The 144,179-nt window shown below is 47.8% G+C and overlaps 4 protein-coding genes across 5 annotated transcripts in view; 2 read left to right on the top strand and 2 right to left on the bottom strand.

Annotated features, from left to right (window-relative positions):
* Positions 1–21,306, bottom strand: part of SLC24A4 (solute carrier family 24 member 4) — a 130,432-nt gene extending 109,126 nt beyond the window's left edge. The window contains exon 1 of the mRNA XM_075330994.1: positions 21,285–21,306. Coding sequence (XP_075187109.1) covers positions 21,285–21,291 — 7 coding nt within the window. The 5' untranslated portion in view covers positions 21,292–21,306. The remainder of the gene's footprint in view (positions 1–21,284) is intronic.
* A 4,159-nt stretch (positions 21,307–25,465) lies between these two features.
* CPSF2 (cleavage and polyadenylation specific factor 2) lies at positions 25,466–91,699 on the bottom strand. Its single transcript, XM_075330757.1, has 15 exons — positions 91,569–91,699; positions 90,595–90,753; positions 88,816–88,975; positions 88,620–88,725; positions 87,260–87,389; positions 87,047–87,162; positions 84,930–85,117; positions 83,933–84,223; positions 83,208–83,308; positions 82,938–83,138; positions 82,706–82,858; positions 81,631–81,856; positions 41,973–42,275; positions 27,669–27,803; positions 25,466–27,493 (listed from the first exon to the last, which is right to left on the bottom strand). The coding sequence occupies exons 2-15, from the start codon at positions 90,741–90,743 to the stop codon at positions 27,401–27,403; spliced, it is 2,352 nt and encodes a 783-aa protein (XP_075186872.1). The 5' UTR covers positions 90,744–90,753; positions 91,569–91,699; the 3' UTR covers positions 25,466–27,400.
* An 11-nt stretch (positions 91,700–91,710) lies between these two features.
* Positions 91,711–97,077, top strand: NDUFB1 (NADH:ubiquinone oxidoreductase subunit B1). Of its 2 annotated transcripts, none has more exons than XM_075330758.1 (3): positions 91,711–91,932; positions 93,592–93,736; positions 96,928–97,077. In XM_075330758.1, the coding sequence occupies exons 2-3, from the start codon at positions 93,597–93,599 to the stop codon at positions 96,959–96,961; spliced, it is 174 nt and encodes a 57-aa protein (XP_075186873.1). In that variant the 5' UTR covers positions 91,711–91,932; positions 93,592–93,596; the 3' UTR covers positions 96,962–97,077. The 2 variants fall into 2 exon arrangements, with proteins under 2 accessions (XP_075186873.1, XP_075186874.1); XM_075330759.1 differs by lacking the exon at positions 91,711–91,932 and adding an exon at positions 91,989–92,096.
* Positions 97,078–101,279: 4,202 nt separating this feature from the next.
* Positions 101,280–139,069, top strand: ATXN3 (ataxin 3). The gene is made up of 11 exons (XM_075329927.1): positions 101,280–101,383; positions 125,006–125,170; positions 128,653–128,697; positions 130,271–130,356; positions 130,466–130,532; positions 131,942–132,029; positions 134,861–134,990; positions 135,738–135,907; positions 136,216–136,336; positions 136,435–136,511; positions 138,067–139,069. The coding sequence occupies exons 1-11, from the start codon at positions 101,360–101,362 to the stop codon at positions 138,156–138,158; spliced, it is 1,065 nt and encodes a 354-aa protein (XP_075186042.1). The 5' UTR covers positions 101,280–101,359; the 3' UTR covers positions 138,159–139,069.
* The last annotated feature ends 5,110 nt before the right edge of the window (positions 139,070–144,179 follow it).

Below are 144,179 nucleotides of genomic sequence, written 5' to 3'. Positions count from 1 at the left end.
CTTCTTCCAGTCTCTCCCACAGGACATCACTAGTCTCTCACACTGCTCTGGGGGGATTTTGGTCCACTCTTCTTCCAGTCTCTCCACAGGACATCACTAGTCTCTCACACTGCTCTGGGGGGATTTTGGCCCACTCTTCCTCCAGTCTCTTCCACAGGACATCACTAGCCTCTCACACTGCTCTGGGGGGATTTTGGTCCACTCTTCTTCCAGTCTCTTCCACAGGACAGCACTAGCCTCTCACACTGCTCTGGGGGGATTTTGGCCCACTCTTCTTCCAGTCTCTTCCACAGGACATCACTAGTCTCTCACACTGCTCTGGGGGGATTTTGGTCCACTCTTCTTCCAGTCTCTTCCACAGGACATCACTAGTCTCTCACACTGTTCTGGGGGGATTTTGGTCCACTCTTCTTCCAGTCTCTTCCACAGGACATCACTAGTCTCTCACACTGCTCTGGGGGGATTTTGGCCCACTCTTCTTCCAGTCTCTTCCACAGGACATCACTCGTCTTTCACACTGCTCTGGGGGGATTTTGGCCCACTCTTCTTCCAGTCTCTTCCACAGGACATCACTAGTCTCTCACACTGCTCTGGGGGGATTTTGGCCCACTCTTCTTCCAGTCTCTTCCACAGGACATCACTAGTCTCTCACACTGCTCTGGGGGGATTTTGGCCCACTCTTCTTCCAGTCTCTTCCACAGGACATCACTAGTCTCTCACACTGCTCTGGGGGGATTTTGGTCCACTCTTCTTCCAGTCTCTTCCACAGGACATCACTAGTCCCTCACACTGCTCTGGGGGGATTTTGGTCCACTCTTCTTCCAGTCTCTTCCACAGGACATCACTAGTCTCTCACACTGCTCTGGGGGGATTTTGGCCCACTCTTCTTCCAGTCTCTTCCACAGGACATCACTAGTCTCTCACACTGCTCTGGGGGGATTTTGGTCCACTCTTCTTCCAGTCTCTTCCACAGGACATCACTAGCCTCTCACACTGCTCTGGGGGGATTTTGGCCACTCTTCTTCCAGTCTCTTCCACAGGACATCACTAGTCTCTCACACTGCTCTGGGGGGATTTTGGCCCACTCTTCTTCCAGTCTCTTCCACAGGACATCACTAGTCTCTCACACTGCTCTGGGGGGATTTTGGCCCACTCTTCTTCCAGTCTCTTCCACAGGACATCACTAGCCTCTCACACTGCTCTGGGGGGATTTTGGTCCACTCTTCTTCCAGTCTCTTCCACAGGACATCACTAGTCTCTCACACTGCTCTGGGGGGATTTTGGTCCACTCTTCCTCCAGTCTCTCCACAGGACATCACTAGTCTCTCACACTGCTCTGGGGGGATTTTGGCCACTCTTCCTCCAGTCTCTCCACAGGACATCACTAGTCTCTCACACTGCTCTGGGGGGATTTTGGTCCACTCTTCTTCCAGTCTCTTCCACAGGACATCACTAGTCTCTCACACTGCTCTGGGGGGATTTTGGTCCACTCTTCTTCCAGTCTCTTCCACAGGACATCACTAGCCTCTCACACTGCTCTGGGGGGATTTTGGCCACTCTTCCTCCAGTCTCTCCACAGGACATCACTAGTCTCTCACACTGCTCTGGGGGGATTTTGGTCCACTCTTCCTCCAGTCTCTCCACAGGACATCACTAGTCCCTCACACTGCTCTGGGGGGATTTTGGCCCACTCTTCCTCCAGTCTCTTCCACAGCACATCACTAGTCCCTCACACTGCTCTGGGGGGATTTTGGTCCACTCTTCTTCCAGTCTCTTCCACAGGACATCACTAGTCTCTCACACTGCTCTGGGGGGATTTTGGTCCACTCTTCTTCCAGTCTCTTCCACAGGACATCACTAGCCTCTCACACTGCTACATTATCTGTACTCAGAGAGATATATCACTGTGTTATCTGTGGTGTTACATAGGACTGCAGGTGACATCTACTACATTATCTGTACTCAGAGAGATATCACTGTGTTATCTGTGGTGTTACATAGGACTGCAGGTGACATCTACTACATTATCTGTACTCAGAGAGATATCACTGTGTTATCTGTGGTGTTACATAGGACTGCAGGTGACATCTACTACATTATCTGTACTCAGAGAGATATCACTGTGTTATCTGTGGTGTTACATAGGACTGCAGGTGACATCTACTACATTATCTGTACTCAGAGATATCACTGTGTTATCTGTGGTGTTACATGGGACTGCAGGTGACATCTACTACATTATCTTTACTCAGAGAGTAATCACTGTGTTATCTGTGGTGTTACATAGGACTGCAGGTGACATCTACTACATTATCTGTACTCAGAGATATCACTGTGTTATCTGTGGTGTTACATAGGACTGCAGGTGACATCTACTACATTATCTGTACATAGAGAGATATCACTGTGTTATCTGTGGTGTTACATAGGACTGCAGGTGACCTCTACTACATTATCTGTACTCAGAGATATCACTGTGTTATCTGTGGTGTTACATAGGACTGCAGGTGATATCTACTACATTATCTGTACTCAGAGATATCACTGTGTTATCTGTAGTGTTACATAGGACTGCAGGTGCCATCTACTACATTATCTGTACTCAGAGATATCACTGTGTTATCTGTAGTGTTACATAGGACTGCAGGTGCCATCTACTACATTATCTGTACTCAGAGAGATATCACTGTGTTATCTGTGGTGTTACATAGGACTGCAGGTGCCATCTACTACATTATCTGTACTCAGAGAGATATCACTGTGTTATCTGTGGTGTTACATAGGACTGCAGGTTCCATCTACTACATTATCTGTACTCAGAGATATATCACTGTGTTATCTGTGGTGTTACATAGGATTGCAGGTTCCATCTACTACATTATCTGTACTCAGAGAGATATCACTGTGTTATCTGTGGTGTTACATGGGACTGCAGGTGACATCCACTACATTATCTGTACTCAGAGAGATATCACTGTTATCTGTGGTGTTACATGGGACTGCAGGTGACATCTACCACATTATCTGTACTCAGAGAGATATCACTGTGTTATCTGTGGTGTTACATGGGACTGCAGGTGACATCTACTACATTATCTGTACTCAGAGAGTAATCACTGTGTTATCTGTGGTGTTACATGGGACTGCAGGTGACATCTACTACATTATCTGTACTCAGAGATATCACTGTGTTATCTGTGGTATTACATAGGACTGCAGGTGACATCTACTACATTATCTGTACTCAGAGAGATATCACTGTGTTATCTGTGGTGTTACATAGGACTGCAGGTGACATCTACTACATTATCTGTACTCAGAGAGATATCACTGTGTTATCTGTGGTGTTACATAGGACTGCAGGTGACATCTACTACATTATCTGTACTCAGAGATATCACTGTGTTATCTGTGGTGTTACATAGGACTGCAGGCGACATCTACTACATTATCTGTACTCAGAGATATCACTGTGTTATCTGTGGTGTTACATAGGACTGCAGGTGACATCTACTACATTATCTTTACTCAGAGAGTAATCACTGTGTTATCTGTGGTGTTACATAGGACTGGAGGTGACATCTACTACATTATCTGTACATAGAGAGATATCACTGTGTTATCTGTGGTGTTACATAGGACTGCAGGTGACATCTACTACATTATCTGTACTCAGAGATATATCACTGTGTTATCTGTGGTGTTACATAGGACTGCAGGTGACATCTACTACATTATCTGTACTCAGAGAGATATCACTGTGTTATCTGTGGTGTTACATAGGACTGCAGGTGACCTCTACTACATTATCTGTACTCAGAGATATCACTGTGTTATCTGTGGTGTTACATAGGACTGCAGGTGTCATCTACTACATTATCTGTACTCAGAGATATCACTGTGTTATCTGTGGTGTTACATAGGACTGCAGGTGCCATCTACTACATTATCTGTACTCAGAGAGATATCCCTGTGTTATCTGTGGTGTTACATAGGACTGCAGGTGACCTCTACTACATTATCTGTACTCAGAGATATCACTGTGTTATATGTGGTGTTACATAGGACTGCAGGTGTCATCTACTACATTATCTGTACTCAGAGAGATATCACTGTGTTATCTGTGGTGTTACATGGGACTGCAGGTGACATCCACTACATTATCTGTACTCAGAGAGATATCACTGTTATCTGTGGTGTTACATGGGACTGCAGGTGACATCTACTACATTATCTGTACTCAGAGAGATATCACTGTTATCTGTGGTGTTACATGGGACTGCAGGTGACATCTATCACATTATCTGTACTCAGAGAGATATCACTGTGTTATCTGTGGTGTTACATAGGACTGCAGGTGACATCTACTACATTATCTGTACTCAGAGATATCACTGTGTTATCTGTAGTGTTACATAGGACTGCAGGTGACATCTGCTACATTATCTGTACTCAGAGATATCACTGTGTTATCTGTGGTGTTACATAGGACTGCAGGTGACATCTACTACATTATCTGTACTCAGATATCACTGTGTTATCTGTGGTGTTACATAGGACTGCAGGTGACATCTACTACATTATCTGTACTCAGAGAGATATCACTGTGTTATCTGTGGTGTTACATAGGACTGCAGGCGACATCTACTACATTATCTGTACTCAGAGATATCACTGTGTTATCTGTGGTGTTACATAGGACTGCAGGTGACATCTACTACATTATCTTTACTCAGAGAGTAATCACTGTGTTATCTGTGGTGTTACATAGGACTGCAGGTGACATCTACTACATTATCTGTACATAGAGAGATATCACTGTGTTATCTGTGGTGTTACATAGGACTGCAGGCGACATCTACTACATTATCTGTACTCAGAGATATCACTGTGTTATCTGTGGTGTTACATAGGACTGCAGGTGACATCTACTACATTATCTTTACTCAGAGAGTAATCACTGTGTTATCTGTGGTGTTACATAGGACTGGAGGTGACATCTACTACATTATCTGTACATAGAGAGATATCACTGTGTTATCTGTGGTGTTGCATAGGACTGCAGGTGACATCTACTACATTATCTGTACTCAGAGATATCACTGTGTTATCTGTGGTGTTACATAGGACTGCAGGCGACACCTACTACATTATCTGCACTCAGAGATATCACTGTGTTATCTGTGCTGTTACATAGGACTGCAGGTGACATCTACTACATTATCTGTACTCAGAGATATCACTGTGTTATCTGTGGTGTTACATAGGACTGCAGGTGACATCTACTACATTATCTGTACTCAGAGAGTAATCACTGTGTTATCTGTGGTGTTACATAGGACTGGAGGTGACATCTACTACATTATCTGTACATAGAGAGATATCACTGTGTTATCTGTGGTGTTACATAGGACTGCAGGTGACATCTACTACATTATCTGTACTCAGAGAGATATCACTGTGTTATCTGTAGTGTTACATAGGACTGCAGGTGACATCTACTACATTATCTGTACTCAGAGATATCACTGTGTTATCTGTGGTGTTACATAGGACTGCAGGTGACATCTACTACATTATCTGTACTCAGAGATATCACTGTGTTATCTGTAGTGTTACATAGGACTGCAGGTGACATCTACTACATTATCTGTACATAGAGAGATATCACTGTGTTATCTGTGGTGTTACATAGGACTGCAGATGACATCTACTACATTATCTGTACTCAGAGATATCACTGTGTTATCTGTGGTGTTACATAGGACTGCAGGTGACATCTACTACATTATCTGTACTCAGAGAGTAATCACTGTGTTATCTGTGGTGTTACATGGGACTGCATGTAGCTTAAGGGACATATTGAAGAAGGAAACACGTTACTGACACGTTAAGCTCTGCTACATCTGCTGATAACCTCATACTATGCTATTCCAGAAGACGCCTGCTTCTTTTCTTTGTTGTTTTTTTTAATACTTTCCTTGTGATTTCCACAAGACGATGGAATTAGTGGAAACTCTTCACATGCTGCCGGAGCGGCCGGGGCCTCGTCACCTCCAACAACCGGCCGATTGTTCCCCCATCCGGGCTCCGCTGTGCATATGATGGTCCCTGATCTCATCTACTCCCACCTACAATGCATCACATACAAATATTGCCTAAAAATATGTGCCCCCCGGGACAGGCCCCTGATCTCTCCCTCCTGACAGATCCACTCTCTGCAGATCATTGCACCACTGACCTCTCTATAGATCTACAGGTCATTGCGCCTCTATGTATTAGCACATTCTGCAGACTATCGCATTGCAGAGCTTTGTTCATTCCCTCTCCCGCCTCTCATAGATATGTTTCAGCAGACTCTTTCTTCCGCCCACCCCCTGCCAGCTGTATTAATAAATTGTGAATATAATTATTGATTGCCGTAGCGCTCTGCAGAGCGTCGCTCTGAACCTTATCACCTGCGGATATTTATAAATCCCCGTACCAACCAATTATTCTGCACCATTAATAGTAACGTGGATCGTTTCGCTCCATTCACTTACACATCTTAGACCCCTAAAATGGAAAGGAAAAAAAAAAACCAGCGTGGAAATATTAACTCCTGCACGACTGAGACAGCCATAAGCCCAGAATGGTGCAATCATCTGCAGAGTCACAGTCCTTCTATTCCTGGATCTAGAGGGTGGCACGGTGGCTCAGTGGTTAGCACTGCAGTCTTATAGTGGCTCAGTGGTTAGCACTTAAGTCTTATAGTGGCTCAGTGGTTAGCACTTAAGTCTTATAGTGGCTCAGTGGTTAGCACTGCAGTCTTATAGTGGCTCAGTGGTTAGCACTTCAGTTTATAGTGGCTCAGTGGTTAGCACTGCAGTTTATAGTGGCTCAGTGGTTAGCACTGCAGTCTTGTGGTGGCTCAGTGGTTAGCACTGCAGTCTTGTGGTGGATCAGTGGTTAGCACTGCAGTTTTGCAGCGCTGGGTACTGGGTTCAAATCCCACCAAGGACACCATCTGCAAGCAGTTTGTATGTTCTCCCCGTGTTTGCGTGGGTTTCCTCCGGGTTGTCTGGTTTCCTCCCACACTCCAAAGACATACTGATAGGGACTCTAGATTGTGAGTCCCAATGGGGACAGTGTTCCTGATGTACGTAAAGCGCTGTGGAATATGTTAGCGCGATATAAAAATAAAGATTTGATTTTTTGATGTGGAGCTAGAGAACACAAAGTAACGACCATTATTCCATATTTTCCGCGTGGTACGAGGCGCGATTTTCGGTCACCGTCGTTCCGGGCAGCGATTACTATAGAGCGTGTTGTATCGGAATCCCCGGAATGTAACGATTGTATCAGTGTGTCCCGTCGCTGATCAGTGCCAGGGCCTCGTCACATCACTCTCAGATATAACAAGATTTGACGGGTTTTTTGTTTTGTTTTTCCGCCAAAAAGGCGAATAAATAAAAAAAAAAGGTTAAAACTCTCCTCTCCGCTGTGTAAAGTTGTCGTTTTGTGTTTATCGACAAGATGGTGTTTATGTGGATTTCGCTCCTCGCTGGATCGTTTCCATGAGAACATATTACTCGCCGCCGAACGTGTAATGTAAACATTCCGAGCGGAGATCGATACAGAAAATGAAGGGTTAAAAGGAATATTCCCATCTCCAAAGATGGATACTGACGGCTCATTAAAATTTCCATCCGTTCTGAAGATAGTTGCACTTTTGTTTACAGCTTGTTGCCTAGGAGACCGACCACCCCAGCTGTTCAGCTTGCAGCGGTGGCCGGTCTCCAAGTCAACGGGCAGTAAATTTATGTGTTACTTATTGTACTTTATATGAGACACTCTATACTACGGTGATTCACAATCCCTTCCCCCTTCTTTTTGTCCAATCCTACTTTTTGTTTTTAGTGTGTGATTTTAATCATGTGTTACTTATTGTCTCTAACTACAGTCATATGAAAAAGTTTGGGCACCCCTATTAATGTTAACCTTTTTTCTTTATAACAATTTGGGTTTTTGCTATTTCAGTGTCATATATCTAATAACTGATGGACTGAGTAATATTTCTGGATTGAAATGAAGTTTATTGTACTAACAGAAAATGTGCAATCCGCATTTAAACAAAATTTGACCAGTGCAAAAGTATTGGCACCTCAACATAAAAGTGACATTAATATTTTGTAGATCCTCCTTTTGCAGAAATCACAGCCTCTAGTGGCTTCCTGTAGCTGTTAATGAGTTCCTCGATCCTGGATGAAGGTAGATTTGACCATTCCTGTTTACAAAACAATTCCAGTTCAGGTAAGTTTGATGGTCGCCGAGCATGGACAGCCGCTTCACATCATCCCACAGATGTTCAATGATATTCAGGTCTGGGGACTGGGATGGCCATTCCAGAACATTGTAATTGTTCCTCTGCATGAATGCCTGAGTAGATTTGGAGCGGTGTTTTGGATCATTGTCTTGCTGAAATATCCATCCCCTGCGTAACTTCAACTTCGTCACTGATTCTTGCACATTATTGTCAAGAATCTGCTGATACTGAGTTAAATCCATGCGACCCTCAACTTTAACAAGATTCCCGGTGCCGGCATTGGCCACACAGCCCCAAAGCATGATGGGACCTCCACCAAATGTTACTGTGGGTAGCAAGTGCTTTTCTTGGAATGCCGTGTTTTTTTGCCTCCATGCATAACGCCTTTTTGTATGACCAAACAACTCAATCTTTGTTTCATCAGTTCACAGGACCTTCTTCCAAAATGTAACTGGCTTGTCCAAATGTGCTTTTGCGTATCTCAGGCGACTGTTTGTGGCGTACTTGCAGAAACGGCTTCTTTCGCATCACTCTCCTATACAGCTTCTCCTTGTGCAACGTGCGCTGTATTGTTGACCGATGCACATTGACACCATCTGCAGCAAGATGATGCTGCAGGTCTTTGGAGGTGGTCTGTGGATTGTCCTTGACTGTTCTCACCATTCTTCTTCTCTGCCTTTCTGATATTTTTTTTGGCCTGCCACTTCTGGGCTTAACAAGAACTGTACCTGTGTTCTTCCATTTCCTTACTATGTTCCTCACAGTGGAAACTGACAGTTTAAATCTCTGAGACAACTTTTTGTATCTTCCCCTGAACAACTATGCTGAATAATCTTTGTTTTCAGATCATTTGAGAGTTGTTTTGAGGAGCCCATGATGCCACTCTTCATAGGAGATTCAAATAGGAGAACAACTTGCAAGTGGCCACCTTAAATACCTTTTCCCATGATTGGATACACCTGCCTATGAAGTGCAAAGCTCAATGAGGTTACAAAACCAATTTAGTGCTTTAGTAAGTCAGTAAAAAGTAGTTAGGAGTGTTCAAATCAAGAAATTGATAAGGGTGCCCATACTTTTGCACCGGTCAAATTTTGTTTAAATGCGGATTGCACAATTTCTGTTAGTACAATAAACCTCATTTCATCCAGAAATATTACTCAGTCCATCAGTTATTAGATATATGACACTGAAATAGCAAAAACCCAAATTGTTATAAAGAAAAAAGGTTAACATTAATAGGGGTGTCCAAACTTTTTCATATGACTGTATATTGTTGATCTTTGCCTATAAAAGTCTAGAGCTTGCTAAAAATGTTAGCCTATGATTATAAGGACGCTATTTTGCGTCGGAAACGCGCTGGGGTCTTCTAAATATGGATGGACTTTTTTAATACTATGTGACAAAGAAAGAAATTATTTTACGTTGGATGTGCCGATATCTTTTCTTTCTATTCCAGTTAATTTATTTAATTCACTGATGAAGCGCTATTAATTTCACGGACGTGATCAAATAAAAGTGTTAATATATCAATAAACAAATCCGCCTGTATTTAGAAGTATTTTCTGACAATAGTCATATATAATGGTAAGAAAACCCTTAATATACAAAACCTACCAGCTGTGTTAGGATGTACACAAGAATGTTCCCATTCACTGACAGCAAGCGGAGATCTTACAAATGGTGGAGGATCAATGTACAAAGTCTATTAGAAACTTGCAGGACTGCTTCATTTACATAGGACTGCCCCTGTAATATCGGTCATATGTAACTACTTTTTCTTGGGGCTGCCAGCCTCGTTACCCCGGCTGCACCGAGCTCTGCATAAGCCGCAGCCTTTTACCAGCATCTGGATCAGCGAGAGGAGACCCCCATTGACCCCAGTAATCTTCTAAGTGGTCGTCTCATCGCTAGTGGATATTAAGAGCTTTAAGTCTCGGAATGGTTTAACCCTTACACCACTGCACATGCAACTGCTCAGGCAGCCACCAGGGGACCCCAAGTGCGCAAGAGGCTCAAATCAGAGGGGTACAAAGATGTCACCGTGCCGTGTCACATATGTAATGTCTGGAGGTTATATCAGTACTGGAGCGTTATAAGTAGGTAGATAACAGAGAGTAATAAATTGTATTCCCCTGTCCTACAGCCGCCTCTCCCTAAAAATGGCTCATAATGGATAAAGCAGGAGGAAAAAGGGGTTAAATCCGCGCTGACAGGTATAGTAAAGAAGGATCCGGGAACATCAGTGATATTTGTCCTGAAGAAGGAGCAAGACTCCAAAACGCATAGAGCAATAAAACCACCACACTGCTCGTTCCTGGATCCTTCTTTATTGTACAGGGCAGCGCGGATTTAACCCCTTTCTCCTCCTGATTTATTAGCTATGTACCTTTCCTAGTAGTTCTGACTTGCAAAACTACCCCAGGTGGGAACCTCCCTGTATTTTCTATCTCTTTCCACCGGGATAAGACCCTAAATTCTACCTTTTTGTCTCTCCAGCATCTACTACTAGAAATGGCTGATAACAGAAAGTAATAGATTGTACTCACCTGTCCTACAGTCTCTTCCCCCAGTTATGGCTGATAACAGGGAGTAAAAGATTGTAGTCACCTGTCCTACAGTCTGATCCATCAGTAATAATAAGGAATAACGTTTGGAACACCATTCTAAGTCTGAACTGGGTGCAAAAAACCTAAAAAAAACATCACTATGGGGAGATAAGGTATGCACACCAGTGACTATGTAAGGGGAATACATGGAATAGCAGAAACTGCTGTGTGAAATACACACAGCAGTTTCTGCTATTCCATGTATTCCCCTTACATAGTCACTGGTGTGCATACCTTATCTCCCCATAGTGATCCATCAGTAATGGCTGATAACAGAGAGTAATAGATTGCACTCACCTGTCCTACAGTGTCCTGCCCAGTAATGGCTGATAACAGGGAGTAATAGATTGTAGTCAACCATCCTACAGTCTCCTCCCCAGTAATGGCTGATAACAGGGAGTAATAGATTGTAGTCAACTGTCCTACAGTCTCCTCCCTCAGTAATTGCTGATAACAGGGAGTAATAGATTGTAGTCACCTGTCCTACAGTCTCCTCTCCCCAGTAATGGCTGATAACAGGGAGTAATAGATTGTAGTCAACTGTCCTACAGTCTCCTCCATCAGTAATAGCTGATAACAGGGAGTAATAGATTGTAGTCACCAGTTTTACAGTTTCCTCTCCCAGTAATGGCTGATAACAGGGAGTAATAGATTGTAGTCACCTGTCCCACAGTCTCCTCCCCCAGTAATAGCTGATAACAGGGAGTAATAGATTGTACTCACCTGTCCTACAGCTTCCTCCCCCAGTAATGGCTGATAACAGGGAGTAATAGTGTGTAATCCTGTGTCCTATAGTCGCCTCTCCTAAAGAATGTGCACAGTCTGGTGGCGCATTGTACGGGGCTTTATCCCTTTCATACGAGAAACCCAGAGGTCAGAGCGTATTACATCCAGCCATAATGGAAAATACCGAAGAGTAACCTGTGAAATTCTGCAAGCTTCCCGAGAATGAGGAGCGAGGCCCCAGAGTCAGCGACCAGAACACCAGGGGCAAAGGGAGGATAGCCACTAGATTCAGCTCTATGCAAACCTCTGTGATACTGTGCTGAGCTGTGTATCTAATCCTCTCCTGTGTGATATTGTCTGCTGAGCTGTGTATCTAATCCTTTCCTGTGTGATACTGTCTGCTGAGCTGTGTATCTAATCCTCTCCTGTGTGATACTGTCTGCTGATCTGTGTATCTAATCCTCTCCTGTGTGATACTGTCTGCTGAGCTGTGTATCTAATCCTATCCTGTGTGATACTGTCTGCTGAGCTGTGTATCTAATCCTCTCCTGTGTGATGCTGTCTGCTGAGCTGTGTATCTAATCCTCTCCTGTGTGATACTGTCTGCTGAGCTGTGTATCTAATCCTATCCTGTGTGATACTGTCTGCTGAGCTGTGTATCTAATCCTCTCCTGTGTGATACTGTCTGCTGAGCTGTGTATCTAATCCTATCCTGTGTGATACTGTCTGCTGAGCTGTGTATCTAATCCTCTCCTGTGTGATACTGTCTGCTGAGCTGTGTATCTAATGTTATTGTGCGATACTGTGCTGAGCTGTGTATCTAATCCTCTCCTGTGTGATACTGTCTGCTGAGCTGTGTATCTAATCCTCTCCTGTGTGATACTGTCTGCTGAGCTTTGTATCTAATCCTCTCCTGTGTTATACTGTCTGCTGAGCCGTATATCTAATCCTATACTGTGTGATACTGTCTGCTGAGCCGTGTATCTAATCCTCTCCTGTGTGCTACTGATGAGCTGTGTATCTAATCCTATCCTGTGTGATACGGTCTGCTGAACAGTGTATCTAATCCTATCCTGCGTGATACTGTCTGCTGAGCTGTGCATTTAATCCTCTCCTGTGTGATACTGTCTGCTGAACAGTGTATCTAATCCTATCCTGTGTGATACTGCCTGCTGGGAGGTGTATCTAATCCTATTCTGTATGATACAGTATTCTGGGCTGTGTATCTAATCCTCTCCTGTGTGCTACTGATGAGCTGTGTATCTAATCCTATCCTGTGTGATACGGTCTGCTGAGCTGTGTATCTAATGCTATGATGTGTGATACCGTCTGCTGAGCTGTGTATCTAATCCTATGATGTGTGATACCGTCTGCTGAGCTGTGTATCTAATCCTATGATGTGTGATACCGTCTTCTGAGCTGTGTATCTAATCCTATGATGTGTCATACTGTCTGCTGAGCTGTGTATCTGATCCTATGATGTGTGATACCATCTGCTGAGCTGTGTATCTAATCCTATGATGTGTGATACCATCTGCTGAGCTGTGTATCTAATCCTATTCTGTATGATACAGTATTCTGGGCTGTGTATCTAATCTTATCCTGTGTGATACCATCTGCTGAGCTGTGCATCTGATCCTATGATGTGTGATACCGTCTGCTGAGCAGTGTATCTGATCCTATCTAATCCTATTCTGTATGATACAGTATTCTGGGCTGTGTATCCAATCCTACCCTGTGTGATACCGCTGTACCCATGTGTTGCTGCGCAGTTGCAGCCGGTGGTCGATGGCTGCTCGCTGCGGCAGATGAAGCAATATGCTGGTCCATATGTCGGCTGCGTGGGCGGCGCGTCCTGTGGAAGCGTTTCTGTGGACGCGGTCGGTGCCCGGTGGGAATATCAGGACCTATATCTGCCAGGAAGGCGGCTCATCACTAATAATTTATGTGCATACAGACCGGGTCTGATCAGGGGATCTAATGAGCTGAGGGGCCATGGAGTAAGAATAAATATTTGGGGGGGTACAGGGTGGGGGCAGGGGATGTGCCCCCATAATTCATCACTATATATACACCTGTCATGATAAACAGAACAGCCGATCAGACCCTGCCCCATAAGGATTGTACACCCTACATTAGGATGTCAGCGACTTGTGGGTTAAACAGTAGCGGTGGCAGCTCGCTCCGTCAGATGCCGGCGGTGCAGCACAGTCCTTCAACCTCGACGTCATACAGCGTAAGGGGCTAATGAGCCGCTACAATTTTGTTTTTGCCTCTCCACATGTTAGCAGCCATATACTTCATTCTCAGAACGAGTCTCCATAGGCCACTCACTGTCAGCGGCAGCACGGAATTACACTCGCTTGTACCTGCCGCTGACCGGCAGTGACCCAAGGAGCCTCGTGCTGAGAATAAAGCTCCATAGGATTCGATGGGCATTGTAGGACATTAAACCATTGGATTACGTCAGAACTTCCAGGATTTCTTTTTAATTAATAAATTGGTGAATGATGGAGTGTGAGGGAGTCTTTATTCAAATAAATTATTTTCTCCTTTGTGTGATAGACGCCTCTTCAGTACTAACCCCAGAGCTTGATGCCAGCTCAACTCTCAGCTGACATCAACCCCAAACATATTACCCTGACTGCCACCGCACCAGTGTACTGAACCAGAATTAGAGAATCTAAAGGATGGAACGGTTGTGGGCTGCTATTTTGAGGCTGGGAAGGGCCAAATAACCATAGACCTTCCCAGTCTGATAATACCAGACACCAGCTGTCTGATTTACCTCGGCTGGTGATCAAAAGAAGGGAATTTTGTTTACTTACCGTAAATTCCTTTTCTTCTAGCTCCAATTGGGAGACCCAGACAATTGGGGTGTATAGCTACTGCCTCCGGAGGCCACACAAAGTATTACACTTAAAAGTGTAAACCCCTCCCCTCTGCTATACACCCTCCCGTGCATCACGGGCTCCTCAGTTTTGGTGCAAAAGCAGGAAGGAGGAAACTTATAAATTGGTCTAAGGTAAATTCAATCCGAAGGATGTTCGGAGAACTGAAACTATGACCAAGAACAATTCAATCTGTACAACATGTGTACAGAACGAAATAACAGCCCGAAGGGAACAGGGGCGGGTGCTGGGTCTCCCAATTGGAGCTAGAAGAAAAGGAATTTACGGTAAGTAAACAAAATTCCCTTCTTCTTTGTCGCTCCATTGGGAGACCCAGACAATTGGGACGTCCAAAAGCAGTCCCTGGGTGGGTAAAAGAATATCTCGGTAAAAGAGCCGTAAAACAGCTCCTTCCTACAGGTGGGCAACCGCCGCCTGAAGGACTCGCCTACCTAAGCTGGCATCTGCCGAGCGTAGGTATGCACTAGATAGTGCTCCGTGAAAGCGTGCAGACTCAACCAGGTAGTCGCCTGACACACCTGCTGAGCCGTAGCCTGGTGCAGCAACGCCCAGGACGCACCCACGGCTCTGGGAGAATGGGCTTTCAGCCTTGAAGGAACCGGAAGCCCAGCAGAACGGTAGGCTTCAAGAATTGGTTCCTTGATCCACCGAGCCAAGTTGACTTGGGAGCTTGCGACCCTTTACGCTGGCCAGCGACAAGGACAAAGAGCGCATCCGAGCGGCGCAGGGGCGCCGTACGAGAAATGTAGAGTCTGAGTGCTCTCACCAGACCTAACAAGTGCAAATCCTTTTCACGTTGGTGAACCGGATGAGACAAAAAGAAGGTAGGAAGATATCCTGATTGAGATGAACAGAGGATACCACCTTCGGGAGAAATTCCAGAACCGAACGCAGAACCAGCTTGTCCTGGTGAAACACCAGGAAGGGGGACTTTACATGACAGCGCTGCTATGTCAGACACTCTGCGGGGTGACGTGACTGCCACTAGGAAGACCACCCTCTGCAAAAGGCGTGAAAGAGAATATCCCTCATTGGCTCGAAGGGCGGTTTCTGAAGAGTCGGTATAACCCTGTTCCGATCCCAGGGTTCTAGCCGACGCTTGTAAGGAGGGACTATGTGGCAAACCCCCTGCAGGAAACGTGCGTACCTGAGGGAGTTTGGCTAGACGCTTCAGAAAAAAACACAGAAAGCGCCGAAACTTGTCCCTTAAGGGAACCGAGAGACAACCCCTTTTCCATTCCGGATTGAAGGAAGGACAGAAGTGGGCAAGGCGAATGGCCAGAGAGTAAAACTCTGATCAGAGCACCAGGATAAGAAGATCTTCCACGTCCTGTGGTAGATCTTGGCGGACGTTGGTTTCCTGGCCTGTCTCATAGTGGCAATGACCTCTTGAGATAACCCTGAAGACGCTAGGATCCAGGACTCAATGGCTACGCAGTCAGATTGAGGGCCGCAGAATTCAGATGGAAAAAACGGCCCTTGAGACAGCAAGTCTGGCCGGTCTGGTAGTGTCCACGGTTGGCCTACCGTGAGATGCCACAGATCCGGGTACCACGACCTCCTCGGCCAGTCTGGAGCGACGAGGATGGCGCGGTGGCAGTCGGATCTGATCCTGCGAAACACTCTGGGCAGCAGTGCCAGAGGAGGAATACGTGAGGCAGTGGAAACTGCGACCAATCCTGAACTAATGCGTCTGCCGCCAGAGCTCTGTGATCTTGAGAACGTGCCATGAATGCCGGGACCTTGTTGTTGTGCCGGGACGCCAATAGGTCGACGTCCGGCTTCCCCCAGCGGCAACAAATCTCTTGAAACACGTCCGGTCGAAGAGACCATTCCCCTGCGTCCATGCCCTGGCGACTGAGAAAGTCTGCTTCCCAGTTTTCTACGCCCGGGATGTGAACTGCGGAGATGGTGGAGGCTGTGGCTTCCACCCACAGCAGAATCCGCCGGACTTGCTGGAAGGCTTGCCGACTGCTTGTGCCGCCTTGGTGGTTGATGTATGCCACCGCCGTGGCGTTGTCCGACTGAATTCGGATCTGCCTGCCTTCCAGCCACGGCTGGAACGCTTTGAGGGCTAGAACACTGCCCTTATCTCCAGAACATTGATCTGGAGGGAGGACTGTGCTGAGTCCATGTACCCTGAGCCCTGTGGCGGAGGAAGACTCCCTGACAGACTCGCGTCCGCCGTGACCACAGCCTAGGATGTGGGCAGGAAGGATTTTTCCTTCGACAAGAGTGGGAAGAAGCCACCACTGAAGGGAGGCCATGGCTGCCCGAGAAGGAGCAACGTTCTTGTCGAGGGACGTCGATTTGCTGTCCCATTTGCGGAGAAAGTCCCATTAAAGTGGGCGCAGATGAATCTGCGCAAACGGAGCTGCCTCTATTGCTGCCACCAACTTCTCTAGGAAGTGCATGAGGCGCCTCAAAGGGTGTGACTGGGCTCGAAGGAACGATTGCACCCCTGTCTGTAGTGAACGCTGTTTGTCCAGCGGAAGCTTCACTATCGCTGAGAGAGTATGAAACTCCATTGTCAGTGATTGGGCCGGTGTCAATTTTGACTTTAGGAAAAATTGATGAACCACCCGAATCTCTGGAGAGTCTCTAAAGCAATGTTCAGGCTGTGTTGGCATGCCACCCGAGAGGGGGCCTTGACCAGCAGATTGCCTGAGAGAGTAGGACCGCTACCACCGTTGTCATGACCTTGGTGAAGGCCCGTAGGGCTGTCACCAGGCCGAAAGTTAGTGCCACGAACTGAAGGTGTTCGCCTATGGCGAAGCGCAGGAAGCGCTGATATTCTGGTACAATCGGCACGTGGAGATAAGCATCCCTGATGTCGATTGATGCTAGGAAGCCTCCTTGGGCCATCAAAGGCGATGGCAAGCGGAGAGATTCCATCCGGAACCGTCAGGTTCTCTGTCCGTTGAGCCGTGTGAAGTCCAGAACGGGGCGGCGTGATCCGTCCTAACTGGTACCACGAACAAGCTGGAGTAAAAAGCCGCGACTACGTTCTTGAAGGGGAACGAGGATCGCAAGTCCTCCTGCCTTCGGAGTGTTCACCGACTGGAAACGTGCATCGGCTCGCTCGGGGGACGGAGATGCTGTGAAGCAACGAGTCGGAGGACGAGAACTGAGCTCTATCCTGTGACCGTAAGACAGAATGTCTCCTACATCGGTCTTGGACATGTGGGGACCACTCCCCTGACCTGGAGCGCCATGCAGAAAAGGTTCTCTGTGCACGGCGGAGGATGAAAATACCACCTCCTGAGACGTCAAAGACGCTAATTGCGGAGCACAGGATGACCGCATTGATCTGAGACAGAGCAGCTGAGATAGCCTGGAGTGCCCACCCCTGCAAAGGCTGGGTCAACGGACGCGCCTATGGCTTCATAGATGGATCCCATTAGGAGTTCTATCTGTCTGTCCGTGGCATTCTTGAGCGTGGACCCGCCAGCCACTGCTACTACTGATCTAGCCGCCAGTCCGAGACTGGAGGGCACCTTATGACACTGAGCCGAAACCTTAACAACGTCAGAGGGGAAGGGGCAACGTGTGTTATAAGGCGTTCAGTAAAGCGCTTGTCCGGGAAGGTGTGCTTCTGGACAGAATCTGTGAAGCCTTGAGAGCCACGTCCGGACAGAGTCCTGGGTTGCGACCTCCGCCCCATCCTCTAGAGGGTCCTCAAGCTGAGACCCTTGAAGAAGTCGGGGAAGATTCCAAGCAAGGCTGCTTAGCAGGACTGGGACTGCGGTTCGTGCTGGAGTTTACCACGTAATAACTAGAGGCCACCCCAGGAACACGCTTCGTCGCAGACCGATAGGGGCCTGGGGCGATCCCGCAGTGCCCAGGGCCTGTGTAAGGGGCCGGTCTGGACTGCAAACTCCTAGTCTCTTAGCCGACCATTTGTCCATAGCCTGAGACATGGATAGAGAAAATGACCCAGAGAGTTTCTCAGCAAAGCTGTAACTCTGTCCCTGCCGCCTGAACAGGGAACGCCGGCGAAGCTTAACCAGTGCCCCCGTCACCGGCTGAGCGAGTATGTTCGCAGTGATCACTGAGGATACATATGTACAGCCGAACTGTGAAACTGCATACAAACATTATATAGCCATATATACAGTTCCTCACTCTAGGGGGCCCAGCATCGAGAAGAAGCCCCCTGGCGTACCGACCCTGAAGCAGTATGTGCTGCTGAAAACATGGCTGTCGGCGTGTACAGTGGAGGGGGGAGCCGTGGGCGTAACCCCAAAAGTGCGGGAATCTGGTGCCCGGAGCGAAACGTGAGGGAGGCGGAGGACAGCCAAGTGTGCTCCAGCCGTCACTGCTAGCCTCCGACTGACCGTCCCGCCCTTCCCCCTGACTGGCAGGGCCAGGGGCGGGAGTTTAAGGCACTAGGCCGCAAAAGCCGGGAGCTAAAGTTACAGACCGCGGCCGGCAAGCAGGCGCGGTCGGCGCGGTAGTCGCCAAGTCTGAGGCGAAGCTGCTCTCTGCACCGTCCCCAAGGGGACACTGAGTACCTTGAGGGGATCAGTTCCGTAGCGTGATTAGTGAGGGGGGCGGAGGACAGCGAAGTGTGCTCCGGCCCTCACTGTCGTCGTCAGCCCGACTGTCCCGCCCTTCCCCCTGACTGGCAGGTCCGGGGGTGGTATAATGATTGAACAGTGCCCGGGGCTGGACTGTAAGGCTTCTCCAGGAGTAGCCAAAAATCAACAGTGCGACCATACAAACAAGCATATATATATATATATATATGTACACTTCGGCACTCAGTGGGGCCAGCACCTCAGGTGCTGCTTACCGACCGCTCACAGCGGTTGTGTGATCACCAGAATCCGTGCCCGGGCCTCCCTGATGTTGTCTCTCCTCTCCAGCGTCAGAAGTGCTGACAGGAATGGCTGCCGGCGTTCTGTGGGGAGGAGGGGGCCGTGGGCGTGCCCTAGAAAGTGCGGGAATCTAGTGCCCCACTGTGCAGAGTGAGGGGGGAGGAGGATACAGAGTATGCTCCAGCCCTCAGCGCTGACGTCCAGTGCAGCGTCCCGCCCTTCCCCTGACTGGCAGGCCTGTGGGCGGGAATAAGCGAAACTAGGCCGCAAAAGCCGGGGACTAAAGTTATAAGCGCGGCCGGCAAATAAGCACGGCCGGCGCGGTAGTCCCCGGCGCACTAACACACCCAGCAGTGCTGCAGTGTGTATGGCACAAGCGCTCTATGCGCGGTCCCCACGGGGACACAGTAGCAGGGCCTTGTCCCTGACGATACTCGGCTCCTATCCGGCAGATTCCCCAGGGGCTGCGGAGGGAGCACGGTCCCAGTGCCTGGAGACCGATTAGGATCCCACTTCACCCAGAGCCCTAAAGGGATGGGGAAGGAAAACAGCATGTGGCTCCTGCCTATGTACCCGCAATGGGTACCTCAACCTTAACAACACCGCCGACAAAGTGGGGTGAGAAGGGAGCATGCTGGGGGCCCTGTTATGGGCCCTCTTTTCTTCCATCCGACCTAGTCAGCAGCTGCTGCTGACTAAGATGTGGAGCTATGCGTGGATGTCAGCCTCCTTCGCACAAAGCATAATAACTGAGGAGCCCGTGATGCACGGGAGGGTGTATAGGCAGAGGGGAGGGGTTTACACTTTTAAGTGTAATACTTTGTGTGGCCTCCGGAGGCAGTAGCTATACACCCCAATTGTCTGGGTCTCCCAATGGAGCGACAAAGAAACAGGGGAGACCCCACGCTGCTTTTTTTTTTTTATTATTATTATTTTTATTTTTTATTCCCTATCCACATTTGTTTGCAGGGCAATTGTCCTGCTTTTACCTCCATTTTGCTTCCATTTTTATCCCTTACTACGTATATTTTACAGCACCAAGGTTCTGGTTCCCATTGACTTAAATAAGGTTCGGGGTCAAGTCAAAAGCCCTGAACCGAACTTTTAAGTGAAGTCCGGCCAAACCCAGCGAACCCGGGTCCGCTCATCCCTAATTTTGTAGTAATTAGTTGTATTTCTTTTTCTTTTTTACCACATTTTATCTCTTAAAGGAGCACTCACTTTCAATCTTCAGGAGTGCGTCTGCTCCTCGGCCTCCATTCTGGAGAACAGACAGGATTATTACTGAAAAGTAAATTGCAAAGTTGCTTGTTTTTAAGACAAATTAACCCCTTTAAAGTTGCTGTAGATTAGAAAAACATTCCTGCTTTTTTTAAAAAAAAAACAGCGCCCCCCTGTCCACAGGTCTGGGTATTGAATTGCTGCTCAGCCCATTTCACGTCAATAGAACTCATCTGCAATACCAGTCGCAACCTGTAAATAGGGGTGGCGCTGTTACTGGAGGGAAGCAGCCATGTTTTCAAATTTTGTACGACCCCTTTAAGAGATTTCTGCTCTGCACAATTACTTTACTGACAGATTTGGGATCCTTTCTTGGTCCCTCAGTCTCTGGTCCTGTCACTAAGAGACTCAATGATCTAAAAGTGGCGATTAATTGGTTAAATAACCGGGATCGATGGTGGTATTAGACTGTGGAGCTCCGACTCCAAGGCGGCACATGACGCCTACACCCTGCAGTACACGGCCAGTCAGAGAACGCATCCCAAGTCATGTGACAACAGAGCAAACTCTTTACTATACGCTGCTCTCTAGCGCCCCCAGGAGTGATCGGCTGATCTGCACCTAATGAGGCGCCGCTGATCGAATGGCTTCATTGTTACTTTCTCTTGCAGATGAGTTCGCAGGCTTTGCATACCTTGCATTCTGGAGATCCGGCGGGGAGTTGGGGGGCTGACTGTACCTCTGTGCAGGTGCTGGAGGAGGTGGGGGACACGTAGCCCCCTCTATGGTACGAGGCCGCTTAGGATCCGTTCCTCACTTATTATGTCGAGTCCCTCTGCGACCAATTACTCCTCGCCCCCGCCGCGACTTCACTGCACTTTATTATTTAATTGGATCAGAAACTATGAAATACATTTGCTAGAAACGGACCCGATATACGTCACGTCCCTTGGAGCTGCAGGTAAAGGGGGGAGGGGCGCAAGGAAGGCCCATTATTATAATGAAAAAAGAGGTGGTGGGCTCAGAAATGGGGCTGCACTGCAGAATGAGCCTGGGGCGCAGCTACAGCTGGAGCAGACTTTAGTGCAGGGAATAAGAGATGAAGCGGCATTCCAGAGCAGTGTCACCCAGCCCAATGTACGATTGCACAGAGCATGTAAAGGACACCTGATGGCGGTGAGCAAGATGCACATTCAGCCGATAGCGACGTCTGCCGACTCCCCCCAAACACAGGCACATCCCACCTCTACTGCATTCATGTGTGCACTATGGGGAGAGGGGAATCAGCTGCTGGGACACCCCTCTACCAGCTCCACACCCCTCTGTCCTCCTCCTCCCGAGCCCAATCTCCTCTCTTTGTGCTCCTGCTCCAGAGCCCCCCTCCTCTTTGTGCTCCTGCTCCAGAGCCCTCCTCCTCTTGGTGCTCCTCCTCCAGAGCCCCCCTCCTCTTGGTGCTCCTCCTCCAGAGCCCCCTCTCCTCTTGGTGCTCCTCCTCCAGAGCCCCACCTCCTTTGTGCTCCTCCTCCAGAGCCCCCTCTCCTCTTGGTGCTCCTCCTCCAGAGCCCCACCTCCTTTGTGCTCCTCCTCCAGAGCCCCCTCTCCTCTTGGTGCTCCTCCTCCAGAGCCCCCTCTCCTCTTGGTGCTCCGCCTTTTCCTCTAGACCCCTCTCTCTTCATGCTCCTCCTCCTCCAGAACCCTGTCCTTTTTGTTATTTTCCTCCTCCAGAGACCTCTCTCCTCTTTGTGCTCCTGCTCCGGACCCCGCTTTCCTCTTCATGGTCCTCCTCCTCCAGACCCCTGCCATTTTTATTCTCATCCTCCAGATCATTCTCTCCTCTTTGTTCTCCTCTCCCTCCAGACCCCTCCGTCCTCTTCTCCTTCCTCTCTTTCCAGACCCCTCCGTCCTCTTCTCCTTCCTCTCTTTCCAGACCCCTCCGTCCTCTTCGTTCTCCTCCTCCTCCAGACTCCACTAAAGTTAAGCAAACAGATTTGCAGCTCCCTTGTCCAGTGGTGCATGGTCGTGGCCACTAGCCTAAAGCCCTGTGACCCTCTTCTTACTTGTTGGTATCCCTTCGGTGCAATATAATCATTGCAGTATGGGCTGGCAGCCAGGGACTACCAAACTGACTCCTAAATCAGAGTCCTGAAAATCTGTTTGCTCAACTGTACTCCAGACCCCTCTCTTTTCAGCATCTGTAGATCCCTGTTCCCCCCTGCAGACCCCTGTGTTCTCTCACCTGAGGATCCCTCTGTTCTCTCACCTGAGGATCCCTGTTTCTTCACCTGTAGACCCCTCTTCCCCCCCCTCCATATCACTGTTTCTTCACCTGCAGAACCCTCTGTTCCCTCCTCTGCATACCTTACAGCCTCCCCTGCAGACCCCTCCGTTCCTTCACCTGTAGACCCTTGTACACCCCTCTTCCTTTGCAGACCCTTCCCTATTTGCCATAGTCTGGGGGAAGTTGAGAGCCCCCCATATACAGCGGCTGGTTGCCTGGTCCCAGTGATATGGGGAGCATGTGTCAGTCATTATCACTATGTGCACAACCAGCTCTATGTGGAGACAATACACAACATCCTAAACAATTCACCTTGTGTAGGGACGCACAAGAGCCAATCATCAGTCAGGTGATCTAACGTACGGACCCTACGAGCAGATATAATCTGCAATCATTTTGGATGTTGCTCGATTCATCTCCACAACATCGTGTGATAAAAATCTGCAAGACGGAGTGTGCACAGCCGGGTGTGACGTCCTGATAAAACGTCCAGCGCAGCTCATCCTGGTCTTCCTGGTTCATGAATTAAATTGCAGAACAACCAGGGCCTGCAGCACGCTGGATGCTGACCTATGGTCACTGTGATGAGTTTCCTGCACAAGAGGAGAATCCCATAAAGGTCTGGTATCTCCGGCCTCCTCGCACATTAATAGCGCTAGGTTCCTTTAAGAAGCCGTCGGGAATTTCACTGCAGAAAGAGCCATAAAGAAAGAACACATTTTTCTTTTATCAAAAGTTTCCGTTTTAAGTGTTTTTTTTCCTTCTTATATATAGAATATTCTTTTTCCTAAAAGAAGATCTCCCGACACTCGCCCGCCGCCCCCTCGCTGCTCTGACCCTGCAGAAACCATTGTCACATTGATAGCTTCTGGATAATTGAAAAGGAAAGTTGAAGTGTGCCGAGCCGGCGTCTGCGCCTCATAAAGCCGGCGTAACATCAGCGTGTGTTCTGTGGATCAGGCACGGACGGCCCGTCTGTCAGACCACCGGGGACCTGCCGCAGATGGAGGCGACTCAGCCGCCAGGAGAACATGATTAGCCCCAGCGGCTGGAGGGCAGGATATCGAGACGCAACCGTCTGGATACAATGGAAAGACCGGACGCACAGAGACGTCAACTACCGGTCAGCCAGATACGGGGAACACTGACTCACATGAGCCCCATTCAGGAGGGCGCCGGGACACTATGCAAAAGGGGGTCCTGATCCGCAGCAGTCCACTTCCACAGGGGCCATTACCCCCACTTATCTAAAAGCCTAAAAGTAGAGTTAGTCTAATTATGCAGTGACCTGAGGCTGCAGCTCTTGTGCTCAGTGAATGAATACATCTCACAGCTGAAGATTTGTTACAATTGCACCCAGTCTCTGTGAACATCTCTTTCGCAGGCAATGTGCCCACGGGAGCTCGTACCCGCAGATATATCCGCAGCAGCTCCCCAGAATCCACAGCTATATATATAGCTGCGGAATTCCAGCAAAATAGCTGCGGAAAAACTGCGGACATTCATGCGACTTACCTGCGGAAGTCCCGACTTCTATCTCCATAGTGGAGGGCCGGGATTTCCGCAGGTATTTCTACGTGAATAGTTGACATGCAGTTACGTGCGGCTGCGGGACATCCACAGCATATTCCACAGCTGCACATACCGCAGCATGGACACAGCACTCCCCATGTCCCATAGGATAACATGGGGAGTGTCTGTACATTCTGAAACCTGCGGATTTATCTAGAAAATCCACATAAATCTGCAGGTTTTCCGCGGCAAAATCCCCAGGTACATTGTCCCGTGGGCACATAGCCTTAGGCCGCTACGGATGGGAGTCCAGACCGGCTGTGGGTCACCTGACCGGAGATCAGTAGCCTCATAGGCTACAGGAGACCCGCGGACGGTCCATATTCTCACTGTAAATGATGGACTTGTGAAAGCAATAAATGTATGGAGAGGGTCCAGAATGGATAGAATTGTAGCAAACCCTCAGAAGTGTTCAGTTGGTGAGAATATAAATGTTTCCATTCATTGTCAGCAACCAGAGATTTAGGGAGCGTGGGGTGCGATGCAATGGTTTGTCTGCATTTGCTATGGTGCGGCTTTCAGCTCTGAGGGTAGTGAATGCTTTTCCTGGGTTGTAGGAGGATCTGAGCCCGGTGCCGGCTGTGAATGCTGCGGGGGGATCTTCACCTTTGCAGGAGAGACGCTGGCTCGGAGAACATTAAAGAAAAAGCTTTAAAGCGGGGACGCCGCCCGTCCTCACTAAATATATCACACTTTTCCGATCTGGGGGCAGTAATAATCCTCGCTCTGCGCACGTGGACGCGGCTGGATCATCAACTGCTCATTTCTAAACGTCTCATCCTTCAGCACAAGACAGTGGGGACCATTGTAGCCTCAGCTTTGAGGGAACAGTTTGGGCAGCGGTCATCTAAGTTCCCCAATGTACGAGCCCCATACAGACATGGAAGAAGGGGGGTGGGGGGTGACTGCAGCGCAGAGCCCGGACCCCAAAAGTCACATCTGCAGAGTGTGAATAACCAGACAGCACACAGCACCCCCTGCTGGTCTCCAATTCATCACAATCAAAACAAGCACGTTTGGTTTTTTTTGTTTTATTTCAGGAAATCGATCAATACAGAATGAGGTTGTTTTTTTTTTTATTGTTGTAAGTAGCGATGACTCCCTGTAAATGCGGCCGATGCAGAAGTTGTAGTTTATACATTAATGTTTTATGAAGCAAAAGCAACTAAACACCTCAGATAACAGAGGCATCGAACGAATATTACACTGCCGAGGCAGCCGAGCCCCAACGTAAAAGACAAGGCTAGGAAGCCAGGACTTCATGGAGCTCCTAGCAGCAAACTGCGGGGGAATCGCTACTGCCCCCTGTCTGCCCGGAGGGGAACAATTAAAACAGAACTAGAAATAAAACAAAGGAAACTTCATGCATCTACACGAAAATCATCATTAGTTCTCCAGTACAAAAGTCTCTCTTATATTCACATCTGAACACATGCAGAAAGGTCTCCAGTGGTGTTACATATTACATGCAGTATTATTCTCCAGAGCTGCACTCACTATTCTGCTGGTGCAGTCACTGTGTACATACATTACATTACAGATCCAGAGTTACCTCCTGTATTATACTCCAGAGCTGCACTCACTATTCTGCTGGTGCAGTCACTGTGTACATAGATTACATTACAGATCCAGAGTTACCTCCTGTATTATACTCTAGAGCTGCACTCTCTATTCTGCTGGTGCAGTCACTGTATACATACATTACTGATCCTGAGTTACCTCCTGTATTATACCCCAGAGCTGCACTCACTATTCTGCTGGTGCAGTCACTGTGTACATACATTACTGATCCGGAGTTACCTCCTGTATTATACTCCAGAGCTGCACTCACTATTCTGCTGGTGCAGTCACTGTGTACATACATTACTGATCCGGAGTTACCTCCTGTATTATACTCCAGAGCTGCACTCACTATTCTGCTGGTGCAGTCACTGTGTACATTACATTACTGATCCTGAGTTACCTCCTGTATTATACTCCAGAGCTGCACTCACTATTCTGCTGGTGCAGTCACTGTGTACATCCTGAATTATACTCCAGAGCTGCACTCACTACTCTGCTGGTGCAGTCACTATGTACATATATTACTGATCCAGAGTTACATCGTGTATTATACTCCAGAGCTGCACTCAGTATTTTGTTGTACAGGATCAGCAATGACACAATGACTGCACCAGCAGAATAGTGAGTGCAGCTCTGGAGTATAATACAGGAGGTAACTCAGGATAGGTAATGTAATGTATGTACACAGTGACTGCACCAGCAGAATAGTGAATGCAGCTCTGGAGTATAATACAGGACGTAACTTCGGATCAGTAATGTAATGTAAAATGTATGTACACAGTGACTGCACCAGCAGAATGGTGAATGCAGCTCTGGAGTATAATACAGGACGTAACTTCGGATCAGTAATGTAATGTAAAATGTATGTACACAGTGACTGCACCAGCAGAATGGTGAATGCAGCTCTGGAGTATAATACAGGACGTAACTTCGGATCAGTAATGTAATGTAAAATGTATGTACACAGTGACTGCACCAGCAGAATGGTGAATGCAGCTCTGGAGTATAATACAGGACGTAACTTCGGATCAGTAATGTAATGTAAAATGTATGTACACAGTGACTGCACCATTTACACAGAATGTATCTGTCTTCAAACTGCTTAAAAAGGGGACCATACCCTTCAGATGCATAAAGATCCCCTATTATGAGTGGGACATCTGGTGCTAGTAGATAATGTCACTCCTCCAATAACTCTGGTTGTCCCCAAACACAATGAAGCAGCACACCTGTACAATTCGGGTTCATCACAAGCCAGACAGTTCTCAGATGTGAAGATCATGATACAAAAAAAAGATATAAAAATAATTTATAAAAAGAAACAAAAAAAAAAGTGATTGATGATGTTTTGAGTTTGCTGCAGGTCTCCGGGTTACACAGAGTCCAGTATCCTCGGCTCATACGATGGCGTACTGTGCGTATAAAAGGGCTCTTATCTTATAAAAGTCCTCGCAGATGCAGCCCTCTAAACCGATGCGCCCCGTCTCCGTCTGCAAACAGAGAAACCTCAGGGTCAGCCAAATCCACTCTGGTGCAAACGTCTCCCCTGAACCCCTCATATGTCAGTGTATGTAGTGGAGACCATCTTACGTATATGGGGGATGCTGCGATCAGGGATATGACGTCATCAGACACATAAACCTTTCATAACAATTTTCTACTTACCCTGCTAACTGCGACCACGTTGTTGCAGACGAGGACGCCCCCCACAAACTCCGCCTGGATTCCCTCACGTAGGAGGACTTGCTTGAAATCGGACAGCCTGGGCTCGTTCATAAACACCGACTGATGTCCAGGGACCTGGAAAGAACATGACACATGAGCTTCTGTTAAAGGCCCTCCCATCTTGACTAATTTAAAGGGAACCTGTCAGCAGAAATTTTGCACAAAACCTAAAAGCTTCCCCCTCTGCAGCTCCTGGGCTGCATTCTAGAAAGGTCCCTGTTGTTATTGTGCCCCCTGTGAGACCAAAATAAAGACTTTATAAAGTCTTACCTTTTCCTATGCAAATCTTTTTTTATAGTCACGAGGGCGGGCTTTCTGGCGTCCGTTATTCTACCTCCTTTCCATAACTGATAACCCCGCCCAGTGCTCCAGCGGTCCCCGTGCATGTCCAGTGCCAGTCTCACGGGACTGAGCACTTAGCACAGTGTGACCGCTGGTGATGTGTGCGCGGGCACAAGATTATGGGCGGCGCTGTGATTGTCATCAGCAAGTACCCGCCCATAACCCCGTGCCCGCGCTTTCCCCTCTGCCTCAACCGTTCTGCGCAAGCGCTAGACAGATGACCCCACGTCACCTCCCATCTATTTCCTGCTCCAGGGAAAGATAGGTAAGAGGTGACGTCGGGTCATCTTCCAGCGCTTGCGCAGAACGATTGAGGCAGAGGGGAAAGCGCGGGCACGAGTTTATGGGCGGGTACTTGCTGATGACAATCACAGTGCCGCCCATAATCTCGTGCCTGCGCACACATCACCAGCGGTCACACTGTGCTAAGTCTCATGAGACTGGCACTGGGCATGCGCAGGGACCGCTGGAGCACTGGGCGGCGTTATCAGCTATGGAAGGAGTGATGGGGGACGGCATAAAGGACCAGGAGGGAGAATAACGGACGCTAGAAAGCCCGCCCCCGTGACTATAAAAAAAGATTTGCATAGGAAAAGGTAAGACTTTAGAAAGTCTTTATTTTGGTCTCATAGGGGGCACAATAACAACAGGACCCTTGCTAGAATGCAGCCCAGGAGCTGCAGAGGGGGCAGCTTTTAGGTTTTGTGCAAAATTTCTGCTGACAGGTTCCCTTTAAGAGAAGAAAAACAAGATAAAAATAAAAAAAAAAATGGCAAAGGAGAGCACATGTGATGAATTCTTTAACCCCTTAACGACCGCGGGCCGTAAAATTACGTCCTAGCGGTCATAACGTTACTGCCCGTGGTCTGCTGGCAGCAGCATGCCACGATCAGCGCACATCTCAGCTGATTTTCACAGCTGAGATGTGTGCCTGCTAGGCACGAGCAGAATTATCATCTGCTCGTGCCGTTTAACCCTTGAAATGGTGCTGTCAATATGTGACAGCGCCATTATAAACGCGATCGCGGTAAAGTTTTACTTACCGCCCGATACCGGAAGTCACGTGACATGATCACGTGACTTCCGGTAGTTGTCATGGTAGCACAGGGTCATGTGATGACTCCTGTAATAGACATGAACTACTTTCACTTTCGCTTTCCACAGAGGCCAGGGAAGCAGGAAGTGCATGTATCTGCTGTTTACAGCTGTATAGCTGTGATCAGCAGATAGATAAGAGCGATCGGATTGCTGATCGCAATAGCCCCCTAGGGGGACTAGTAAAGTAAAAAAAAAAAAAAAAAAATTTATAAAAAATTAAAAAAAAACAAAAAAACCCATAAAAGTTCAAATCACCCCCCTTTCGCCCCATTGAAAATTAAAGGGTTAAAAAAAATAAAAAATATACACATTTGGTATCGCCGCGTTCAGAAACGCCCGATCAAAATATAAAATCAATTAATCTGATCAGTAAATGACGTTTTTTGTCGCCACAACTTTTGCGCAAAATGCAATAACAGGCGATCAAAACATAGCATCTGCGCAAAAGAAGGGAATTTTGTTTACTTACCGTAAATTCCTTTTCTTCTAGCTCTAATTGGGAGACCCAGACAATTGGGTGTATAGCTACTGCCTCCGGAGGCCACACAAAGTATTACACTTAAAAGTGTAAGGCCCCTCCCCTACTGCCTATACACCCCCCGTGGGATCACGGGCTGCTCAGTTTTAGTGCAAAAGCAAGAAGGAGGAAAGCCAATAAACTGGTTTAAGTAAATTCAATCCGAAGGAATATCGGAGAACTGAAACCATTCAACCTGAACAACATGTGTATACAAAAAACAGGGGCGGGTGCTGGGTCTCCCAATTAGAGCTAGAAGAAAAGGAATTTACGGTAAGTAAACAAAATTCCCTTCTTCTTTGTCGCTCTATTGGGAGACCCAGACAATTGGGATGTCCAAAAGCAGTCCCTGGGTGGGTAAAATAATACCTCATGATAGGGCCGTAAAAACGACCCTTTTCTACAGGTGGGCAATCGCCGCCTGAAGGACTTGTCTACCTAGGCTGGCGTCCGCCGAAGCATAGGTATGCACCTGATAATGCTTGGTAAAAGTGTGCAGACTTGACCAGGTAGCCGCCTGACACACCTGCTGAGCCGTAGCCTGGTGCCGTAATGCCCAGGACGCACCCACGGCTCTGGTAGAATGGGCTCTTAGCCCTGAGGGAACCGGAAGCCCCGCAGAACGGTAGGCTTCAAGAATTGGTTCCTTGATCCACTGAGCCAGGGTGGATTTGGAAGCTTGCGACCCTTTACGCTGGCCAGCGACAAGGACAAAGAGTGCATCCGAGCGGCGCAGAGGAGCCGTGCGGGAAATGTAGATTCTGAGTGCTCTCACCAGATCCAACATATGCAAATCCTTTTCACATTGATGAACTGGACGAGGACACAAAGAAGGTAAGGAGATATCCTGATTGAGATGAAAAGGGGATACCACTTTAGGGAGAAACTCCGGAATCGGGCGCAGCACCACCTTATCCTGGTGAAATACCAGGAAGGGAGATTTGCATGACAGCGCTGCTAGCTCGGACACTCTCCGAAGAGACGTGACCGCTACTAGAAAAGCCACTTTCTGAGAAAGGCGAGACAGGGAAACATCCCTCATAGGCTCGAAAGGTGGCTTCTGGAGAGCAATTAGAACCCTGTTCAGATCCCAGGGTTCTAACGGTCGCTTGTAAGGAGGGACGATATGACAAACCCCCTGCAGGAACGTGCGTACCTGAGGAAGTCGTGCTATGCGCTTCTGAAAAAATACCGATAGCGCAGAGACTTGTCCCTCAAGGGAGCCGAGCGACAAACCTTTTTCCAACCCGGATTGCAGGAAGGAAAGAAAAGTAGGCAAGCAAATGGCCAGGGAGAAACTTCCTGAGCAGAGCACCAAGATAAGAATATCTTCCACGTCCTGTGGTAGATCTTGGCAGAGGTTAGGTTCCTAGCCTGTCTCATGGTAGCAATGACCTCTTGAGATAATCCTGAAGACGCTAGGATCCAGGACTCAATGGCCACACAGTCAGGCTCAGGGCCGCAGAATTCTGATGGAAAAACGGCCCTTGAGACAGCAAGTCTGGCCGGTCTGGTAGTGCCCACGGTTGTCCTACCGTGAGATGCCACAGATCCGGGAACCACGATCTCCTTGGCCAGTCTGGAGCGACGAGGATGGCGCGGCGGCAGTCGGACCTGATCTTGCGTAGCACTCTGGGCAACAGTGCCAGAGGTGGGAACACATAAGGTAGCCGGAACTGCGACCAATCTTGAACTAAGGCGTCCGCCGCCAGAGCTCTGAGATCGTGAGACCGTGCCATGAAGGCCGGGACCTTGTTGTTGTGCCGGGACGCCATTAGGTCGACGTCCGGCATTCCCCAGCGGCGACAAATTTCCTGAAACACGTCCGGGTGAAGAGACCATTCCCCTGCGTCCATACCCTGGCGACTGAGGAAGTCTGCTTCCCAGTTTTCTACGCCCGGGATGTGAACTGCGGATATGGTGGATGCCGTGTCTTCCACCCACGTCAGAATCCGCCGGACTTCCTGGAAGGCTTGCCGACTGCGTGTCCCTCCTTGGTGGTTGATGTATGCCACCGCTGTGGAGTTGTCCGACTGAATTCGGATCTGCTTGCCTTCTAGCCACTGCTGGAAGGCTTGTAGGGCAAGGTACACTGCTCTGATTTCCAGAACATTGATCTGAAGGGTGGACTCTTGCTGAGTCCACGTACCTTGAGCCCTGTGGTGGAGAAAAACTGCTCCCCACCCTGATAGACTCGCGTCCGTTGTGACCACCGCCCAAGATGGGGGTAGGAAAGACTTTCCTATTGACAATGAGGTGGGAAGAAGCCACCAATGAAGAGAATCCTTGGTCGCCTGAGAAAGGGAGACGTTCCTGTCTAGGGACGTCGACTTCCCGTCCCATTGGCGGAGAATGTCCCATTGTAGTGGATGCAGATGAAACTGCGCGAAAGGGACTGCCTCCATTGCTGCTACCATCTTCCCCAAGAAGTGCATGAGGCGTCTCAAGGGGTGCGACTGGCCCTGAAGGAGAGATTGCACCCCTGTCTGTAGTGAACGCTGTTTGTCCAGCGGAAGCATCACTATCGCTGAGAGAGTATGAAACTCCATGCCAAGGTATGTTATCGATTGGGTCGGGGTGAGATTTGACTTTGAAAAGTTGATGATCCACCCGAAACTCTGGAGAGTCTCCAGCGCAACGTTCAGGCTGTGTTGGCATGCCTCTTGAGAGGGTGCCTTGACAAGTAGATCGTCCAAGTAAGGGATCACAGAGTGACCCTGAGAGTGCAGGACTGCTACTACTGCTGCCATGACTTTGGTGAAGACCCTTGGGGCTGTCGCCAAACCGAAAGGCAGGGCTACGAACTGAAGGTGTTCGTCTCCTATAACGAAGCGTAGAAAACGCTGGTGCTCTGGAGCAATCGGCACGTGGAGATAAGCATCTTTGATGTCTATTGATGCTAGGAAATCTCCTTGAGACATTGAGGCGATGACGGAGCAGAGGGATTCCATCCGGAACCGCCTGGTTTTCACATGCTTGTTGAGCAGTTTTAGGTCCAGAACAGGACGGAAAGACCCGTCCTTTTTTGGTACCACAAACAAATTGGAGTAAAAGCCGTGACCTTGTTCCTGAAGAGGAACAGGGATCACCACTCCTTCTGCCTTTAAAGAGCACACCGCCTGCAGAAGAGCATCGACTCGGCCGGGAGGCGGAGAAGTTCTGAAGAATCGAGTTGGAGGACGAGAACTGAACTCTATCCTGTACCCGTGAGACAGAATGTCTCTCACCCAACGGTCTTTGACATGTGGCAGCCAAATGTCGCCAAAGCGGGAGAGCCTGCCACCGACCGAGGATGCGGAGAGAGGAGGCCGAAAGTCATGAGGAAGCCGCCTTGGTAGCGGTTCCTCCGGCTGCTTTCTTTGGGCGTGACTGAGCCCGCTAAGAATCTGAGCTCCTCTGATCCTTTTGAGTCCTTTTGGACGAGGAGAATTGGGACCTGCCCGAGCCTCGAAAGGACCGGAACCTCGACTGTCCCTTTCTCTGTTGGGGTTTATTTGGTCTGGGCTGAGGTAAGGATGAGTCCTTACCCTTGGACTGTTTAATGATTTCATCCAATCTTTCACCAAACAGTCTGTCACCAGAAAATGGCAAACTGGTTAAGCACTTCTTGGAAGCAGAATCTGCCTTCCATTCCCTTAACCACAAGGCTCTGCGTAAAACCACGGAGTTGGCGGACGCCACTGCCGTACGGCTCGTAGAGTCTAGGACAGCATTAATAGTGTAAGACGCAAATGCAGACATTTGGGAGGTTAAGGACGCTACTTGCGGACCAGATGTACGTGTGACAGTGTCAATCTGCGCCAAACCAGCTGAAATAGCTTGGAGTGCCCATACGGCTGCGAATGCTGGAGCAAACGACGCGCCGATAGCTTCATAGATGGATTTCAACCAGAGTTCCATCTGTCTGTCAGTGGCATCTTTAAGTGAAGCCCCATCTTCCACTGCAACTATGGATCTAGCCGCAAGCCTGGAGATTGGGGGATCCACCTTTGGACACTGGGTCCAGCTCTTGACCACCTCAGGGGGAAAGGGATAACGTGTATCCTTAAGACGTTTGGAGAAACGCTTATCCGGATAAGCGTGGTGTTTCTGGACTGACTCTCTAAAGTCAGAGTGGTCCAGAAAAGTACTCAATTTACGCTTGGGATACCTGAAATGGAATTTCTCCTGCTGTGAAGCTGACTCCTCCACTGGAGGAGCTGTGGGAGAAATATCCAACATTTTATTGATGGACGCTATGAGATCATTCACTATTGCGTCCCCATCAGGTGTATCCAGATTGAGAGCGGTCTCAGGGTCAGACTCCTGATCAGCTACCTCTGCCTCATCATATAGAGAGTCCTCTTGCTGGGACCCTGACCAGTGAGATGAAGTCGAGGGTCGCTCGTAGCGAGCTCGCTTAGGCTGTCTGGGACTGTCGTCCGTGTCAGAGCCATCACCCCGGGATGCATGGGACCCCCCCGGAGCACGGATTTGTTCCAAATGAGGGGGGCCAGGGAGCATTGAATCAACAGTGCCCATGGTCTGATGTACCGGTCTGGACTGCAAAGTCTCAAGGATTTTAGTCATAGTCACAGACGATCTATCAGCAAAAACTGCAAATTCCGTCCCTGTCACCTGGACAGTGTTCACAGGTGGTTCTCCTTGGGCCACCTCTAGCCGAGGCCCCGGCTGAGCAAGTGCCACAGGGGCCGAACATTGCACACAATGGGGGTCAGTGGCACCAGCCGGTAGAACAGCCGCACATATGGTACAGGTAGCATAGAAAGCCTGTGTCTTGGCCCCCTTGCCTTTTGCGGACGACATGTTGTCTAGCAATCTAGGAGGGTATATAGCCAAGAATAGCGACCGTACAGGGCAATGTATAGAATACAAGCATATACAAATGAACACTTCGGCACAAGTGGTGTCAGCACCCGAGGTGCCGCTTACCGCCCGCTCCAAGCGGGTGTGTGGTCGCCAGAATCTCGTGTCTGGGTCTCCCAGAGCTGGTCTCCCTTCTCCACTGAGACTGCAAACAGGAATGGCTGCCAGCGTCCTGTGAAGAGGGGCGGGCTGTGGGCGTGCCCCAGACAAAGTGCGGGAAACTGGCGTCCCACTGTGCCCAGTGAGGGGGGTTGGAGTATGCTAAGCAGACTCCAACCCTCGGTGCTGAAGTTCAGCACAGCTTCCCGCCCTTCCCCTGACTGGCAGACCTGGGGGCGGGAACGAAACGGAACTAGGCCGCAAAAGCCGGGGACTCGATTTATAAGCGCGGCCGCCGTATAAGCGCGGCCAGCGCGGAAGTCCCCGGCGCACCACAAGTCCCAGCCGCGTCGCAGCGCTGCTGTAAAAACCGCCATCAGCGGTCGGCGCGGTAGTTCCTAACACAAACTCACTCAGCAAGCTGTAGTGAGTATAGCACGAGCGCGCTGCGCTGCTGCCCCCGGCGCACTAACACACCCAGCAATGCTGGTGTGTGTGTGCGCGATTTGTACGGGGACACAGAGTACCTTAATGTAGCAGGGCCTTGTCCCTGACGATACTCAGCTCCATGTCCAGCAGATCCCCAGGGCTGTGGACGGAGCACGGTCTCCTGTGCCTGAAGACCGATAGGATCCCACTTCACCCAGAGCCCTAAGGGGATGGGGAAGGAAAGCAGCATGTGGGCTCCAGCCTCCGTACCCGCAATGGGTACCTCAACCTTAACAAACACCTCCGACAAAAGTGGGGTGAGAAGGGAGCATGCTGGGGGCCCTAGTATGGGCCCTCTTTTCTTCCATCCGACAAAGTCAGCAGCTGCTGCTGACTAAACAGTGGAGCTATGCGTGGATGTTAGCCTCCTTCGCACAAAGCATGAAAACTGAGGAACCCGTGATCCCACGGGGGGTGTATAGGCAGTAGGGGAGGGGCCTTACACTTTTAAGTGTAATACTTTGTGTGGCCTCCGGAGGCAGTAGCTATACACCCAATTGTCTGGGTCTCCCAATAGAGCGACAAAGAAGAAGGGAATTTTGTTTACTTACCGTAAATTCCTTTTCTTCTAGCTCCAATTGGGAGACCCAGACAATTGGGTGTATAGATATGCCTCCGGAGGCCACACAAAGTATTACACTAAAAGTGTAAAGCCCCTCCCCTTCAGCCTATACACCCCCCGTACTGCTACGGGCTCATCAGTTTTGGTGCAAAAGCCAGAAGGAGGAAAAAATTATAAACTGGTTTAAAGTAAATTCAATCCGAAGGAATATCGGAGAACTGAAACCATTTAACATGAACAACATGTGTATACAAAAACAGGGGCGGGTGCTGGGTCTCCCAATTGGAGCTAGAAGAAAAGGAATTTACGGTAAGTAAACAAAATTCCCTTCTTCTTTGTCGCTCCTAATTGGGAGACCCAGACAATTGGGACGTCCAAAAGCAGTCCCTGGGTGGGTAAAATAATACCTCGTAATAGAGCCGTAACGGCTCCGTCCTACAGGTGGGCAACTGCCGCCTGAAGGACTCGCCTACCTAGGCTGGCATCTGCCGAAGCATAGGTATGCACCTGATAGTGTTTCGTGAAAGTGTGCAGGCTCGACCAGGTAGCTGCCTGACACACCTGCTGAGCCGTAGCCTGGTGTCGCAAGGCCCAGGACGCTCCCACGGCCCTGGTAGAATGGGCCTTCAGTCCTGAGGGAACCGGAAGCCCCGAGGAACGGTAAGCTTCGAGAATTGGTTCCTTGATCCACCGAGCCAGGGTTGATTTGGAAGCTTGTGTCCCTTTACGCTGGCCAGCGACAAGGACAAAGAGTGCATCGGAGCGGCGCAGGGGCGCCGTACGAGAAATGTAGAGTCTGAGTGCTCTCACCAGATCTAACAAGTGCAAATCCTTTTCACATTGGTGAACTGGATGAGGACAAAAAGAGGGTAAGGAGATGTCCTGATTGAGATGAAAAGGGGATACCACCTTAGGGAGGAAATCTTGGCGGACGTTGGTTTCCTAGCCTGTCTCATAGTGGCAATGACCTCTTGAGATAATCCTGAAGACGCTAGGATCCAGGACTCAATGGCCACACAGTCAGGTTGAGGGCCGCAGAATTCAGATGGAAAAACGGCCCTTGAGATAGCAAATCTGGTCGGTCTGGCAGTGCCCACGGTTGGCCGCCCGTGAGATGCCACAGATCCGGGTACCACGACCTCCTCGGCCAGTCTGGAGCGACGAGGATGGCGCGGCGGCAGTCGGCCCTTATCTTGCGTAACACTCTGGGCAACAGAGCCAGAGGAGGAAACACATAAGGAAGCTGAAACTGCGACCAATCCTGAACTAAGGCGTCTGCCGCCAGAGCTCTGTGATCTTGAGATCGAGCCATGAATGTTGGGACCTTGTTGTTGTGCCGTGACGCCATTAGGTCGACGTCCGGCATCCCCCAGCGGCAACAGATCTCCTGAAACACGTCCGGGTGAAGGGACCATTCCCCTGCGTCCATGCCCTGGCGACTGAGAAAGTCTGCTTCCCAGTTTTCTACGCCCGGGATATGAACTGCGGATATGGTGGATGCTGTGGCTTCCACCCACAGCAGAATCCTCCGGACTTCCTGGAAGGCTTGCCGACTGCGTGTCCCACCTTGGTGGTTGATGTAAGCCACCGCTGTGGAGTTGTCCGACTGAATTCGGATCTGCTTGCCTTCCAGCCACTGCTGGAACGCTTTTAGGGCAAGATACACTGCCCTGATCTCCAGAACATTGATCTGAAGTGAGGACTCTTGCTGAGTCCACGTACCCTGAGCCCTGTGGTGGAGAAAAACTGCTCCCCACCCTGACAGGCTCGCGTCCGTCGTGACCACCGCCCAGGATGGGGGTAAGAAGGATTTTCCTTTCGATAATGAGGTGGGAAGAAGCCACCACCGAAGGGAAGCTTTGGTTGCTTGAGAGAGGGAGACGTTCCTGTCTAGGGACGTCGGCCTCCTGTCCCACTTGCGTAGGATGTCCCATTGAAGAGGACGCAGGTGAAACTGCGCGAAAGGAACTGCTTCCATTGCTGCCACCATCTTCCCCAGGAAGTGCATGAGGCGCCTCAAGGGGTGTGACCGACCTTGAAGGAGAGATTGTACCCCTGTCTGTAGTGAACGCTGTTTGTCCAGCGGAAGCTTCACTATCGCTGGAAGAGTATGAAACTCCATGCCAAGATATGTCAGTGATTGGACCGGTGTCAGATTTGACTTTGGAAAATTGATGATCCACCCGAAACTCTGGAGAATCTCCAGAGTAACGTTGAGGCTGCGTTGGCATGCCTCTTGAGAGGGTGCCTTGACCAGCAGATCGTCTAAGTAAGGTATCACTGAGTGACCCTGAGAGTGGAGGACCGCAACTACTGTAGCCATGACCTTGGTGAAAACCCTTGGGGCTGTCGCCAGGCCGAACGGCAGTGCCACGAACTGAAGGTGTTCGTCTCCTATGGCGAAGCGCAAGAAGCGCTGATGCTCTGGAGCAATTGGTACGTGGAGATAAGCATCCTTGATATCGATCGATGCTAGGAAATCTCCTTGGGACATTGAGGCAATGACGGAGCGGAGGGATTCCATCCGGAACCGCCTGGTCCTTATGTGTTTGTTGAGCAGTTTTAGGTCCAAAACAGGACGGAAGGACCCGTCCTTCTTTGGAACCACAAACAGGTTGGAGTAGAAACCGTGACCCTGTTGCTGAAGAGGAACCGGGACCACCACTCCTTCTGCCTTCAGAATGCCCACCGCCTGCAGCAGAGCCTCGGCTCGCTCGGGAGGCGGAGATGTTCTGAAGAATCGAGTCGGAGGACGAGAGCTGAACTCTATCCTGTAACCGTGAGACAAAATGTCTCTCACCCAACGGTCTTTTACTTGTGGCAGCCAGGTGTCGCAAAAGCGGGAGAGCCTGCCACCGACCGAGGATGCGGTGTGAGGAGGCCGTAAGTCATGAGGAAGCCGCCTTGGTAGCGGCACCTCCGGCGGTCTTTTTAGGGCGTGATTTAGACCGCCATGCGTCGGAGTTCCTCTGATCCTTCTGAGGCCTTTTGGACGAGGAGAATTGGGACCTGCCCGTACCCTGAAAGGACCGAAACCTCGACTGTCCCCTCCTCTGTTGGGGTGTTTTTGGTTTGGCCTGGGGTAAGGATGTTTCCTTTCCCTTGGATTGTTTGATGATTTCATCCAATCTCTCACCAAACAAATGGTCGCCAGAAAATGGCAATCCAGTTAAGCACTTTTTGGAAGCCGAATCTGCCTTCCATTCCCGCAGCCACAAGGCCCTGCGTATTACCACCGAATTGACGGCTGCAACCGCCGTACGGGTCGCAGAGTCCAGGACAGCATTAATAGCGTAGGACGCAAATGCCGACGTTTGAGAGGTTATGGACGCCACCTGCGGCGCAGACGTACGTGTGAGTGCGTCAATTTGCGCCTGACCAGCTGAGATAGCTTGGAGTGCCCATACGGCTGCGAATGCTGGAGCAAAAGACGCGCCGATAGCTTCATAGATGGATTTCAACCAGAGCTCCATCTGTCTGTCAGTGGCATCCTTGAGTGAAGCTCCATCTTCCACTGCAACTATGGATCTAGCCGCCAGTCTGGAGATTGGAGGATCCACCTTGGGACACTGAGTCCAGCCCTTGACCACGTCAGGGGGGAAAGGGTAACGTGTATCCTTAAGGCGCTTGGAAAAACGCTTATCTGGACAAGCTCGGTGTTTCTGGACTGCCTCTCTGAAGTCAGAGTGGTCCAGAAACATACTCTTTGTACGCTTGGGAAACCTGAAACGGAATTTCTCCTGCTGAGAGGCTGACTCCTCCACTGGAGGAGCTGAGGGAGAAAAATCCAACATTTGATGTATGGACGCGATAAGATCATTCACTATGGCGTCCCCATCAGGAGTATCAAGGTTGAGAGCGGCCTCAGGATCAGAATCCTGATCAGCTACCTCCGCTTCATCTTCTGAGACCCTGAACAATGTGATGAGGTCGAGGGGATTTCCCAGCGAGCTCGCTTAGTCGGTCTGGGGCTGCGGTCCGTGTCAGAGACCTCACCCTGGGATCCATGAGACACCCCGGGAGGACATTGCTGTTCCAACTGAGGGGAACCAGGGGACAATGATTCCACAGTGTCCCTGGCTTGAGATGCCGGCCTGGACTGCAAGACTTGTAATATCTTAGCCATAGTCTCAGAAAGTCTTTCAGTAAAAACTGCAAACTCCGTCCCTGTCACCTGGACAGTGTTAACAGGTGGTTCTCCCTGGGCCACCCTTAGCAGAGGCTCCGGCTGAGAAAGTGCCACAGGGGCCGAGCATTGCACACAATGAGGGTCAGTGGAACCTGCCGGCAGTATAGCCGTACATGCTGCACAGGTAGCATAGTAAGTATGTGCCATGGCACCCTTGCTATTTGTGGACGACATGCTGTTGTCTCCTCTGAGCAATACAGGAGGGTATATAGCCACAAATCAACAGTGCACCCTACAGTGTAAAGTATAGTCTATAATCATATAAACTATAAATACACTTCTGCACTAGTGGGGCCAGCACCACAGGTGCTGCTTACCGCCTGCGCAAAGCGTTTGTGTGGGCACCAGAATTCCTGCCTGGGTCTCTTTGAGCTTGTCTCTCCTCTCCAGCGTTAGCAGAGCTGAGAGGAATGGCTGCCGGCGTCCTGAGGAGAGGAGGGAGCCGTGGGCGCCCAGAAAAGTGCGGGAACTGGTGCCCCACTGTGCAGAGGGAGGGGGGTGGAGTACACAGAGTACCTCCAAGTAGCAGGGCCATGTCCCTGAACGATACTCGGCTCCTATCCAGCAGGGTCCTCAGGAGCTGTGGATGGAGCACGGTCTCCTGTGCCTGGAGACCGATGAGATCCCACTTCACCCAGAGCCCTAATTGAGGGATGGGGAAGGAAAGCAGCATGTGGGCTCCAGCCTCCGTACCCGCAATGGATACCTCAACCTTAACAACACCGCCGACAAGAGTGGGGTGAGAAGGGAGCATGCTGGGGGCCCTGTTATGGGCCCTCTTTTCTTCCATCCGACATAGTCAGCAGCTGCTGCTGACTAAGCTGTGGAGCTATGCGTGGATGTCTGACCTCCTTCGCACAAAGCATAAAAACTGATGAGCCCGTAGCAGTACGGGGGGTGTATAGGCTGAAGGGGAGGGGCTTTACACTTTTAGTGTAATACTTTGTGTGGCCTCCGGAGGCATATCTATACACCCAATTGTCTGGGTCTCCCAATTAGGAGCGACAAAGAAATGGTACCGTTAAAAACGTCAGCTCGAGTCGCAAAAAATAAGCCATTACTGAGCCATAGATCCCGAAAAATGAGAACGCTACGGGTCACGGAATATGGCGTAAAACGTGCGCCACTTTTTTCAGACAAACGTTCGAATTTTTTTTAACCCCTTATATAAAAGGTTAACCTATACATGTTTGGTGTCTACGAACTCGCACTGACCTGAGGCATCACACCCAAACATCAGTTTTACCATACAGTGAACACCGTGAATAAAATATCTCAAAAACCATAGTGCTATCGCACTTATTTTTGCAATTTTTCTGCATTTGGAATTTTTTTGCCGTTTTCCAGTACACTATATGGTAAAACCTATGGTTTCACTGAAAAGTACAGCTCGTTCCGCAAAAAAAAATGAGCCCTCACATGACCATATTGACTGAAAAATAAAAAAGATACGTCTCTCAGAAAAAGAATGGCGAAAAAAAAAAAAAACGGAAAGCGAAAAATCGGCCGGTCGTTAAGGGGTTAAAGGTGCAGCACTTGCTTATTCAGTCCGCAGACGAGCCTAGCAGCAGCTCCGATAATCTCTGCCGCTGTTTACCTGGCTGCGGTGATGATGTGCCACCATTACACATGACGGCTGCAGCCAGTCACTGGTCTTCTGTTGAACGCCGCTAAGGCCAGTGATTGATGCAGCGTTCCTGTATGTTAACAGGACTAAACTGTGAATGGTCGAGCGCTCCAAAGCAGTCGCTAGCATGATTAATTCCGGTGCTCTCACCTCGGACTATTTAATGACCTCAAGATTTACACCAAGAACCCTGGAGGGGGCCTCGGTGTCTCATGACGGAAAGTTTGCTACAACTGTATCTAGATAATTCTCTGTGGGTTAAACTGTTTAGACACCGGCGTGATCAGTACAATGCTGGTGTGTTTGCCAAAACAGGACGCAACTGTAGCAAACACTCCACTGTGAGAAACATGGAGGCCCTGATCACATGTACGGGATGTGCTGACGACTTTAGTGCAAAACATCATCAGCAAATATTACGCCACCAAAGCACGCACGGATGCCGAACTGCGCACCTCATTACTCGGCAGTGGCTCCAGAGTCGGGATGACCTCGCTTTCCTCGGAAAACTCCTTCTCATCGTCCCCAAACAGGCTCTTGATGGCTTTCTGCTGAGCGATGGTGCTGGCGTCGACGGCCGGAGCATCCACTTGCATTTCCGAGTCTTCAGCTTCTTCTTTTAACTCCCCGTCTTCCAATATGACTCCTGTGTCTACCTTTGACACCCGCATATCGAGCACGCCGTCGATCCAGGCCAGCTCCGTGTCCTTTGCTTTGCAGAACTTGAGGGAGCTGACGAGGGAGTCTTTTAATCTCACCTGTGTGAATACAGATATCAGTCTACACTAAATAAGTGCTAATTAAGGACACAAAATGCAGACAATAAGTGATATATCCTGGAGAAACGCCCATTTATATCACCAAACAATCAAAACCACGTAAAGAGTAACCGTTGTTTAATTCATAACTCGATATCACACATGAAAATAGGATACTTTGTAATAATCTTATCAGACAAATCTGCTTCTTTGTATCTTCACTGAATAATAATAATAATAATAATAATATTCATTTATATAGCGCTGTTAATTCCACAGCGCTTCACATACATTGGCAACACTGTCCCCATTGGGGCTCACAATCTAGGTTCCCTTTCTGTATGTCTTTGGAGTGTGGGAGGAAACCGGAGTGCCCGGAGGAAACCCGAGCAAACACGGGGAGAACATACAAACTCCTTGCAGATGGTGTCCTTACGGACTTTTATATTACTGACATAAGGCTGCTTTCACACATCCGGTTTTTCTGTGCGGCACAATCCGGAGCTTTGCAGAAAAAACGCAACCGTTTTTTTTTTGCCGACGGTTGCGTTTTTTTTTTCATAGACTTACATTAGTGCCGTATTGTGCCGCATGGGCTTGCGTGCCGTCTGGTTTTTGCTGCATGCGGCAGATTTAGCCGATGCGGCGGCCGGATGGAATGTTGCCTGGCACGTTCTCTTGTCCGGCAAAAAAAAAAAAAGCATCGCGCCGCATCCGGCTGATGCAGCGCGATTTGCAATGCATCCCTATGGACGCCGCATGCGGCATCCTGCGGCAAACACCGCATCCAGCCGCCGCATGCGTTTTTTTCCACTGCGCATGCTCAGTTGCCTGCCGCAACAGGCAAAAACCGGACGGGCCGCATGTCAAAAACTTATGCAAAGGATGCGGTTTTATCGCCACATCCGTTGTATAGGTTTTAGAGCCGGATTGGCCGGCTCTGCTAAAACCGGAGGTGTGAAAGCAGCCTAAGAGATGGCAGATGCTACTTGCAGGATTCCATTGTAGAAAGGCAGGGGGATGGGGAGGAGCTACATGTAGAGCTCCGCCTACTCCTCTCCCCCCTTTCTGCATAGAATCTTATAAAAACCAACCGTCATCTGCTATATCCATAATATAAAAGTCAAAAGTCACTGAAGACAGATTTTTCCATGAAAATGAAAGATCAGTCCAGGAGAAGAAACTTGTCTCATAAGATACATAACGACGTTGCTTATTTTCAGGTGGACTGTTGATTTATGGGGAAAAAAAAATTAAAACGACGGTCACACTTTAGCCTAAAAAGGGCTTTACAGGCTACGACATCACTAATGCGAAGTCGTTGGGGTCACGGAATTGGTGACGCACATCCGGCGGCATTAGCGATGTTGTTGCGTGTGACACCGATGAGCGATTTTGCATCGTTGCAAAAACGTGCAAAATCGCTCATTGGTGACACGGGGGTCCATTCTCAATTATCGTTACTGCAGCAGTAACAAAGTTGTTCCTCGTTTCTGCGGCAGCACACATCGCTCCGTGTGACACCGCAGGAACGAGGAAGCTCTCCTTACCTGCCTCCCGGCCGCTATGTGGAAGGAAGGAGGTGGGCGGGATGTTACGTTCCGCTCATCTCCGCTTCTATTGGGCGGCGGTTCAGTGACATCGCTCGCTGTGACGCCGCACGGACCGCCCCCCTTAGAAAGGAGGTGGTTCGCCAGTCACAGCGGCGTCGCAGGGAAAGTAAGTATGTGTGACAGCTCTGGGCGATGTTGTGCGGCACGGGCAGCAATTAGCCCGTGTCGCACAACCTATGGGGGCGTGAACGCACGCTAGCGATATCGGTACCGATATCGCAGCGTGTAAAGCGGCCTTAAGTTCACATGTCCAGCAATCAACCGTTACTACAGATCCATTGGCAAAAAAAGTTGTGTTTATACAACTTTGGCAGTTTTAAAAGAAGGGAATTTTGTTTACTTACCGTAAATTCCTTTTCTTCTAGCTCCAATTGGGAGACCCAGACAATTGGGTGTATAGCTACTGCCTCCGGAGGCCGCACAAAGTACTACACTTAAAAGTGTAAGGCCCCTCCCCTTCTGGCTATACACCCCCCCGTGGGATCACGGGTTCCTCAGTTTTAGTGCAAAAGCAAGAAGGAGGAAAGCCAATAACTGTTTCAAAAACAAATTCAATCCGATAAACAACATCGGAGAACTGAACTTATTAACATGAACAACATGTGCACCCGAAAAACAAAATCCCTAAGAAAAAACAGGGCGGGTGCTGGGTCTCCCAATTGGAGCTAGAAGAAAAGGAATTTACGGTAAGTAAACAAAATTCCCTTCTTTTTCGCTCCTAATTGGGAGACCCAGACAATTGGGACGTCCAAAAGCAGTCCCTGGGTGGGTAAAAGAATACCTCGTGATCGGGCTGTCAGGCAGCCCTTTCTTACAGGTGGGCCACCGCCGCCTGAAGGACTTGTCTACCTAGGCCGGCATCCGCCGAAGCGAAGGTATGCACCTGATAATGTTTGGTAAAAGTGTGCAGACTCGACCAGGTAGCCGCCTGGCACACCTGCTGAGCCGTAGCCTGATGCCGTAATGCCCAGGACGCACCCACGGCTCTGGTAGAATGGGCCTTCAGTCCAGATGGAATCGGAAGCCCAGCAGAACGGTAGGTGTGAAGAATTGGTTCCTTGATCCACCGCGCAAGGGTGGATTTGGAAGCTTGCGACCCTTTACGCTGACCAGCGACCAGGATAAAGAGTGCATCCGAGCGGCGCAGGGGCGCCGTGCGGGAAATGTAGATCCTGAGTGCTCTCACCAGGTCCAACAAATGCAAACCCTTTTCGAATTGGTGAACTGGATGCGGACACAAAGACGGTAAAGTGATATCCTGATTGAGATGAAAGGAAGATACCACCTTGGGAAGAAACTCTGGAATTGGACGCAGAACTACCTTGTCCTGGTGAGACACCAGGAAGGGAGATTTGCAAGATAACGCCGCCAGCTCTGACACTCTCCGAAGAGACGTGACCGCCACTAGAAAAGCCACTTTCTGTGAAAGCCGAGAAAAGGAAATCTCCTTCATAGGCTCGAAAGGCGGCTTCTGGAGAGCAATTAGAACCTTGTTCAGATCCCAGGGCTCCAACGGCCGCTTGTAAGGAGGGACGATATGACAGACTCCTTGCAGGAACGTGCGTACCTTAGGAAGTCGCGCTAGGCGTTTCTGAAAAAATACGGATAGCGCGGAGACTTGACCTTTAAGGGAGCTAAGCGACACACCTTTTTCCAACCCAGACTGCAGGAAGGAAAGAAAAATAGGCAATGCAAATGGCCAGGGAGAAACTCCCTGGGCAGAGCACCAAGATAGGAATATCTTCCACGTCCTGTGGTAGATCTTGGCGGAGGATGGTTTCCTAGCCTGTCTCATGGTGGCAACCACCTCATGAGATAAACCTGAGGCCCCTAGGATCCAGGACTCAATGGCCACACAGTCAGGTTCAGGGCCGCAGAATTCAGATGGAAAAACGGCCCTTGAGACAGCAAGTCTGGACGGTCTGGTAGCGCCCACGGTTGGCCTACCGTGAGGTGCCACAGATCCGGGTACCACGACCTCCTTGGCCAGTCTGGAGCGACGAGAATGGCGCGGCGGCAGTCGGACCTGATCTTTCGGAGCACTCTGGGCAGCAGTGCCAGAGGTGGGAACACATAAGGTAGCCGGAACTGTGACCAATCTTGAACTAAGGCGTCTGCCGCCCAAGCTCGGTGATCGTGCCATGAAAACCGGGACCTTGTTGTTGTGTCGTGACGCCATCAGGTCGACGTCCGGCATCCCCCAGCGGCGACAGATCTCCTGAAACACGTCCGGGTGAAGGGACCATTCCCCTGCGTCCATGCCCTGGCGACTGAGAAAATCTGCTTCCCAGTTTTCCACGCCTGGGATGTGAACTGCGGATATGGTGGATGCTGTGTCTTCCACCCACGACAGAATCCGCCTTACTTCCTGGAAGGCTTGCCGACTGCGTGTTCCCCCTTGGTGGTTGATGTACGCCACCGCCGTGGAATTGTCCGACTGAATTCGGATCTGCTTGCCTTCCAGCCACTGTTGGAAGGCTTGCAGGGCAAGATAGACTGCTCTGATTTCCAGAACATTGATCTGAAGGGTGGACTCTTTCCGAGTCCACGTACCCTGAGCCCTGTGGTGAAGAAACACTGCTCCCCACCCTGATAGGCTCGCATCTGTCGTGACTACCGCCCAGGATGGGGGTAGGAACGACCTTCCTTTTGACAAAGAGGTGGGAAGAAGCCACCACCGGAGAGAATCCTTGGCTGTCTGAGAGAGGGAAACATCCCTGTCGAGGGACGTCGACTTCCCGTCCCATTGGCGGAGAATGTCCCATTGTAGAGGGCGCAGATGAAACTGCGCGAAAGGGACTGCTTCCATTGCTGCCACCATTTTCCCTAGGAAATGCATGAGGCGCCTCAAGGTGTGCGACTGGCCCTGAAGGAGAGATTGCACCCCTGTCTGCAGCGAGCACTGCTTGTCCAGTGGAAGTTTCACTATCGCTGAGAGAGTATGAAACTCCATGCCAAGATATGTTAGTGATTGGGTCGGGGTTAGATTTGACTTTGCAAAGTTGACAATCCACCCGAAACTCTGGAGAGTCTTCAGTGCCACGTTCAAACTGTGTTGGCATGCCTCTTGAGAGGGTGCCTTGATAAGTAGATCGTCCAAATACGGAATCACAGAGTGACCCTGCGAGTGCAGGACTGCTACTACTGCAGCCATGACCTTGGTGAAGACCCGAGGGGCTGTCGCCAGCCCGAAAGGTAGCGCTACGAACTGCAGGTGTTCGCTTCCTATAACGAAGCGTAGAAAACGCTGATGCTCTGGCGCAATCGGCACGTGGAGATAAGCATCCTTGATGTCTATTGATGCTAGGAAATCTCCTTGAGACATTGAGGCGATGACGGAGCGGAGAGATTCCATCTGTAACCTCCTGGTTTTTACGTGTTTGTTGAGCAACTTTAGATCCAGGACGGGACGAAACGACCCGTCCTTCTTTGGCACCACAAACAAATTGGAGTAAAAACCGTGACCTTGTTCCTGAAGAGGAACGGAAGTCACCACTCCTTCCGCCTTTAGAGCGGCCACCGCCTGCAGCAGAGCATCGGCCCGGTCGGGCGGTGGAGAAGTTCTGAAGAAACGAGTTGGAGGACGAGAGCTGAACTCTATCCTGTACCCGTGAGACAGAATGTCTCTCACCCAACGGTCTTTGACCTGTGACAGCCAAATGTCGCCAAAGCGGGAGAGCTTGCCACCGACCGAGGATGCGGAGAGAGGAGGCTGAAAGTCATGAGGAAGCCGCCTTGGTAACGGTTCTTCCTGCTGTCTTTTTTGGGCGTGACTGAGTCCGCCAAGAATCTGAGCCTCTCTGATCCTTTTGAGTCCTCTTAGACGAGGAGAATTGGGACCTGCCTGAGCCTCGAAAGGACCGAAAACCAGACTGACCCCTCCTTTGTTGGGGTTTGTTTTGTCTGTGTTGAGGTAAGGATGAATCCTTACCCTTGGAGTGTTTAATGATTTCATCCAAACGCTCACCAAACAATCGGTCACGAGAAAAAGGCAAACTGGTTAAGCACTTCTTGGAAGCAGAATCTGCCTTCCATTCCCTCAACCACAAGGCTCTGCGTAAAACTACGGAGTTGGCTGACGCCACCGCCGTACGGCTCGTAGAGTCTAGGACAGCATTAATCGCGTAAGACGCGAATGCAGACATCTGAGACGTCAATGGTGCCACCTGCGGAGCAGATGTACGTGTGACAGTGTCGACTTGTGTAAGCCCAGCTGAAATAGCTTGGAGTGCCCATACGGCTGCGAATGCTGGCGCCAACGACGCTCCAATAGATTCATAGATGGATTTCAACCAGAGCTCCATCTGTCTGTCAGTGGCATCTTTAAGTGCCGCTCCATCTTCCACTGCAACTAAGGATCTAGCTGCAAGCCTGGAGATTGGAGGGTCCACCTTGGGACACTGGGTCCAGCCCTTGACCACGTCAGGGGGAAAAGGATAGCGTGTATCTTTAAGCCGTTTGGAAAACCGCTTATCGGGATAAGCGTGGTGTTTCTGGATTGCGTCTCTAAAGTCAGAGTGGTCCAGAAAAGAGCTTAATTTACGCTTGGGATATCTGAAATGGAATTTCTCCTGCTGTGAAGCTGCCTCCTCCGCAGGAAGAGCTGGCGGGGAAATATCTAACATCCTATTGATGGACGCTATAAGATCATTCACTATGGCGTCACCATCCGGTGTATCCAGATTGAGAGCGGTCCCAGGATCAGAATCCTGATCAGTTACATCCGCCTCATCACCCATAGATTCATCCCGCTGGGATCCTGACCAGTGAGACGAAGTTGAGGGCCCCTCATAGCGAGCCCGCTTAGGCTGTCTGGGACAGTCGTCCGAGTCAGAGCCGTCACCCTGGGGTGCATGTGACACCCCCGGAGGCCGGAAGTGTTCCAGTTGAGGGGGACCAGGGAGCAATGATTCAACAGTGTCCGTGGTCTGAGTTACTGGTCTAGACTGCAATGTTTCAAGAATCTTAGACATTGTCATAGACAATCTATCAGCAAAAGCTGCAAACTCCGTTCCTATCACCTGGACAGCATTCACAGGTGGAACACCCTGGGTCACGTCTAGCAGAGGCCCCGGCTGAGCAAGTGCTGCAGGGGCCGAGCACTGCACACAATGGGGGTCAGTGTAACCTGCCGGTAGAGTAGCCACACATGCGGTACAGGCAGCATATAAAGTCTGTGCCTTGGCACCCTTGCGTTTAACGGACGACATGCTGTTGCCTCCTTGCAATCTAGGAGGGTATATAGCCGAGAATCACCAGCGACCGTACAGTGAAAAGTATTTGCAAACACAAAATACCAAGTACACAACGGCACAAGTGGGGGTGAGCCCTTGAGGGCTGCTTACCGCCCGCTGAAAAGCGGGTATGAGGTCGTAGAATCCCGTGTCTGGGTCTCCCAGGCTCCCCTCTCCAGCTCAGCGTGCAGACAGGAATGGCTGCCGGCGTCCTGTGAAGAGGGGCGGACCGTGGGCGTGCCACAAACAAAGTGCGGGAAACTGCGTCCTACTGTGCCTGGTGTGAGGGCTGGAGTATGTAAAACAGACTCCAGCCCTCAGCGCTGATGCTCTGTACGGCGTCCCGCCCTCCTCCTGACTGGCAGGTGCGGAGGCGGGAACGAGACGAACTAGGCCGCAAAAGCCGGGGACTGTAGTAATAAGCGCGGCCGTGATATATGCACGGCCAGCGCGGAAGTCCCCGGCGCACCACAAGTCCCAGCCGCGTCGCAGTGTGACTGACCCCAGCGGCCGGCGCGACCGTTCGCCCTAAGTCTACCCACTCAGCCAAGCTGTAGTGAGGAAATGGCACAAGCGCAGCAGCGCTGATGTCCCCGGCGCACTAACACACCCAGCCATGCTGCGGTGTGCGCGCGGTATGCACGGGGACACAGAGTACCTTGATGGAGCAGGGTCTGTCCCTGACGATACTCAGCTCCATATCCAGCGGCTTCTCCAGGGGCTGCGGATGGAGCACGGTCTCAGTGCCTGGAGACCGGTAAAGTCCCACTTCACCCGGAACCCTAATGGGGATGGGGAAGGAATCAGCATGTGGGCTCCAGCCTCCGTACCCGCAATGGGTACCTCAACCTTAACAAACACCGCCGACAGAAAGTGGGGTGAGAAGGGAGCATGCTGGGGACCCTTGTATGGGTCCTCTTTTCTTCCATCCGACATAGTCAGCAGCTGCTGCTGACTAAACAGTGGAGCTATGCGTGCGTGTCTGACCTCCTTCGCACAAAGCAAAAAACTGAGGAACCCGTGATCCCACGGGGGGGTGTATAGCCAGAAGGGGAGGGGCCTTACACTTTTAAGTGTAGTACTTTGTGCGGCCTCCGGAGGCAGTAGCTATACACCCAATTGTCTGGGTCTCCCAATTAGGAGCGACAAAGAAATTTAAATTTTTGCAGGATCCGTGTTTTTTTTTAAACATGTGAAAATGAATTACAAAATAACGTCTGGAAAACCAATTCTGAGTCTGAACTGGGTGCAAAAACCTAAAAAATCTACACTATATGGAGAGAAGGTATGCACACCAGTGACTATGCAAGGGGAATATATGGAAAGCAGAAACTGCTGTGTGAATACTGACATGAAAAAAAGAGAATTTTGTTACTTACCGTAAATTCTTTTTCTTAGGCTATGTGCGCACTAGAAATGTGAAGTTTCTCAAGAAAATTTCTTGAGAAACTTCTGCCAGTGAAAGATTTCCGGACCTGCGGAAAAAATCCGCACCAAATCCGCATGCGTTTTTGCCGCGAATTTGCCGCGGATTTACCGCGGATTTACCGCAGGTTTGTCCCTGCAATAAATAATAAAGATAATCGATAGACAGATAATGGATAGAGGGAAAGATGGATAGATGAATAGATAGATAGATAGAGGGATAGATAGATAGATGAATAGATAGATAGAGGGATAGATTGATAGATAGATAGATAGAGGGATAGATGGATAGATAGATAGATAGATAGAGGGATAGATGGATAGATAGAGGGATAGAGGGATAGATAGATAGATAGATAGAGGGATAGATAGATAGATGAATAGATAGATAGAGGGATAGATGGATAGATAGATAGATAGATAGAGGGATAGATGGATAGATAGATAGAGGGATAGATAGAGGGATAGATAGATAGATGAATAGATAGATAGAGGGATAGATAGATAGATAGATAGATAGAGGGATAGATAGATAGATAGATAGATAGATAGATAGATAGATGAGAAAAACCTATATAATGTTCCACCTCCCTGCATTTTCTAAGCTGGCACCCTTTAGTGACTTTCATGTGGCACTTAGGCTACTTTCACACGTCCGGTTTTTGCTATGCGGCACAATCCGGCACTTTGCATGAAAATCGCAACCGGTTTTTTTTGCTGCCGGTTGCGATTTTCCTGCATAGACTTTAATTAGTGCCGCATTGTGCCGCATGGCCTTGCGTTCCGTCCGTTTTTTGCCGCATGCGGCAGATGTAGCCGATGCGGCGGCCGGATGGAACGTTGCCTGGCACGTTTTTTCGTGCGGCAAAAAAAAAACGCATCGCGCCGCATTCGGCCGATGCGGCACATTTTTCAATACATGCCTATGGCGGCCGGATGCGGCGCGATGCGGCAATAACCGCATCCGGCCGCCGCATGCGGTTTTTGCCACTGCGCATGCTCAGTAGCATGCCGCAAGCGGCAAAAACCGGACTGGCCGCAAAGGAAAAACCTATGCAAAGGATGCGGTGTTTTCACCGCATCCGTTGCATAGCTTGCACAGCCGGATTGAGCCGCAGAGCTCAAGCCGGATGTGTGAAAGTAGCCTAAAGGGTGCTTAGCCTTGTATTTAGCCATAAAATAAATAATTAAAAAAAAATGACGTGAGGTCCCCCCATTTTTTGTAGCCAGCTAGGGTAAAGCAGACGGCTGCAGCCTGCAGACCACCGCTGGCAGCTTCACCTTGGCTGATAATCCAAAACAGTGGGCACCCCACGCTGTTATTTTAAATTATATAAATAATTTAAAACAAAAAACGTGGGGTCCCCCCCATATTGGATCACCAGCCAAGGTAAAGCGGACAGCTGGGGTCTGATATTCTCAGACTAGGGAGGTCCACTGTTATTGGACACTCCCCAGCCTAAAAATAGCAGGCCGCAGCCGCCCCAGAAGTGGCGCATCCATTAGACGTGCCAATCCTGGCGCTTTGCCCCAGCTCATCCCGCGCCCTGGTGCGTTGGCAAACGGGGTAATATATGGGGTTGATGCCAGATGTGTAATGTCACCTGGCATCAAGCCCTGGGGTTGGTGAGGTCAGGCGTCTATCAGATACCCGACATCACCAACCCAGTCAGTAATAATTAAAAAATAGACAACAAAAAAAGTTTTATTTGAAAAAACACTCCCCAAAACATTCCCTCTTTAACCAATTTATTGAAAAGAGCACAATCAATTCCACGTCCGGCGTAATCCAATAAGGGGGGGGGCCCGGCGATCCATACCATAGTCGCTGTCCCAGTCAATGAAAAACAGAATGTTCCCCATTGGCTGGGAGAGCAATGCAGTGACCTGAGCTAACATCAATAGGTCAGCTCAGGTCACTGCAGGGGATGACGAGCGCTGCCATCAGGAGCATAGATGAGATCATTACCTTCTGTGATCATCTCCTGTACTGCTGACGTCAGCGCTGTCACTGACTTATCGCGAGAGCCCGTGACGTCACCGCTAGTGACAGTCTCGGGCCGCTCGCGAGTCGGCCCTAGACAGCAGTGACAGCGCTGACGTCAGGAGGCAGGAGATCGTCACAGCAGGTAATGATCTCACCTCCTGACAGCAGCGATCGTCATCCCCGCGGCTCCCAGCACTGCAGGATGTCCGTGTCTGCCTGCGCTGCAGCGTGACAGGCTGCTGACACTGCGGGCAGACACTGACACCCTGCAGTGCAGGCAGCCGCGAGGCCGGAGCAGGACACACACTGCACAGACACCTGGAGGTCGCACGGAAGTGCTTCTGTGCGGCGTCCAGGGAGTGTGACGTGTGTTTCCTCTGCTCCTCTTCCTGGCATAATGACATCGCTTCCTGCAAAACCGCAGGCAGCGATGGGCATTACCGCAGGTAAATCGCGGCTATTCCGGTGGTATACCGCACATCATTGCTACCTGCGGAATACCCCCGGAATACCGCAGGTACCTGCGGAAATTAATGGACATGCACATTTTCTCAAGAAAGTTTCTCGAGAAAATTTTCTCAAGAAATTTTCTTGAGAAAAATCCGCACAGTGCGCACAGCTATTTTTTTTTCTCATTGAATTTCATGGGAAATGTCTGCACAAAGATTGCAGACATTTCTCAAGAAATTTCCGGGGCAAATCCGCGGGAAAAACGGTCTAGTGCGCACATAGCCTTATAGTTCCGACATGGGAGACCCAGCCCATGGAGTGTATAGCTTCTGCCTCCGGAGGACACACAAAGTACTACACTAAAAGTGTAGCTCCTCCCTCCGAACATATACACGCCCCGGATGACAAATCCAACCAGTTTAGTGCAAAAGCTGAAGGAGGACATCCACCCATAAGTAGAGATAGAGTAAAACCCGGAATAACCGGAACCTCTGTCTACAACAACAGCCGGTGAAAACACACGGAACAAGAAAGCTGGCAACAGGCAACAGGGAGGGTGCTGGGTCTCCCATGTCGGAACTATAAGAAAAAGAATTTATGGTAAGTAAACAAAGAAGGGAATTTTGTTTACTTACCGTAAATTCCTTTTCTTCTAGCTCCTATTGGGAGACCCAGACAATTGGGTGTATAGCTTCTGCCTCCGGAGGCCACACAAAGTATTACACTTTAAAAAGTGTAACCCCTCCCCTCTGCCTATACACCCTCCCGTGCATCACGGGCTCCTCAGTTTTGGTGCAAAAGCAGGAAGGAGGAAAAACTTATGAATTGGTCTAGGGTAAATTCAATCCGAAGGATGTTCGGAGAACTGAACCATGAACCAAAAGAACAATTCAACATGAACAACATGTGTACACAAAAGAACAGCCCGAAGGGAACAGGGGCGGGTGCTGGGTCTCCCAATAGGAGCTAGAAGAAAAGGAATTTACGGTAAGTAAACAAAATTCCCTTCTTCTTTGTCGCTCCATTGGGAGACCCAGACAATTGGGACGTCCAAAAGCAGTCCCTGGGTGGGTAAAAGAATACCTCGATAAAAAGAGTCGAAAATGACCCCCTCTTACAGGTGGGCAACCGCCGCCTGAAGGACTCGCCTACCTAGACTGGCGTCTGCCGAAGCATAGGTATGCACCTGATAGTGTTTCGTGAAAGTGTGCAGACTAGACCACGTAGCTGCCTGACACACCTGCTGAGCCGTAGCCCGGTGCCGCAATGCCCAGGACGCACCCACGGCTCTGGTAGAATGGGCTTTCAGCCCCAAAGGAAGCGGAAGCCCAGAAGAACGGTAAGCTTCAAGAATCGGTTCCTTGATCCACCGAGCCAAGGTTGACTTGGAAGCCTGCGAACCCTTACGCTGGCCAGCGACAAGGACAAAGAGCGCATCTGAACGGCGCAGGGGCGCCGTGCGAGACACGTAGAGCCGGAGTGCTCTCACCAGATCTAACGAGTGCAAATCCTTTTCACATTGGTGAACTGGATGAGGGCAGAATGAAGGTAAGGAGATATCCTGATTGAGATGAAAAGGGGATACCACCTTAGGGAGAAATTCCGGGACCGGACGCAGAACCACCTTATCCTGGTGAAAAACTAGGAAGGGGGCTTTGCATGACAGCGCTGCCAGCTCCGACACTCTACAGAGCGATGTAACTGCCACTAGAAATGCCACCTTCTGCGAAAGACGTGATAAAGAGACATCCCGCAGCGGCTCGAAAGGTGGTTTCTGAAGAGCCGTTAGCACCCTGTTAAGGTCCCAGGGTTCCAGCGGACGCTTGTAAGGTGGGACTATGTGGCGAACTCCCTGCAGGAACGTGCGGACCTGCGGAAGCCTGGCTAGACGCTTTTGAAAAAATACGGATAGCGCCGATACTTGTCCCTTGAGAGAGCCGAGAGACAAACCCTTGTCCATTCCGGATTGAAGGAATGAAAGAAAAGTGGGTAAGGCAAAAGGCCAGGGAGGAAAACCCTTAGAGCACCAGGATAAGAAGATCCTCCAAGACCTGTGATAGATCTTGGCGGACGTTGGTTTCCTGGCCTGTCTCATGGTGGCAATGACATCTTGAGATAACCCTGAGGACGCTAGGAGCCAGGACTCAATGGCCACACAGTCAGGTTGAGGGCCGCAGAATTCAGATGGAAAAACGGCCCTTGAGACAGCAAGTCTGGGAGCGCCCACGGTTGACCCACCGTGAGATGCCACAGATCCGGGTACCACGACCTCCTCGGCCAATCTGGGGCGACGAGAATGGCGCGACGACAGTCGGACCTGATTTTGCGCAGCACTCTGGGCAGCATCGCCAGAGGAGGAAATACATAGGGCAGTCAAAACTGCGACCAATCCTGAACTAATGCGTCCGCCGCCAGAGCTCTGTGATCTTGAGACCGGGCCATGAATGCCGGGACTTTGTTGTTGTGCCGTGACGCCATGAGATCGACGTCCAGCGTTCCCCAGCGGCGACAGATCTCTCGAAACACGTCTGGGTGAAGAGACCATTCCCCCGCGTCCATGCCCTGTCGGCTGAGAAAATCTGCTTCCCAGTTTTCCACGCCCGGGATGTGAACTGCGGAGATGGTGGAGGCTGTGGCTTCCACCCACTGCAGAATCCGTCGGACTTCCTGGAAGGCTTGACGACTGCGAGTGCCGCCTTGGTGGTTGATGTATGCGACGGCAGTGGCGTTGTCCGACTGGATCCGGATCTGCCTGCCCTCCAGCCACCGATGAAAGGCCAATAGGGCTAGATACACTGCCCTTATCTCCAGAATATTGATCTGAAGGGATGACTCTATCGGAGTCCAGGTTCCCTGAGCCCTGTGGTGGAGAAAAACCGCCCCCCACCCTGACAGGCTCGCGTCCGTCGTGACCACAGCCCAGGTGGGGGGTAGGAAGGATTTTCCCTGCGACAGAGTTGGGAAGGAGCCACCACTGAAGTGACGTCTTGGTTGCAAGGGAAAGAGAGACGTTCCTGTCGAGGGAAGTCGACCTCCTGTCCCATTTGCGGAGAATGTCCCACTGGAGTGGCCGCAGATGGAATTGCGCGAAGGGCACTGCCTCCATCGCTGCCACCATCTTCCCCAGGAAGTGCATGAGGCGCCTCAAGGGGTGTGACTGACCCCGAAGAAGAGATTGCACCCCTGCCTGCAGCGAAAGCTGTTTGTCCAGCGGTAGCATGACTACCGCTGACTGAGTATGAAACTCCATCCCAAGGTACGTCAGTGATTGGGTCGGTGTCAACTTGGATTTTGGGAAGTTGATGATCCACCCGAACTGCTGGAGAGTCGCCAGAGCGACGGAAAGGCTGTTTTGACACGCCATTTGAGAGGGTGCCCTGACCAGAAGATCGTCTAAGTAGGGAATCACCGAGTGGCCCTGAGAGTGTAGGACCGCCACAACAGATGCCATGACCTTGGTGAACACCCGTGGGGCTGTCGCCAGGCCGAAAGGCAATGCCACGAACTGAAAGTGTTTGTCCCCGATGGCGAAACGCAAAAAAGCGTTGATGTTCGGGTGCATTCGGCACATGGAGATAAGCATCCTTGATGTCGATTGATGCTAGGAAGTCTCCTTGTGACATCGAAGCGATGACAGAGCGGAGAGATTCCATCCGAAACCGTCTGGTGCTCACATGTCTGTTGAGCAGTTTGAGGTCCAGAACGGGACGGAACGAGCCGTCCTTCTTTGGCACCACAAACAAGTTGGAGTAAAAGCCGCGACCATGTTCCTTGAGGGGAACAGGGATCACAACTCCTTCTGCCTTCAGAGCGTTCACCGCCTGAAAAAGTGCATCGGCTCGCTCGGGGGGCGGAGATGTTCTGAAGAAACGAGTCGGGGGACGAGAGCTGAACTCTATCCTGTAACCGTGAGACAGAATATCTCTCACCCATCGGTCTTGAACATGTGGCCACCAGGCGTCGCAAAAGCGGGAGAGCCTGCCACCGACCGAGGATGCGGTTCGGGGATGCCGAGAGTCATGAGGAGGCCGCCTTGGAAGCAGTGCCTCCTGCGGCCTTTTGGGGGCGTGACTTGGACCGCCACGCATAGGAGTTCCTCTGGCCTTTCTCCGACCTGCTGGACGAAGAGGATTGGGGCTTGGCGGAGGGACGAAAGGACCGAAACCTCGATTGTATTTTCCGTTGCTGAGGTCTCTTTGGTTTGGACTGGGGTAAGGAGGAGTCCTTTCCCTTGGATTCCTTAATAATCTCATCCAATCGTTCACCAAACAAGCGGTCGCCAGCAAACGGCAAACCGGTTAAAAACTTCTTGGAAGCCGAGTCTGCCTTCCATTCGCGCAGCCACATGGCCCTGCGGACTACCATGGCGTCCCCTTCAGGTGTATCAAGATTGAGAGCAACGTCAGTGTCAGAGCCCTGAGCTGCGAGGTCCGCCTCGTCCTCCAAAGAGTCCTCACGCTGGGAACCCGAGCAGCGTGAAGAAGTCGGGGAAGATTCCCAGCGGGCCCGCTTAGCCGGTCTGGGACTGTGGTCCGGGCCGGAGTCCTCCACGTGAGACCTAGGGCCCCCCCTGGGAAAGTGCTGCGGCGCGGACAGAGAGGGGCCTGGAGGTGAAGATCCAACAGGGCCCGGGGCCTGTGTAAGGACCGGTCTGGACTGCAAAGCTTCAAGCAGCTTGGCAGACCATTTGTCCATAGACTGAGCCATGGATTGTGAGAGTGACTCAGAGAGTTTTTCAGCAAAAACTGCAAACTCTGTCCCTGCCGCCTGGACAGGGGGAGCAAGGGGTTCTACCTGAGCCGAGGGGCCCACTAGTGACCGAGGCTCCGGTTGAGGAAGCAAAACAGGGGTCGAACATTGCTCACAGTGAGGGTAGGTGGAACCCGCAGGTAACTTAGCCGCACAAGAGGTACAGGTCGCAAAATAACCCTGTGCCTTGGCACCCTTGCTCCTTGTGGACGACATGCTGTTGTCTCCTAGGAGAGTGATCACTGAGGGTATATGGGAAGGGTATACAGCCCGACCGAACAGAAATATATAAATATATATATAGTATCTATTCCGGCACCCTAAGGGGACCAGCACCGGGTGACCGGTGTGGCTTACCGACCGCTAAAAAGCGGAGTGTGTGTCCTCCAGATTCCCTGCCTTAGGTCTCCCAGCGTTGCAGAGCTCTTTCCAGGAAATCCTCCACAGGCAGAATGCCAAAGAAATGGCTGCCGGAGCTCTCTGGGGAGGAGTGGAGCCGTGGGCGGCGCTAGAAAAGTGCGGGAATCTGGAGTCCCCACAGTGATCAGTGAGTGGGGAGGAAACATACAGGATGCTCCGGCCCTCACATCCGACGTCAGGTCGGCAGTCCCGCCCTTACCCCTGATAGACAGGCCCGGGGGCGGGAGTTTTGCTACTAGGCCGCAATTGAAGCCGGGGACTAAATTTAAGACCGCGGCCGACAAACAGGCGCGGTCGGCGCGGAAGTCCGCCGGCCGTCACAAATAAGCAGCTGCTGCAGCGTCCGGGATGAAGGCGCTCCATGCACATCCCCCATGGGGATACAGAGTACCTTAGTGATGCAGGGCCCGGTCCCTGAGGATAAATAGACTCCTGTCCGACAGATTCCCACAGGGGCTGCGGAGGGAGCACGGTCCCAGTGAATGGATGACCGCTCAGGATCCCACTTCTCCCAGAGCCGCTAAGGGATGGTGAAGGAGACGGCATGAGGCTCCGGCCTTTGTACCCACAATGGGTACCTCAACCTTAACAGCACCGCCGACGTAGTGGGGTGAGAAGGGAACATGCCGGGGGCCCCATGGGGGCCCACTTTTCTTCCAACCGATATAACTAAAATGAGAATGCATGAGTGGATGTGTGCCTCCTTCCACACAAAGCATAAAACTGAGGAGCCCGTGATCCACGGGAGGGTGTATAGGCAGAGGGGAGGGGTTACACTTTTTAAAGTGTAATACTTTGTGTGGCCTCCGGAGGCAGAAGCTATACACCCAATTGTCTGGGTCTCCCAATGGAGCGACAAAGAAGAAGGGAATTTTGTTACTTACCGTAAATTCCTTTTCTTCTAGCTCTTATTGGGAGACCCAGACGATTGGGGTATAGCTACTGCCCTCCGGAGGCCACACAAAGCACTACACTAAAAAGTGCAAGGCCCCTCCCCTTCTGGCTATACCCCCCCGTGGTATCACGGGTACTCCAGTTTTAGTGCCAAAGCAAGAAGGAGGAAGCCAATAACTGGTTTAAACAAATTAACTCCGAGAAACATCGGAGAACTGAAAAAACCGTTCAACATGAACAACATGTGTACCCGCAAACAACAAAAAAATCCCGAAGGAAAACAGGGCGGGTGCTGGGTCTCCCAATAAGAGCTAGAAGAAAAGGAATTTACGGTAAGTAACAAAATTCCCTTCTTCTTCAGCGCTCTATTGGGAGACCCAGACGATTGGGACGTCCAAAAGCTGTCCCTGGGTGGGTAAAGAAATACCTTATGTTAGAGCTGCAAAAAAACAGCCCTTCCCTACGGGGATGTCACTGCCGCCTGCAGGACTCTTCTACCTAAGCTGGCATCCGCCGAAGCATAGGTATGCACCTGATAATGCTTGGTGAAAGTGTGCAGACTGGACCAGGTTGCTGCCTGGCACACCTGTTGAGCCGAAGCCTGGTGACGTAATGCCCAGGACGCACCCACGGCTCTGGTTGAGTGGGCTTTTAGCCCTGAAGGAAGCGGAAGCCCCGCAGAGCGGTAGGCCTCTAGAATTGGTTCTTTGATCCATCGAGCCAGGGTGGCTTTAGAAGCCTGCAATCCCTTGCGCGGACCAGCGACAAGGACAAAAAGTGCATCGGAACGGCGTATGGGCGCCGTTCGGGAGATGTAGATTCTGAGTGCTCTCACCAGATCTAGCAAACGTAAGTCCTTTTCATACCGGTGAACCGGATGAGGGTAAAAGGAAGGCAAGGATATATCCTGATTAAGATGAAACGAGGATACGACCTTAGGGAGAAACTCCGGAATGGGACGCAGCACTACCTTGTCCTGGTGGAACACCAGGAAAGGAGCCTTGGATGACAAAGCTGCCAGCTCAGACACTCGCCGAAGCGATGTGATCGCGACAAGAAACGCCACTTTCTGTGACAGTCGAGAAAAGGAAACGTCCTTTAGAGGCTCGAAGGGCGGCTTTTGCAGAGCAACAAGTACTCTGTTCAGATCCCATGGATCTAACGGCCGCTTGTACGGGGGCACAATATGACAGACCCCCTGTAGGAACGTGCGCACCTTAGAAAGACGTGCTAGACGCTTCTGAAAAAACACAGACAGTGCCGAGACTTGCCCTTTAAGGGAACTGAGCGACAAGCCCTTTTCCAACCCCGATTGCAGGAAGGAAAGAAAGGTGGGCAATGCAAATGGCCAAGGGGATACTCTCTGTGCAGAGCACCAAGATAAGAAAATCTTCCACGTCCTGTGGTAGATCTTAGCAGACGTTGACTTCCTAGCCTGTCTCATTGTGGCTACGACTCCTTGAGATAATCCTGCAGACGCTAGGATCCAGGACTCAATGGCCACACAGTCAGGTTCAGGGCCGCAGAATTCTGATGGAAAAACGGCCCTTGGGACAGTAAGTCTGGTCGGTCTGGCAGTGACCACGGTCGACCGACCGTGAGATGCCACAGATCCGGATACCACGATCTCCTCGGCCAGTCTGGGGCGACGAGTATGACGCGGCTGCAATCGGATCTGATCTTGCGTAACACTCTGGGCAAGAGTGCCAGAGGTGGGAAGACGTATGGGAGCCGGAACTGCGACCAATCTTGAACTAATGCGTCTGCCGCCAGAGCTCTTTGATCGCGCGACCTCGCCATGAATGCCGGGACCTTGTTGTTGTGCCGGGACGCCATTAGGTCGACGTCCGGCACTCCCCATTGGCGACAGATTTCCTGAAACACGTCCGGGTGAAGGGACCATTCCCCTGCGTCCATGCCCTGGCGACTGAGGAAGTCTGCTTCCCAGTTTTCTACGCCGGGGATGTGAACTGCGGATATGGTGGAGGCCGTGGCTTCAACCCACATCAGAATCCGCCGGACTTCCTGGAAGGCTTGCCGACTGCGTGTCCCCCCTTGGTGGTTGATGTATGCCACCGCTGTGGAGTTGTCCGACTGAATTCGGATCTGCCTTCCTTCCAGCCACTGCTGGAAGGCTAGTAGGGCAAGATACACTGCTCTGATTTCCAGAACATTGATCTGAAGGGTGGACTCCTGCGGAGTCCACGTCCCCTGAGCCCTGTGGTGGAGAAACACTGCTCCCCACCCTGACAGACTCGCATCTGTCGTGACCACTGCCCAGGATGGGGGCAGGAAGGATCTTCCCTGAGACAATGAGGTGGGAAGGAGCCACCATTGTAGAGAGTCCTTGGCCGTCTGGGAAAGAGAGACTTTCCTGTCCAGGGACGTTGACTTCCCGTCCCATTGGCGGAGAATGTCCCATTGAAGTGGGCGCAGATGAAACTGCGCAAAGGGAACTGCTTCCATGGCTGCCACCATCTTCCCGAGGAAGTGCATGAGGCGCCGTAAGGGGTGCGACTGGCCCTGAAGGAGGGATTGCACCCCTGTCTGTAGTGACCGCTGCTTGTTCAGCGGAAGCTTCACTCTCGCTGCTCGAGTATGGAACTCCATGCCAAGATACGTTAGTGACTGTGTCGGAGACAGATTCGACTTTGGAAAGTTGATGATCCATCCAAACGTCTGTAGAGTCTCCAGTGTAGCATGTAGACTGAGTTGGCATGCCTCTTGAGAGGGTGCCTTGACAAGTAGATCGTCTAGGTAAGGGATCACCGAGTGTCCCTGAGAGTGCAAGACTGCTACCACTGCCGCCATGACCTTGGTGAAAACCCGTGGGGCTGTCGCCAGACCGAATGGCAGAGCTACGAACTGAAGATGTTCGTTTCCTATCACAAAACGTAGAAAACGTTGATGTTCTGTAGCAATTGGCACGTGGAGATAAGCATCTTTGATGTCTATTGAGGCAAGGAAGTCTCCTTGAGACATTGAGGCCACGACAGAGCGGAGGGTTTCCATCCGGAACCGCCTGGCGTGCACATGTTTGTTGAGCAGCTTTAGATCCAGAACAGGACGGAACGAGCCGTCCTTTTTTGGAACCACAAAGAGATTGGAGTAAAACCCTCGCCCTTGTTCCTGAGGCGGTACAGGAACCACTACTCCTTCCGCTCTTAGGGAGTCCACCGCCTGCAGCAGGGCATCTGCTCGGTCTGGATGTGGGGAGGTTCTGAAGAACCGAGCTGGAGGACGAGAACTGAACTCGATTCTGTACCCGCGCGACAAAATGTCTGTCACCCACCGGTCTTTGACCTGTGACAACCAAATGACGGAAAAGCGGGAGAGCCTGCCCCCGACCGGAGATGCGGAGGGGGGGAGCTGGAAGTCATGAGGTGGCCGCTTTGGAAGCGGTTCCTCCATTTGCTTTCTTGGGGCGCGCGTGAGCCCGCCAGGAATCTGAGCTTCTTTGCGTCCTCTGAGTCCCTTTGGACGAGGAGAATTGTGTCTTGCCCGAACCTCGAAAGGACTGAAACCTCTGCTGCCACTTTTTCTGCTGAGGTTTGGTTGTTCTGGGCTGTGGTAAAGAAGAGTCTTTACCCTTGGACTGTTTAATGATGTCAGCCAATGGTTCGCCAAACAGTCTATCTCTAGATAAAGGCAAACTGGTTAAACATTTTTTGGAACCAGCATCTGCTTTCCAGTCCTTTAACCACAAGGCTCTGCGCAAAACTACCGAATTGGCGGACGCCATTGAGGTGCGGCTGGTAGATTCTAGGACCGCATTGATAGCGTAAGACGCGAACGCGGACATCTGCGAGGTAAGGGACGCCACTTGCGGCACCGCTGGATGTAAGATAGCATCCACTTTTGCTAAACCAGCTGAAATAGCTTGGAGTGCCCATACGGCTGCGAATGCTGGAGCAAACGACGCGCCGATAGCTTCATAGACAGATTTTAACCAAAGGTCCATCTGTCTGTCATTGGCATCCTTAAGTGAAGCGCCATCCTCCACTGCAACTATGGATCTAGCTGCAAGCTTGGAAATCGGGGGGTCAACTTTTGGACACTGGGTCCAGCGCTTGACCACATCAGGGGGAAAAGGAAAACGTGTATCCTTAGAACGTTTAGAGAAACGCCTTTCTGGATGAGCGTCGTGTTTCTGGATTGACTCTCTGAAGTCAGAGTGATCCAAGAAAGCACTTAATTTACGCTTGGGATAGAGGAAACGAAACTTCTCCTGCTCTGCAGCTGCCTCCTCTGCTGAAGGGGCTGGGGGAGAAATATCTAACAGTCTATTGATGGCTGAGATAAGATCGTTTACCATGGCGTCCCCATCCGGGGTATCCAGATTGAGAGGGGTTCCAGGATAAGACTCCTGATCACTCTCATCAGACGCATCACAGGGAGACTGATTGCGCTGAGACCCTGAGCAGTGTGATGACGTTGAGGGTCTTTCCCAGCGAGCTCGCTTAGGGTGGCTGGGGCTATCATCTGAGTCATAATACTCAGCTTGGGAAGCCGGGGACCCCCTTGCAGTCTGGATTAAATCCAACTGAGGGGGATTACAGGACAGAGACCTCGCCGTGTCCATAGACTGAGCCCCAGGCATGGATTGCAAAGTTTCAAGGATTTTTGTCATAGTCACAGACATATTATCCGCAAAAACTGCAAAGTCTGTCCCTGACACCGGGGCAGGACTTACAGGCGTCTCAGCCTGGGTCACTATCTCTCCTGACTCCGGCTGGCGAAGCAGCACCGGATCTGAGCATTGCACACAATGGGGGTCCTTGGAGCCTGCTGGTAGAGCAGCCCCACATGCAGCACACGCAGTGTACACAGCCCTAGCCTTGGCAGCCTTGCGTTTTGCGGATGACATGTTGCTGCCTCCTCAGAGTGATCTGGGTATACAGCCAGGAAGCGACCTCACAGTGCAAGCAATAAGGAAATATATATATGTCCAGTGACACAGTACACTAATACACACTGAGGCACTAGAGGGGCCAGCTGAAAAGCCGCTTACCGCCCGCTTAAGAGCGGGTGTGTGATCTCCAAAGCCCCCTAGTCCAGGTCTCCCAGAGCCTTGCGTCCTTCCTCCAGCCAGACATGCATGTAATGGCTGCCGGCGTCCTGAGAGAGGAGGGGGGGCGGGCCCTGGGCGTTCCTGGCTAAGAGCGGGAAGCCTGCTTCCCTCTGTGCCTAGTGAGAGGGCTGGAGCATGTAAATCAGGCTCCAGCCCTCGTCGCTGCCGTGAAACAGCGTCTCTCCCCTACCCTGATTGACAGGGTGGGGGCGGGAACGAATCGGAGCTGCCGGCGTCCTAGGCCGCAAAAGCCGGGGACTAGATTTATAAACGCCACCGCCGTAAAAGCGCGGTCGGCGTGTCCCCGGCGAACTAAAAGTCACAGCAGCGCCGCCGGTCCAGCGGGGGTCGGCGCTGCGTTCCCACACACAGAAAAAAGTCCCCCAGTTAAACTGTAGGAACACTAGCTCTAGCGTTACGGTCCCCGGCGCACTACAACACCCAGCCAGCCCGGAGTGTGTCTGTGCCTGCCGGGGACACAGAGTACCTGTATGATGCAGGGCCATGTCCCTGATGGTACTCCTGCTCGGCATCCACCAGGTTCTATGGGTCTGTGGATGGAGCCCGGCGTCAGAGCTTTGAGGCCGGCAGGATCCCACTTCCACAGAGCCCTACAAGGGGATGTGGAAGGAAAACAGCATGTGGGGCTCCCGCCTCTGTACCAGCAATAGGTACCTCAACCTTACAACACCATCAACGGGTGAGAAGGGAGCATGCTGGGGGCCCTATATGGGCCCTCTTTTCTTCCATCCGAAATAGTCAGCAGCTACTGCTGACTAAAATCTGTGGAGCTATGCGTGGATGTCTGACCTCCTTCGCACAAAGCTTGAAAACTGGAGTACCCGTGATACCACGGGGGGGTATAGCCAGAAGGGGAGGGGCCTTGCACTTTTTAGTGTAGTGCTTTGTGTGGCCTCCGGAGGGCAGTAGCTATACCCCAATCGTCTGGGTCTCCCAATAGAGCGCTGAAGAAATTCTCTTTTTCTTCATCGTTCCTTATGGGAGACCCAGACCATGGGACGTCTCAAAGCAGTGCATGGGTGGGAATAAACAGAAAACTGGGAAGTAGGCAAAACCTAACTTCACAAATGGGCGACAGCCGTCCGAAGGATGCGTCTGCCCAAGCTCGCATCTGCCGAAGCATGAGCATGCACCTGGTAGTGCTTCGAAAGGTTGTGCAGACTAGACCAAGTGGCAGCCTGACAGACCTGCTGAGCCGTAGCCCAAGAGGCACCGACAGCTCTGGTCGAGTGCGCCTTAATCCCCGGCGGGGGAGGCACCTGAGAACATTGGTAGGCATCGGATATGGCCGACCTAATCCAACGAGCTAGGGTCGGTTTAGAAGCCGAGAGACCCTTGCGCTGACCTGTGGTCAGCACAAAAACAAGAGGTGCACCGCCTAAGAACAGCGGTGCGTGACACATAGATCCGGGGCGTCCGCACCAAATCTAAAGCATGCAACGCTTTCTCAAAGCGATGCACAGGGGCCGAACAAAGGGAAGACAATGAAATGTCCTGGTTAAGGTGGAAAGGAGACACCACCTTAGGGAGAAGGCCCGGAGTCGGACGGAGAACCACCTTGTCTTGGTGAAAGACCAAAAAGGGTGACTCCGAAGAGAGCACAGTCAAATCAGAGACTCTCCTGAGAGAAATTATGGCCACCAGAAAGACCACTTTCTGTGAAAGACGAAAAAACGAAACCTCCCTAAGAGGCTCAAAGGGGGGTTTCTGTAAGGCCGTGAGGACCAGATTAAGGTCTCAGGGATCCAGAGGCCGCCGGTAAGGCGGAATGATGTGAGATGCGCCCTGTATAAAAGGTGCGCATCTGGGCCAGCCGGGCGATACGCCGCTGGAACAACGCTGACAGAGCCGAGACCTGTCCCTTGAGGGAATTGAGGTACAGTCCTAGCTGCAGACCGGACTGTAGAAAGGACAGGATGGTCGGCAAGGAAAACGGCCAAGGAGCATGGCCGGAAGAACGACACCAGGACAGGAAAATTCTCCAAGTCCTGTGGTAAATCCTGGCCGAGGAAGACTTCCTGAGTCATAGTGAAGATGACCTCGGAAGGAATGCCTGAAGCCGTAAGGATCCAGGGCTCAAGAGCCACGCCGTCAATCTGAGAGCCGCAGAATTCTGGCGGAAAACGGACCCTGTGAGGGTCTGGGCGGTCCGGGAGATGCCACGGCACCTTTACGGACAGACGGAGCAGGTCTGGGAACCAAGCTCGCCTGGGCCAGTCTGGAGCAATGATTATGACCCGACAGCCCTCCATTCTGATCTTGCGCAGGACTCTGGGTAAGAGAGCTAGAGGGGGAAACACGTAGGCCAGACGGAACTGGGACCAATCTTGAACCAGCGCGTCCGCTGCCAAGGCCTGAGGATCGTGGGAGCGAGCCACGTAAACCGGGACCTTGTTGTTGTGCCGGGATGCCATTAGATCCACTTAGATCCACTTCCGGAGTGCCCCACTTGCAGCAGATTGACCGGAACACTGCCGGATGCAGGGCCCACTCGCCGCTGTGCACGGTTTGACGGCTGAGATAATCTGCCTCCCAGTTTTCTACGCCTGGGATGTGGACTGCGGATATGGTGGACTTGGAGTCCTCCGTCCACTGAAGGATACGTTGAACTTCCGACATTGCTAGGCGGCTGCGAGTCCCGCCTTGGTGATTGAGGTAGGCAACTGCTGTCGCGTTGTCTGACTGGACACGAATGTGCCTGCCCGCCAACAGGTGGTGAAAAACTACGAGAGCTAGGAGTACAGCCCTGATTTCCAGCACCTTGATCGAGAGGGCTGATTCGGACGGAGTCCAAGTGCCCTGTGCTCGGTGGTGGAGAAACACTGCTCCCCAGCCGGATAGACTGGCATCCGTGGTGAGAATCACCCAGGACGGGGCCAGAAAGGAGCGTCCCTGGGACAGAGAGAGGGGCCGAAGCCACCACTAAAGAGAGCTCCTGGTCTGTGGCGACAGCCACCAGCCTGTGCAAGGAAGAGGTCCGCTTGTCCCAACAGCGGAGAATGTCCAGCTGCAGGGGACGCAGATGGAACTGGCAAAGGGAACCGCTTCCATTGACGCCACCATCTGACCCAACACCTGCATGAGGTGCCTGATGGAATGACGGCGGAGCCTCAGCAGAGAGCGAACCGCCAGATGAAGGGGCTGTTTGACTAAGGGCAGCTTCACAAGTGCCAGCAGAGTCTCGAATTGCATCCCTAGGTACGTAAGGTCCTAGGTCGGGGTCAGAGTGGACTTGCAAGCGTGGCGAGAGTGAGCGAGACACGCCGCTGAGAGTGAGCAAGACACTCCGCTGACAGTCTGCACTGGATGAAGCCTTGACTAGAAGGTCGTCCAGGTAAGGAATCACTACCAACCCCTGGAGGTGCAGAACCGCAACCACTGCTGCCATGACCTTGTGAGTACACGAGGGGCCGTGGCTAACCCGAAGGGGAGAGCCACGAATTGGAAATGTTCCTCTCCGATTACAAAACGTAGCCAACGCTGGTGTGAAACTGCGATTGGCACAAGCAGAAAGACATCTCTGATGTCGATGGATGCTAAGAAATCTCCTTGGGTCATTGACTGATCGCAGAGATTCTATGCAAAAATGCCGCACCTGACATGCTTGTTGACAAGCTTGAGATCCAGGTCGGAAAGCACCGTCCTTTTCGGGGACTAGGAAGAGATTTGAGTAGAAATCTCAAAACCGTTCCCAGTCGGGAACTGGTACAATTACTCCATTGGCCTGCAAGAATGCCACGGCCTGTGAGAAGGCGGCGGCCTTGGAGCAGGGGGGAGTTGACAGAAAAAATCTGTTTGGCGGGCTGGATAGAATTCTATTCTGTAGCCGTGGGAGATGGTAACCCACACCCACTGATCGAAGACGTGTTGAAACCACACGTCACCCAAGAGGGAGAGCCTGCCACCGACCAAGGACGTTACTGGCGCGGCCAGATAATCAAGAGGAGGCTGCCTTGGGGGCCGCAGCTCCTGCGGACTTCTGAGGACGCGGCTTCATGCGCCAGTTGGTTTACGGACCTTGGCTGAGTTAGTGGACGAGGCCGAGGGCTTAGAGGACGACCAGTTAGAGGAACGAAAGGAACGAAACCTCGACTGGTTCCTGCCCTGGACAGGTTTCCTGGCTTTGTGGCATGGAAGTACTCTTCCTGCCAAAAACTTCCTTAATAATTTCATCCAGATGTTCACCGAATAGACTGGTCCCAGCAAAAGGGAGCCCAGCAAGGAACTTCTTAAGAAGCATCTGCCTTCCACTCTCGAAGCCACAGGAGCCTGCGGATAGCGAGGGAAGTAGCCGAGGCCACCGCGGTGCGGTGACAGTCTCCAGCATGGCAGACATGGCATAGGATGAAAAGACTGAAGCCTGGAAGTTAAGGCAACCATTTCAGGCATAAAGTCCCTGGTGAGGGAATGCATCTCCTCCAGAGAAGCAGAGATGGCTTTGAGAGCCCGCACTCCTGCAAAAGATGGGGAGAACGAGGCCCCCGCCGCCTCATATATAGATTTGGCCAGAAGGACAACCTGTCGGACAGTGGGATCCTTATAGAGGTGCCATCAGCCACTGATACAACTGTCCGGGCTGAAAGTCTAGACACCGGAGGGTCCACCCTTGGTGAATGAGCCCACTCCTTGACCACCTCTGGTGGAAGGGGAAAACGGTCATCAGAACTACGCTTTGGGAAGCGTCTGTCAGGACAGGCTCTGGGCTTGGACACAGTGGGCTGACAAACTGGCGTGGTTAAGGAACACACTCCTTGTTCTCTTAAGGTATACTGATGCCTTTCTGCCAGAGGGGGATGCACCCCTGATACAGGCGGATTGAGGTCCAGTACAAATATAATGGACGCAATCAAATCATTAGCATCTGCGTCACCTTCGGACAGATCCGTCCGAGCCCCTAGTAAAGGCATCCTCCTCGTCCTGCGAGTCGGCTCGTGAATCAGAGATGCGGGACGAGGAAGGAAAGGGGACCCTGCGACTCCATTTTAGGAGGACGGGGACTGAGACCAGATGAAGAATCCTCTGTGAGCTTTGCTGAGCGAGCCGTAGCAGCAGAAGCGCCCTGAGAAGGGGGCTGATGCATGCTCAGCAGTGTCCGGGACAGCTGTCCCCTGGAGAGAGGGATTCTGCCCAAACCGGGGGATCAGCCACCGGAGCCGGAGCAGCTGGAGGGACCACTGATGAGCTTCGAGGCTGAGGGACCACTATGTTAGAGCAAGCATCACAATGTGGTTATGTGCTCGGTACAGGCAGTACGAGTCTACATGCAGTGCATATTAAGAACAGCCTTGCAGCCTTGCTCTGATGTGAGACATGCTGCAGAAGTGGGGGCTCTGTCCAGAATGACTGCCAGCAGAGTATATAAACAGAGTATATAAGCAGCTGCACAACCGGAGGTTGTGGCTTGCCAGACCGTTTAACATAGGGACATCTCTGTGCCCTCCAGATCCCCCAGCCCAAGGCCCCCATTTGTCACAATGTGTTATGCAGACATTGAGAACGCCGAGAAAATGGCGCCGGAGCGAGGAGAGGGGGCGGGGCCTACTCTGAGAGCTGGATCCGGAGGACAAATGAGGTATACAGGGGAGGGAATCTTTCCTCAGTGAGGAGTGTCCCTTCCCTGTGCTGAACAGCCGCTGGGCGGAGCCGCACTGTCCCTCTGCATGACTGACATGCAGGGGGAGTGAAACCTAAAGTAGGCCTCAGGCGAAGCCGGGGCCTAGATTTAAACATGCGGCCAGCGTGCAGGCACCATCGGCGCGGTTCTCCAGTGAAAACTGGAGAACCGGCCGGAAATGTTAACACAGTCATAAAACACACTCTCCCCAAAATATAAAGTACAAGGGACCCCTGGAAAGACCACTGTCTGTGGTAATAACGTCTCAGTACTTAGCTTGTGAGACGCAGGTGCCAGGTCCCTGGGAGAGGGTTAAGCGCTCCGTCCGACAGGATCCTGAACAGGGCTGCGGATGGAGACCGGTCTCCTGCAAAGCAGTGAGAACCGTGATGGCTCCCACTTCAAGCCAGAGCCTCAGGGGATGGTGAAGGAGCGCGGCATGTGAAGGCTCCAGCCTTGTAAAATCAACCTTAACAGCACCGCCGACACTGTGGGGTGAGAAGGGATATGCCGGGAGTCCAGATTGGACCCGCTTTTCTTCCAAATCTTTGAAATCAAAAATCAAAAATCAGAGGATGCATGTGTGTGTGTGACCTCCTGAAACACAAAGCATTGAACTGGTTGGATTTGTCATCCGGGGAGTGTATATGCTCGGAGGGAGGAGCTACACTTTTAGTGTAGTACTTTGTGTGTCCTCCGGAGGCAGAAGCTATACACCCATGGTCTGGGTCTCCCATAAGGAACGATGAAGAAATCCAATAGCTAAATGTAAGAGTGAAAATGTGAAAAATGGAATCTGCATTACTGCCATGAACATATGAATCAAGAGAAATTTAGCTACTGAATTGATCAATGCAACAGAGCCCCAACACTACGCCAAAGTATTTCTCTGCGTTGGGGTCCCTAGCTTGTGTGTGTCCTCTCATGCAGTTAAAAAAAAAACTTACCGTGTATGGGAAGCTGAGACCCAGGCTATATATGCGTATAATGTGGACTGGCAATAGGTGTGGTGGGGCCGGGTTCACAAACGAAAGACTAAAAATCAATTAAGATTTTTTAGGTTTTTGCACCCAGTTCAGACTCAGAATGGTATTCCAGACGTTATTTCTTAATTGATTTGTAGTTTTTCGTTTGTGAACCCGGCCCCACCACACCTATTGTCAGTCCACATTATACGCATATATAGCCTGGGTCTCAGCTTCCCATACACGGTAAGTTTTTTAACTGCATGAGAGGACACACACAAGCTAGGGACCCCAACGTAGAGAAATACTGTGGCGTAGTGTTGGGGCTCTATTGCATTGATCAATTCAGTAGCTAAATTTCTCTTGATTCATATGTTCATGGCAGTAATGCAGGTTCCATTTTTCACATTTTCACTCTTACATATAGCTATTGGATTTTTCATGTCAGTATTCACACAGCAGTTTCTGCTCTTTCATATATTCCCCTTACATAGTCACTGTTGTGCATACCTTCTCTCCATATAGTCTATAGAAAATGGACCTGGTAACTGATTGCTATTTAGCCGTCTGTTTGGCTTTCATTTGTAAAGGATCCGTTTTTATCTTACTGGATCTGTTTCAAATAGAAGATAAATAATCTGTTAAGAGATCCCTTCTCCATAGACTTCAATGTTAAAAAAAACCAGAGCCTGAAAAATTCAATATTTTTAAAACAGACAAAAAAAAGTTGTGTTCGCATAACTTTTTTGCCAATGGGTCTGTTCTACCGGATGATTACTGGAAAGGTGAAGTAAGCCTTAAATGGCTTGTCTTTTTCAGAAAACTTTTTTCTATAAGCTGCGGACGTAAGAAACAAAACAAAGAAGGGAATTTTGTTTACTTACCGTAAATTCCTTTTCTTCTAGCTCCTATTGGGAGACCCAGACAATTGGGTGTATAGCTTCTGCCTCCGGAGGCCACACAAAGTATTACACTTTAAAAAGTGTAACCCCTCCCCTCTGCTATACACCCCCCTGTGCATCACGGGCTCCTCAGTTTTGGTGCAAAAGCAGGAAGGAGGAAACTTATAAATTGGTCTAAGGTAAATTCAATCCGAAGGATGTTCGGAGAACTGAAAACCATGAACCAAGAACAATTCAACATGAACAACATGTGTACACAAAAGAACAACCAGCCCGAAGGGAACAGGGGCGGGTGCTGGGTCTCCCAATAGGAGCTAGAAGAAAAGGAATTTACGGTAAGTAAACAAAATTCCCTTCTTCTTTGTCGCTCCATTGGGAGACCCAGACAATTGGGACGTTCAAAAGCAGTCCCTGGGTGGGTAAAGAAGGGAATTTTGTTTACTTACCGTAAATTCCTTTTCTTCTAGCTCTAATTGGGAGACCCAGACAATTGGGTGTATAGGCTATGCCTCCGGAGGCCGCACAAAGTATTACACTTAAAAGTGTTAAGCCCCTCCCCTTCTGCCTATACACCCCCCGTGCTCCCACGGGCTCCTCAGTTTTGGTGCAAAAGCAAGAAGGAGGAAAAAGAATTATAAACTGGTTTAAAGTAACTTCAATCCGAAGGAATATCGGAGAACTGAAACCATTCAACATGAACAACATGTGTACACAAAAAAACAGGGGCGGGTGCTGGGTCTCCCAATTAGAGCTAGAAGAAAAGGAATTTACGGTAAGTAAACAAAATTCCCTTCTTCTTTGTCGCTCTATTGGGAGACCCAGACAATTGGGATGTCCAAAAGCAATCCCTGGGTGGGTAAAATAATACCTCGTAATAGAGCCGTAAAACGGCCTCTTCCTACAGGTGGGCAACCGCCGCCTGAAGGACTCGTCTACCTAGGCTGGCATCCGCCGAAGCATAGGCATGCACCTGATAGTGTTTCGTGAAAGTGTGCAGGCTCGACCAGGTAGCCGCCTGACACACCTGCTGACCCGTAGCCTGGTGCCTCAAAGCCCAGGACGCGCCCCCGGCTCTGGTAGAATGGGCCTAGAGCCTTGAGGGAACCGGCAGCCCGGTAAGCTTCGAGAATTGGTTCCTTGATCCACCGGGCCAGGGTTGATTTGGAAGCCTGTGACCCTTTACGCTGGCCAGCGACAAGGACAAAGAGTGCATCCGAGCGGCGCAGGGGCGCCGTACGAGAAATGTAGAGCCTGAGTGCTCTCACCAGATCTAACCAGTGCAAATCCTTTTCACATTGGTGAACTGGATGATGACAAAAAGAGGGTAAGGAGATATCCTGATTGAGATGAAAGGGGGGTACCACCCTTGGGAGAAATTCCAGAACCGGACGCAGAACCACCTTGTCCTGGTGAACACCAGGAAAGGGGCTTTGCACGACAACATTGCTAGCTCAGACACTCTCCGAAGTGAAGTGACTGCTACTAGGAAAATCACTTTCTGCGAAAGGCGTGAGAAAGAAATATCCCTTATTGGATCGAATGGTGGAGACAGAATGTCTCTCGCCCAACGGTCTTTTACCCTTGGCAGCCAGGAGTCGCAAAGGCGGGAAAGCCTGCCACCAACCGAGGATGCGGATTGAGGAGACCGAAAGCCATCAAGAAGCCGCTTTGGTAGCGGCACCTCCGGTGGTCTTTTTGACTTAGACCGCCATGAATCGGAGAGCCCTTGATCTATTCAGAGGCCTTTTGGACGAGGAGAATTGGGACCTGCCCGCGCCCCGAAAGAACCGAAACCTCGACTGCCCCATCCTCTGTTGGGGTATGTTCGGTTTGGGCTGGGGTAAAGATGTATCCTTTCCCTTGTATTGTTTGATGATTTCATCCAAACGTTCGCCAAACAGTCGGTCGCCAGAAATTGGCAAACTGGTTAAACGCTTTTTTGGAAGCAGAATCTGCCTTCCAGTTCCGTAGCCACAAGGCCCTGCAGAGTACCACCGAATTGGCGGAAGCAACCGCCATACGGCTCGCAGAGTCCAGGACAGCATTAATAGCGTAAGACGCAAATGCCGACGTCTGTGTGGCTGCGTCAATTTGCGCTTGACCTGCTGAGATAGCTTGTAGCACCCATACGGCTGCAAATGCTGGTGTAAAAGAAGCGCTGATAGCTTCATAGATGGATTTCAACCAGAGCTCCATCTGCCTGTGAGTGGCATCTTTGATTGATAGACGCCATAAGATCGTTCACTATGGCGTCCCCGTCAGGCGTATCAAGATTGAGAGCGGCCTCAGGATCAGAATCCTGATCAGCTGTCTCCGCTTCATCATCCAGGGATTCCCCCCGCTGAGACCCTGACCAATATGAAGATGTCGAGGGAATTTCCCAGCGAGCTCGCTTAGACGGTCAGGGGCTGGGGTCTGTATCAGAGACCTCACTCTGGGATCTATGAGACACCCCGGGGAGACCTCTGGTCCAACTGAGGTGGGCCAGGGAGCAATGATTCAACAGTGCCCCTGTGCTGAGATACCGGTCTGGATTGCTCAGTGGATCCTGCCGGCAGAGGGGTCGTACATGCGGCGCAGGCAGCATAGTAAGCCTGTGGTTTGGCGCTCCTGCCTTTTATGGGCGCCATGCTGTTGACTTCCCTGAGCAACACAATATATATACAGAATCAACTGTGCACCATACAGTGTAAAGCATATCTTATAAACATATGATTTAAAATTACACTCCTGCACAAATGTGGCTAGCACCACAGATGCTGCATACCCCCCGCATAAAGCGGTTGTGAGGCCACCAGGGTCCCTGCCTGGGTCTGTCAGAATTTGTCCCCCTCTGCAGCATTCAAGGAGCTGACAGGAATGGCTGCCGGCTTCTGAGGAGAGGACAGTGAGGGCGGTGGAGTATGCAAAGCATGCTCCAGCCCTCAGTGCTGCTCATCCTGTGCAGCGTCCCGCCCTTCCCCTGCTTGTCAGGGCTGTGGGCGGGAGGAAGAAAGACTAGGCCGCAAAAGCCGGGGACTCGAGTAATAAACGCGGCCGCCGTAAAAGCGCGGCCGCGCGGAAGTCCCCGGCGCACTACAAGTCCCAGCCGCGCCTCAGTGTCAAAACATGGCGGCGGCGGTCAGCGCGGTAGTCTCCCTACATAAACACACTCAGCGATGCTGAGTGTGTAATGGCACGGCTGCCGGCGTCCTGAGAGAGGAGGAAGCCGTGGGCGTGACCCTTAGAAAGTGCGGGAACTGGTGCCTCACAGTGCACAGTGAGGGGAGTGGAGTATGCAAAGCATGCTCCAGCCCTCAGTGCTGCTCGTTCTGTGCAGCGTCCCGCCCTTCCCCTGCCTGTCAGGGCTGTGGGCGGGAGGAGGAAACACTAGGCCGTACAAGCCGGAGATTCAAGTAATAAGCGCGGCTGCCATAAAAGCGTGGCCGCGCGGAAGTCCCCGGCGCACTACAAGTCCCAGCCGCGCCTCAGTGTTAAAAACATGGCGGCGGCGGTAGTACGGTAGTCCCCCTACATAAACACACTCAGCGACGCTGAGTGTGTAATGGCACATTAACCCGGTCAGCGCCGCGGTCCCCGGTGCACTAGCACACCCAGCAATGCTGGAGTGTTGCTGTGCGCGGTCCCCACAGGGACACAGAGTACCTTCAAGTAGCAGGACCATGTCCCTGAACGATACCCGGCTCCTATCCAGCAGGCTCCCAGGAGTTGTGGATGAAGCACGGTCTCAGTGCCTGGAGACCGGTAAGATCCCACTTCACCCAGAGCCCTGAGGGGGATGGGGAAGGAAAACAGCATGTGGGCTCCAGCCTCCGTACCCGCAATGGATACCTCAACCTTAACAACACCGCCGACAAGAGTGGGGTGAGAAGGGAGCATGCTGGGGGCCCTATATGGGCCCACTTTTCTTCCATCCGACATGGTCAGCAGCTGCTGCTGACCCATCTATGGAGCTGTGCGTGCGTGTCTGACCTCCTTCGCACAAAGCAAAAAACTGAGGACCCCGTTGGAGCACGGGGTGTGTATAGGCAGAAGGGGAGGGGCTTAACACTTTTAAGTGTAATACTTTGTGCGGCCTCCGGAGGCATAGCCTATACACCCAATTGTCTGGGTCTCCCAATAGAGCGACAAAGAAAGAATACCTCGTTAAAAGAGCCGTAAAACGGCCCCTTCCTACAGGTGGGCAACCGCCGCCTGAAGGACTCGCCTACCTAGACTGGCGTCTGCCGAAGCATAGGTATGCACCTGATAGTGTTTCGTGAAAGTGTGCAGACTCGACCAGGTAGCCGCCTGACACACCTGCTGAGCCGTAGCCTGGTGCCGCAATGCCCAGGACGCACCCACAGCTCTGGTAGAATGGGCTTTGAGCCCTGAAGGAACCGGAAGCCCAGAAGAACTGTAGGCTTCAAGAATTGGTTCCTTGATCCACCGAGCCAAGGTTGACTTGGAAGCCTGCGACCCTTTACGCTGGCCAGCGACAAGGACAAAGAGCGCATCCGAGCGGCGCAGGGGCGCCGTGCGAGAAATGTAGAGCCGGAGTGCTCTCACTAGATCTAACAAGTGCAAATCCTTTTCACATTGCTGAACTGGATGAGGGCAAAAGGAAGGTAAGGAGATATCCTGATTGAGATGAAAAGGGGATACCACCTTAGGGAGAAATTCCGGAACCGGACGCAGAACCACCTTGTCCTGGTGAAACACCAGGAAGGGGGCTTTGCATGACAGTGCAGCTAGCTCAGACACTCTCCGAAGTGATGTGACTGCCACTAGGAAGACCACCTTCTGCGAAAGAGAAATATCTCTCATTGGCTCGAAAGGTAGTTTCTGAAGAACCGTTAGCACCCTGTTCAGATCCCAGGGTTCTAGCGGACGCTTGTAAGGGGGGACTATGTGGCAAACCCCCTGCAGGAACGTGCGTACCTGCGGAAGCCTGGCTAGACGCTTCTGAAAAAACACAGAGAGCGCCGAGACTTGTCCCTTAAGAGAGCCGAGAGACAAACCCTTTTCCATTCCGGATTGAAGGAAGGATAGAAAAGTGGGTAAGGCAAATGGCCAGGGAGGAAAACCCTGATCAGAGCACCAGGATAAGAAGATCCTCCACATCCTGTGGTAGATCTTGGCGGACGTTGGTTTCCTGGCCTGTCTCATAGTGGCAATGACCTCTTGAGATAATCCTGAAGACGCTAGGATCCAGGACTCAATGGCCACACAGTCAGGTTGAGGGCCGCTGAATTCAGATGGAAAAATGGCCCTTGAGACAGCAAGTCTGGTCGGTCTGGTAGTGCCCACGGTTGACCCACCGTGAGATGCCACAGATCCGGGTACCACGACCGCCTCGGCCAGTCTGGAGCGACGAGGATGACGCGGCGGCAGTCGGACCTGATCTTGCGTAACACTCTGGGCAGCAGTGCCAGAGGAGGAAATACATAAGGCAGTCGAAACTGCGACCAATCCTGAACTAATGCGTCTGCCGCCAGAGCTCTGTGATCTTGAGACCGTGCCATGAATGCCGGGACCTTGTTGTTGTGCCGGGACGCCATTAGGTCGACGTCCGGCTTCCCCCAGCGGCAACAGATCTCTTGAAACACGTCCGGGTGAAGAGACCATTCCCCTGCGTCCATGACCTGACGACTGAGAAAGTCTGCTTCCCAGTTTTCTACGCCCGGGATGTGAACTGCGGAGATGGTGGAGGCTGTGGCTTCCACCCACAGCAGAATCCGCCGAACTTCCTGGAAGGCTTGCCGACTGCGTGTGCCGCCTTGGTGGTTGATGTATGCCACCGCCGTGGCGTTGTCCGACTGAATTCGGATCTGCCTGCCTTCCAGCCACGGCTGGAACGCCTTTAGGGCTAGATACACTGCCCTTATCTCCAGAACATTGATCTGAAGGGAGGACTCTGGCTGAGTCCAGGTACCCTGAGCCCTGTGGTGGAGGAAGACCGCTCCCCACCCTGACAGACTCGCGTCCGTCGTGACCACAGCCCAGGATGGGGGCAGGAATGATTTCCCCTTCGACAAGGAAGTGGGAAGAAGCCACCACTGAAGGGAGGCCTTGGTCGCCCGAGAAAGGGAGACGTTCCGACGTCGACTTCCTGTCCCATTTGCGGAGAATGTCCCATTGAAGTGGACGCAGATGAAACTGCGCAAATGGAACTGCCTCCATTGCTGCTACCATCTTCCCTAGGAAGTGCATGAGGCGCCTCAGGGGGTGTGACTGGCCCTGCAGGAGAGATTGCACCCCTGTCTGTAGTGAACGCTGTTTGTCCAGCGGAAGTTTCACTATCGCAGAGAGAGTATGAAACTCCATCCCGAGATATGTCAGCGATTGGGTCGGTGTCAATTTTTAACTTTGGGAAATTGATGATCCACCCGAATCTCTGGAGAGTCTCCAGAGCAATGTTCAGGCTGTGTTGGCATGCCACCCGAGAGGGGGCCTTGACAAGAAGATCGTCTAAGTAAGGGATCACCGAGTGTCCCTGAGAGTGTAGGACTGCTACCACTGTTGCCATGACCTTGGTGAAGACCCGTGGGGCTGTCGCCAGGCCGAAAGGCAGTGCCACGAACTGAAGATGTTCGTCCCCAATGGCGAAACGCAGGAAGCGCTGATGCTCTGGTGCAATCGGCACGTGGAGATAAGCATCCCTGATGTCGATTGATGCTAGGAAGTCTCCTTGGGACATCGAGGCGATGACGGAGCGGAGAGATTCCATCCGGAACCGCCTGGATTTCACGTGTCTGTTTCACGTGTCTGTTGAGCAGTTTGAGGTCCAGAACAGGACGGAAGGATCCGTCCTTTTTTTGGCACCACAAACAAGTTGGAGTAAAAACCGTGACCCCATTGCTGAAGGGGAACCGGGATCACCACTCCTTCTGCCTTCAGAGTGCACACCGCCTGAAGAAGAGCATCGGCTCGCTCGGGGGGCGGAGATGTTCTGAAGAAACGAGTCGGAGGACGAGAGCTGAACTCTATCCTGTAACCGTGAGATAGAATGTCTCTCACCCATCGGTCTTGGACATGTGGCAACCAGGCGTCGCAAAAGCGGGAGAGCCTGCCACCGACCGAGGATGCGGTTTGGGGAGGCCGAAAGTCATGAGGAGGCCGCTTTGGGAGCGGTTCCTCCGGCGGTCTTTTTAGGACGTGACTTAGACCGCCATGAATCGGAGTTCCTCTGACCCTTCTGTGGCCTGTTGGACGAGGAGAATTGAGACCTGCCCGCGGGCCGAAAGGACCGAAACCTCGATTGTACCTTCCGTTGTTGAGGTCTGTTTGGTTTGGGCTGGGGTAAGGATGAGTCCTTTCCCTTGGATTGTTTAATGATTTCATCCAATCGCTCGCCAAACAGGCGGTCGCCAGAAAATGGCAAACCGGTTAAGAACTTTTTGGAAGCAGAGTCTGCCTTCCATTCACGTAGCCACATGGCCCTGCGGACTGCCACCGAATTGGCGGATGCTACCGCCGTACGGCTCGCAGAGTCCAGGACAGCATTCATGGCGTAGGACGCAAACGCCGACGCCTGAGAGGTTAAGGACACAACCTGCGGAGTAGAGGCACGTGTAACTGCATTAATCTGCGCATGACAAGCTGAGATAGCTTGTAGTGCCCACACGGCTGCGAATGCCGGAGCAAAAGACGCGCCTATAGCTTCATAGATGGATTTCATCAGGAGCTCTATCTGCCTGTCAGTGGCATCCTTGAGTGATGCACCATCTGCCACTGCTACTACGGATCTAGCCGCCAGTCTAGAGACTGGAGGATCCACCTTGGGACACTGAGCCCAACCCTTGACTACGTCAGGGGGGAAGGGGTAACGTGTGTCATTAAGGCGCTTAGTAAAACGCTTATCCGGAAAAGCTCGGTGTTTCTGGACTGTATCTCTGAAGTCGGAGTGATCAAGAAACGCACTCCGTGTACGTTTGGGAAACCTAAAGCGGAATTTCTCCTGCTGAGAAGCTGACTCCTCAATCGGAGGAGCTGGAGGAGAGAGTTCTAACACCTGATTGATGGACGCTATAAGGTCGTTTACTATGGCGTCCCCCTCAGGTGTATCAAGGTTGAGAGCAGTGTCAGGATCAGAGCCCTGATCTGCCACATCCGCCTCATCCTCTAGAGAGTCCTCATGCTGAGACCCTGAACAGTGAGATGAAGTCGAGGGAAGCTCCCAGCGAGCCCGCTTAGCCGGTCTGGGACTGCGGTCCGTGTCGGAGTCCTCACCGTGGGACCTATGAGTCGCCCCAGGAGCACTTTGCTGCTCCAACCGAGGGGGGCCTGGAGGCAATGATTCAACAGTGCCCGGGGCCTGTGTTACCGGTCTGGACTGCAAGGCTTCTAGTATCTTAGCAGACCATCTATCCATAGACTCAGAAAGTTTGTCAGCGAATACTGCAAACTCTGTCCCTGCCACCTGGACAGTGGCAGCAGGTGGTTCCACCTGGGCCGAGGGTCCCACCAGTGGCAGAGGCTCCTGCTGAGAGAGTGTCACCGGGGCCGAGCATTGCACACAATGAGGGTAGGTGGAACCTGCAGGTAGCATAGCCGCACATGAGGTACAGGTTGCAAAATAAGCCTGTGCCTTGGCACCCTTGCTTTTTGCGGACGACATGCTGTTGTCTCCTCTAGAGCAATCAGTGAGGGTATATAGCCAAAAGCAATAGTGCGGCCGTACAGAGTAAATGTATACAATATAAGCATATAAATATACACTTCGGCACCCAGGGGGGCCAGCACCTAGTAACAGGTGCGGCTTACCGACCGCCCTCAGCGGTTGTGTGACCACCAGATTCCCTGCCTGGGCCTCCCAGAGCTGTGGAGCTCGTTCTGAAGTTCTCCAGCGCCAGAAGTGCTGATAGGAATGGCTGCCAGCGTTCTGTGAGGAGGAGGGAGCCGTGGGCGTGCCTCAGAAAGTGCGGGAATCTGGTGCCCCACGGTGCTCAGTGAGGGGGGAGGAGGATACAAAGTATGCTCCAGCCCTCAGCGCTGACGTCCAGTGCAGCGTCCCGCCCTTACCCCTGACTGGCAGGCCCGGGGGCGGGAGTATGCGGTACTAGGCCGCAAAAGCCGGGGACTAAAGTTATAAGCTCGGCCGGCAAACAAGCGCGGTCAGCGCGGTAGTCCCGGCGCACAAACACACCCAGCAGCTGCTGCAGCGTCCATTACACAGGCGCTCTATGTTCCGTCCCCAAGGGGACACAGAGTACCTCAGAGGAGCAGGGCCTGTCCCTGACGATACCCGGTCTCCTGTCCAGCAGATTCCCCCAGGGGCTGCGGAGGGAGCACGGTCCCAGTGCCTGGTGACCGGTTAGGATCCCACGTCACCCAGAGCCCCTAAGGGATGGGGAAGGAAAACAGCATGTGGCTCCAGCCTTTGTACCCGCAATGGGTACCTCAACCTTAACAGCACCGCCGACCAGAGTGGGGTGAGAAGGGAGCATGCCGGGGGCCCTGTTATGGGCCCTCTTTTCTTCCATCCGATAAAGTCAGCAGCTGCTGCTGACTAAGTTGTGGAGCTATGCGTGTATGTGTGCCTCCTTCAACACAAAGCATAAAAACTGAGGAGCCCGTGATGCACGGGGGGGTGTATAGGCAGAGGGGAGGGGTTTACACTTTTAAGTGTAATACTTTGTGTGGCCTCCGGAGGCAGAAGCTATACACCCAATTGTCTGGGTCTCCCAATGGAGCGACAAAGAAACGGAGTATTCCTCACCCTCCCCGGGTCAGCGCCTGCGCTCCGCTGTTTGTCTACAGCGCTGATATCATGTCGACAGCACTTCTACCAATCACTAAGCTCAGCCTATGAATATGGCAGAAGATGCTGAGCTCAATAATTGGGTGGTTATAACAGACACCAGGAGCAATGGAGGTGGTGCATCGCTGGACTCGGGAAGGGTGAATAATACTCTTTTTTTTTTTTAAAAAAAAAACAAGCACAGTTTATATTAATAAGTTTTCTGAAATGAATCAACACTGTTTTTCCAGAGTTAAACAATAAATAAATAAAGAACCCGCCACATTACCTGGTAAATGTGTGTTTCACTTGTTGCATCCACCGTCTCATGTAGTTTTGGGGTATAAACTTTAATATCTTTGCCTCCAAACGCTCGGCAGGCCTCGGCAAGGTCCTGACTTGCTTTGGGCGGCCCGTGGATAATTACTAGCTGACGTGGCTTCATCTGGTTGATGATCTTCTTGATGGAATCTCCATCAGACCGGCCTTCATAATCAATGTAAGTCACCCTGGCTCTGGAAGAAAGAAAATAAGGCTATTTAGGGTATGCTAACCATTGCAACCATTAATGTAAGAGAGTGCACTAAATATAAGGATTGAAGTAGCTTTTCCAGAAGGTCTTGGACTCAACCTTCTGCTGTCGGCTGCGTACAGCGCTATGCAGACTTACACCTCATTCACACATCAGTATTTTTGCATCACTGTTTGCCAAAGCCAGGAAATGACAGAGAAAACATAGAATTGAAAGACTGGCACATGTTCTGTGTTTTAGAGAAACTACTGGTGTTGGCATCCAAATACTGATGAAACACTGATGAAGAATACGGATGTGTGAAGGAGGTTGAGGTACCTGGATATTTCGTAGACGTCCCTGTGTATGCTTCCCCAGTGAAGCCCTTTAGGTTTTCTACACGAGTAGATAAAGGGTTGCAATCCCTCTTAGGCTATGTGCGCACGTAGCATTTGTCACTGCAGAAATTTCTGCAGCGATTTGAACAGCACACGTACGCTTCAAATCGCTGCAGAAACAGTCCGTAATGAAAAAAAAATAAAAAAAAAGCCGATTCCATGCGCTCTGACTGCCGCTCCTCCCATAGACAGAGCGGGACCTGCAGGCAGAGCACACGGAATAAGTGACGTGTCACTTCTTAGAACGCGCGCTTCGGGCAGCAGCCGAAGCGCTGCGCTCTAATACGCCACGTGCGCACGTCTCCTGCACAATCTCCATAGATTGTGCTGGGGACGCAGGACACATGCAGTTACGCTGCGGTGCAGATCGCAGCGTAGCTGCATGCAATTACGCAACGTGCGCACATAGCCTTACTGGAGCAGCAGCCAACAAGCCCCCCTGCAGACTCACTCACTTGATCTCCATCGGCTCCGTCGTAGACACACACTTGGTTGGGACGTCTGACAAATCTTGGGCCATTGGTTCCTCCCCGTTGGTCAGTCCAGATTCCAGCTTGTTCTTTTCCTCTTCTGTTGCTTGGAGTTCAGGAACCAAGAAGTCTTCCGGCCTTTTTGTTAAAACGGGGAAAATCATGAACGTGACGGCATATGCAATCAGCACAGACTGCACACGGGACAGACACTCACTTAATGATTTCACCGTACTCATCCCATTTGATTCGTTCTTCGGGGGCAGGGAACATGGGGTGAGACTTTTTCGCCTGCTTGAAGAAGCTGCCTTTCCTGCTGCCCTCGTTCTTCATCATCAGGTCGTGTTTGGTCTTGTGGGCCATGGGCTGGTCGATGTCTTCTTCGGTGTCACTCTCGTCGCTGGAGTCAATGTCAGCTCTTGATAATGGAGGAGAGGAGACATTAGAGCGGTGAAGAAGATGCACAAACACCACACTCAGCACTTACTCTTTAGCCTGTTCCAGTTTTTTGGCTGCTTCCTTCTTCAGCTTTTCTTTTTCCAGATATTCCTCCAGCTCCCTTCCTTCTAACTTCACTCGTTTTCTTAGCTGAAAGTTAACGGTACATGGTCAGATATAATAGATAGGCAAAAATGAATATATCAGACAGTGGTGCATGCTGAGTACTGAACACCGCAGAAAAAAAAAACAACCAAAAAAACCTCACGTAGTGTGGCATGCCATCATACTCCAATGGGGAGTGGAGGGCGAGCACAGACCGGGTGTCTGCCCTTGACCCTTTAGAATTGCTGCTATTTTGGATAGAAGGACTGACTTTAGGGACAGGCTGGGTTTCCTTTATGGTAAGCATGCCCTTCATAAAAAATAAAATATTGTCCCCATGTCAGTAAGTGATGGCAGTGCACTGGGATATTGCGCCACTTCAATATTGCTGTACGTCCGGCCACAATTCCTGAGACTGAAGCACCACGTCACCATCACAGATATTCCTATGCACAGTGGCACTCCCCTTCCCAGCCAGGTGTGGCGCTGTACAGGGCAATACTGTGATGGCGGCGCAGTCCTGCATTGTTAGGATCGCTTGGGGGTCCCAGAAATCAAACCTTCAGCATTCATTCTTGTTACTGGGCTAAAGAGACCACTTTTAACTCCTTTCTTGCCACGATGTACTGCAAAAAAGCCCTCAGCTTTCAGCTCCAGGTTCAGGATTACCTCCATGTCTATCACTTTTTCTGTAGGGTTGTCTATCAGGTAGCGGGAGAGAGTCCCAGGGGTGGTCCTGTACGTGAGGATGACAGAGTTTTTGGGATCTTGGCACCACTGGATGAACAGCTCTCGGGAAAATCCACACTCCAGATCAGGCTGGCTGGCGAGTACGACCTTAGGACTGGGCACACGAGCCAGATCAGCAAAGCCGTGACACAGGGACAGGTGACGGAACTGGAAGGGGTTGTTCCTCTTGTCTTCAAAACATCTCATGAGCTTATCGCTCATCCACTCCACCTGTAATGAGAGGAGACGTCACCGCAAGGAAGGAGCAAGAAAACGATACTGCGTTATGTGCAATCCCTCAAGGGCGGCGCGTCCGGTGTCCCAACCCAATCACCGATTTGGATAAAGCCTGCTTTACATGTTACGATTCTGCATACGATATCATATGCGATCGTAACTGCCCCCATCGTATGTGTGGCACGTTCAATTTTGTTGAATGTGCCGCACAAACGATTAACCCGTCACACGTACTTACCCGTCCATACGACCTCGATGTGGGCGGCGAACGTCCACTTCCTGGAGTGGGAGGGACGTTCGGCGTCACAGTGACGTCACGCTGCAGCCGGCCAATAGAAGCGGAGGGGCGGAGATGAGCGGGACGTAAACATCCCGCCCACCTCCTTCCTTCCGCATTGCTGGCCGGGAGCCGCAGGACGCAGGTAAGATCTGTTCATCGTTCCCGGGGTGTCACACACTGCGATGTGCGCTACCCCGGGTACGATGAACAACCTGACGTTCAATTCATGAGGAATGAACGACGTGCATGCGATGAACGTTTTACCGTTCATTCGCAATCGCATGTAGCTGTCACACACTGCAATGTACCTTACGATGCCGGATGTGCGTCACTTACGACGTGACCCCGCCGACACATCGTAAGATATATTGTAGCGTGTAAAGCCGGCATAAGACTCATCAGCTTTTGGATGTGACTTACCTGAGACTTGGAGAACTCCACCACATTGTAGCTGACGTTATTGAGCAAAGCTAGAGAATACACTCCGAGGCCGGCGTCTTTGGTTCTCCAAATCTGGTCGAGAAGCTGCGCCAGTTCCAAGACTCTGCCGGCGGTGTCCACAGCGATCAATACATTCCCGTCCCCTCGCAAGGTCTCCAGTACATTCGCTGTGAAAAAAACGGAAAAAAAAAACCCCAATAGTGCTGTGTAATTCAATATCAGGAACACTGGGGCCCAACAGTAATACCCAAGTAATCAGCAAGTTAGCCCATATTGTTTTGAAATTTTTAATAACCCTTTAGAAAGACTAACTTCTTAATGACCAGGCTGAAAGGGCCTTAAAGGAAATCTGTCGGCAGGTTTTTGCTATTTAATACCAGAGTAGCATGATGTAGGAGCAAAGACCTAGATTCCAGTGATGTGTCACTTAAAGGGTATATCTGGGACTTAAAACATGCCTAAACACTAACAGGCAGGTAGTTGCTATCTATCTGCCTGTGGTACTTGGCACCGTTGCTCACCGGCACACAGTGGTCACAGATCGCCGATTACAACAGGCAGGTAATTAGCAAATACTTACCGGTTATTTAATTTATTTGTTAACGTCCCAGATATAGCCATTAAGTTGCTGAGTCAATAAAATCAGTGTTTATGAGCAGGATATTATCACTACAGGATCATCTCGTGCCTTGTAGTCGACTGCTCACTTGGCAGCTTTCTGCCTATGCACAGTGTACACAGAAAACTGCCAATCAGTGGTATGGGCAGGGTTATACAGGGCACAGCATTTGAAAACTGCTACATCTGAAGCAGAGAAAACAGTGATTGTATCAAAATGACAGCAAACAGGCCAAAAAGTGCTGCATCGCTGGAATCAGGGACTCCGCACCTGCATCATGCTGCTCTCGGATTACATAAAAAAACTGGTGACAGAGTCCATGGGTCCCTACTTGGTAACCAGTCATTTGTTGCATTGTGGCTACATCACTTTCTAAGGTCCGTTTACTGCTGCCATTAGTCGGTGGTATTTTTGGTTCCTGGATCACCTCTAGTATGAGGATCTGTATTGGGGATGCAGTGACTGCAGGTTACTGTTAGATCTCATTCCTGGTGATTTTACCATTTTTCTTCTCATTTCTTACTTGTGTTGTGTCCCATTCTTTAGTGTGTTTTTTTGTATATTAGGACTTAATAAAAGGAATTCATTTTTTTATTTTACTTCTTGCCACCTTTAGGTTTTATTGGCATTTGTTATAGGTATATCAATAAAATGTGTTGTGCAGGAAAGAAATCAGATAATTTTTTCTTTTGCATTAGGGACTTTTTTTTTATTTTAATTCCCCATTATGTTATTATTAGATTTACTTTTTTCATAAATAAAAAGGTCTTTGTGGAACCTTTTTTTCTTTTATTGTTAATTTTTTTTTATACTGTAACTGGGGCATCCATTGGAGCCCTAGTTACAGAGGAAAAAAGCCCAATATAGTGGTACAAATCATTGGGAAGGTTGATTTGAGTCTGCTAGGCCAGAGCAGCAGTAAAATGGTGGGCAGATAATCAGAAATTATGTGTTATCCGGGTCCTACAGATGCATCGGCGTGGTCACTAAGCTTTATGTATACACAGCAAAAGAGAAGACGAAAGAATATACTGGTCCTCAGGGTCCATCATTGAGACTGATGGCCGGTGACCAGACCTACAACTACTAAAGCTTTCACCCCATGCTGTAAATTTACATTAGTGCTGGATTATAGTCTCCGACCAAGTGTCGGACTTTAAAGAACCTACATCGCCTCCATGTTAAAATACCCCTCATAACACCAATGTATTAAATGTTAACCCACAGACATCAATAGGCGCTGTGTGCCCCTGCACTGATGTGTCAGAACCAAAAGGTTGCCTTAGTTTAGAAGACAATATTTTGGACTTGCAGATTCTACACATCTAATGTAGCTCCGAGTTCTTGCATGCAATGTGTAGCATAAAGCTAGAAACGTCAAGCAGAAACTGTCAACACACAGTTTTAGGACCCAATCAGGTTCACGCTACATCTCTGCAGGACAGTATTAGACTGACAAAGAGGGGTTAATACACACTGAGCAGTTGTTCATCTCGCTGTTTTCTCCGGGGTTGGACGTAGGTGGCGTTGAAGCTGTCAGTGATGAGCAGCGATGGACGACTGATCATCTCCAAAGAGCAACCATTCAAGTGTCTGAAAAAGAAAAAAAAAAAAAGTGTTATACTCCATGTGACTGCAACGAGAGCAGGATCTCCCGCCACACTACAACCCTCAGCAGTGCCCGGCTTACATCTCCCGCTTGTGATTAAAGTCCACGGCATACACAATCTCTTCCTCTCCGTCCTTCACGATTTTCCATATCGTTCCACCAATCATGTGACCAGCCGGCAGCGGAGTGATGGACAATCCGTGTCCTTTACCTACAGAAAAATACAAAAGTGGAATGAAGAGTCAATGGAGAATGGTTCTTTAAAGGGCTCTAAACCTACTTAAGTAAAGGCAGCAGTGTAAAGAATGGAGGTTTTCATTCTGGTTGCTATGTCTTCACAACCACAAGTTTCCTCTATTAGGTTTCTTATGGTATTTTTATAAATAAAACAAATACAGTGGAGCCTCGCTTAACGAGTAACCCAGTTAACGAGAATTTCGCTTAACAAGCAAAGCTTTCTGTAAATTTGTAACCCGCTTTACGAGAAAGCTTTACCGTACGAGCAAAATCCTCACCGCACACACTTCCGGTTCCGTACATCCACCGCGCTCTAACACGGTCTTGCAGTCCACACAAACACACCCGCACGCACGCACGCACATACAATATTATGCTCACCTTATCTTCCGTTCCACCGCCGGCTTCATGGTTCTTGTAGTTCCCGGGTACATCGTGACGTCCTCGCAGCGAACTACAAGACCCAGGAGGCCGGCGATGGAACGGAAGGTAAGGTGAGCATATAATATAACATAATATAGTGTACCTTCCGTTTCATCGCCGGCCTCCTGGGTCCTGTAGTTCGCCGCTGCGCTCCAGTCCACGCTGTGTATCGGCATCCATAGCGACGAGGGAGGAACTTCCCGTCAGCCGCTACTGAAAGGCAGCGCGCTGGCCAATCAGAGGCAAGCTGCTCTGCCTTTGACTTCAGCGCTCTGGCCGGGAAGTTCCTCCCTCGTCGTTATGATAACGCGATACACAGCCCGGCTCCGTACCAGAGAACAGAAAGTCCCAGGAGACCGTCGGTGATGGAACGGAAGGTAAGGTGAGCATATAATATGTGCGCTTGTGTGCATGTGTATTTGTGAGAGTTTGTGCATGTGTGTGTGTGTTTGTGAGAGTTTGTGCATGTGTGGAATGACAGAATAGGGGACCATGATGGGACATGTAACAAGTTGTGGAACGAATCGTTTGCATTGCATTATTTCCTATGGGAAATCTTGCTTTGCTGAACGAGTAACTTGGTTAACAAGCGCAGTCCCAGAACGGATTGTTCTCGTTAAGCAAGGTTCCACTGTACATGCAACTAAGCCTTAATATGATGTACTTGTGTCACAGAATGGCAGCCATCAGGCTCCAGGATTTATATGAATATAGCCAGCAAAATAAACACTACAAAAAGAGGAGGAAAAAAAGGAAAACAGAACAGTAAACCTTGCTTTACCTTTCAGGTGAACGATCTGGGAAAACTTCAATTGTTGTATTTTATCGAAAGCGGAGTCCACGTCATCCAGAGTGTAAAGACTGAAATCCTCCGTGTTGTGCCGAGACTGAAGCGAGAAATGGCAGTGATCATCTTATGAACGAGAGCGGAATAAAGACATCAAAATGACGAGAAACGTCAGAGGAGCCGCACAGACCTGGTACAGATCGTACATGAACATCTGCCCCATCTTGTACACGGGGATGGTGGCGTAGATCGCACAGTTTAACCCCAATTTACCAACTGCAAAGGGGAGCGCCCCAAGGTGGAGGGGGTCCGGATGAGACAGGAGAACCGCATCCACTTGATGGACATATCTAGACAGAGAGAACAAAAGCTATAAAATATTCTGCACAAATATTTAATGGGATTGTCCTGTAAACGAAGCGCAATATTCATACGATCAAGCTCTGAAACGTTCAGAAAGAGTTTGAGATCAGCAGAATAGTGAGTGCAGCTCTGGAGTATAATACAAGAGGTAACACAGGATGAGTAATGTAATGTATGTACACAGTGACTGCACCAGCAGAATAGTGAGTGCAGCTCTGGAAGATAATACAGGAGGTAACTCAGGATCAGTAATGTAATGTATGTACACAGTGACTGCACCAGCAGAATAGTGAGTGCAGCTCTGGAAGATAATACAGGAGGTAACTCAGGATCAGTAATGTAATGTATGTACACAGTGACTGCACCAGCAGAATAGTGAGTGCAGCTCTGGAGTATAATACAGGAGGTAACTCAGGATCAGTAATGTAATGTATGTACACAGTGACTGCACCAGCAGAATAGTGAGTGCAGCTCTGGAGTATAATATAGGAGGTAACTCAGGATCAGTAATGTAATGTATGTACACAGTGACTGCACCAGCAGAATAGTGAGTGCAGCTCTGGAGTATAATACAGGAGGTAACTCAGGATCAGTAATGTAATGTATGTACACAGTGACTGCACCAGCAGAATAGTGAGTGCAGCTCTGGAGTATAATATAGCAGGTAACTCAGGATCAGTAATGTAATGTATGTACACAGTGACTGCACCAGCAGAATAGTGAGTGCAGCTCTGGAGTATAATATAGCAGGTAACTCAGGATCAGTAATGTAATGTATGTACACAGTGACTGCACCAGCAGAATAGTGAGTGCAGCTCTGGAGTATAATACAGGAGGTAACTCAGGATCAGTAATGTATGTACACAGTGACTGCACCAGCAGAATAGTGAGTGCAGCTCTGGAGTATAATACAGGAGGTAACTCAGGATCAGTAATGTATGTGCACAGTGACTGCACCAGCAGAATAGTGAGTGCAGCTCTGGAGTATAATACAGGAGGTAACTCAGGATCAGTAATGTAATGTATGTACACAGTGACTGCACCAGCAGAATAGTGAGTGCAGCTCTGGAGTATAATATAGGAGGTAACTCAGGATCAGTAATGTAATGTATGTACACAGTGACTGCACCAGCAGAATAGTGAGTGCAGCTCTGGAGTATAATACAGGAGGTAACTCAGGATCAGTAATGTAATGTATGTACACAGTGACTGCACCAGCAGAATAGTGAGTGCAGCTCTGGAGTATAATATAGCAGGTAACTCAGGATCAGTAATGTAATGTATGTACACAGTGACTGCACCAGCAGAATAGTGAGTGCAGCTCTGGAGTATAATATAGCAGGTAACTCAGGATCAGTAATGTAATGTATGTACACAGTGACTGCACCAGCAGAATAGTGAGTGCAGCTCTGGAGTATAATACAGGAGGTAACTCAGGATCAGTAATGTATGTGCACAGTGACTGCACCAGCAGAATAGTGAGTGCAGCTCTGGAGTATAATACAGGAGGTAACTCAGGATCAGTAATGTAATGTATGTACACAGTGACTGCACCAGCAGAATAGTGAGTGCAGCTCTGGAGTATAATACAGAATAAGTCACATACTTTTTAATTGATTCTATTATTTCCATGGAGAAGTTTTCATCCCAGCCACAATCCAGGAGGAAGCGAAACTCATCGACTTGCAGCAGGTAGCAGAGCGCGGACTCCTCTTGGGCTCCGGAGAGCGTCGTAAGTTTGATGATAGACGTCATCTTGCCAAATCTTAAAGTAAAAACAAAAGTGAAAACTGATGTAAAACCTCACAGCAGTTGTTTAGTGAAGGGGGTAGAGTCGGTCTGTACACAGGGTGCTCCGGGTGCTATTGGGGGGAGCATAAGAATTGTCCCATTATGTGACAATGTGTGAGGGACGGGGTGGCGGGAGGGCCGGAGGGGTCGGGGGTGGCGGGAGGGCCGGAGGGGTCGGGGTGGCGGAGGGCCGGAGGGGTCGGGGTGGCGGGAGGGCCGGAGGGGTCGGAGGGCCGGAGGGGTCGGGGGTGGCGGGAGGGCCGGAGGGGTCGGGGTGGCGGAGGGCCGGAGGGGTCGGGGTGGCGGGAGGGTCCGGAGGGGTCGGGGTGGCGGGAGGGCCGGAGGGGCCGGGGTGGCGGGAGGGCCGGAGGGCCGGAGGGGTCGGGGTGGCGGGAGGGCCGGAGGGGTCGGGGTGGCGGGAGGGCCGGAGGGGTCGGGGTGGCGGGAGGGCCGGAGGGGTCGGGGTGGCGGAGGGCCGGAGGGGTCGGGGTGGCGGAGGGCCGGAGGGGTCGGGGTGGCGGAGGGCCGGAGGGGTCGGGGTGGCGGAGCTCCAGAAGGGCCGGGGTGGCATGTGCTTTAGTTACAGGTTGGAGTCATTCCATTCACTGACATGAAGCAGACGTATTACGTGGAGATGACAGGACGCAGACGGATTATAGTGCTACATTAACCCCTAAACGCCCAGCTCTAGGACAAATCGTCCAACAGTGTTACCATGGCGACAATGCTCTTCCCTAGCAGCACATGGGCCCCGCAGCCCTGGGGCCACAGCACCGAGCAATGACCTACCAGTCACACAAGAGCCCCTCTGCCGGTACCGCGGCCCTCAGAGCACCCTACAGTGCCTGCACCGGCCTCTACACCTCAGTCCCGGCACACCGGCTCCCGCCAGCCCCCCAGGCGTCACTGCGCATGACCGGAACTAGCCCCAGCGCAGTCCATGTCACAAGAAAGGGGAAGCGTCGGGAGAGAATTAAATCTAGAGGAACAGTAAAACCAAATCCTTCCTGTCCATATTCAGCCTCTGCTAGATACATATTATTCTGTTCTGATACTGCGGGGGGTGAGACGGGTTTCTACGGGAAAGTCACCCCCCTCCTGACAGTGGTCTCGTCCGGTGTCCTCTCTGTATCCAGCGCTCGGGTCCGGACAGGTGAGGACGGGCCTGAACCACCGGGCGGAAAACGGGGGGGGACGGGACAGTGACAAGACTGAGGGATCCGGTGGTGCAGGGGCCCAGAGCTGAGGGGGAGCGGGCGGCGGTCACCGGCCCCTGGAGAACGGACAACACTGGAGGGTGAAGACCTGACCCCTAATGTGAGCTGGGAATAACGGGATCCCCGGGACTGGGGCTTCCAGTGATGTGATTGAGGCACCAGTGAGGGGGGGGTCACTGGGGGGAGTGGGGTTGAGGCAACAGTGTGGGGGTCACTGGGGGGAGTGGGGTTGAGGCAACAGTGTGGGGGTCACTGGGGGGAGTGGGGTTGAGGCAACAGTGGGGGGAGTGGGGTTGAGGCAACAGTGGGGGGAGTGGGGTTGAGGCAACAGTGGGGGGAGTGGGGTGGAGGCAACGGTGGGGGGGGTCACTGGGGGGAGTGGGGTTGAGGCAACAGTGGGGGTCCCTGGGGGGATGAGGCAACAGTGTGGGCCCCTGGGTGGGGGGGTTGAGGCAACAGTGGGGGTCCCTGGGGGCATGAAGCAACAGTGGGGGTCCCTGGGGGGGGTTGAGGCAACAATGTGGGCCCCTGGGGGGGGGGGGGGGTTGAGGCAACAGTGTGGGCCCCTGGGGGGGGGTTGAGGCAACAGTGTGGGCCCCTGGGGGAGGGGGGGTTGAGGCAACAGTGTGGGCCCCTGGGGGGGGGGGTTGAGGCAACAGTGTGGGCCCCTGGGGGGGGGGGGGTTGAGGCAACAGTGTGGGCCCCTGGGGGGGGGGGTTGAGGCAACAGTGTGGGCCCCTGGGGGGGGGGCTGAGGCAACAGTGGGGGCCCCTGGGGGGTTGAGGCATCAGTCGGGGTCCCTGGGAGGGTTGAGGCATCAGTTGCAGTCCCTTGGGGGTTGAGGCATCAGTCGGGGTCCCTGGGAGGGTTGAGGCACCAGTTGGGGTCCTGGGTGGGTTGAGGCATCAGTCGCAGTCCCTTGGGGGTTGAGGCATCAGTCGGTTCCTGGTGGGTTGAGGCATCAGTCGCAGTCCCTTGGGGGTTGAGGCATCAGTTGGGGTCCTGGTGGGTTGAGGCATCAGTCGCAGTCCCTTGGGGGTTGAGGCATCAGTTGGGGTCCTGGTGGGTTGAGGCATCAGTCGCAGTCCCTTGGGGGTTGAGGCATCAGTCGGGGTCCTGGTGGGTTGAGGCATCAGTCGCAGTCCCTTGGGGGTTGAGGCATCAGTTGGGGTCCTGGTTGGTTGATGCATCAGTCGCAGTCCCTTGGGGGTTGAGGCATCAGTTGGGGTCCTGGTTGGTTGATGCATCAGTCGCAGTCCCTTGGGGGTTGAGGCATCAGTCGGGGTCCTGGTGGGTTGAGGCATCAGTCGCAGTCCCTTGGGGGTTGAGGCATCAGTCGGGGTCCTGGTGGGTTGAGGCATCAGTCGCAGTCCCTTGGGGATTGAGGCATCAGTCGGGGTCCTGGTGGGGTTGAGGCATCATTCACAGTCCCTTAGGGGTTGAGGCACCAGTCGGAGTCCCTTGGGGATTGAGGCATCAGTCAGGGTCCTGGTGGGGTTGAGGCAGCAGTTGGGTCACACTGCCGGTGCTGGGGTGTGTGGAGGGTACGCAGTATTGGAGTAAGTGTGGCGTCACGGTCCTTCTTTTTCTCACAGCCGCCATGGTGAACATTGTCGCCTTGCTCCGGGACTCGTGGATGTACGCGGTGCTGCCGTTTGGGGTCACGGTTGGATATTACCTGGATAAGTGGAACGACTCAAAGATGACTCTGTACAAGAATAAAAGCCGCCTCTTCCAGAGGTGAGAGGAGCCGGCTCCGGGGAAGAACTGACGGCTTCTCCAGGGTCGTCCGGATTTAGGCTCTGGTCACAGTGGTGTCATGGTTTCAATATGTCAATCAAAAAGACTGCTGGAACACCGTTGTAAATGTGAACAGGGTGCTAGCCAAAAAACACACAATCTATATGAAGTGAAAGCTGCACACCAAATTCAGGGAAATATGAAGAAGCAAAACTGCTCTATAAGACATAAGGAATGAAAAATACAATTAGCCATATGAAAAATTGAAATGTGACATTGCATAACTACTGAGGATTATTTGAAAAAAAAAAAAAGATATTTAGCTAATGTATTGATCAATTCATTACTGCCCCATAACCACTTCACGGTAATCTCTTATTTATGGGGTCCCTAATGTTACCTCTATAGGCGGTTAAAACCTGCTTGTGTGCATGGGTACCTAACCAAATGTTACCTCAAACCACACATAGAGGTAAAATTTGGTTAGGGACCCCATAAATAAGAGATTACCGTGAAGTTGGTTATGGGGCAGTAATGAATTGATCAATACATTAGCTAAATATCTCTTTTTTTCAAATAATCCTCAGCAGTTCTGCAATGTCACATTTCCATTTTCATATGGCTAATTGTATTTTTCATTCCTTATGTATTATAGAGCAGTTATGCTGCTTCATATTTCTCTGAATTTGGTGTGCAGCTTTCACTTCATATAGAAGGTTTCTATATGTACCTGCTGCACCACATGACATGGCAGCCCCCCAGACTCCCGAGCCCACCCTCACCGTGTCATATCACTCGCCTCTCTGCAGTGTATTTATGGCGCTATTTTATGTGTCACCTTTAGCTTTGTATACAGCACTTTTATACAGTCAGTGTAGGACGCACACACCGGTGGCGGGTCACCTGACCGCATGTGACGGCTTCTTATGTGCGGCGCTCGCCGGTCCGTACACTGACCGTATAATACCTCATTGTGGACGCAGCCATACTGATCCTGGCAGTTTAACCTCTTGGGTGCCACAGTGAATAGTGATCTCACTACCTGTCTGATCTACTTGAGACCAGTCTTCCATCTTTGGATTATTGGATTACCAACCTCTGATCTAAAGCCTGCTTTACACGTTGCAATTTCGCATACGATATCGTGCCGCACAACCGATTAACCCCCGTCACACGTACTTACCCGTCCATACGACCTCGCTGTGGGCGGCGAACGTCCACTTCCTGGAGTGGGAGGGACGTTCGGCGTCACAGCGACATCACACGGCAGCCAGCCAATAGAAGCGGAGGGGCGGAGCTAAGCGAGACATAAACATCTCGCCCACCTCCTTCCTTCCGCATTGCTGGCCGGGAGCCGCGGGATGCAGGTAAGATCTGTTCATCGTTCCCGGGGTATCACACACTGCGATGTGTGCTACCCCGGGTACGATGAACAACCTGACGTGCAATTCTAGAGAAATGAACGATGTGTGTGCGATGAACGTTTTACCGTTCAATCGCAATCGCACGTACCTGTCACACACTGCAATGTACCTTACGATGCCGGATGTGCGTCACTTACGACGTGACCCCGCCGACACATTGTAAGATACATTGCAGCGTGTAAAGCAGGCTTTAGACTGATACATTGTAACAAACCATCAGGACAGGACAGAGATCGGTGTTGCTGTTTTGTGTTTTTCTTTCTACACTGTTTCCAGCCTTTCTTTTCTTAAGCTGGTTTCACATCAGCGTTTTTCTAATTTAAAAAAAACGGCGTGCGGTCCGACCCCAATTTTGATACCAGCCAGGGTAAAGCCACACGGCTGAAGGCTGGTATTCTCAGGATGGGGAGCTCCACGTTATGGGGAGCCACCCAGCCTAAAAATATCAGCCAGCAGCCGCCCGGAATAGCCGCATCCATGAGATGCGACTTTCCCGGGACTGTACCCGGCTCATCCCGAATTGCCATGGTGCGGTGGCAATCGAGGTAATAAGGAGTTAATGGCAGCAGCCCATAGCTGCCACTAAGTCCTAGGTTAATCATGGCAGATGTCTCCTTGAGATACCTTCCATGATTAACCTGTAAAGAAACACATACACCCAAAAAAATCATTTTTTTGTAATAAGACAAAAAAAGCAACCTCTTTCACCATTTTAATAAAGTCCCCAAATACCCCTCCACGTCCAACGTAATCCACTGAGGTCCCTCGACACTTTCAGCTCTGCTACATCGGAAGCTGACAGAGAGCGGCACAGACCACGACCGCTCTCTGCGAGCTTCCCGCAGCAACTGAAGTGAGTCGCGCTATCAGCGATAACGTCACTCAGGTTACCCGCGGCCACAGATCTCAATGGGAGGACTTCAGCTGTGGCCGCGGGTAACCTCCGTGACGGCACCGCTGATCGCGCGGCTCACTGCGGTCACCAATGAGAGCTTCACCGGTGACTGAAAATCAGGCCATGCCACACAGACAGAGCTGCGGGATGACAATGAAGTCGGGTGACGTTCATCTGAGTTCATTCTGATCGTGCGGCTCTGTCTGTGTCTGCTGTCAGCGGCCATTCAGCTCTGCTACATGGCTCTGTCTGTGTCTGCTGTCAGCGGCCATGTAGCAGAGCTGAATGGCTCTGTCTGTGTCTGCTGTCAGCGGCCATGTAGCAGAGCTGAATGGCTCTGTCTGTGTCTGCTGTCAGCGGCCATGTAGCAGAGCTGAATGGCTCTGTCTGTGTCTGCTGTCAGCGGCCATGTAGCAGAGCTGAATGGCTCTGTCTGTGTCTGCTGTCAGCGGCCATGTAGCAGAGCTGAATGGCTCTGTCTGTGTCTGCTGTCAGCGGCCATGTAGCAGAGCTGAATGGCTCTGTCTGTGTCTGCTGTCAGCGGCCATGTAGCAGAGCTGAATGGCAGATGACATAGAAAAAACGGATCCGTCAAAACTAAGCCAAAAAACTGCACCCAAATGCATGGAAACACAAGTGAACGGTCCGTTTTTATGCTGGATCCGGTAGACGGATCCAGTTAAAAAAACGTTCAAGTCACTTGCGGTGGCATGCGTTGTACTCCACAAAAAATGGATCCAGTAACATGCAGTTTGCGTTTTTTGCCTTAAGGCAGAAAAACGCTGACGTGAAACCAGCCTTATTCTAAGTCATGATCTCGTCCTCGTTGGCGCCTTAAGCTTCATAGTTATTTTTTCCTCTACTTTCTGCAGGGAACTAAAGCCTAATGAAGAGGCATGGAAGTAAAGAGAGAAGGCGGCCGGAGGAGACTTTTTTTGTTTTTTTCTTTAACTTTTCATTTGTAAAGTGTGGAACACGTTCCATGTGGAATAAATACTATTTGGATTAAATTATATTCACTACTAAGTGTCCTGAATTTCTTGTAGAAGGCTTCTGAAGCAGCTGGAAAAGCAAAATATTTTATAAAAAGAATAAAATCATTATTAAAGGGGTATTCCACCACAAATCTCAGTCGTTTTGGACTTTGTACTAAAAAAATAAATAAATCGACACCCCTGTACTATACTTATCCTGCGCGTCGTCCTATCTCCATGTTTGACGCTCTTCCTGCTTTTTTCACCCCTCCTGTCACATTTTGAATAAAGAGTCTGTCATTACTGACAATGTGAACAAGGCCTGAGAAGGAGCAGTAACTTCTCTACAGAGCAGCACTGAAAAAACAAAGAGGTGCTGCAGAGCTGGACCCTGCGGAGCGAGAACCAAACCAGGCCCATTCAGTATAGAAATCACTTACTGCAAAAATATACGGTCAAAAAAATAGTTTATTCTGTGTCTGTTTCACCCCCTCCCCATATACAGCATGTTGTGTCGTTTTAGTCAATTTCACTTCCATTTCTTTAGTTGTACATATAGGGGAGGTATTCTGGGTGGGCGCTGTGACGCAGTGCATAATGCTGTGTGTAAGGCCCCCTACAGACGTCAGTGATTCCGGTACATAGACGTCCGTTTTCATATGTACTGGAGACACAAACATACGCAGACCCATTAAAATCAATGGGTCTGCGCACTCAGCCCTGTTTTCTCACGGACCGCGTGTCCATGTGGAGCATACATGTGTTTGTGTGCTCCATATGGCAACATGTCAGTTTTTTCTCCGCAGCACGGATGTCACACGGACTGCACATTGATGTGATCCATATGACATCAGTGTGACACGTATCGGACATAACACGTGTCTTTGAAATATAATTATTTTCTATACTCGCCTCTCTCCAGTGCTGCTGTCACTTGCTTCCGGGCTCGCTGATTATGCTCATGACTATTCACTGCATCGCGGACCCAGAAGCAGCAGCAGAGACAGGTGAGTATAGAGGTTCCTGCTGTCTGTGTGCTATCACAGATAGATCACCGACAGCACTGGTTGACCACACACACATATACGCACCCACACCACAGACTGTGGAAAAGTGTGTTTTTATCATGCACGTGTGAAGGGGGCCTAAGGAAGGAGAGCCAGGCACACTAGCACTGCAGGAGGAGCAGTGTGAAGATATGGACGTGCGGTGGTGGATTGTAAACTGCTCAAAAAAGCTGCAAACCATGAAAAGCAAAACTTGTTTCTTCCTATTAAAAATAAACAACTTTTCAAATGTTGGTTTAATGTATATTTAATAAGATAAGGGAATCTTATAGGGGTTATCTGCAGTTACGGTATGTGGCTGCCGGCCTTGTGCGCACACCCTCTGCATTCCCTAGTTAGAGCAATTGGTCACATGACGCCTCCTGCAAGTGATTTGCATATCTGACATAAAGGCGTAATCAGCTCCCCAATTCCAAAGGATCCAAACCCCGACCACAGACCAAGCTTCAGCAGCTGATCCAGCACCTCCAGAAAATGGAAAAAACACATGGAACAAGTCATCACTGCCAGAAACACAATCCCCACTTATAAGTGCGGTGCAGGTAACGTATACTGCGCTTTACACTGGGGCTGTATTTCTGATGGTGATGGCTTGTTGCATGTGGTGTTTTCTATTTGCTGGACCAGCTAGTGAAGCTTGGACTGTATGTGATTTGCATACATGTGGTCCCGTAATGATTAGATGCACTCAATTATTTTAGAGAGAAGCTGGACATGTCTGGATGGTATATGACCATGAGTGCACAAATCACATACATATAGGTGATGTGACCGCCCGGGGAGCTGTCACAGCAGGCGCATGGCACTGTCAGCAGTCATACAGTCACTAATCATACAGTGATCATTTTTATTTCTATAGCACCAACATATTCCGCAGCGCTTTGAAATTCATAACACCTTTAATGATTTCTGGCAACAGAGATGACCCAGGTTCAGCCGAACTTTGGAGAAAGTTCTGTTCAGGACTTAATAATAATAATGAATTTAATAATTTTATTAATTTATATAGCGCTATTAATTCCACAGCGCTTTACATACATTGGCACTACTGTCCCCATTGGGGCTCACAATCTAGAGTGCCTATCTGTATGTCTTTGGAGTGTGGGAGGAAACCGGAGAACCCGGAGGAAACCCACGCAAACAAGGGGAGAACATACAAACTCCTTGCAGATGGTGTCCTGGGTGGGATTTGAACCCAGGACCCCAGCGCTGCAAGACTGCAGTGCTAACTACTGAGCCACCTCAAGACTGCCGTGTTAACCACTGAGCCACCACAAGACTGCAGTGCTAACCACTAAGCCACCGTGCCGCCCATTGAGCCACCGTGTCGCCCATTGAGCCACCGTGCCGCCCAAGGACTTGGTCATGACCTCAAGTTGATCCCGGAGCCCGAACCCCAATGGAAGTCACTGATTGTGCAGTTCGCCTATTTGCCCCCATACAGCCATATACAGTGGAACCCGGGAGTTTGCTCTTAAACCAAGTTACCCTTATATCACAGCAAATTTTCCCATAGGAAATAATTGAAATGCAGACAATTCGTTCCACAACCCAAAAATAGTTACTGTATTTATACAAACTTATTACAGTAATACAATATAATGTCCTGTATTCATATACAATTATTACAGTCACTAATACAGAATGCAGTGCAGTAAAAAACATGTAAAACAAATTAAACAGTACATTAGCTTCCACTAGAATTGTTGGTGTGTGCGAGGTACAGTATAAGCAATGTGCTGCACTGGTTAGCCGAAAGAGTACAATACTGTGTCCACAAATTGATAGAAATGCTATATAGTATATACTGCACTGTACAATGGTATACTGTATACAGTATATGTACAGAAAGTTACCTCCAGAGCGGGTCAGAGCGCGGTGAAAGGACAGAACCAGACGTGTGCACGGGGAGAATTTACTCTTCTTGGAAAGCATTGCTCTTAAACCAAGTTACATATTTTTAAAAAGCTTTGCTTGTCTTGCAAAACGCTCTCAAACCAAGTTATACTCTTAAACCAAGGCTCCACTGTATAGATCTCTTCCGAGGGACGATGGGATTAATAATGTATTTATTTGTTTTGTACACAACATTCCGAAAATGTTACCCCGTGTGAGCCATTCAGAGACTGAAGGCACTGGACCGAGCCCCGAGCGTACCCGAGCACTGCGTTGCTTGCTCGAGTGGTCCACATACGTAAAGCGCCTGAACTCCAAACTTGATATTGTTTGCTATATTTGGTGATCCCACTTTTTTGCGCATTTTCTTTCTCTCTTGCTCTACTAAATTGAACTCCAAACTCAAACACATTTTTTTTTTACAGCCCATGTTCAGTGCGAACCCCAAACTGTACAGTTCTGGTTCACGCGTCTGCTGGACATGAAGTCACTGGGGCCATCAGAACGAGACCCTACAGAGCCCAGTCTGATGCAGGCTCAGCGTGCGCACCACTGCTCCATCCAGTGTCCCTACAGAGTTTGGAGGGGGAGCACAGGCTGACCCTCCAGGCCTCAGCGATCACTACATTTTCCCTTATCCTATTAGTTTAGTTTAGGTTTGGCTAAAAAATTTGCAGGAAACCGAGAAAAATCAGTAACGGAGAAAAATCCTAAAAAGAAAAATAATTAATGCAGATGAAAACAAGGCTGTGGATGTTATAACATTATGCAGAAGGAAGTGCAGCTCTGGAGAACAAAGTGCAGCAATACATATCTACTGTGCAGAACGTGGTACAAGAAGTGGAATCAGTGATAAATGTGGCAGAAGCCCCAGGGAACAGTGGAACATCGGGATACATGTGGGCTGCACTCAGGGCTGCACTCAGGGCTGCACTCAGGGCTGCACTCAGGGCTGCACTCAGGGCTGCACTCAGGGCTGCAGGGGATTCTCATTCATGGAAAGGTATTGGCAGAGAATCTGCAGCACATAAAAACAACAGCTTCTCCGTGAACAATCAGTGATGCAGTTTTAGGTTTTCCATCTGTTTGCTCCCAGTTATCACTGCCCAGGGCAGGACACAGATACACCCAGCACGCGTGCCTACAGGGGACAGAACCAGATTCCAGGAACAAAGATGGCAGCCAACAGCTAATGCCCTCTGATGACGTCACACGGCGTAAGCGTCAGATAGCCACGTGATCTAAAGTCAGTCACCTGATCATCACTTACACGTGATCGGAATCTGAGATGACCATTGGGCAGTTCCTTACCGGCACTTCCGTGACGTAGCCGGGAGGGGTGTGGCCGGCAGTTGAGACAAATAAACATGGAGGTGATCTTTCACGAAAAAGTAAGTTGTCATCTGTGAGCGCCGGAGATCGGGGAGCGGCGGGGGGAGGGGGCACCGGGGCCGGACGCAGCTGTCATGGCGGTGATACGTGCTCACCGGGAGCCAAAAACAGCCAACACCCGGGGAAAGGAATCCACAGACACAAAGTGTTATTACAGCACGGGTCTGACGTCACAGCCGGACATAATAGTGTTACACAGGGGATGTGACATCACAGCTCAGGATATAATGTTATTATACAGGATGTGACATCACAGCTCAGTATATAATGTTATTATACAGGATGTGACATCACAGCTCAGTATATAATGTTATTATACAGGGATGTGACATCACAGCTCAGCATATAATGTTATTATACAGGATGTGACATCACAGCTCAGTATATAATGTTATTATACAGGATGTGACATCACAGCTCAGTATATAATGTTATTATACAGGATGTGACATCACAGCTCAGGATATAATGTTATTATACAGGGATGTGACATCACAGCTCAGGATATAATGTTATTATACAGGATGTGACATCACAGCTCAGGATATAATGTTATTATACAGGGATGTGACATCACAGCTCAGGATATAATGTTATTATACAGGGGTGTGACATCACAGCTCAGCATATAATGTTATTATACAGGATGTGACATCACAGCTCAGGATATAATGTTATTATACAGGGTGTGACATCACAGCTCAGTATATAATGTTATTATACAGGATGTGACATCACAGCTCAGGATATAATGTTATTATACAGGGATGTGACATCACAGCTCAGGATATAATGTTATTATACAGGGGTGTGACATCACAGCTCAGGATATAATGTTATTATACAGGGTGTGACATCACAGCTCAGGATATAATGTTATTATACGGGATGTGACATCACAGCTCAGTATATAATGTTATTATACAGGATGTGACATCACAGCTCAGTATATAATGTTATTATACAGGATGTGACATCACAGCTCAGGATATACTGTTATTATACAGGGTGTGACATCACAGCTCAGCATATAATGTTATTATACAGGGATGTGACATCACAGCTCAGGATATAATGTTATTATACAGGATGTGACATCACAGCTCATGATATAATGTTATTATACAGGATGTGACATCACAGCTCAGGATATAATGTTATTATACAGGATGTGACATCACAGCTCATGATATAATGTTATTATACAGGATGTGACATCACAGCTCATGATATAATGTTATTATACAGGATGTGACATCACAGCTCAGGATATAATGTTATTATACAGGGATGTGACATCACAGCTCAGGATATAAGGTTATTATACAGGATGTGACATCACAGCTCAGGATATAATGTTATTATACAGGGATGTGACATCTCAGCTCAGGATATAATGTTATTATACAGGGATGTGACATCACAGCTCAGTATATAATGTTATTATACAGGGGTATGACATCACAGCTCAGGATATAATGTTATTATACAGGTATGTGACATCACAGCTCAGGATATAATGTTATTATACAGGATGTGACATCACAGCTCAGGATATAATGTTATTATACAGGATGTGACATCACAGCTCAGCATATAATGTTATTATACAGGATGTGACATCACAGCTCAGTATATAATGTTATTATACAGGATGTGACATCACAGCTCAGGATATAATGTTATTATACAGGGTGTGACATCACAGCTCAGTATATACTGTTATTATACAGGGTGTGACATCACAGCTCAGTATATAATGTTATTATACAGGGATGTGACATCACAGCTCAGCATATAATGTTATTATACAGGATGTGACATCACAGCTCAGTATATAATGTTATTATACAGGATGTGACATCACAGCTCAGAATATAATGTTATTATACAGGGGTGTGACATCACAGCTCAGCATATAATGTTATTATACAGGGATGTGACATCACAGCTCAGCATATAATGTTATTATACAGGGTGTGACATCACAGCTCAGCATATAATGTTATTATACAGGGATGTGACATCACAGCTCAGGATATAATGTTATTATACAGGGATGTGACATCACAGCTCAGGATATAATGTTATTATACAGGGGTGTGACATCACAGCTCAGGATATAATGTTATTATACAGGGTGTGACATCACAGCTCAGGATATACTGTTATTATACAGGGGTGTGACATCACAGCTCAGGATATAATGTTATTATACAGGGATGTGACATCACAGCTCAGGATATAATGTTATTATACAGGGTGTGACATCACAGCTCAGCATATAATGTTATTATACAGGATGTGACATCACAGCTCAGTATATAATGTTATTATACAGGGGTGTGACATCACAGCTCAGGATATAATGTTATTATACAGGGATGTGACATCACAGCTCAGGATATAATGTTATTATACAGGGTGTGACATCACAGCTCAGCATATAATGTTATTATACAGGGATGTGACATCACAGCTCAGTATATAATGTTATTATACAGGATGTGACATCACAGCTCAGTATATAATGTTATTATACAGGATGTGACATCACAGCTCAGCATATAAGGTTATTATACAGGGTGTGACATCACAGCTCAGGATATAAGGTTATTATACAGGATGTGACATCACAGCTCAGGATATAATGTTATTATACAGGGTGTGACATCACAGCTCAGTATATAATGTTATTATACAGGATGTGACATCACAGCTCAGTATATAATGTTATTATACAGGATGTGACATCACAGCTCAGCATATAATGTTATTATACAGGGTGTGACATCACAGCTCAGGATATACTGTTATTATACAGGGGTGTGACATCACAGCTCAGGATATAATGTTATTATACAGGGATGTGACATCACAGCTCAGGATATAATGTTATTATACAGGGTGTGACATCACAGCTCAGCATATAATGTTATTATACAGGGTGTGACATCACAGCTCAGTATATAATGTTATTATACAGGGTGTGACATCACAGCTCAGTATATAATGTTATTATACAGGATGTGACATCACAGCTCAGTATATAATGTTATTATACAGGATGTGACATCACAGCTCAGCATATAATGTTATTATACAGGATGTGACATCACAGCTCAGGATATAATGTTATTATACAGGGATGTGACATCACAGCTCAGGATATAATGTTATTATACAGGATGTGACATCACAGCTCAGTATATACTGTTATTATACAGGGTGTGACATGACAGCTCAGGAAATAATGTTATTATACAGGGATGTGACATCACAGCTCAGGATATAATGTTATTATACAGGGGTGTGACATCACAGCTCAGGATATAATGTTATTATACAGGGTGTGACATCACAGCTCAGGATATAATGTTATTATACAGGATGTGACATCACAGCTCAGGATATAATGTTATTATACAGGGATGTGACATCACAACTCAGGATATAATGTTATTATACAGGGATGTGACATCACAGCTCAGGATATACTGTTATTATACAGGGGTGTGACATCACAGCTCAGGATATAATGTTATTATACAGGGATGTGACATCATAGCTCAGGATATAATGTTATTATACAGGGATGTGACATCACAGCTCAGGATATACTGTTATTATACAGGATGTGACATCACAACTCAGGATATAATGTTATTATACAGGATGTGACATCACAGCTCAGTATATACTGTTATTATACAGGGATGTGACATCACAGCTCATGATATAATGTTATTATACAGGGATGTGACATCACAGCTCAGGATATAATGTTATTATACAGGGATGTGACATCACAGCTCAGGATATAATGTTATTATACAGGGATGTGACATCACAGCTCAGGATATAATGTTATTATACAGGGATGTGACATCACAGCTCAGGATATAATGTTATTATACAGGATGTGACATCACAGCTCAGTATATAATGTTATTATACAGGGATGTGACATCACAGCTCAGCATATAATGTTATTATACAGGATGTGACATCACAGCTCAGTATATAATGTTATTATACAGGATGTGACATCACAGCTCAGAATATAATGTTATTATACAGGGGTGTGACATCACAGCTCAGCATATAATGTTATTATACGGGGATGTGACATCACAGCTCAGCATATAATGTTATTATACAGGGTGTGACATCACAGCTCAGCATATAATGTTATTATACAGGGATGTGACATCACAGCTCAGGATATAATGTTATTATACAGGGATGTGACATCACAGCTCAGGATATAATGTTATTATACAGGGGTGTGACATCACAGCTCAGGATATAATGTTATTATACAGGGTGTGACATCACAGCTCAGTATATAATGTTATTATACAGGATGTGACATCACAGCTCAGTATATAATGTTATTATACAGGGGTGTGACATCACAGCTCAGGATATAATGTTATTATACAGGGATGTGACATCACAGCTCAGGATATAATGTTATTATACAGGGTGTGACATCACAGCTCAGCATATAATGTTATTATACAGGGTGTGACATCACAGCTCAGTATATAATGTTATTATACAGGATGTGACATCACAGCTCAGTATATAATGTTATTATACAGGATGTGACATCACAGCTCAGTATATAATGTTATTATACAGGGTGTGACATCACAGCTCAGTATATAATGTTATTATACAGGATGTGACATCACAGCTCAGTATATAATGTTATTATACAGGATGTGACATCACAGCTCAGCATATAATGTTATTATACAGGATGTGACATCACAGCTCAGGATATAATGTTATTATACAGGATGTGACATCACAGCTCAGGATATAATGTTATTATACAGGGTGTGACATCACAGCTCAGGATATAATGTTATTATACAGGATGTGACATCACAGCTCAGGATATACTGTTATTATACAGGGGTGTGACATCACAGGTCAGGATATAATGTTATTATACAGGATGTGACATCACAGCTCAGCATATAATGTTATTATACAGGATGTGACATCACAGCTCAGGATATAATGTTATTATACAGGATGTGACATCACAGCTCAGCATATAATGTTATTATACAGGATGTGACATCACAGCTCAGGATATACTGTTATTATACAGGGGTGTGACATCACAGCTCAGGATATAATGTTATTATACAGGGTGTGACATCACAGCTCAGTATATAATGTTATTATACAGGGGTGTGACATCACAGCTCAGGATATAATGTTATTATACAGGGATGTGACATCACAGCTCAGGATATAATGTTATTATACAGGGTGTGACATCACAGCTCAGCATATAATGTTATTATACAGGGTGTGACATCACAGCTCAGTATATAATGTTGTTATACAGGATGTGACATCACAGCTCAGTATATAATGTTATTATACAGGATGTGACATCACAGCTCAGTATATAATGTTATTATACAGGGTGTGACATCACAGCTCAGTATATAATGTTATTATACAGGATGTGACATCACAGCTCAGTATATAATGTTATTATACAGGATGTGACATCACAGCTCAGCATATAATGTTATTATACAGGATGTGACATCACAGCTCAGGATATAATGTTATTATACAGGATGTGACATCACAGCTCAGGATATAATGTTATTATACAGGGTGTGACATCACAGCTCAGGATATAATGTTATTATACAGGATGTGACATCACAGCTCAGGATATACTGTTATTATACAGGGGTGTGACATCACAGCTCAGGATATAATGTTATTATACAGGATGTGACATCACAGCTCAGCATATAATGTTATTATACAGGATGTGACATCACAGCTCAGGATATAATGTTATTATACAGGATGTGACATCACAGCTCAGCATATAATGTTATTATACAGGATGTGACATCACAGCTCAGGATATACTGTTATTATACAGGGGTGTGACATCACAGCTCAGGATATAATGTTATTATACAGGGATGTGACATCACAGCTCAGGATATACTGTTATTATACAGGGGTGTGACATCACAGCTCTGTATATAATGTTATTATACAGGGGTGTGACATCACAGCTCAGGATATAATGTTATTATACAGGGATGTGACATCACAGCTCAGGATATAATGTTATTATACAGGATGTGACATCACAGCTCAGGATATAATGTTATTATACAGGATGTGACATCACAGCTCAGGATATAATGTTATTATACAGGGTGTGACATCACAGCTCAGGATATAATGTTATTATACAGGGGTGTGACATCACAGCTCAGGATATAATGTTATTATACAGGATGTGACATCACAGCTCAGGATATACTGTTATTATACAGGGTGTGACATCACAGCTCAGGATATAATGTTATTATACAGGATGTGACATCACAGCTCAGGATATAATGTTATTATACAGGATGTGACATCACAGCTCAGCATATAATGTTATTATACAGGATGTGACATCACAGCTCAGGATATACTGTTATTATACAGGGGTGTGACATCACAGCTCAGGATATAATGTTATTATACAGGGATGTGACATCACAGCTCAGGATATACTGTTATTATACAGGGGTGTGACATCACAGCTCTGTATATAATGTTATTATACAGGGGTGTGACATCACAGCTCAGGATATAATGTTATTATACAGGGATGTGACATCACAGCTCAGGATATAATGTTATTATACAGGATGTGACATCACAGCTCAGGATATAATGTTATTATACAGGATGTGACATCACAGCTCAGGATATAATGTTATTATACAGGATGTGACATCACAGCTCAGGATATAATGTTATTATACAGGGTGTGACATCACAGCTCAGGATATAATGTTATTATACAGGATGTGACATCACAGCTCAGGATATACTGTTATTATACAGGGTGTGACATCACAGCTCAGGATATAATGTTATTATACAGGATGTGACATCACAGCTCAGGATATAATGTTATTATACAGGATGTGACATCACAGCTCAGGATATAAGGTTATTATACAGGATGTGACATCACAGCTCAGGATATAATGTTATTATACAGGATGTGACATCACAGCTCAGCATATAATGTTATTATACAGGATGTGACATCACAGCTCAGGATATACTGTTATTATACAGGGGTGTGACATCACAGCTCAGGATATAATGTTATTATACAGGGATGTGACATCACAGCTCAGGATATAATGTTATTATACAGGGGTGTGACATCACAGCTCTGTATATAATGTTATTATACAGGGGTGTGACATCACAGCTCAGGATATAATGTTATTATACAGGGATGTGACATCACAGCTCAGGATATAATGTTATTATACAGGATGTGACATCACAGCTCAGGATATAATGTTATTATACAGGATGTGACATCACAGCTCAGGATATAATGTTATTATACAGGATGTGACATCACAGCTCAGGATATAATGTTATTATACAGGATGTGACATCACAGCTCAGTATATAATGTTATTATACAGGATGTGACATCACAGCTCAGGATATAATGTTATTATACAGGGATGTGACATCACAGCTCAGGATATACTGTTATTATACAGGGATGTGACATCACAGCTCAGTATATAATGTTATTATACGGGATGTGACATCACAGCTCAGGATATAATGTTATTATACGGGATGTGACATCACAGCTCAGGATATAATGTTATTATACAGGGATGTGACATCACAGCTCAGGATATAATGTTATTATACAGGATGTGACATCACAGTTCAGGATATAATGTTATTATACAGGGATGTGACATCACAGCTCAGGATATAATGTTATTATACAGGGATGTGACATCACAGCTCAGGATATAATGTTATTATACAGGATGTGACATCACAGTTCAGGATATAATGTTATTATACAGGGGTGTGACATCACAGCTCAGGATATAATGTTATTATACAGGGATGTGACATCACAGCTCAGGATATACTGTTATTATACAGGGGTGTGACATCACAGCTCAGGATATAATGTTATTATACAGGGATGTGACATCACAGCTCAGGATATACTGTTATTATACAGGGATGTGACATCACAGCTCTGTATATAATGTTATTATACAGGGGTGTGACATCACAGCTCAGGATATAATGTTATTATACAGGATGTGACATCACAGCTCAGGATATAATGTTATTATACAGGATGTGACATCACAGCTCAGGATATAATGTTATTATACAGGATGTGACATCACAGCTCAGGATATAATGTTATTATACAGGGATGTGACATCACAGCTCAGGATATAATGTTATTATACAGGGATGTGACATCACAGCTCAGTATATAATGTTATTATACAGGATGTGACATCACAGCTCATGATATAATGTTATTATACAGGATGTGACATCACAGCTCAGTATATACTGTTATTATACAGGGGTGTGACATCACAGCTCAGTATATACTGTTATTATACAGGGATGTGACATCACAGCTCAGGATATAATGTTATTATACAGGGATGTGACATCACAGCTCAGTATATAATGTTATTATACAGGATGTGACATCACAGCTCATGATATAATGTTATTATACAGGATGTGACATCACAGCTCAGCATATAATGTTATTATACAGGATGTGACATCACAGCTCAGTATATACTGTTATTATACAGGGATGTGACATCACAGCTCATGATATAATGTTATTATACAGGGATGTGACATCACAGCTCAGGATATAATGTTATTATACAGGGATGTGACATCACAGCTCAGTATATAATGTTATTATACAGGGATGTGACATCACAGCTCAGCATATAATGTTATTATACAGGATGTGACATCACAGCTCAGTATATAATGTTATTATACAGGGGTGTGACATCACAGCTCAGGATATAATGTTATTATACAGGGATGTGACATCACAGCTCAGCATATAATGTTATTATACAGGATGTGACATAACAGCTCAGCATATAATGTTATTATACAGGATGTGACATCACAGCTCAGGATATAATGTTATTATACGGGATGTGACATCACAGCTCAGTATATAATGTTATTATACAGGATGTGACATCACAGCTCAGGATATAATGTTATTATACAGGATGTGACATCACAGCTCAGGATATAATGTTATTATACAGGATGTGACATCACAACTCAGGATATAATGTTATTATACAGGGATGTGACATCACAGCTCAGGATATAATGTTATTATACAGGATGTGACATCACAGCTCAGGATATAATGTTATTATACAGGATGTGACATCACAGCTCAGTATATAATGTTATTATACAGGATGTGACATAACAGCTCAGCATATAATGTTATACAGGATGTGACATCACAGCTCATGATATAATGTTATTATACGGGATGTGACATCACAGCTCAGTATATAATGTTATTATACAGGATGTGACATCACAGCTCAGGATATAATGTTATTATACAGGATGTGACATCACAGCTCAGGATATAATGTTATTATACAGGATGTGACATCACAACTCAGGATATAATGTTATTATACAGGGATGTGACATCACAGCTCAGGATATAATGTTATTATACAGGATGTGACATCACAGCTCAGGATATAATGTTATTATACAGGATGTGACATCACAGCTCAGTATATAATGTTATTATACAGGATGTGACATCACAGCTCAGGATATAATGTTATTATACAGGGATGTGACATCACAGCTCAGCATATAATGTTATTATACAGGATGTGACATAACAGCTCAGCATATAATGTTATTATACAGGATGTGACATCACAGCTCAGGATATACTGTTATTATACAGGGGTGTGACATCACAGCTCAGGATATAATGTTATTATACAGGGATGTGACATCACAGCTCAGGATATAATGTTATTATACAGGGGTGTGACATCACAGCTCAGTATATACTGTTATTATACAGGATGTGACATCACAGCTCAGGATATAATGTTATTATACAGGATGTGACATCACAGCTCAGGATATAATGTTATTATACAGGATGTGACATCACAGCTCAGTATATAATGTTATTATACAGGATGTGACATCACAGCTCAGGATATAATGTTATTATACAGGGATGTGACATCACAGCTCAGGATATACTGTTATTATACAGGGATGTGACATCACAGCTCAGTATATAATGTTATTATACGGGATGTGACATCACAGCTCAGGATATAATGTTATTATACGGGATGTGACATCACAGCTCAGGATATAATGTTATTATACAGGGATGTGACATCACAGCTCAGGATATAATGTTATTATACAGGATGTGACATCACAGTTCAGGATATAATGTTATTATACAGGGGTGTGACATCACAGCTCAGGATATAATGTTATTATACAGGGATGTGACATCACAGCTCAGGATATACTGTTATTATACAGGGGTGTGACATCACAGCTCAGGATATAATGTTATTATACAGGGATGTGACATCACAGCTCAGGATATACTGTTATTATACAGGGATGTGACATCACAGCTCTGTATATAATGTTATTATACAGGGGTGTGACATCACAGCTCAGGATATAATGTTATTATACAGGATGTGACATCACAGCTCAGGATATAATGTTATTATACAGGATGTGACATCACAGCTCAGGATATAATGTTATTATACAGGATGTGACATCACAGCTCAGGATATAATGTTATTATACAGGGATGTGACATCACAGCTCAGGATATAATGTTATTATACAGGGATGTGACATCACAGCTCAGGATATAATGTTATTATACAGGATGTGACATCACAGCTCAGGATATAATGTTATTATACAGGATGTGACATCACAGCTCAGTATATAATGTTATTATACAGGATGTGACATCACAGCTCAGGATATAATGTTATTATACAGGGATGTGACATCACAGCTCAGCATATAATGTTATTATACAGGATGTGACATCACAGCTGAGGATATAATGTTATTCAGGATGTGACATCACAGCTCAGGGTATAATGTTATTATACAGGGATGTGACATCACAGCTCAGTATATAATGTTATTATACAGGATGTGACATCACAGCTCAGTATATAATGTTATTATACAGGGGTGTGACATCACAGCTCAGGATATAATGTTATTATACAGGGTGTGACATCACAGCTCAGGATATAATGTTATTATACAGGGTGTGACATCACAGCTCAGGATATAATGTTATTATACAGGATGTGACATCACAGCTCAGGATATAATGTTATTATACAGGGGTGTGACATCACAGCTCAGTATATAATGTTATTATACAGGATGTGACATCACAACTCAGGGTATAATGTTATTATACAGGGATGTGACATCACAACTCAGGATATAATGTTATTATACAGGGTGTGACATCACAGCTCAGCATATAAGGTTATTATACAGGATGTGACATCACAGCTCATGATATAATGTTATTATACGGGATGTGACATCACAGCTCAGTATATAATGTTATTATACAGGATGTGACATCACAGCTCAGGATATAATGTTATTATACAGGATGTGACATCACAGCTCAGTATATAATGTTATTATACAGGATGTGACATCACAGCTCAGGATATAATGTTATTATACAGGGTGTGACATCACAGCTCAGTATATAATGTTATTATACAGGGGTGTGACATCACAGCTCAGGATATAATGTTATTATACAGGGTGTGACATCACAGCTCAGGATATAATGTTATTATACAGGGTGTGACATCACAGCTCAGGATATAATGTTATTATACAGGGTGTGACATCACAGCTCAGGATATAATGTTATTATACAGGGGTGTGACATCACAGCTCAGTATATAATGTTATTATACAGGATGTGACATCACAACTCAGGATATAATGTTATTATACAGGATGTGACATCACAGCTCAGGATATAATGTTATTATACAGGATGTGACATCACAGCTCAGGATATAATGTTATTATACAGGATGTGACATCACAGCTCAGTATATAATGTTATTATACAGGGTGTGACATCACAGCTCAGTATATAATGTTATTATACAGGATGTGACATCACAGCTCATGATATAATGTTATTATACAGGATGTGACATCACAGCTCATGATATAATGTTATTATACGGGATGTGACATCACAGCTCAGGATATAATGTTATTATACAGGGTGTGACATCACAGCTCAGCATATAATGTTATTATACAGGGATGTGACATCACAGCTCAGGATATAATGTTATTATACAGGATGTGACATCACAGCTCAGGATATAATGTTATTATACAGGATGTGACATCACAGCTCAGTATATAATGTTATTATACAGGATGTGACATCACAGCTCAGTATATAATGTTATTATACAGGATGTGACATCACAGCTCAGTATATAATGTTATTATACAGGGTGTGACATCACAGCTCAGCATATAAGGTTATTATACAGGGTGTGACATCACAACTCAGGATATAATGTTATTATACAGGGTGTGACATCACAGCTCAGTATATAATGTTATTATACAGGATGTGACATCACAGCTCATGATATAATGTTATTATACGGGATGTGACATCACAGCTCAGCATATAAGGTTATTATACAGGATGTGACATCACAGCTCAGCATATAATGTTATTATACAGGGATGTGACATCACAGCTCATGATATAATGTTATTATACAGGATGTGACATCACAGCTCAGGATATAATGTTATTATACAGGATGTGACATCACAGCTCAGTATATAATGTTATTATACAGGATGTGACATCACAGCTCAGGATATACTGTTATTATACAGGATGTGACATCACAGCTCAGGATATAATGTTATTATACAGGGTGTGACATCACAGCTCAGGATATAATGTTATTATACAGGATGTGACATCACAGCTCAGGATATAATGTTATTATACAGGGTGTGACATCACAGCTCAGTATATAATGTTATTATACAGGGTGTGACATCACAGCTCAGGATATACTGTTATTATACAGGATGTGACATCACAGCTCAGGATATAATGTTATTATACAGGATGTGACATCACAGCTCAGGATATAATGTTATTATACAGGGTGTGACATCACAGCTCAGCATATAAGGTTATTATACGGGATGTGACATCACAGCTCAGTATATAATGTTATTATACAGGATGTGACATCACAGCTCAGGATATAATGTTATTATACAGGATGTGACATCACAGCTCAGGATATAATGTTATTATACAGGATGTGACATCACAGCTCAGCATATAATGTTATTATACAGGGATGTGACATCACAGCTCATGATATAATGTTATTATACAGGATGTGACATCACAGCTCAGGATATAATGTTATTATACAGGATGTGACATCACAGCTCAGTATATAATGTTATTATACAGGATGTGACATCACAGCTCAGTATATAATGTTATTATACAGGATGTGACATCACAACTCAGGATATAATGTTATTATACAGGGTGTGACATCACAGCTCAGTATATAATGTTATTATACGGGATGTGACATCACAGCTCAGTATATAATGTTATTATACAGGGGTGTGACATCACAGCTCAGGATATAATGTTATTATACAGGATGTGACATCACAGCTCAGTATATAATGTTATTATACAGGATGTGACATCACAGCTCAGGATATAATGTTATTATACAGGGGTGTGACATCACAGCTCAGTATATACTGTTATTATACAGGGGTGTGACATCACAGCTCAGGATATAATGTTATTATACAGGGTGTGACATCACAGCTCAGCATATAATGTTATTATACAGGGATGTGACATCACAGCTCAGGATATAATGTTATTATACAGGATGTGACATCACAGCTCAGGATATAATGTTATTATACAGGATGTGACATCACAGCTCAGCATATAAGGTTATTATACAGGATGTGACATCACAGCTCAGGATATAATGTTATTATACAGGGTGTGACATCACAGCTCAGTATATAATGTTATTATACAGGGTGTGACATCACAGCTCATGATATAATGTTATTATACGGGATGTGACATCACAGCTCATGATATAATGTTATTATACGGGATGTGACATCACAGCTCAGTATATAATGTTATTATACGGGATGTGACATCACAGCTCAGCATATAATGTTATTATACAGGGATGTGACATCACAGCTCAGCATATAAGGTTATTATACAGGATGTGACATCACAACTCAGGATATAATGTTATTATACAGGGGTGTGACATCACAGCTCAGTATATAATGTTATTATACAGGATGTGACATCACAGCTCAGGATATAATGTTATTATACAGGATGTGACATCACAGCTCAGGATATAATGTTATTATACAGGATGTGACATCACAGCTCAGTATATAATGTTATTATACAGGATGTGACATCACAGCTCAGGATATAATGTTATTATACAGGGATGTGACATCACAGCTCAGGATATACTGTTATTATACAGGGATGTGACATCACAGCTCAGTATATAATGTTATTATACGGGATGTGACATCACAGCTCAGGATATAATGTTATTATACGGGATGTGACATCACAGCTCAGGATATAATGTTATTATACAGGGATGTGACATCACAGCTCAGGATATAATGTTATTATACAGGATGTGACATCACAGTTCAGGATATAATGTTATTATACAGGGGTGTGACATCACAGCTCAGGATATAATGTTATTATACAGGGATGTGACATCACAGCTCAGGATATACTGTTATTATACAGGGGTGTGACATCACAGCTCAGGATATAATGTTATTATACAGGGATGTGACATCACAGCTCAGGATATACTGTTATTATACAGGGATGTGACATCACAGCTCTGTATATAATGTTATTATACAGGGGTGTGACATCACAGCTCAGGATATAATGTTATTATACAGGATGTGACATCACAGCTCAGGATATAATGTTATTATACAGGATGTGACATCACAGCTCAGGATATAATGTTATTATACAGGATGTGACATCACAGCTCAGGATATAATGTTATTATACAGGGATGTGACATCACAGCTCAGGATATAATGTTATTATACAGGGATGTGACATCACAGCTCAGGATATAATGTTATTATACAGGATGTGACATCACAGCTCAGGATATAATGTTATTATACAGGATGTGACATCACAGCTCAGTATATAATGTTATTATACAGGATGTGACATCACAGCTCAGGATATAATGTTATTATACAGGGATGTGACATCACAGCTCAGCATATAATGTTATTATACAGGATGTGACATCACAGCTGAGGATATAATGTTATTCAGGATGTGACATCACAGCTCAGGGTATAATGTTATTATACAGGGATGTGACATCACAGCTCAGTATATAATGTTATTATACAGGATGTGACATCACAGCTCAGTATATAATGTTATTATACAGGGGTGTGACATCACAGCTCAGGATATAATGTTATTATACAGGGTGTGACATCACAGCTCAGGATATAATGTTATTATACAGGGTGTGACATCACAGCTCAGGATATAATGTTATTATACAGGATGTGACATCACAGCTCAGGATATAATGTTATTATACAGGGGTGTGACATCACAGCTCAGTATATAATGTTATTATACAGGATGTGACATCACAACTCAGGGTATAATGTTATTATACAGGGATGTGACATCACAACTCAGGATATAATGTTATTATACAGGGTGTGACATCACAGCTCAGCATATAAGGTTATTATACAGGATGTGACATCACAGCTCATGATATAATGTTATTATACGGGATGTGACATCACAGCTCAGTATATAATGTTATTATACAGGATGTGACATCACAGCTCAGGATATAATGTTATTATACAGGATGTGACATCACAGCTCAGTATATAATGTTATTATACAGGATGTGACATCACAGCTCAGGATATAATGTTATTATACAGGGTGTGACATCACAGCTCAGTATATAATGTTATTATACAGGGGTGTGACATCACAGCTCAGGATATAATGTTATTATACAGGGTGTGACATCACAGCTCAGGATATAATGTTATTATACAGGGTGTGACATCACAGCTCAGGATATAATGTTATTATACAGGGTGTGACATCACAGCTCAGGATATAATGTTATTATACAGGGGTGTGACATCACAGCTCAGTATATAATGTTATTATACAGGATGTGACATCACAACTCAGGATATAATGTTATTATACAGGATGTGACATCACAGCTCAGGATATAATGTTATTATACAGGATGTGACATCACAGCTCAGGATATAATGTTATTATACAGGATGTGACATCACAGCTCAGTATATAATGTTATTATACAGGGTGTGACATCACAGCTCAGTATATAATGTTATTATACAGGATGTGACATCACAGCTCATGATATAATGTTATTATACAGGATGTGACATCACAGCTCATGATATAATGTTATTATACGGGATGTGACATCACAGCTCAGGATATAATGTTATTATACAGGGTGTGACATCACAGCTCAGCATATAATGTTATTATACAGGGATGTGACATCACAGCTCAGGATATAATGTTATTATACAGGATGTGACATCACAGCTCAGGATATAATGTTATTATACAGGATGTGACATCACAGCTCAGTATATAATGTTATTATACAGGATGTGACATCACAGCTCAGTATATAATGTTATTATACAGGATGTGACATCACAGCTCAGTATATAATGTTATTATACAGGGTGTGACATCACAGCTCAGCATATAAGGTTATTATACAGGGTGTGACATCACAACTCAGGATATAATGTTATTATACAGGGTGTGACATCACAGCTCAGTATATAATGTTATTATACAGGATGTGACATCACAGCTCATGATATAATGTTATTATACGGGATGTGACATCACAGCTCAGCATATAAGGTTATTATACAGGATGTGACATCACAGCTCAGCATATAATGTTATTATACAGGGATGTGACATCACAGCTCATGATATAATGTTATTATACAGGATGTGACATCACAGCTCAGGATATAATGTTATTATACAGGATGTGACATCACAGCTCAGTATATAATGTTATTATACAGGATGTGACATCACAGCTCAGGATATACTGTTATTATACAGGATGTGACATCACAGCTCAGGATATAATGTTATTATACAGGGTGTGACATCACAGCTCAGGATATAATGTTATTATACAGGATGTGACATCACAGCTCAGGATATAATGTTATTATACAGGGTGTGACATCACAGCTCAGTATATAATGTTATTATACAGGGTGTGACATCACAGCTCAGGATATACTGTTATTATACAGGATGTGACATCACAGCTCAGGATATAATGTTATTATACAGGATGTGACATCACAGCTCAGGATATAATGTTATTATACAGGGTGTGACATCACAGCTCAGCATATAAGGTTATTATACGGGATGTGACATCACAGCTCAGTATATAATGTTATTATACAGGATGTGACATCACAGCTCAGGATATAATGTTATTATACAGGATGTGACATCACAGCTCAGGATATAATGTTATTATACAGGATGTGACATCACAGCTCAGCATATAATGTTATTATACAGGGATGTGACATCACAGCTCATGATATAATGTTATTATACAGGATGTGACATCACAGCTCAGGATATAATGTTATTATACAGGATGTGACATCACAGCTCAGTATATAATGTTATTATACAGGATGTGACATCACAGCTCAGTATATAATGTTATTATACAGGATGTGACATCACAACTCAGGATATAATGTTATTATACAGGGTGTGACATCACAGCTCAGTATATAATGTTATTATACGGGATGTGACATCACAGCTCAGTATATAATGTTATTATACAGGGGTGTGACATCACAGCTCAGGATATAATGTTATTATACAGGATGTGACATCACAGCTCAGTATATAATGTTATTATACAGGATGTGACATCACAGCTCAGGATATAATGTTATTATACAGGGGTGTGACATCACAGCTCAGTATATACTGTTATTATACAGGGGTGTGACATCACAGCTCAGGATATAATGTTATTATACAGGGTGTGACATCACAGCTCAGCATATAATGTTATTATACAGGGATGTGACATCACAGCTCAGGATATAATGTTATTATACAGGATGTGACATCACAGCTCAGGATATAATGTTATTATACAGGATGTGACATCACAGCTCAGCATATAAGGTTATTATACAGGATGTGACATCACAGCTCAGGATATAATGTTATTATACAGGGTGTGACATCACAGCTCAGTATATAATGTTATTATACAGGGTGTGACATCACAGCTCATGATATAATGTTATTATACGGGATGTGACATCACAGCTCATGATATAATGTTATTATACGGGATGTGACATCACAGCTCAGTATATAATGTTATTATACGGGATGTGACATCACAGCTCAGCATATAATGTTATTATACAGGGATGTGACATCACAGCTCAGCATATAAGGTTATTATACAGGATGTGACATCACAACTCAGGATATAATGTTATTATACAGGGGTGTGACATCACAGCTCAGGATATAATGTTATTATACAGGATGTGACATCACAGCTCATGATATAATGTTATTATACAGGATGTGACATCACAACTCAGGATATAATGTTATTATACAGGGGTGTGACATCACAGCTCAGTATATAATGTTATTATACAGGGGTGTGACATCACAGCTCAGGATATAATGTTATTATACAGGGATGTGACATCACAGCTCATGATATAATGTTATTATACAGGATGTGACATCACAGCTCAGTATATAATGTTATTATACAGGATGTGACATCACAGCTCAGTATATAATGTTATTATACAGGGATGTGACATCACAGCTCAGTATATAATGTTATTATACAGGGTGTGACATCACAGCTCAGTATATAATGTTATTATACAGGATGTGACATCACAGCTCAGTATATAATGTTATTATACAGGATGTGACATCACAGCTCAGTATATAATGTTATTATACAGGGATGTGACATCACAGCTCAGGATATAATGTTATTATACAGGGTGTGACATCACAGCTCAGGATATAATGGTTATTATACAGGGATGTGACATCACAGCTCAGGATATAATGTTATTATACAGGGTGTGACATCACAGCTCAGTATATAATGTTATTATACAGGGATGTGACATCACAGCTCAGTATATAATGTTATTATACAGGGGTGTGACATCACAGCTCAGTATATAATGTTATTATACAGGGTGTGACATCACAGCTCAGGATATAATGTTATTATACAGGATGTGACATCACAGCTCAGTATATAATGTTATTATACAGGATGTGACATCACAGCTCAGGATATAATGTTATTATACAGGGGTGTGACATCACAGCTCAGTATATACTGTTATTATACAGGGGTGTGACATCACAGCTCAGTATGTAATGTTATTATACAGGGGTGTGACATCACAGCTCAGTATATACTGTTATTATACAGGGGTGTGACATCACAGCTCAGGATATAATGTTATTATACAGGATGTGACATCACAGCTCAGTATATACTGTTATTATACAGGATGTGACATCACAGCTCAGCATATAATGTTATTATACAGGATGTGACATCACAGCTCATGATATAATGTTATTATACGGGATGTGACATCACAGCTCAGGATATAATGTTATTATACAGGGTGTGACATCACAGCTCAGCATATAATGTTATTATACAGGGATGTGACATCACAGCTCAGGATATAATGTTATTATACAGGATGTGACATCACAGCTCAGGATATAATGTTATTATACAGGATGTGACATCACAGCTCAGTATATAATGTTATTATACAGGATGTGACATCACAGCTCAGTATATAATGTTATTATACAGGATGTGACATCACAGCTCAGTATATAATGTTATTATACAGGGTGTGACATCACAGCTCAGCATATAAGGTTATTATACAGGGTGTGACATCACAACTCAGGATATAATGTTATTATACAGGGTGTGACATCACAGCTCAGTATATAATGTTATTATACAGGATGTGACATCACAGCTCATGATATAATGTTATTATACGGGATGTGACATCACAGCTCAGCATATAAGGTTATTATACAGGATGTGACATCACAGCTCAGCATATAATGTTATTATACAGGGATGTGACATCACAGCTCATGATATAATGTTATTATACAGGATGTGACATCACAGCTCAGGATATAATGTTATTATACAGGATGTGACATCACAGCTCAGTATATAATGTTATTATACAGGATGTGACATCACAGCTCAGGATATACTGTTATTATACAGGATGTGACATCACAGCTCAGGATATAATGTTATTATACAGGATGTGACATCACAGCTCAGGATATAATGTTATTATACAGGGTGTGACATCACAGCTCAGGATATAATGTTATTATACAGGATGTGACATCACAGCTCAGGATATAATGTTATTATACAGGGTGTGACATCACAGCTCAGTATATAATGTTATTATACAGGGTGTGACATCACAGCTCAGGATATACTGTTATTATACAGGATGTGACATCACAGCTCAGGATATAATGTTATTATACAGGATGTGACATCACAGCTCAGGATATAATGTTATTATACAGGGTGTGACATCACAGCTCAGCATATAAGGTTATTATACGGGATGTGACATCACAGCTCAGTATATAATGTTATTATACAGGATGTGACATCACAGCTCAGGATATAATGTTATTATACAGGATGTGACATCACAGCTCAGGATATAATGTTATTATACAGGATGTGACATCACAGCTCAGCATATAATGTTATTATACAGGGATGTGACATCACAGCTCATGATATAATGTTATTATACAGGATGTGACATCACAGCTCAGGATATAATGTTATTATACAGGATGTGACATCACAGCTCAGTATATAATGTTATTATACAGGATGTGACATCACAACTCAGTATATAATGTTATTATACGGGATGTGACATCACAGCTCAGTATATAATGTTATTATACAGGGGTGTGACATCACAGCTCAGGATATAATGTTATTATACAGGATGTGACATCACAGCTCAGTATATAATGTTATTATACAGGATGTGACATCACAGCTCAGGATATAATGTTATTATACAGGGGTGTGACATCACAGCTCAGTATATACTGTTATTATACAGGGGTGTGACATCACAGCTCAGGATATAATGTTATTATACAGGGTGTGACATCACAGCTCAGCATATAATGTTATTATACAGGGATGTGACATCACAGCTCAGGATATAATGTTATTATACAGGATGTGACATCACAGCTCAGGATATAATGTTATTATACAGGGATGTGACATCACAGCTCAGTATATAATGTTATTATACAGGGATGTGACATCACAACTCAGGATATAATGTTATTATACAGGGTGTGACATCACAGCTCAGTATATACTGTTATTATACAGGGGTGTGACATCACAGCTCAGGATATAATGTTATTATACAGGGTGTGACATCACAGCTCAGCATATAATGTTATTATACAGGGATGTGACATCACAGCTCAGGATATAATGTTATTATACAGGATGTGACATCACAGCTCAGGATATAATGTTATTATACAGGGATGTGACATCACAGCTCAGTATATAATGTTATTATACAGGGATGTGACATCACAACTCAGGATATAATGTTATTATACAGGGTGTGACATCACAGCTCAGTATATAATGTTATTATACAGGATGTGACATCACAGCTCATGATATAATGTTATTATACGGGATGTGACATCACAGCTCATGATATAATGTTATTATACGGGATGTGACATCACAGCTCAGGATATAATGTTATTATACAGGGTGTGACATCACAGCTCAGCATATAATGTTATTATACAGGGATGTGACATCACAGCTCAGGATATAATGTTATTATACAGGATGTGACATCACAGCTCAGGATATAATGTTATTATACAGGATGTGACATCACAGCTCAGCATATAAGGTTATTATACAGGATGTGACATCACAACTCAGGATATAATGTTATTATACAGGGTGTGACATCACAGCTCAGTATATAATGTTATTATACAGGGTGTGACATCACAGCTCATGATATAATGTTATTATACGGGATGTGACATCACAGCTCATGATATAATGTTATTATACGGGATGTGACATCACAGCTCAGTATATAATGTTATTATACGGGATGTGACATCACAGCTCAGTATATAATGTTATTATACGGGATGTGACATCACAGCTCAGCATATAATGTTATTATACAGGATGTGACATCACAACTCAGCATATAAGGTTATTATACAGGATGTGACATCACAACTCAGGATATAATGTTATTATACAGGGGTGTGACATCACAGCTCAGGATATAATGTTATTATACAGGATGTGACATCACAGCTCATGATATAATGTTATTATACAGGATGTGACATCACAACTCAGGATATAATGTTATTATACAGGGGTGTGACATCACAGCTCAGTATATAATGTTATTATACAGGATGTGACATCACAGCTCATGATATAATGTTATTATACAGGATGTGACATCACAGCTCAGTATATAATGTTATTATACAGGATGTGACATCACAGCTCAGTATATAATGTTATTATACAGGGATGTGACATCACAGCTCAGTATATAATGTTATTATACAGGGGTGTGACATCACAGCTCAGTATATAATGTTATTATACAGGGATGTGACATCACAGCTCAGGATATAATGTTATTATACAGGGTGTGACATCACAGCTCAGGATATAATGGTTATTATACAGGGATGTGACATCACAGCTCAGGATATAATGTTATTATACAGGGTGTGACATCACAGCTCAGTATATAATGTTATTATACAGGGATGTGACATCACAGCTCAGTATATAATGTTATTATACAGGGGTGTGACATCACAGCTCAGTATATAATGTTATTATACAGGGTGTGACATCACAGCTCAGGATATAATGTTATTATACAGGATGTGACATCACAGCTCAGTATATAATGTTATTATACAGGATGTGACATCACAGCTCAGGATATAATGTTATTATACAGGGGTGTGACATCACAGCTCAGTATATACTGTTATTATACAGGGGTGTGACATCACAGCTCAGTATGTAATGTTATTATACAGGGGTGTGACATCACAGCTCAGTATATACTGTTATTATACAGGGGTGTGACATCACAGCTCAGGATATAATGTTATTATACAGGATGTGACATCACAGCTCAGTATATACTGTTATTATACAGGATGTGACATCACAGCTCATGATATAATGTTATTATACAGGATGTGACATCACTGCTGTATATAATGTTGTGTTTTTCAGCAAGAGGGCTCGCTTTGCGCCCAGCACTGCCTCAATAACCTCCTTCAGGGGGAGTACTTCAGTCCTGTGGAGCTGTCGACCATCGCCATGCAGCTGGACGAGCAGGAGCGGATGAGGATGGCGGAGGGCGGCCTGGCCACCGCCGAGTACCGTACCTTTGTGGAGGTAAGGGCGACACCACCCGAATGCATATTAAAGGGGTGGTGCACTGGACGGCAGGGTTGTATGATGCTCCCGACACCCCAGAGTCTACGTGTAAGCTGGGTCTCTGCTTGCTGTCAGTGCATGGGAACATTTCGGTTACATCATCAGACTGTTATCCTCCGCAGACCCAATTCTTATAATTGCTGAATGTTTGTTACAATGTATGGCTGTGTGCACACGATGCGTTTTTTACCGCGGAAACGCTGCGTTTTGAACCGCAGCGTTTCAGTGGCAAATTGCATGCGTTCAGCTTTCCCAGCAAAGTGTATGGGAAAGCTGAAAAATCAGTGCACATGCTGCGTTTCTTTCCGCAGCGTTTTGGATGCCAAAAATCGGTGCGGAAAGAAAAGCAGCATGTCACTTCTTTTGTGCGTTGTGGCTGCGTTCTCTCCCCCATTGAAATCAATGATGTGGGGTCAGAACGCAGCCACAATGCATGGACCTGCTTTTTTGTTGCGGTCCGCGGCCTTTGTCGGCATACAGAACGCAGGCATTTACCTGGAAGTGAGGTCAAGAGGCTTCCTGTTGACCTCACTTCCTGGCAAAGCCCCCGGTGTCGCCAAAGTGCCCGCCCCGACCCCCGACCCCCCTCCCGAAAATCCAACATGGCCGCGCGCACAGTAGCGCACCGGCCGCCCTGCTCCTATGATTTCTGTCGCATGTGCAATAACACATGCGACAGAAAACTGTTCCCCAGGCCCTGCCCGTTCACCCCCTATTCCCCCCGGTGTCATACATACCTGTCCGGTCGCAGCGCTGATCCCCCGCGGCCCCCTCCTCCTTCAGTGCACGCTGGCCGGTCACATGTGCAGAGCAGCTGACAGCCAGCACAGTGTTCAGTGTGAGCTGTGCTGGCTGCTCGCACTCTGCAGCTGTGACCCGGGGAGAGTGGGTGCAGATTTTTGCACCCACTCTCCTCAAATGGAGGGTCTGCCCTCCTAGAATATGGGGGATACGTTTCCTGAACGTGCCCCCATATTCTAGAAGGTCCAGAGGCGACGTGGGACATCCATATGGATTTCTGCGGACCCATTTTTTTTTATTAAATTGGAGAACAAGGGAATGATTTGGGGAGTGTTTTTTCTAATAAAACATTTTTTGTTGTCTTTTTTTGCTTTTGTTTACTGTCAATTAGTTATGTCGGGTGTCTGATAGACGCCGTGACATCACTAATTGCTGGGCTTGATGCCAGGTGACATTACACATCTGGTATCAACCCCATTTATTACCCCGTTAGCCAACGCACCAGGGCGCGGGATGAGTTGGGGCGAAGCGCCAGGATTGGCGCATCTAATGGATGAACCACTTCTGGGGCGGCTGCGGCCTGCTATTTTTAGGCTGGGAAGAGTCCAATAACCATGGCTCTTCCCACCCTGAGAATACCAGACCCCAGCTGTCAGCTTCACCTTGGCTGGTGATCTAATTTGGGGGGACCCCATGTTATTTTTTTTTTTATTCTTTATTTAAAAATAAAAAAAAAAACATGGGGAGCCCTCCAAATTGATCACCAGCCAAGATGAAGCTGCCAGCTGTGGTTTGCAGGCTACAGCTGTCTGCTTTACCCTGACTGGCTATCAAAAATAGGGGGGACCCCACGCCATTTTTTTCATTTTTTTTTTTTTTTTTTTTTATTGGATAAATACTAAGCTAGGCACCCTTTAGTGCCACATGAAAGGTACTAAAGGTGCCAGCTTAGAATATGCAGGCGGGGGTAGGACGTTCTATATATTTGACATCCCTTCATCCATTGACGCTTTTTAGGCTGTGTGTCCACAATCAGGGTTTGCAGCGTTATGGGCGCTGAGTGTTTTCCCTGCGTCCATAACGCTGCGTTGTGCAGTAGAAGCACAGTGGAAGGATTTTTGGAGATCCCATGCCCACTGTGCTTCTTTTCTCCGCAGCATAAACTGACCGGTAGCGTGGCTTCCCGAGCCTCAGCATGTCAATTTATGCTGCGGAGACGAGAGTGTTCTCTGCAGGTAGCATAGAGCTCCACAGCAGCCTGAACCCAAATCGTGGGCATGGGCAGCTGCAGGAAGGCTGGCACTGTGTACTAGACGCCGTGTCGCTGGATCATGGCCACATAGCCTTAGGCCCCTTTCACACGTCAGTGATTCTGGGACGTTTGTGCTTTTTTTTAAACGTACCAGAATCACTGACATACGCAGACCCATTATAATGAATGGGTCTGCTCACACATCAGTGATTTTTCACTGCACGTGTCTCCATGCGGCGTACCCGCGTGTGCGTGATTGCGGCACGGAGACATGTCCATTTTTTTCTGGCATCACTGATGTCCCACGGATCACGCAGTGGTGTGGTCCGTGAAACACGTGCCAGAAAAAAACGTGCTTTTAAAATAAAAAACATTTTAACTCACCCGGCTCCAGCGATGTCCTCTGCAGCCCGTCCTCCCTGTTCCTTCTGTGCCGGCTCATTATTGTCGCGCATATTCATGATGCACGACACAGCCGACCCGGAAGCAGCTGCTGCGGGGGTCAGCGCCGGCCGGATGCTGCACCGCGGGAGCGATCAGCACCATGGAGAGCGGGAGCGGGCACAGGTGAGTTAATCTCTAAGTGCAATCACGGGCCACGGAGAACGGAGCCCGGATTGCACTTAGACAACCCACGTGTGCCGTGATTCACGGCACACGGAGGGACATGTGCGTGTTTTACACGCCAGTGAAAAACGTCAGTGTTTTTCACTGACATGTGAAGCGGGCCTAAAAGTGAGAATATTGTTGCTACAGCAACATTTTGGGTGAAGTAGCTGTGGATTCGAAATGCTTAATATACTCCTGAATAAAATCCTTGATGGGTGCAGATTCCAAAATGGGGTCACTTGTGGGGGTTTTCTGACGTATAGGTACCTAAGGGGCTTGGTGCGCGAAGTTTATTTCAACTTTTCCAAAATTCAAATGGTGCTCCTTCCATTCCAAGCCCTCCCATTTATCCAAACAGAATGTGGAGAAGGAAATGACATCACAGGTTTTTTTTTCCAAAGGTCTGTGTTCAACCAACTTTATTATCACTGACAAGTCTTAAAAAACGCACCTAAAAAAACGCATGAAAAACGCATGAAAAACGCATGAAAAACGCATGCGTTTTCGATGCGTTGTTTCTCAAAAAGCATTGTTTACAATTCTCCCCTCTGCCAGAGGGTGCGTTTTTTTCCGCGCGGAAAAAAAAGCAACGTGTGCACATACCCTATCAGTGTTTTATAATTATATGTGAGTAAACCACAGTTTTGCAGTCTCATAACACATCTGCTACCGATGCTGGACTGATACATAGTAACGAATTATCAGTTCTGTAAGAAGTACTGGGGTTTTTACTGCAAAATTTGACCTTTGCTATATGTTAGGAGGGGTCCTGGCCCCACCTTGTGTCTGGATGATTATAGTGTTTATTACTGATTACTCCACTGTTTCCATATTGCAGCAGCCATCAGGAAACATGGACGACAGCGGATTCTTCTCCATTCAGGTGAGTCTTGTACATAACGATCAGAGGGTCCCCATCTGCCAAAAATATCCTAACCCATTACCCCCCACCCAGAGACCCTGCTTAGACCACTCACCAGTGACTGCACCTGCAGAATAGTGAGTGCAGCTCTGGAGTATAATACAGGAGGTAACTCAGGATCAGTAATGTATGTACACAGTGACTGCACCAGCAGAATAGTGAGCGCAGCTCTGGAGGATAATACAGGAGGTAACTCAGGATCAGTAATGTAATGTATGTACACAGTGACTGCACCAGCAGAATAGTGAGTGCAGCTCTGGAGTATACTGATCCTGAGTTACCTCCTGTATTAATGTAATGTATGTACACAGTGACTGCACCAGCAGAATAGTGAGTGCAGCTCTGGAGTATAATACAGAAGGTAACTCAGGATCAGTAATGTAATGTATGTACACAGTGACTGCACCAGCAGAATAGTGAGTGTAGCTCTGGAGTATAATACAGAAGGTAACTCAGGATCAGTAATGTAATGTATGTACACAGTGACTGCACCAGCAGAATAGTGAGTGCAGCTCTGGAGTATAATACAGGATATAACACAGGATCAGTAATGTAATGTATGTACACAGTGACTGCTCCAGCAGAATAGTGAGTGCAGCTCTGAAGTATAATACAGGAGGTAACTCAGGATCAGTAATGTAATGTATGTACACAGTGACTGCACCAGCAGAATAGTGAGTGCAGCTCTGGGGTATAATACAGGAGGTAACTCAGGATCAGTAATGTAATGCATGTACACAGTGACTGCACCAGCAGAATAGTGAGTACAGCTCTGGAGTATAATACAGGAGGTAACTCAGGATCAGTAATGTATGTACACAGTGACTGCACCAGCAGAATAGTGAGTGCAGCTCTGGAGTATAATACAGGAGGTAACTCAGGATCAGTAATTTATGTACACAGTGACTGCACCAGCAGAATAGTGAGTGCAGCTCTGTCTGTATATATTTTCTTAGTTGTTAATAATAGAGAAATATATAGTTATTTTTCTTATAAGGATCAGTATTACAGAGTTTGAAATGATTTGGGCACTCTGGATTGATGATTTTGGTTTTGTGTACATAAAGCTTTTCAGATTCAGGTTGTTTCTGATTATATATTGAGTTCCATCTTACCAGTGCCATGCAATGCTCAGGAGGATGTGCTGCATATTCTTCTCTTGTGTCGCTTTGTTCGCCTGCAGCTGGTACCTCCGTAACTCTACATCCATTCTCCTTCCTCTCTGCTTTTTCCTGTATCCATGATGCTGTGCCAAATATCCTACTGATGTGTATTAAGTAGTAAAAATGGTTTGCCTTACTGTTGTTAAATGTGGGGTGGGGGTGGGGGTGGGGGGGGGATCTGGGCACCTGTTTTGTGCTTCTTTCCCTTTTGGGAGAGTGTTTTTTTTTGTTTATGCTAAAAACTGGTCAATAAAAAAATATCTGATTTAAAAAAAACAAACAAACCTTTAGTGAATGTTTTGGAAAGTGCCGCATTGTTCTCTGGATTTGTGCAGGGTGCGGTGACTGTTTTCTCGCTTTCTTCTTTGCAGGTTATTAGTGACGCGCTCAGAGTTTGGGGACTAGAACTGATTCTCTTTAACAGTCCTGAGTATCAGACCCTCGGCATCGATCCCATGTGAGACTCCAGATTTGTGGAACATTTCGGTTATTTGTTTGTTTGCTGAGTGCAGGATTAATCAGCGCGTTTTATCTGTTAAACTCATTTATTTATTTTCCTTCTGTAGAAACGAGCGCGCCTTTATATGTAATTACAAGGAGCATTGGTTTACAGTACGGAAGCTCGGTAAACAGGTATGTCCCTGCCCGGGCGCGGCAGAGTACATCGAGCTACTGTGACATGTCATCTCTGATACAGAAATCTTGTCATTTGGAACTTTTTTTAAAGTTCTGTAGATGCAAGCTGCAGTGTAAAGCATGGAGGTTTTTGTGTTTGGGGTTTTGTGCATTTGCGTACATTATTTCCACCTTTAGTAAATTCACTCCCACAGTTCTATAATGATGGTATTTGTCTTTGCCCCATAAGACCCTCCATTCTATACACTGCAGGGTCACAGACCTGGAGGAGTCATATTATTATGTGACACTATTAGATGTTATACATCCAGCCCTATCTAATATATAAAGCTGAATGTGTGTATGTATGTGTGTCCGGGATTGGCATCCGCACCGTCGCAGCTACAGCCACAAAATTTTGCACACTCACATGTCTGGACCCCGAGAGCGTCATAGGCTATGTTTTGAGGGGAAATTTTAACCCTGCGCTTTACAGTTATTCACCAAAAAACCTGCCTCCATTAAAGCAAATGGAGCTGGGAGCCACAGTGCAGCCAGAACTTCAGAAGAATGCGCAGCCACGCCCTTATATGGAATGTTGGCGTGTCACAATGCAGCCAGGGAAAGAGACAGACATAGACGGGGAAAGAGGCAGACACAGACGGGGAAAGAGGCAGACACAGACGGGGAAAGAGGCAGACACAGACGGGGAAAGAGGCAGACACAGACGGGGAAAGAGGCAGACACAGACGGGGAAAGAGGCAGACACAGACGGGGAAAGAGGCAGACACAGACGGGGAAAGAGGCAGACACAGACGGGGAAAGAGGCAGACACAGACGGGGAAAGAGGCAGACACAGACGGGGAAAGAGGCAGACACAGACGGGGAAAGAGGCAGACACAGACGGGGAAAGAGGCAGGTTAAGAGACAAAGAGACAGACACAGGGAAACAGACAGGGAAAGAGAGGGAAAGAGACAGGTTAAGAGACAAAGAGACAGACACAGGGAAACAGACAGGGAAAGAGAGGAAAAGAGACAGACAGGGTAAGAGACAGACAAAGACAGGTAAAGAGACAGACAAAGAGAGAGAGACAGAGATATATACAGAGGGGGAGACAGACATTATAATTACATTTATATCTATTTGTTTTGTGGTGTTTGTGTGCAGAATACATTTTTGTTAATACATTCTATTTTGTTAACAGCAGTTATTAACCCAGGCGAAGTCGGGTAGTACAGCTAGTATATATATAATGGATCTTTTGCCCTGGGATCCGGATGCCTTGGAAGCTGCTGATAGTCCGTGTGTGACAGCAGATGATGGCGGTCATATACTTGTCATCAGCGCTTTCATTTATTCAGTTTGTTAATTCTTTTAATTCATTTTTTTTAATTATTTTTATATTTATTTTTTACACTTTTTGCAGTGGTTCAACTTGAATTCCCTGCTGACCGGCCCCGAGCTCATATCAGACACCTACCTTGCACTCTTCTTAGCGCAGCTGCAACAGGAAGGTAACGCTCCATATTGTCTGTCTCCTACAACTGCTGATGGTACGTGTAACCCCCAAGCCCAACGTTCAGCCCGTCCTCCTCCGTCCTCCATAAACCGCTGCAGACAGTCACAATAGCCACTGCAGTAGACGGAGCATATACTGGGGCCTATGAGGAGCTGAGCTAATCTGCAGGAATATTGGCCCATGTGGACGCCCCCCACACGTCCTGATGGGACGGGCTCATCCATTGCTGCTCCGTTTGTTCATCCAATCCATTCCTCAGACCCTCTGACTTTTTTATATCAGAACAATTCTTCACATCCTCTTCTGGTACTTTCATCTGAACATCTTTATCTGATCCTTCCAGCTAAGCCTTTTTTCTCATCCTCCTTTGATCCTTTTATCATAACTGTTCTTCACATCTTCCACTGATCCTTAAGGGGGCTTTACACGCAACGACATCGCTAACGAGATGTCGTTGGGGTCACGGAATTTGTGACGCACATCCGGCCTCGTTAGCAACGTCGTTGCCTGTGAAACGCACGAACGACCGTTAACGATAAAAAATCCTCCTTGATTGTTGACACGCCGTTCTAATCTCAAATATTGTTGATGTTGCAGGACGCAGGTTGTTCGTTGTTCCTGCGGCAGCAGACATCGCTACGTGTGACACCGCAGGAACGAGGAACAACATCGTACCTGCGGCCGCCGGCAACGAGGAAGGAAGGAGGTGGGCGGGATGTTACGGCCGCTCATCTCCGCCCCTCCGCTTCTATTGGGCGGTTGCTTAGTGACGCCGCATGGAACGCCCCCTTAGAAAGGAGGTGGTTCGCCGGCCAGAGCGACATCGCTAGGCAGGTAAGTCCACGTGACGGGTGTTAGCGATGCTGTGCGCCACAGGCAGCGATTTGCCCGTGACGCACAACCGACGGGGGCGGGTGCTTTCACCAGCAACATGTCACTGCGTGTAAAGAAGCCTTTAGCATCTGAGCAAGTCTTTGCATCCTACGCTAATCCTTTCATCAGAACTTCCTTCACATTCTCCATTGATCATTATGATTCTTTAAGTCCTCCTCTGGATTCTTTCTTCCGAGTTATTCCTCACATCCTCCTCTGATCTTTCATCAGAACGATTATTTTGTATCCTCCTCTACTCCTTACATCAGGATTATTTTTCACATCCTCCTCTGACCATTTTATTCATAATGATTCTTCACATCCTTCTCTGATCTCTTTTATCAGAGCGATTCTGTAATTCCTTCTTTGATCTTTTTTTTTTCTGAATGATTCTTCACATCCTCTTCTGATACTTTCATCTGAACGATTCTCTACATCTTTATCAGATTCTTTCAGCTGAGCATTTTTTCTCATCCTCCTTTGATTCTATCATCAGAAATGTTTTTCACATCTTCCACTGATCCTTTAATCTGAGCAATTCTTCACATACACCTTTGGTCCTTCACATCTGAGCAAGTTCTTCATATCCTCTGCCAGTCATTTCATCAGAACATCCTTCACATTTTCTATTGATCCTTGCATCTTAATGATGCCTTAACTCTGCTGATTTATTTCATCAGAGCTATTCTTCACATCCTCCTTTGATCCTTTTATCAGAATGAATATATGCATCCTCCCCTGATCTTTGAGCAGAATGATTTTGTATCCTCCTCTGCTCCTTACATCAGTATGATCTTTCCCAATTTCCTAAGATCTCTTTCATCAGAATGATTCTGTATATCCTGCTCTGATCCTTTTTTCTTAATTCTTCACATCCTCTTCTGATACTTGCATCAGAACATTTGTTCACATCCTTCTCTTAAATTTTTCAACTGAACAGTTCTTATCCTGCTCAGACCTCCAACATCCTTCTCTGACTCTTTTCATCTGAACGATTCTTTACATCCTTCTCTGCTCCTTTCTACTCAACAATTGTTTAAATTCTGCTGAAACCTATTTAATATGAACCATCATCACATCCACCTTTTCTCCTTACGTCAGAATTATTTTTTGCAACCTCCTCTGACCCTTTCCGCCTTACTTCAGAAAGATTATTCACATCCTCCTCTGCTTCTTATATCTGAATGATCATTCGCATCCTCCTCTGATCCCTTCATCAGAATGACTCTTCTTATCCTTATTTGATCCTTTCATCCTTAGATCAGAACAATTAATCTCATCTTTCTCTTACCTTTTTTCATCTGAACAAATATTCACATCCTTCTCTGACCCTTTTCATCTGAATGATTCTTCACATCATCGTCTGATCACTTCATCACAATGATTCTTCATGTCTTCCTCTGATTCTTTCATCAGAACGAGTAATTATATCCTACTCAAACCTCTTTGTTCCTAACAATTTTTTATTACTTATCTCCTCTGATTTTTTCGTTCAGAACGATTCTTCACATTCTCCTTTGCCACTTCGTCATGCTTTTATTTCCACAGTTTTTTTCTTTCTCAATATGTCTTTCCTTGATGTTAGTATACACTCAACACCACAACACCAGACAACCATACAAAGTCGGCAGTGAAGTCCTGGCCCGGCTAGTCTAGCAGTTATGACCATGCGTTATTCCAATTAGGCCTGGGTCGCTTTGTTTTTCCTTTCTAATGTTGATTCACACTGCAACTGGTTCACGGAGAACCAAAAACTTGATTTTATGCTGCCCCCCTGGGTCTCGGGTCTACACCTGGATTTATACAAGGAAGCTCCAACTGTGATAGAGCTGATATCTCTAGTAAAGGGGCCACTCAGTGTATATTGCTATGCGGCCCTATGAGAGTTATTCCGGAGGGGGAGGAGAACATAATGTTTGGGATACATTTTTGACATTGCTGATACTTTTTCAGGTTACTCCATATTTGTAGTAAAGGGAGATCTACCTGACTGTGAAGCCGACCAGATCCTACAAATGGTGCGTGTGCAGCAGACGCAGCGGCCGCGGCTCATAGGAGAGGATGCAGCACTAAGAGACCAAAGGTAGTGACCGTGTCTGACCGGAGAAAGTGGTGCCACACGTAGAGATGAGCAAATCGATTCACAGGACCCTGGTCCAGCCATGTCAGCAGTCTGTGTCTGTCAGACGGGAGCCCTGAAGAGCACCTCCTGCTTACCATCAGCCTGTAGGCCCAGGTGTGGGATCAGCCTGTAGGCCCAGGTGTGGGATCAGCCTGTAGGCCCAGGTGTGGGATCAGCCTGTAGGCCCAGGTGTGGGATCAGCCTGTAGGCCCAGGGGTGGGATCAGCCTGTAGGCCCAGGTGTGGGATCAGCCTGTAGGCCCAGGTGTGGGATCAGCCTGTAGGCCCAGGGGTGGGATCAGCCTGTAGGCCCAGGTGTGGGATCAGCCTGTAGGCCCAGGTGTGGGATCAGCCTGTAGGCCCAGGTGTGGGATCAGCCTGTAGGCCCAGGTGTGGGAACATGTTGCAACGCTGGGTTCAAAAATCAGAAGAGGCGCAGGGGATTGTAGTCACTACGAAGAGGTTCACATGGCTCCCATCTTGTCATTGCTGCTGGACCAGGATCCTGTGCATCTATTCTCTGATCTGTAGTCACAGGGCCATAATCAGAGTATTACTAAATGAAGGTGCCTATGTGCCCGGGCAGGAGTTTAACCTTGGCCTAAGAGTTGGGTGTGATATTGGCCCCATACATAGAGGATAAAGGGAAGTATCCACCACTAACCAGTGCGAAGGGATTTCCAAGTTTTGATGTGTAATTCTCTGTTAGTTCACAGAGGACCATTCCCAGCATGGAGGAATCTCAGCTGTACGATGGCTCCCCCATGATGGACGAGGATGAGGAGAACCTGCAGAAGGCGCTGGCCCTCAGCAGGCAACAGATAGACATGGAGGACGAGGAGGCCGATCTCCGCAGAGCAATACGGCTCAGCATGCAAGGTACGGGGGTCCTGACACCCACAGCTTAGTTTCAGGGTCTCTCTTTACTGACATTGACCGCAAATCACTGGAAGGTGAAAATGGATCTGAATGATAAAGGGGGATTTGTAATTTATGAAGATGAACTGGGAAGAAAATTATGTGATAACTTGTTGAAATAAGTTATGGTTTGTTGCAATGTATCAGCGCAGTTCTCATGTATCGGTTCTCTCCAGACTGGATACAAGTTGTAGAGTATAGGATCCTACAATTTCTAAGGTTCTGCTTTTTTGCTCCTCCAACACTAAACCGCATGTGTTGAATTGCAGGCGGACATCGCAGTGAATTCACGGAAACCTCACCCCCAAACGTGCCACAGACATCAGGGACCTCCACAGAATCGCTCACACAGGAGGAACTGCGCCAAAGACGACAGATATATTATGAAAAGTAACAAATCGCTTTCATTTCATTCATTACATTGTATCAATCTTGAGAATTCACTGCAGATTCACAGATGATGGTAACCGGGAAATATTCTATTGTAGACAACAGCAGATAAAACACGAACAGTCCTCCGATGTAAACAACGCAACGACAGACGCCGCCGTAACCACCGGCACAGGTAACTAGTGTCCGCCAATGTGCATCCGCAGTAATGGATAGGAGGTGTTCTCAGTGATGTCACCGCTGATCTCTGGTGATGGATAGGAGGTGTTCTCAGTGATGTCACCGCTGATCTCTGGTGATGGATAGGCGATGTTCTCAGTGATGTCACCGCTGATCTCTGGTGATGGATAGGAGGTGTTCTCAGTGATGTCACCGCTGATCTCTGGTGATGGATAGGAGGTGTTCTCAGTGATGTCACCGCTGATCTCTGGTGATGGATAGGAGGTGTTCTCAGTGATGTCACCGCTGATCTCTGGTGATGGATAGGAGGTGTTCTCAGTGATGTCACCGCTGATCTCTGGTGATGGATAGGAGGTGTTCTCAGTGATGTCACCGCTGATCTCTGGTGATGGATAGGAGATGTTCTCAGTGATGTCACCGCTGATCTCTGGTGATGGATAGGAGGTGTTCTCAGTGATGTCACCGCTGATCTCTGGTGATGGATAGGAGGTGTTCTCAGTGATGTCACTGCTGATCTCTGGTGATGGATAGGAGGTGTTCTCAGTGACGTCACCGCTGATCTCTGGTGATGGATAGGAGGTGTTCTCAGTGATGTCACTGCTGATCTCTGGTGATGGATAGGAGGTGTTCTCAGTGATGTCACTGCTGATCTCTGGTGATGGATAGGCGGTGTTCTCAGTAATGTCACCGCTGATCTCTGGTGATGGATAGGAGGTGTTCTCAGTGATGTCACCGCTGATCTCTGGTGATGGATAGGAGGTGTTCTCAGTGATGTCACCCCTGATCTCTGGTGATGGATAGGAGGTGTTCTCAGTGATGTCACCTCTGATCTCTGGTGATGGATAGGAGGTGTTCTCAGTGACGTCACCGCTGATCTCTGGTGATGGATAGGAGGTGTTCTCAGTGATGTCACTGCTGATCTCTGGTGATGGATAGGAGGTGTTCTCAGTGATGTCACCGCTGACCTCTGGTGATGGATAGGAGGTGTTCTCAGTGATGTCACCCCTGATCTCTGGTGATGGATAGGAGGTGTTCTCAGTGATGTCACCTCTGATCTCTGGTGATGGATAGGAGGTGTTCTCAGTGACGTCACCGCTGATCTCTGGTGATGGATAGGAGGTGTTCTCAGTGATGTCACCGCTGATCTCTGGTGATGGATAGGAGGTGTTCTCAGTGATGTCACCGCTGACCTCTGGTGATGGATAGGAGGTGTTCTCAGTGATGTCACCGCTGATCTCTGGTGATGGATAGGAGGTGTTCTCAGTGATGTCACCGCTGACCTCTGGTGATGGATAGGAGGTGTTCTCAGTGATGTCACTGCTGATCTCTGGTGATGGATAGGCGGTGTTCTCAGTGATGTCACTGCTGATCTCTGGTGATGGATAGGAGGTGTTCTCAGTGATGTCACTGCTGATCTCTGGTGATGGATAGGCGGCGTTCTCGGTGATGTCACCGCTGATCTCTGGTGATGGATAGGCGGCGTTCTCGGTGATATCACCGCTGATCTCTTGACTTGTGATGTAACAGGTAGTTTTCCTTTCCTTCTGCAGATTCTGGGATGAGTGAGGACGACATGCTCCGAGCCGCCATGAAAATGTCTCTGGACACTGGTGGGACCAAGTCTGAGGACCAAAATAAATGACCAGCGGGCTCCGGCCCGTCCACTGTAAAGTGTCCTGTGTGAGCCGCCGCTGCTCGTCCTGCAGATAGTGAGGATGTACATACTGAATATTTCATCTGGACGGGCGGCAGCTTTGGATATTTGATGCTTTTATGAATGTCTTTTTAAACGTGTCCGTGTGCGTCCATTACTCATTCTTCACCACCGGAGCAGCGTTTCTTCTGCAGCCGCCTCCTCTCCCCTCTCTGACGGAACGTCACATGACCAAAGCACAAGCCACTCCTCCTTAAAGTTGACCATAGAGGTGGAGACTCGCCTCACATATCACAAGCTTTTGTCCTTGAAGGGCTCCCTGATATGACAGTGATCAGGACCAGATGCTGCGGGGGACCATATCCGACGTCGCCCTCTGTAGCGAGTATAAAGTGAGTTGCACTATGGCCCAATTGCTTTTTAAAAATGGGTTTTAGGCGTTTCTAAGAGTTTACCGGAGCGCCCCTTTAATGTAATCAAGAATGAGAGACTGGTGTGCTACCACTTTATCCATAGACCTTGTATGATTTGTCCATGTGATGTTTCTGCATTGCGCCGTTGGCCGATTATGCTCAGAGCTGGTCATGGCGGTGAGAAAGGCGTCACTCCGCTCATCCGTCATGGCCGCTGCAAACAATACGTTCCTGATTAAAGGGAAGCTCCGACTCCGCTCTCTTCAGCATCAGACTGGTAACGTCCCGTCTCTAGGTGCCGGTCCAGCGAGGAGTGAGCGGAACCGGAGGACCCCTTTAATGACCCCTCTCTGCCAGGATCATGTACTCACATGAGGGGGTCCCCTCCTGGTGATGGTGCTGTATCCCCCACATATTTCTCTTTTTTTGTGTTGTCCTACCGAGCACTCTACACAAAATAAAGAACTAATTTTATCTTTTCACTAATCTGCGAGGGATTATTCAGCGCGGACCGGTGTCATTGTCTTGTGGTTAGAGGATATCCCGCCAAACAGGGACTATCCCTTTAATTAAAGCAACTCTGTAAAATATTAAAGGGTTATTTAATCCCAACACTAATATTAGTCAGAAGCTACGATAAATCCATGGGGGACAAATGCAATAATGGATCGAGTCCTTGGCTGTTGCGCTGCTAGTCTTCTAGAGATTGGGCAGAGCGGCAGTTTACATGCCTCATCACTACTTTATGCAGTCAATGGTCGGACCCCACTGATCCTGTGGAGAGATGTCCCCTTATAACCAGGACACTTTTTTTCAATCAGCTGCCAAGATCGGGGTCTGTGCTTCCCATATACCTCACTGCTCCTATTCGGCTGCCGATCGAGTGATCGCTGGAGGATCCAGGATCAGCCGCAGTCTCTAATCGCGTTGTTTCCTTTACATTTGTCCTCTGTGCAACAGAAAGAAATTGTATTTGTGAGAAGACTTGTATTGGAATGATAACACTGATGACAGCTACAGGAGGAGTTGTCAGGGGCGCACAAAAAATACAATCTCTACAACAGGGGTCTCAAACACGCGGCCGAGGAGAGCGATCAGTAAGTTATAGCCACTGCCCCCTTTCAGCCGCCGCCACTGCCCCCCCCACCCATTACTACAGGATGGGCACATTACTATAGGATAGGGACAAGGTGGGTACACTACTATGGGATGGGGACATTACAAGGATGGACACATTACTATAGGATGGGGACAAGGTGGGTACACTACTATGGGATGGGGACATTACAAGGATGGACACATTACTACAGGATGGGGACAAGGTGGGTACACAACTATGGGATGGGGACATTACAAGGATGGGCACATTACTACAGGATGGGGACAAGGTGGGTACACTACTATGGGATGGGGACATTACAAGGATGGGCACATTACTACAGGATGGGGACAAGGTGGGTACACTACTATGGGATGGGGACATTACAAGGATGGGCACATTACTATAGGATGGGGACAAGGTGGGTACACTACTATGGGATGGGGACATTACAAGGATGGACACATTACTACAGGATGGGGACAAGGTGGGTACACTACTATGGGATGGGGACATTACAAGGATGGGCACATTACTATAGGATGGGGACAAGGTGGGTACACTACTATGGGATGGGGACATTACAAGGATGGGCACATTACTATAGGATGGGGACAAGGTGGGTACACTACTATGGGATGGGGACATTACAAGGATGGGCACATTACTATAGGATAGGGACAAGGTGGGTACACTACTATGGGATGGGGACATTACAAGGATGGGCACATTACTATAGGATGGGGACAAGGTGGGTACAATACTATAGGATGGGGACATTACTATAGGATGGGGACAAGGTGGGCACGTTACTATAGAATATGGACATTACTATAGAATGGGGACAAGGTTGGCACATTACTATAGAATGGGGACAAGGTTGGCACATTACTATAGAATGGGGACAAGGTTGGCACATTAATATAGAATGGGGACAAGGTTGGCACAGTACTACAGGATAGGGACATTACTACAAGGGGACAAGGATGAGAAACCTTACTATAGGATATGGATAAGGCTGGGGACATTACTATAGGATAGGCACATTACTACAGGATGGGGACAAGGATAGGCACATTACTACAGGATGGGGACAAGGTTGGAACATTACTATAGGATGGGGAGAAGGTGGGCACATGACTATAGGATGAGGACAAGGTGGGCACATGACTATAGGATAGGGACAAGGTGGGAACATGACTATAGGATGGGGACAAGGATAGGCACATCACTATAGGATGGGGACAAGGATAGGCACATTACTATAGGATGGGGGCAAGGATAGGCACATTACTATAGGATGGGGGCAAGGATAGGCACATTACTCTAGGATGGGGACAAGGATAGGCACATTACTATAGGATGGGGACAAGGATAGGCACATTACTATAGGATGGGGACAAGGATAGGCACATTACTACAGGATGGGGACAAGGATAGGCACATTACTACAGGATGGGGACAAGGATAGGCACATTACTATAGGATGGGGACAAGGTTGGAACATTACTATAGGATGGGGAGAAGGTGGGCACATGACTATTGGATGAGGACAAGGTGGGCACATGACTATAGGATAGGGACAAGGTGGGAACATGACTATAGGATGGGGACAAGGATAGGCACATTACTATAGGATGGGGACAAGGTTGGAACATTACTATAGGATGGGGACAAGGTGGGCACATTACTATAGGATGGGACAGTACTACAGGATAGGGAGATTGCTACAAGGATGAACACATTACTACAGGATGGGCACATTACGATAAGATGGGGAACATTACTAAAAGATATTGTCCAAAATTTCTATATAGTGCTGATTGTAACACTATTAGATACAAGAAAGGGATAAAATGTAAAAAAAAACAAACCTCAAAATAAGGCATGACTTTTTTTTTTACCATGATCCAAAGGTGTGTAAAAAAAATATATGGTACCAATAAAAATGCCACACTGTCCTGCAAAGAATGTGGCCCCCCAAATTATTTTTTTTCCTCTGTGCGGCCCATACACCCAGCCGAGTTTGAGACCCCTGCTCTAGCGAATATCACACCAAATTGATTTAGCAATTATCAGGAGATTTCCAAATCTAGAAACAAGGGTAAGCATAGTGTCTGGTGTCACACTGCATCAACACCGCATCTGTGAAAACACAGGACAGAGAGGGACACCGGACGCACACCGCACAGAAAACCCCACTGGGAAGAGCGGAGGAGCCAATCGCAACAGTCCACAGGGCCCGGGGGACACGAGGAGAAAGGGAGGAGACAAATATCAAGTGTCCCCAGTGTAGCTAATCCTATCCTGTGTGGTACCGTGTGCTGAGCTGTGTATCTAATCCTCTCCTGTGTGATACTGTCTGCTGAGCTGTGTATCTAATCCTATCCTGTGTGATACTGTCTGCTGAGCTGTGTATCTAATCCTATCCTGTGTGATACTGTCTGCTGAGCTGTGTATCTAATCCTATCCTGTGTGATACTGTCTGCTGAGCTGTGTATCTAATCCTATCCTGTGTGATACTGTCTGCTGAGCTGTGTATCTAATCCTATCCTGTGTGATACTGTCTGCTGAGCTGTGTCTCTAATACCATCAGGTGTGATACTGCCTGGTGAGCTGTGTATCTAATCCTATCCTGTGTGATCCTGTTTGCTGAGCTGTGTATCTAATCTTATCCTGTGTGATACTGTCTGCTGAGCCATGTATCTAATCCCATTCTGTGATATTGTCTGCTGAGCCGTGTATCTAATCTTATCCTGTGTGATACTGTCTGCTGAGCTGTGTATCTAATCCTATCCTGTGTGATACTGTCTGCTGAGCTGTGTATCTAATCTTATCGTGTGATACTGTCAGCTGAGCTGTGTATCTAATCCTTTACTGTGTGATACTGTCTGCTGAGCCGTGTATCTAATCCTCTCCTGTGATACTGTCTGCTGAGCTGTGTATCTAATCCTATCCTGTGTGATACTGTCTGCTGAGCTGTGTATTTAATCCTATCCTGTGTGATACTGTGCTGAGCTGTGTATCTAATCCTCTCCTGTGTGATACTGTCTGCTGAGCTGTGTATTTAATCCTATCCTGTGTGATACTGTTCTGAGCTGTGTATCTAATCCTCTCCTGTGTAATACCGTCTGCTGAGCTGTGTTTCTAATCCTCTCCTGTGTGATACTGTGCTGAGCTGTGTTTCTAATCCTCTCCTGTGCTGAGCTGTGTATCTAATCCTCTCCTGTGTGATACTGTCCACTGAGCTATGTATCTAATCCTCTTGTGTGATATTGTGCTGAGCTGTGTATCTAATCCTCTCCTGTGTGATACTGTGCTGAGCTGTGTACCTGATCCTCTCCTGTGTGATACTATGCTGAGCTGTGTACCTGATCCTCTCCTGTGTGATACTGTGCTGAGCTGTGTACCTGATCCTCTCCTGTTTGATACTGTGCTGAGCTGTGTATCTAATCCTCTCCTGTGTGATACTGTGCTGAGCTGTATACCTGATCATCTCCTGTGTGATACTGTCCTGAGCCATGTATCTTATCCTCTCCTGTGTGATACTGTTTTGAGCCATGTATCTTATCCTCTCCTGTGTGATACTGTGCTGAGCCGTGTATCTAATCCTCTCCTGTGTGATACTGTGCTAAGCTGTGTACCTGATCCTCTCCTGTGTGATACTGTGCTGAGCTGTGTATGTAATCCTCTCCTGTGTGATACTGTCTGCTGAGCTGTGTATGTAATCCTCTCCTGTGTGATACTGTCTGCTGAGCTGTGTATCTAATCCTCTCCTGTGTGATACTGTCTGCTGAGCTGTGTATCTAAGCCTCTCCTGTGCGATACCGTCTGCTGAGCTGTGTATCTAAACCTCTCCTGTGTGATACTGTCTGCTGAGCTGTGTATTTAATCCTATCCTGTGTGATACTGTCTGCTGAGCTCTGTATCTAATCCTCTCCTGTGTGATACTGTCTGCTGAGCTCTGTATCTAATCCTATCCTGTGCTGAGCTGTGTATCTAATCCTGTCCTGTGTGATACTTTGCTGAGCTGTGTATCTAATCCTCTCCTGTGTGATACTGTCTGCTGAGCTGTGTATCTAATCCTCTCCTGTGTGATACTGTCTGCTGAGCCGTGTATCTAATCCTCTCCTGTGCGATACTGTCTGCTGAGCTGTGTATCTTATCCGCTCCTGTGTGATACTGCCTGCTGAGCTGTGTATCTAATCCTCTCCTGTGTGATACTGTCTGCTGAGCCGTGTATCTAATCCTATCCTGTGTGATACTGTCTGCTGAGCTGTGCATCTAATCCTCTCCTGTGATACTGTCTGCTGAGCTGTGTATCTAATCCTGTCCTGTGTGATACTGTCTGCTGAGCTGTGTATCTAATCCTCTCCTGTGTGATACTGTCTGCTGAGCTGTGTATCTAATCCTCTCCTGTGTGATACTGTGCTGAGCTGTGTATCTACTCCTCTCCTGTGTGATACTGTCTGCTGAGCCGTGTATCTAATCCTCTCC

The sequence above is a fragment of the Anomaloglossus baeobatrachus genome, chromosome 12 (genome assembly GCF_048569485.1).
Source record: "Anomaloglossus baeobatrachus isolate aAnoBae1 chromosome 12, aAnoBae1.hap1, whole genome shotgun sequence".
NCBI lineage: Eukaryota > Metazoa > Chordata > Amphibia > Anura > Aromobatidae > Anomaloglossus > Anomaloglossus baeobatrachus.
The sequence above is the reverse complement of the archived record's forward strand: the minus strand, read 5'-3'. Positions and strand labels throughout refer to the sequence as shown.

Bases quoted from the DNA above. Each gene is read 5' to 3' on its own strand.
- CPSF2 (XM_075330757.1), bottom strand. From the start codon at position 90,743: ATGACGTCTATCATCAAACTTACGACGCTCTCCGGAGCCCAAGAGGAG. The intron at 88,726-88,815 runs GTCTGTGCGGCT...TTCTCGCTTCAG, and splicing joins TCATGTACGATCTGTACCAG to TCTCGGCACAACACGGAGGA. The intron at 87,163-87,259 runs GTAAGCCGGGCA...TTTCTTTTTCAG, and splicing joins TTTAATCACAAGCGGGAGAT to ACACTTGAATGGTTGCTCTT.
- NDUFB1 (XM_075330758.1), top strand. From the start codon at position 93,597: ATGGTGAACATTGTCGCCTTGCTCCGGGACTCGTGGATGTACGCGGTG. The intron at 93,737-96,927 runs GTGAGAGGAGCC...TACTTTCTGCAG, and splicing joins AAAAGCCGCCTCTTCCAGAG to GGAACTAAAGCCTAATGAAG.
- ATXN3 (XM_075329927.1), top strand. From the start codon at position 101,360: ATGGAGGTGATCTTTCACGAAAAA. The intron at 130,357-130,465 runs GTGAGACTCCAG...TTCCTTCTGTAG, and splicing joins ACCCTCGGCATCGATCCCAT to AAACGAGCGCGCCTTTATAT. The intron at 130,533-131,941 runs GTATGTCCCTGC...CACTTTTTGCAG, and splicing joins TACGGAAGCTCGGTAAACAG to TGGTTCAACTTGAATTCCCT.